The following is a 144,179-nucleotide window of genomic DNA, read 5'->3' as shown; positions in this document are numbered from 1 at the left end:
ATTGCGTAAACAAGGTCCTATGGACCCAGACTAGCCGACCAATAAAATTAAAACAGAGTGTCAACCATGTTAGTTTAAACGGCACCTGCCACATGGTTGAACAAAAATCTGACCAAGTAGAATTTCACTTCCAGAACAACCAAATTCCAGACGTGACAGTAATAGCAGTAGGACAACAGACTGGTGATGGGGGGTCCTCTCTATTTCTGAAAATCAACCTTCCTTCCAGTCTAAAGTGGTACTCCACGCTGGAAGGAAACACTCTGAGATTCTATACTAATCCACAATCAGAAACTCCCACTCCTATAGTCCAGAAAGATGTGAAATCAGCTCAGAGCCTGGCTGATATTCAGCAAATTGGAGAGCAGTTGTTCATCCCTGTCCAATTAAATGATGGGAAGGACTCTGTTCTCGCTCGAGTGTGTGTGAACAACGGTAAGAGCTTCATCAGCGAAGCCATGTTCCGCCAACTCCCAAAAGATCCAGCCATTCCCACATTCAAACTGATAGACAAATGGGAAATGGACCTGGAAGCACCTAATTCCAAACAGCTCCTGCCAAGCAGGTGTATGCTCAAAATATCCATTGGCAACAAGAGCATAGTCCATAATTGTTGGGTCGTGCGAGGCGTCACTGCCTCCTTTTACTTAGACAGTGACATTCTCAATCGCTTTGCCATTAGTTTGGACCTAATAAACTTCAAAGCTTGGTCCCAATTAGCGGATAATCCCATGGGCTTTGATGATCCAGAAAAAGCATTTAGGTCAGCTCAATTGCTACCTTATGCAGTTGAAATTCAGATCAAAGAGGAAGTCACCATCCCAGAAAGGACCCGACAATTCTCCCTGGAAGTGAAAGTTAAAAGAGGACAATATCTGCAAAACCCTGATGCTCTAAACGCTTCTCTCCAACAGCAAGGGTTGGGGGTAAACCCAACACCATTAGTCAACATAGAACATGACACCATTCTAATAGAGGTGGATACAGCGACTTAAAGAGTATTACTCTAGCCGCAGGCACCATTATTGGAATGGCGGTTGATGACCGACATTTTTCCATAGACTTAGGTAATGAACTGTTAGGGCCAATCCCCAAGGACTGCTTTGACAGTGACAGTGATGACAATACAACACCAGACAGGATTTTTACCCGGCATGGGGGGAACTTCCTGGTGTACACTTCCTGCCCCTATGGTAAGGAAGATGTGACTTGTGACTTCAGGAGGGATGAGGTGATTTTCCAGGTCCATGAGGGCTGCCTTTCCCACCTGAAGCCTCCGGGCCAAATCAGCACTCTGATCAGGGACTTCTCCACCCAGCTGGAGGAGGCCGCTGAAATAGCCAAACCAGAAGTCTTTCCAGGCTTCAGGCAGATGGTGGAAGAGAGAGTCAACCTAGCTGATGCCTGTGTGACTCTGGAACAGAAGCAAAAGTTGAAACAAGTCTTCTTGGATTTCCAAGATCTCTTTGCGGTAGACTCATATGACTGTGGTTGCACCGACATCCACACAACAACAATCCCCACGGACCCTGGAATGACTCCAGTGTTTGTGAAGCAATATTGTTTGCCTCTCGCATCAATGGAGTCCCTTACTGAAATAATTAAGAACCTTGAGTCCCGGGGAATAATCCGTCCAGTCCATAGCACCTTCAATAATCCGGTGCTGGGAATATTGAAGCCAAACGGCCAGTGGAGACTCTGCGCCGACCTCAGGGAGCTCAACAAATGGGTCCATACTTCCCGATGGCCTCTGCCCTACATTGACCAAGGGCTGGCCCAGATCCAGGGGTCACAAGTATTCACTGCAATAGAACTGACCAATGGATACTGGACTGTGCCTGTCAGTAGGGAGGACCAATACAAGCTGGCTTTTACCTTTGGGGGCCAGCAGTACACATGGACCCGGACTCCCTTCGGATACCTTAACTCCGGTAATGAGTTCAATATTTTCCTACATAAGGCCATGCCCGACCTGGGTGCGAGGGGTAACCTGGCTTATGTAGATGATGTCCTCATCAAAAGTTAATCTGTGGAGGCACACATAGCGGAGATCTGTTATGTTCTGACCCAGTTGAGGGCCGCCGGAGCAAAACTTTCCTTTCAGAAAGCACAGTGGTGTAGAACCCGTGTTAATTTCTTGGGGCATGAGATTACTCCTCAGGGTCTCTGTCCCCAGGAAAAGAAAGTGGAAGCACTTCAGAAACTGAAAGACCCCACAACTCTGCGGGAACTAAGGAGCCTCCTTGGACTGACTAATTACAGCAGAAAGTTAATTGAGGGCTACGCAGAGATCACCAGACCCCTGATTCATCTCCTGAAGGGGGGATCAAGTGGGAATGGGGTCCAGAACAATCCGAGGCAGTAAGACAACTCAAAAGAAGCCTCTCACAAGCGCCTTGCCTAGCTTACCCTGTCAGAAACAAGGAGTTCTTCCTGGAGACGGGGTTCTCTAATACGTGCTTGACGGCAGTATTATACCAAAAGCATGACAAGGTCAATAAAGTAATCTCCTATGCGAGCAAAACTTTATCCTCTGTGGAGGAAAAATTCAACGATTGTGAGAAGGCACTCCTGGCAACGGTGTGGGCATTGAAGAATTACCGCCCGTTTATCCATGGGGAACACATCATAGAGGAGACTCCACACCAGCCTCTGCAATATCTCCAAAGTGATAGAATCCAGGCCGGAAATGTGAGTAATTCCCGAATTACTTCCTGGATTCTGTCAATGCAAGGCTTTCCTGTGGAGGTCCGATATGGCCAAAACAAGAAGAGTCCCCTCGCGCAAGGTCTGGCTGACTTGCATGATTGTGCCAGAGAAAACTGTCTCGAGGACGAAAGTCTAAAAATAAAGGACAACATGGAGGCATACCTTAATTCCCCCCACAAAGTCTTTGAAGAGGACAAGTGTGAGGGAATGCCCACTGTATATGTGGATGGATGCTCTTACCATGTTGACAACGACGGGGAGAAAGAACTGGTGGCTGGTAGGGAATGCATGGGTGAATGAGTCCCCAGAACCCTCCGCTGGATACAAAATTGGTCCCCGAAGTAGTCAGGTGGCAGAATTGATGGCTGTGCATCAGGCCATCCTCACTGCTGTCCAGCATCAACTCCACGAACTGGTCATAATCACAGATTCGGATTATGTACGGAACGGGTTCGTGGAGCATCTGGTTAATTGGAAATCCAGAGGAATGTTATGTGCTAACAACAAACCCTTGAAACATGGGAAGTTGATCCAAAACATTGATGATCTGGTCACCTCGAATGAGATGAACATCTATTGGAAAAAGATCAAGGGTCATTCCAAAGTAGAGGGACCAGACAAAACTGGAAATGACTTAGCTGATCAGCTGGCCAAAACTGGGGCCATCCAAGGGGATCTAATTGAGATTGAGTCCCTGTTGGGGGAAATCCAGGTCACTGCTATCACTAGGTCCCAGACAAATGCTCACAGTGATCTTTCAACTGCCCAATGTAGCAAGGAGACCCCTGATACTGATTTGATTACAGCTCAGGAGGGGGATCCAATTATTGGTAAGTTTTACCAACACCTTGAGGACCCTGAGAACTTTCCCTTGACGGATACCGATTATATTGGGAAAGAGGACCTAAGGGTGTTGATGAAATGTCCAAAAATGTTCCGGATCCAAGACGGTTTGTTGGTAAGGAAATCCAAAGCTGGCCACGATCAGTGGGTGGTTCCTACCTCATTCCGAAGCCTGATGTTAAGTCACGCCCATGATGCGGCCACTGCCGGTCATAGGGGGTTTCACACAACATTGGAAATCTTAAGAGAGGTTGCATACTGGCCACACATGGGGCAGGACCTCGACCAATACTTGAAGGGGTGTCTTGTGTGTGCACAATTTCAGCCATCATCCCTCACATACCGTGCGCCTCTCCAAAAGAGGGGGATGACACTGCCGTGGTCAGATTTACAAATCGACTTTGTAGGCCCTGTGATTCGATCTGCTAGGGGGAATAAGTACATGTTGACTGTGACATGCTTGTTCACCAAGTGGGTGGAATGTCTCCCAGCCCCAAATTGCAAGGCAGAAACTGCAGCTGCCCTGATGATTAACCACATCTTTTCCCGTTTTGGTCTACCTCAAAGGACTGAGTCAGACAGAGGTAGCCACTTCACCAGTGAAGTGATGACAAAGATGTGGGAGATACTGGGGGTCAAAAGGAAGTTGCATATTGCTTACCGGCCATTTTCTTCTGGGGCAGTAGAGAGATATAACCGAACCATTGTGAGCATACTAAAAAAGTTTGTGGCAGATTCTGGGCCAAGTTGGGATATCCGATTACCTTTGGTCCTAATGGCCATCAGATCTACCCCTTCATCTGCAACCAAAATGTCACCATTTGAGTTGATGACTGGACGCAAGATGGTGCTTCCTCAGCATTTGCTCTACAGGACCCAAGAGCAGACACTGATAAATGCCTCCACAACTCATGAGTATGTGGAGAATTTAAGGAAACACCTTCAACATGCTTTTGCTTATGATCAGCGGAATCTAGAAAGATCAGCTGATAGCATGAAGTCCCACTATGACCTGAAGACTTCCAGGAAGGAATATCAGGTGGGGGACCGGGTCTATCTATACAATTTCCAAAGGAACCAGGCTAAACAGCGAAAATTTTTGCCTACATGGAAGGGACCCTTTGAGATTATAGACAAAATCTCCCCTGTGGCCTACAAGATCCGCATCCCCAAAGGCGGTTTGGCAGAGGGGGAAGACAAGTGGGTCCACATTAACCAGTTGAAGTGTTGCCATCCCAGGCACACTCTGCAACAACTGGAGGAATCCTCTGGAATCCTAGAGGGTACTGTCTCAGATTAATTCAGTTCTAACTTAAAATATCCTACATATCGCCTATCAAATTCTGAGTTTCTCAATGTGGGTGTTTTTGTTGTTGAAGGGAAAAAGAAATGTGCATGTTCATATGTTTTGAATATAAATTTATATGCCACCCCACTATATCAATGGTGGGGGAAAAATGTCTATGAATAGGTATTGCCGCTCTTCCTTTGTCGTCCTAGGAGAAAGAAAACCGGGAGACGGGCCAAGGAGGACGATCCGGAGACCGGGAGCAGAGACGCGGGGGGCCCAGGGTACCGCCCAATATTCCCATCAGGACCGGCGAGGAGAACCGATCGATCCGACCGGATGGAGGAAAAGATGCTGAACTGTGCCATCTATTGGAAGAAGATGAGGAAACATCCCCGGTCTTGCGAGTTCCATCAGTGAAACCGAATGGCCATCGCAAGAGGGGGGCTTGTGGGATGTTTTACCCATGCATCCGAGCCCTACCTCAAAAACTGTGCAGTACTGGCATTGAAAACATCATGATGGCCAGAGATTCCCAGAAAATGCCCAGGGAAGTGCATGAAGAATAGGCTGCCACCCATTTTGCCGATTTTATGGGCACAGAAGGGCACTGCCTAAAACCACCATTGGACTACCCACACAGTAGCCTGAAACCGTTGGGAATGGCAATGCTGATTGCCAAAAGCAACCTAGAATTGTGGGGAATTCATTTTCTTAAATCCCAAAAATGGGTGCATTACCAGTACTCACCACTATCAGAAAGCCGGCGGTTTAAAACAACACCAGACTTTTTTCTTTTTTGTGTAAAACTGAATAAATGAACCCAAGGCAGGCCAAAGAAAGACTTACTGAGAGGTGGATACAATCTAAAGTTATATTCTGAAGTGACTTGAAGGTTTATAACAAGACTGGCTGAGTTGTGGCTTTCAGCAGTTTAAGTAAATTTGGACTGAAAGACACTAAAAATCTAAATGTTTAAAAGAAATGAGTGACCTACTTTTGAGTGTCACATAGGTTGCAACTGATTAAATGTCATAGTTTTAAACTTAGAATCAGCATTCTAGCTGCATATGTAAAAATGGTTCATTTTATTTGAATGCAGAAAACTGGGTAACTAAAAGTGACATTAGCTGGGGCCTGGCTTAAGGAACTGAATTCTGCCCACCAGCTACCCCCGACAGGAGATGAGACTTGCACAACAGCTGTGTTCCCAGGCCTAGCTGCCCTTTTGCTGCTCCAACCAAAAGGGATATGACACTTCCCTGATTGAATTACCTGGGCTCTGCAGGAAATTGAACAAAGCCCTGTCCTGACTCAGGCAAATGTTTTATTACGGGGGCCGTAAAAAGTGGCTTCCTCCTGGAAGGAAAGGGGAGGAGCACTGCCTGTGAGAGCAAGCTGGCTTTGCAGAACTGGAAAAACCAGAAATTCAACCTTGTGTTGGGGGGAAACCACAACCCTGTAGCCAGAATATGGTTTTAGAAAAAGATGAATAACTCATAGTACGGACTTGTCATAATTATTTAAATGATACCATAATTCTTGTGATTTTTCTGCCCACATTTTAAGAGGTTTTTAGAACCGATGGTATGATCTGGGGGCAAACTAGCAGTTAAGAGGGTATTACTTAAAATGTATGCATGTTAAAAGTCTGATACTTCATCAATTAATGCCTGCATGCCTTGCACACATTTGGGTAAATTTGAGTAAGAATCTGATATTGGTAACCTGACCAAAAAGTGAAATATGTTGCCATTTCTCAATGCAAGCTCCCAGGAAGAGCAGATTTGGACAGGGTATACCTCCTGTGATATGTGATGGGTGCCTGTAATTTTAAACAAATGTGTACCTGTGCAAATATGTCTTTTTGATCAAATATAGATTGTGTGTAATTTGACAGGGGTGGGTTCTCTGTACCATAAACAGACCTCATCATGATGACACTTCATTTCATTCCCCCAATCAAGGGGAAGAGGATGAAGTGGCCAATGACAAGTGGAGAGGGGTAGAGCCTAGTGATGCTGCACACACACCCATTTTCAAAACACATAAAAGCAGACAGTCAGGACAGATAGGGACATTCAATTCCATTTGCTGCGGAGCATGCTGCCGGACCATACCACATCCAGAGATCCAGACTTCAAATCCATCAATCTCCAGAGAAAGCTGTGCAGAAAGATCCAGAAGCAGTGCTGTACCCAGAGAGAGCAGAGCTGACCCAGACCACTGTTAGCAGAACCAGAGAGCTGACCCAGATCACTGTGAAGTGCAGAGACCAGACCAGAGTCCAGTCTAAAACCTGACCAGATCCGTGGCGAGGCCCATTTATTTCAAGAATATAGTGTGAGTACCTAGCAGAACTGTGCAGAACCAATCTCTTAGTTAAAATAATATAATTCAATCTATTTTAATCTACGTAGAACTGCCTCCTAACTGTCACCTGTCATTTTGCAAAGCTGTCACCTGTCATTTCTAGTTGCTAGCTGTCAATTGTCACTTTGAACTTTAAAATTTCAAATCTGAAAAACGACCTTTACCATATCGCTCATATCTCCGTGACCGTTTGTCTTAGAGACTTGCAGTAACTTTCCTCTGAAAGCTGGGAATCTTGGCTTTTCAACAAACCTAGAACCGCAATCATATTCAATACACTTTTGCCGCAATCGCGAAGAACGCACTCGCGAATTTACCAAGATTTGCAAATTTCTTCACGTGTGAAAACAGCAGTTTCCTTGCTAAAAATTCGTTTGCCTCTTAAGAACCATCCCTGAATCATTGCTAGAGTGAGCCTGGACTAATATTAACTAGATACCACTCACCCTGAACCTCTAGAGGGAATTCAAATCATTTTAGCATATTTTTCACTTCATTGCCAGCACATATAAAAGCATCTTGGGCCTGTGTTTCAAACTTCTGTAGTCTAAGCTTGCTAGGGTGAACTGAATTACATTTGATTGCATTTCTGAGAACTGTGTGCTTTCCTTCCATTTCCTTGCATTGCATAAAGGGGGGAGGGGATTGCCAGAGAAAAGTGATTACATTGTTTTGTTGAAATCATATTGAGTATTTTCTGTATTGCATTTTTCATTCAACATTACATCCATCTGAACTTTTTATTCTCTTCCACCTTATTCTTCTGTTCCTATTCACAAGTGTGCTAGTGCCCGACTATCCATTATTGATTACTGCTCAGATTAAGTGTCATATTCAATTAGTAATTTATTATAAAGTGTGATATATATATCTATTGTTTAAATTATCAAATAAACCTTTTAACTTGCAAAACAGAACTACTTCTTGGCTCAGTGGGGTCAGGGGGATTCCAAGAGAGGGGTGTTATATAGGGGTAGTCATCCAGAACGCATGAAATGGACATAAAGATATATCAATAAGGGTTTTCATTCAGTATTCTAGACTAGGCGTTGACTTAGCTGTAGTGTTGAATTGAATCCTCTTACAAGTTGCCAATCACCAAACCACCATTGTGTCATACACGTGCTTCTGAATCCTTACAGTTGCCAATCGCCATGCCACCATTTTGTCCGACTCGTACTTCTGAACCCTTACAACTGCCAATTGCCATGCCGCCATTGTGTCAGACTTGTGCTTCAGAACCCTTATAGATGCCAATTGCCATGCCGCCATTGTGTCCGACTCGTACTTCAGAACCCTTACAGTTGCCAATCGCCATGCCACCATTGTGTCCGACTCGTACTTCAGAACCCTTACAGATGCCAATCGCCATGCCGCCATTGTGTCAGACTCATACTTCTGAACCCTTATAATTGCCAATCGCCATGCCACCATTGTGTCAGATTCGTACTTCTGAACCCTTACAGTTGCCATTCGCCAGGCCACCATTGTGTCAGACTCGTACATCTGAACCCTTACAGTTGCTGATTGACATGTGCCATTGTGTCAGACTCGTGCTTCTGAACTCTTACAGTTGTCAATCGGCCTGCCACCATTGTGTCAGTCTCGTACTTCTGAACCCTTAGAGTTGCCAATCGCAAGGCCACCATTGTGTCAGACTCGTACTTCTGAACCCTTACAGTTGCTGATTGCCATGCCACCATTGTGTCAGACTCATACTTATGAACCCTTACAGTTCCGATTGCCATGCCACCATTGTGTCAGAGTTGTACTTCTGAACCTTTACAGTTCCGATTGCCATGCCACCATTGTGTCAGACTTGGGCTTCTGATCCCTTACAGTTGCCAACCGCCATGCCGCCATTGTGTAGACTCGTTCTTCTGAAACCTTACAGTTGTCAATCACCTGGCCACCATTGTGTCAGATTCCTACTTCTGAACCCTTCCAGTTGCCAATCACCCTGTCACCATTATGTCAGATTTGTACTTCTGAACCCTTACAGTTGCCAACAGCCATGCTGTCATTGTGTCAGACTCGTACTTCTGAACCCTTACAGTTGTCAATCACCATGCCACCATTGTGTCAGACTTGTGCTTCTGAAACCTTACAGTTGCCAAATGCCATGCTGCCATTCGGTCAGACTCATACTTCTGAACCCTTACAGTTGTCAATCACCCTGCCACCATTGTGTCAGATTTGTACTTCTGAACCCTTACAGTTGCCAATCGCCATGCCACCATTGTGTCAGACTCGTACTTCTGAACCCTTACAGTTGCCAACTGCCATGCCACCATAGCTTCAGATTCGTACTTCTGAACCCTTACAGTTGCCAATCACCAAACCACCATTGTGTCAGACACGTGCTTCTGAACCCTTACAGTTGCCAATCGCCATGCCACCATTGAGTCCGAATTGTACTTCTGAACCCTTACAACTGCCAATTGCCATGCCGCCATTGTGTCAGACTTGTGCTTCAGAACCCTTAAAGTTGCCAATCGCCATGCCACCATTGTGTCAGATTCGTACGTCTGAACCCTTACAGTTGCCAAACGCCAGGCCACCATTGTGTCAGACTCGTACTACTGAACCCTTACAGTTGCTGATTGACATGTGCCATTGTGTCAGACCGGTGCTTCTGAACTCTTACAGTTGTCAATCGGCCTGCCACCATTGTGTCAGTCTCGTACTTCTGAACCCTTCCAGTTGCCAATCGCAAGGCCACCATTGTGTCAGACTCGTACTTCTGAACCCTTACAGTTGCTGATTGCCATGCTACAATTGTGTAAGACTCGTGCTTCAGAACCCTTACAGATGCCAATCGCCATGCCGCCATTGTGTCAGACTCGTACTTCTGAACCCTTACAGTTGCCAATCGCCAGGCCACCATTGTGTCAGACTCGTACTTCTGAACCCTTACAGTTGCCAATCAACCACCAAACCACCATTGTGTCAGACTCGTGCTTCTGAACCCTTACAGTTGCCAATCGCCATTCCATCATCGTGTCCGACTCGTACTTCTGAACCCTTACAGTTGCCAATCACCCACCAAACCACCATTGTTTCAGACTCGTGCTTCTGAACCCTTACAGCTGCCAATCGCCAAGCCACTATTGTGTCATTCTCGTGCTTCAGAACCCTTACAGATGCCAATCGCCATGTCGCTATTGTGTCAGACTCGTACTTCTGAACCCTTACAGTTGCCAATCACCATGCCGCCATTGGGTCAGACTCATACTTCTGAACCCTTACAATTGCCGATTGCCATGCCACCATTGTGTCAGACTTGTGCCTCTGAACCCTTACAGTTGCCAATCACCATGCCGCCATTGAAGTCGTGCTTCAGCACCCTTACAGATGCCAATCGCCATGCCACCACTGTGTCAGACTCGTACTTCTGAACCCTTACATTTGCCAATCGCCATGCCACCATTGTGTCAGACTCATACTTCTGAACCCTTACATTTGCCAATCGCCATGCCCCCATTGTGTCAGACTCGTACTTCTGAACCCTTAAAGATGCCAATCGCCATGCCGCCATTGTGTCAGACACGTACTTCTGAACCCTTCCAGTTGCCTATCGCTAGGCCAGCATTGTGTCAGACTCGTACTTCTGAACCCTTACAGTTGCTGATTGACATGTGCCATTGTGTCAGACTCGTGCTTCTGAACTCTTACAGTTCTGATTGCCATGCAACCATTGTGTCAGACTCGTACTTCTGAACCCTTACAGTTGCCAATCACCATGCCTTCATTAGAGTCGTGCTTCAGAACCCTTACAGTTGCCAATCACCATGCCACCATTGTGTCAGACTCGTGCTTCTGAACCCTTACAGATGCCAATCGCCATGCTGCCATTGTATCAGACTCGTACTCCTGAACCCTTACAGTTGCCAATCGCCATGCCACCATTGTGTCAGACTCATACTTCTGAACCCTTACATTTGCCAATCGCCATGCCGCCATTGTGTCAAACTTGTACTTCTGAACCCTTAAAGATGCCAATCGCCATGCTACCATTGTGTCAGATACGTACTTCTGAACCCTTACAGTTGCCAATCGCCATGCCACTATTGTGTCAGATTCGTACTTCTGAACCTTTACAGCTGCCAATCGCCATGCCGCTATTGTGTCAGACACGTGCTTCTGAACCCTTACAGTTGCCATTTGCCATGCCGCCATTGTGGCAGCTTGCGCTTCTGAACCCTTACAGTTCTGATTGCCATGCCACCATTGTGTCAAATTTGTACTTCAGAACCCTTACAGTTGTCAACAACCATGCCGTCATTGTGTCAGACTGGTACTTCTGAACCCTTACAGTTGCCAATCGCCATGCCGCCATTGTGTCAAACTTGTACTTCTGAACCCTTACAGTTGCTGATTGCCATGTGCCATTGTGTCAGACTCGTGCTTCTGAACTCTTACAGTTGTCAATCGGCCTGCCACCATTGTGTCAGATTCGTAGTTCTGAACCCTTACAGCTGCCAATCACCCTGCCACCATTGTGTCAGACTCGTACTTCTGAACCCTTACGTTTGCCAATCGCCATGCCACCATTTTGTCCGACTCGTACTTCTGAACCCTTACAACTGCCAATTGCCATGCCGCCATTGTGTCAGATTCGTACTTCTGAACCCTTACAGTTGCCAATCACCCACCAAACCACCATTTTGTCAGACTCGTGCTGCAGAACCCTTACAGATGCCAATCGCCATGCTATCACTGTGTCAGACTCATACTTCTGAACCCTTACAGTTGTCAATCGCCATGCCACCATTGTGTCAGATTCATACTTCTGAACCCTTACAGTTGCCAATCACCATGCCTTCATTAGAGTCGTGCTTCAGAACCCTTACAGTTGCCAATCACCATGCCACCATTGTGTCAGTCTCGTACTCCTGAACCCTTACAGTTGCCAATCGCCATGCCACCATGTCAGACTCATAATTCTGAACCCTTACATTTGCCAATCGCCATGCCACAATTGTGTCAGACTCGTGCTTCAGAACCCTTACAGATGCCAATCGACATACCGCCATTATGTCAGACTCGTACTTCTGAACCCTTACAGTTGCCAATCACCAGGCCACCATTGTGTCAGACTCGTACTTCTGAACCCTTACAGTTGCCGATTGCCATGCCACCATTGTTTCAGACTCGTGCTTCTGCACCCTTACAGTTGTCAATCCCCATGCCGCTATTTTGTCAGACACGTGCTTCTGAACCCTTACAGTTGCCAATCACCATGCCGCCATTGTATCAGACTCGTACTTCTGAACCCTTACAGTTGCCAATCGCCAGGCCACCATTGTGTCAGACTCGTGCTTCAGAACCCTTACAGATGCCAATCGCCATGCTGCCATTGTGTCAGACTCGTACTCCTGAACCCTTACAGTTGCCAATCGCCATGCCACCATTGTGTCAGACTCATACTTCTGAATCCTTACATTTGCCAATCGCCATGCCGCCATTGTGTCAAACTTGTACTTCTGGACCCTTAAAGATGCCAATTGCCATGCCACCATTGTGTCAGATACGTACTTCTGAACCCTTACAGTTGCCAATCGCCATGCCACCATTGTGTCAGATTCGTACTTCTGAACCTTTACAGTTCTGATTGCCATGCAACCATTGTGTCAGACTCGTACTTCTGAACCCTTACAGATGCCAATCGCCATGCTGCCATTGTATCAGACTCGTACTCCTGAACCCTTACAGTTGCCAATCGCCATGCCACCATTGTGTCAGACTCATACTTCTGAACCCTTACATTTGCCAATCGCCATGCCGCCATTGTGTCAAACTTGTACTTCTGAACCCTTAAAGATGCCAATCGCCATGCCACCATTGTGTCAGATACGTACTTCTGAACCCTTACAGTTGCCAATCGCCATGCCACCATTGTGTCAGATTCGTACTTCTGAACCTTTACAGCTGCCAATCGCCATGCCGCTATTGTGTCAGACACGTGCTTCTGAACCCTTACATTTGCCATTTGCCATGCCGCCATTGTGGCAGCTTGCGCTTCTGAACCCTTACAGTTCTGATTGCCATGCCACCATTGTGTCAAATTTGTACTTCAGAACCCTTACAGTTGTCAACAACCAATGCCGTCATTGTGTCAGACTGGTACTTCTGAACCCTTACAGTTGCCAATCGCCATGCCGCCATTGTGTCAAACTTGTACTTCTGAACCCTTACAGTTGCTGATTGCCATGTGCCATTGTGTCAGACTCGTGCTTCTGAACTCTTACAGTTGTCAATCGGCCTGCCACCATTGTGTCGGATTCGTAGTTCTGAACCCTTACAGCTGCCAATCACCCTGCCACCATTGTGTCAGACTCGTACTTCTGAACCCTTACAACTGCCAATCGCCATGCCACCATTGTGTCAGATTCGTACTTCTGAACCCTTACAGTTGCCAATCGCCATGCCACCATTGTGTCCGACTCGTACTTCTGAACCCTTACAACTGCCAATTGCCATGCCGCCATTGTGTCAGATTCGTACTTCTGAACCCTTACAGTTGCCAATCACCCACCAAACCACCATTTTGTCAGACTCGTGCTTCAGAACCCTTACAGATGCCAATCGCCATGCTATCACTGTGTCAGACTCATACTTCTGAACCCTTACAGTTGTCAATTGCCATGCCACCATTGTGTCAGATTCATACTTCTGAACCCTTACAGTTGCCAATCACCATGCCTTCATTAGAGTCGTGCTTCAGAACCCTTACAGTTGCCAATCACCATGCCACCATTGTGTCAGTCTCGTACTCCTGAACCCTTACAGTTGCCAATCGCCATGCCACCATGTCAGGCTCATAATTCTGAACCCTTATATTTGCCAATCGCCATGCCACAATTGTGTCAGACTCGTGCTTCAGAACCCTTACAGATGCCAATCACCATACCGCCATTATGTCAGACTCGTACTTCTGAACCCTTACAGTTGCCAATCACCAGGCCACCATTGTGTCAGACTCGTACTTCTGAACCCTTACAGTTGCCGATTGCCATGCCACCATTGTTTCAGACTCGTGCTTCTGCACCCTTACAGTTGTCAATCCCCATGCCGCTATTTTGTCAGACACGTGCTTCTGAACCCTTACAGTTGCCAATCACCATGCCGCCATTGTATCAGACTCGTACTTCTGAACCCTTACAGTTGCCAATCGCCAGGCCACCATTGTGTCAGACTCGTGCTTCAGAACCCTTACAGATGCCAATCGCCATGCTGCCATTGTGTCAGACTCGTACTCCTGAACCCTTACAGTTGCCAATCGCCATGCCACCATTGTGTCAGACTCATACTTCTGAACCCTTACAGTTGCCAATCACCATGCCGCCATTGTATCAGACTCGTACTTCTGAACCCTTACAGTTGCCAATCGCCAGGCCACCATTGTGCCAGACTCGTGCTTCAGAACCCTTACAGATGCCAATCGCCATGCTGCCATTGTGTCAAACTTGTACTTCTGGACCCTTAAAGATGCCAATCGCCATGCCACCATTGTGTCAGATACATACTTCTGAACCCTTACAGTTGCCAATCGCCATGCCACCATTGTGTCAGATTCGTACTTCTGAACCTTTACAGTTCTGATTGCCATGCAACCATTGTGTCAGATTCGTACTTCTGAACCCTTACAGTTGCCAATCACCATGCCTTCATTAGAGTCGTGCTTCAGAACCCTTACAGTTGCCAATCACCATGCCACCATTGTTTGTGTCAGACTGGTACTTCTGAACCCTTACAGTTGCCAATCGCCATGCCGCCATTGTGTCAAACTTGTACTTCTGAACCTTTACAGTTGCTGATTGCCATGTGCCATTGTGTCAGACTCGTGCTTCTGAACTCTTACAGTTGTCAATCGGCCTGCCACCATTGTGTCAGATTCGTAGTTCTGAACCCTTACAGCTGCCAATCACCCTGCCACCATTGTGTCAGACTCGTACTTCTGAACCCTTACAACTGCCAATCGCCATGCCACCATTGTGTCAGATTCGTACTTCTGAACCCTTACAGTTGCCAATCGCCATGCCACCATTGTGTCCGACTCGTACTTCTGAACCCTTACAACTGCCAATTGCCATGCCGCCATTGTGTCAGATTCGTACTTCTGAACCCTTACAGTTGCCAATCACCCACCAAACCACCATTTTGTCAGACTCGTGCTTCAGAACCCTTACAGATGCCAATCGCCATGCTATCACTGTGTCAGACTCATACTTCTGAACCCTTACAGTTGTCAATCGCCATGCCACCATTGTGTCAGATTCGTACTTCTGAACCCTTACAGTTGCCAATCGCCATGCCACCATTGTGTCCGACTCGTGCTTCTGAACCCTTACAACTGCCAGTTGCCATGCCACCATTGTGTCAGACTCGTACTTCTGAACCCTTAAAGTTGCCAACTGCCATGCCACCATTGCTTCAGACTCGTACTTCTGAACCCGTACAGTTGCCAATCACCAAACCACCATTGTGTCAGACACATGCTTCTGAACCCTTACAGTTGCCAATCGCCATGCCACCATTTTGTCCGACTCGTACTTCTGAACCCTTACAACTGCCAATTGCCATGCCGCCATTGTGTCAGACTTGTGCTTCAGAACCCTTACAGATGCCAATTGCCATGCCGCCATTGTGTCAGACTCATTCTTCTTGAACCCTTACAGTTGTCAATCGCCATGCCACCATTGTGTCTGAACCCTTACAGTTGCCAAACGCCAGGCCACCATTGTGTCAGACTCATACTTCTGAACCCTTACAGTTGCTGATTGACATGTGCCATTGTGTCAGACTCGTGCTTCTGAACTCTTACAGTTGTCACTCGGCCTGCCACCATTGTGTCATTCTCGTACTTCTGAACCCTTAGAGTTGCCAATCGCAAGGCCACCATTGTGTCAGACTCTTACTTCTGAACCCTTACAGTTCCGATTGCCATGCCACCATTTTGTCAGTCTCGTACTCCTGAACCCTTAAGGTTGCCAATCGCCATGTCACCATGTCAGACTCATACTTCTGAACCCTTACATTTGCCAGCCATGCTACAATTGTGTCAGACTCGTGCTTCAGAACCCTTACAGATGCCAATCGCCATGCCGCCATTGTGTCAGACTCGTACTTCTGAACCCTTACAGTTGCCAATCGCCATTCCATCATCGTGTCCGACTCGTACTTCTGAACCCTTACAGTTGCCAATCACCCACCAAACCACCATTGTTTCAGACTCGTGCTTCTGAACCCTTACAGTTGCCAATCGCCAAGCCACTATTGTGTCATTCTCGTGCTTCAGAACCCTTACAGATGCCAATCGCCACGTCGCTATTGTGTCAGACTCGTACTTCTGAACCCTTACAGTTGCCAATCACCATGCCGCCATTGGGTCAGACTCATACTTCTGAACCCTTACAATTGCCGATTGCAATGCCACCATTGTGTCAGACTCGTGCTTCTGAACTCTTACAGTTGTCAATCGGCCTGCCACCATTGTGTCAGATTCGTAGTTCTGAACCCTTACAGCTGCCAATCACCCTGCCACCATTGTGTCAGACTCGTACTTCTGAACCCTTACAACTGCCAATCGCCATGCCACCATTGTGTCAGATTCGTACTTCTGAACCCTTACAGTTGCCAATCACCATGCCACCATTGTGTCCGACTCGTACTTCTGAACCCTTACAACTGCCAATTGCCATGCCGCCATTGTGTCAGATTCGTACTTCTGAACCCTTACAGTTGCCAATCACCCACCAAACCACCATTGTGTCAGACTCGTGCTTCAGAACCCTTACAGATGCCAATTGCCATGCCGCCATTGTGTCAGACTCATTCTTCTTGAACCCTTACAGTTGCCAATCGCCATGCCACCATTGTGTTTGAACCCTTACAGTTGCCAAACGCCAGGCCACCATTGTGTCAGACTCATACTTCTGAACCCTTACAGTTGCTGATTGCCATGCCACCATTGTGTCAGACTTGTGCTTCAGAACCCTTACAGATGCCAATTGCCATGCCGCCATTGTGTCAGACTCATTCTTCTTGAACCCTTACAGTTGCCAATCGCCATGCCACCATTTTGTCTGAACCCTTACAGTTGCCAAACGCCAGGCCACCATTGTGTCAGACTCACACTTCTGAACCCTTACAGTTGCTGATTGACATGTGCCATTGTGTCAGACTCGTGCTTCTGAACTCTTACAGTTGTCAATCGGCCTGCCACCATTCTGTCAGTCTCGTACTTCTGAACCCTTAGAGTTGCCAATCGCAAGGCCACCATTGTGTCAGACTCGTACTTCTGAACCCTTACAGTTCCGATTGCCATGCCACCATTGTGTCAGTCTCGTACTCCTGAACCCTTAAGGTTGCCAATCGCCATGTCACCATGTCAGACTCATACTTCTGAACCCTTACATTTGCCAATCGCCATGCTACAATTGTGTCAGACTCGTGCTTCAGAACCCTTACAGATGCCAATCGCCATGCCGCCATTGTGTCAGACTCGTACTTCTGAACCCTTACAGTTGCCAATCGCCAGGCCACCATTGTGTCAGACTCGTACTTCTGAACCCTTACAGTTGCCAATCAACCACCAAACCACCATTGTGTCAGACTCGTGCTTCTGAACTCTTACAGTTGTCAATCGGCCTGCCACCATTGTGTCAGTCTCGTACTCCTGAACCCTTAAGGTTGCCAATCGCCATGTCACCATGTCAGACTCATACTTCTGAACCCTTACATTTGCCAATCGCCATGCTACAATTGTGTCAGACTCGTGCTTCAGAACCCTTACAGATGCCAATCGCCATGCCGCCATTGTGTCAGACTCGTACTTCTAAACCCTTACAGTTGCCAATCGCCAGGCCACCATTGTGTCAGACTCGTACTTCTGAACCCTTACAGTTGCCAATCAACCACCAAACCACCATTGTGTCAGACTCGTGCTTCTGAACCCTTACAGTTGCCAATCGCCAAGCCACTATTGTGTCATTCTCGTGCTTCAGAACCCTTGCAGATGCCAATCGCCATGTCGCTATTGTGTCAGACTCGTACTTCTGAACCCTTACAGTTGCCAATCACCATGCCGCCATTGGGTCAGACTCATACTTCTGAACCCTTACAATTGCCGATTGCCATGCCACCATTGTGTCAGACTTGTGCCTCTGAACCCTTACAGTTGCCAATCACCATGCCGCCATTGAAGTCGTGCTTCAGCACCCTTACAGATGCCAATCGCCATGCCACCACTGTGTCAGACTCGTACTTCTGAACCCTTACATTTGCCAATCGCCATGCCACCATTATGTCAGACTCGTACTTCTGAACCCTTACAGTTGCCAATCACCCACCAAACCACCATTGTGTCAGACTCGTGCTTCGGAACCCTTACAGTTGCTAATCACCATTCCATCATCGCACCCGACTTGTACTTCTGAACCTTTATAGTTGCCAATCACCCACCAAACCACCATTGTTTCAGACTCGTGCTTCTGAACCCTTACAGTTGTCAATCACCATGCCACCCCTGTGTCAGACTCGTGCTTCTGAACCCTTACAGTTGCCAATCACCATGCCGCCATTGGGTCAGACTCATACTTCTGAACCCTTACAATTGCCGATTGCCATGCCACCATTGTGTCAGACTTGTGCCTCTGAACCCTTACAGTTGCCAATCACCATGCTGCCATTGGAGTCGTGCTTCAGCACCCTTACAGATGCCAATCGCCATGCCACCATTCTGTCAGCCTCGTACTCCTGAACCCATACAGTTGCCAATCGCCATGCCGCGATTGTGTCAGACTCGTACTTCTGAACCCTTAAAGATGCCAATCACCATGCCACCATTGTGTCAGATACGTACTTCTGAACCCTTACAGTTGCCAATCGCCATGCCACCATTGTGTCAGATTCGTACTTCTGAACCTTTACAGCTGCCAATCGCCATGCCGCTATTGTGTCAGACTCGTGCTTCAGAACCCTTACAGATGCCAATCGCCATGCTATCACTGTGTCAGACTCATACTTCTGAACCCTTACAGTTGTCAATCGCTATGCCACCATTGTGTCAGATTCATACTTCTGAACCCTTACAGTTGCTGATTGCCATGCCACCATTGTGTCAGACTCGTGCTTCTGAACCCTTACAACTGCCAGTTGCCATGCCACCATTGTGTCAGACTCGTACTTCTGAACCCTTAAAGTTGCCAACTGCCATGCCACCATTGCTTCAGACTCGTACTTCTGAACCCTTACAGTTGCCAATCACCAAACCACCATTGTGTCAGACACATGCTTCTGAACCCTTACAGTTGCAAATCGCCATGCCACCATTTTGTCCGACTCGTACTTCTGAACCCTTACAACTGCCAATTGCCATGCCGCCATTGTGTCAGACTTGTGCTTCAGAACCCTTACAGATGGCAATTGCCATGCCGCCATTGTGTCAGACTCATTCTTCTTGAACCCTTACAGTTGCCAATCGCCATGCCACCATTGTGTCTGAACCCTTACAGTTGCCAAACGCCAGGCCACCATTGTGTCAGACTCATACTTCTGAACCCTTACAGTTGCTGATTGACATGTGCCATTGTGTCAGACTCGTGCTTCTGAACTCTTACAGTTGTCAATCGGCCTGCCACCATTGTGTCAGTCTCGTACTTCTGAACCCTTAGAGTTGCCAATCGCAAGGCCACCATTGTGTCAGACTCGTACTTCTGAACCCTTACAGTTCCGATTGCCATGCCACCATTGTGTCAGTCTCGTACTCCTGAACCCTTAAGGTTGCCAATCGCCATGTCACCATGTCAGACTCATACTTCTCAACCCTTACATTTGCCAATCGCCATGCTACAATTGTGTCATACTCGTGCTTCAGAACCCTTACAGATGCCAATCGCCATGCCGCCATTGTGTCAGACTCATACTTCTGAACCCTTACAGTTGCCAATCGCCAGGCCACCATTGTGTCAGACTCGTACTTCTGAACCCTTACAGTTGCCAATCAACAGCCAAACCACCATTGTGTCAGACTCGTGCTTCTGAACCCTTACAGTTGCCAATCGCCATTCCATCATCGTGTCCGACTCGTACTTCTGAACCCTTACAGTTGCCAATCACCCACCAAACCACCATTGTTTCAGACTCGTGCCTCTGAACCCTTACAGTTGCCAATCGCCAAGCCACTATTGTGTCATTCTCGTGCTTCAGAACCCTTACAGATGCCAATCGCCATGCCGCCATTGGGTCAGACTCGTACTTCTGAACCCTTACAATTGCCGATTGCCATGCAACCATTGTGTCAGACTTGTGCCTCTGAACCCTTACAGTTGCCAATCGCCAAGCCACTATTGTGTCATTCTCGTGCTTCAGAACCCTTACAGATGCCAATCGCCATGCCGCCATTGGGTCAGACTCGTACTTCTGAACCCTTACAATTGCTGATTGCCATGCAACCATTGTTTCAGACTCGTACTTCTGAACCCTTACAGTTGCTGATTGACATGTGCCATTGTGTCAGACTTGTGCTTCTGAACTCTTACAGTTGTCAATCGGCCTGCCACCATTGTGTCAGACTCGTACTTCTGAACCCTTACAGTTCTGATTGCCATGCCGCCATTGTGTCAGACTCATTCTTCTTTAACCCTTACAGTTGCCAATCGCCAGGCCACCATTGTGTCAGACTCGTACTTCTGAACCCTTACAGTTGCCAATCAACCACCAAACCACCATTGTGTCAGACTCGTGCTTCTGAACTCTTACAGTTGTCAATCGGCCTGCCACCATTGTGTCAGTCTCGTACTCCTGAACCCTTAAGGTTGCCAATCGCCATGTCACCATGTCAGACTCATACTTCTGAACCCTTACATTTGCCAATCGCCATGCTACAATTGTGTCAGACTCGTGCTTCAGAACCCTTACAGATGCCAATCGCCATGCCGCCATTGTGTCAGACTCGTACTTCTAAACCCTTACAGTTGCCAATCGCCAGGCCACCATTGTGTCAGACTCGTACTTCTGAACCCTTACAGTTGCCAATCAACCACCAAACCACCATTGTGTCAGACTCGTGCTTCTGAACCCTTACAGTTGCCAATCGCCAAGCCACTATTGTGTCATTCTCGTGCTTCAGAACCCTTGCAGATGCCAATCGCCATGTCGCTATTGTGTCAGACTCGTACTTCTGAACCCTTACAGTTGCCAATCACCATGCCGCCATTGGGTCAGACTCATACTTCTGAACCCTTACAATTGCCGATTGCCATGCCACCATTGTGTCAGACTTGTGCCTCTGAACCCTTACAGTTGCCAATCACCATGCCGCCATTGAAGTCGTGCTTCAGCACCCTTACAGATGCCAATCGCCATGCCACCACTGTGTCAGACTCGTACTTCTGAACCCTTACATTTGCCAATCGCCATGCCACCATTATGTCAGACTCGTACTTCTGAACCCTTACAGTTGCCAATCACCCACCAAACCACCATTGTGTCAGACTCGTGCTTCTGAACCCTTACAGTTGCTAATCACCATTCCATCATCGCATCCGACTTGTACTTCTGAACCTTTACAGTTGCCAATCACCCACCAAACCACCATTGTTTCAGACTCGTGCTTCTGAACCCTTACAGTTGTCAATCACCATGCCACCCCTGTGTCAGACTCGTGCTTCTGAACCCTTACAGTTGCCAATCACCATGCCGCCATTGGGTCAGACTCATACTTCTGAACCCTTACAATTGCCGATTGCCATGCCACCATTGTGTCAGACTTGTGCCTCTGAACCCTTACAGTTGCCAATCACCATGCTGCCATTGGAGTCGTGCTTCAGCACCCTTACAGATGCCAATCGCCATGCCACCATTCTGTCAGCCTCGTACTCCTGAACCCATACAGTTGCCAATCGCCATGCCGCGATTGTGTCAGACTCGTACTTCTGAACCCTTAAAGATGCCAATCACCATGCCACCAATGTGTCAGATACGTACTTCTGAACCCTTACAGTTGCCAATCGCCATGCCACCATTGTGTCAGATTCGTACTTCTGAACCTTTACAGCTGCCAATCGCCATGCCGCTATTGTGTCAGACTCGTGCTTCAGAACCCTTACAGATGCCAATCGCCATGCTATCACTGTGTCAGACTCATACTTCTGAACCCTTACAGTTGTCAATCGCCATGCCACCATTGTGTCAGATTCATACTTCTGAACCCTTACAGTTGCTGATTGCCATGCCACCATTGTGTCAGACTCGTGCTTCTGAACCCTTACAACTGCCAGTTGCCATGCCACCATTGTGTCAGACTCGTACTTCTGAACCCTTAAAGTTGCCAACTGCCATGCCACCATTGCTTCAGACTCGTACTTCTGAACCCTTACAGTTGCCAATCACCAAACCACCATTGTGTCAGACACATGCTTCTGAACCCTTACAGTTGCAAATCGCCATGCCACCATTTTGTCCGACTCGTACTTCTGAACCCTTACAACTGCCAATTGCCATGCCGCCATTGTGTCAGACTTGTGCTTCAGAACCCTTACAGATGGCAATTGCCATGCCGCCATTGTGTCAGACTCATTCTTCTTGAACCCTTACAGTTGCCAATCGCCATGCCACCATTGTGTCTGAACCCTTACAGTTGCCAAACGCCAGGCCACCATTGTGTCAGACTCATACTTCTGAACCCTTACAGTTGCTGATTGACATGTGCCATTGTGTCAGACTCGTGCTTCTGAACTCTTACAGTTGTCAATCGGCCTGCCACCATTGTGTCAGTCTCGTACTTCTGAACCCTTAGAGTTGCCAATCGCAAGGCCACCATTGTGTCAGACTCGTACTTCTGAACCCTTACAGTTCCGATTGCCATGCCACCATTGTGTCAGTCTCGTACTCCTGAACCCTTAAGGTTGCCAATCGCCATGTCACCATGTCAGACTCATACTTCTCAACCCTTACATTTGCCAATCGCCATGCTACAATTGTGTCATACTCGTGCTTCAGAACCCTTACAGATGCCAATCGCCATGCCGCCATTGTGTCAGACTCATACTTCTGAACCCTTACAGTTGCCAATCGCCAGGCCACCATTGTGTCAGACTCGTACTTCTGAACCCTTACAGTTGCCAATCAACAGCCAAACCACCATTGTGTCAGACTCGTGCTTCTGAACCCTTACAGTTGCCAATCGCCATTCCATCATCGTGTCCGACTCGTACTTCTGAACCCTTACAGTTGCCAATCACCCACCAAACCACCATTGTTTCAGACTCGTGCTTCTGAACCCTTACAGTTGCCAATCGCCAAGCCACTATTGTGTCATTCTCGTGCTTCAGAACCCTTACAGATGCCAATCGCCATGCCGCCATTGTGTCAGACTCGTACTTCTGAACCCTTACAGTTGCCAATCGCCAGGCCACCATTGTGTCAGACTCGTACTTCTGAACCCTTACAGTTGCCAATCAACCACCAAACCACCATTGTGTCAGACTCGTGCTTCTGAACTCTTACAGTTGTCAATCGGCCTGCCACCATTGTGTCAGTCTCGTACTCCTGAACCCTTAAGGTTGCCAATCGCCATGTCACCATGTCAGACTCATACTTCTGAACCCTTACATTTGCCAATCGCCATGCTACAATTGTGTCAGACTCGTGCTTCAGAACCCTTACAGATGCCAATCGCCATGCCGCCATTGTGTCAGACTCGTACTTCTAAACCCTTACAGTTGCCAATCGCCAGGCCACCATTGTGTCAGACTCGTACTTCTGAACCCTTACAGTTGCCAATCAACCACCAAACCACCATTGTGTCAGACTCGTGCTTCTGAACCCTTACAGTTGCCAATCGCCAAGCCACTATTGTGTCATTCTCGTGCTTCAGAACCCTTGCAGATGCCAATCGCCATGTCGCTATTGTGTCAGACTCGTACTTCTGAACCCTTACAGTTGCCAATCACCATGCCGCCATTGGGTCAGACTCATACTTCTGAACCCTTACAATTGCCGATTGCCATGCCACCATTGTGTCAGACTTGTGCCTCTGAACCCTTACAGTTGCCAATCACCATGCCGCCATTGAAGTCGTGCTTCAGCACCCTTACAGATGCCAATCGCCATGCCACCACTGTGTCAGACTCGTACTTCTGAACCCTTACATTTGCCAATCGCCATGCCACCATTATGTCAGACTCGTACTTCTGAACCCTTACAGTTGCCAATCACCCACCAAACCACCATTGTGTCAGACTCGTGCTTCGGAACCCTTACAGTTGCTAATCACCATTCCATCATCGCATCCGACTTGTACTTCTGAACCTTTATAGTTGCCAATCACCCACCAAACCACCATTGTTTCAGACTCGTGCTTCTGAACCCTTACAGTTGTCAATCACCATGCCACCCCTGTGTCAGACTCGTGCTTCTGAACCCTTACAGTTGCCAATCACCATGCCGCCATTGGGTCAGACTCATACTTCTGAACCCTTACAATTGCCGATTGCCATGCCACCATTGTGTCAGACTTGTGCCTCTGAACCCTTACAGTTGCCAATCACCATGCTGCCATTGGAGTCGTGCTTCAGCACCCTTACAGATGCCAATCGCCATGCCACCATTCTGTCAGCCTCGTACTCCTGAACCCATACAGTTGCCAATCGCCATGCCGCGATTGTGTCAGACTCGTACTTCTGAACCCTTAAAGATGCCAATCACCATGCCACCATTGTGTCAGATACGTACTTCTGAACCCTTACAGTTGCCAATCGCCATGCCACCATTGTGTCAGATTCGTACTTCTGAACCTTTACAGCTGCCAATCGCCATGCCGCTATTGTGTCAGACTCGTGCTTCAGAACCCTTACAGATGCCAATCGCCATGCTATCACTGTGTCAGACTCATACTTCTGAACCCTTACAGTTGTCAATCGCTATGCCACCATTGTGTCAGATTCATACTTCTGAACCCTTACAGTTGCTGATTGCCATGCCACCATTGTGTCAGACTCGTGCTTCTGAACCCTTACAACTGCCAGTTGCCATGCCACCATTGTGTCAGACTCGTACTTCTGAACCCTTAAAGTTGCCAACTGCCATGCCACCATTGCTTCAGACTCGTACTTCTGAACCCTTACAGTTGCCAATCACCAAACCACCATTGTGTCAGACACATGCTTCTGAACCCTTACAGTTGCAAATCGCCATGCCACCATTTTGTCCGACTCGTACTTCTGAACCCTTACAACTGCCAATTGCCATGCCGCCATTGTGTCAGACTTGTGCTTCAGAACCCTTACAGATGGCAATTGCCATGCCGCCATTGTGTCAGACTCATTCTTCTTGAACCCTTACAGTTGCCAATCGCCATGCCACCATTGTGTCTGAACCCTTACAGTTGCCAAACGCCAGGCCACCATTGTGTCAGACTCATACTTCTGAACCCTTACAGTTGCTGATTGACATGTGCCATTGTGTCAGACTCGTGCTTCTGAACTCTTACAGTTGTCAATCGGCCTGCCACCATTGTGTCAGTCTCGTACTTCTGAACCCTTAGAGTTGCCAATCGCAAGGCCACCATTGTGTCAGACTCGTACTTCTGAACCCTTACAGTTCCGATTGCCATGCCACCATTGTGTCAGTCTCGTACTCCTGAACCCTTAAGGTTGCCAATCGCCATGTCACCATGTCAGACTCATACTTCTACTTCTCAACCCTTACATTTGCCAATCGCCATGCTACAATTGTGTCATACTCGTGCTTCAGAACCCTTACAGATGCCAATCGCCATGCCGCCATTGTGTCAGACTCATACTTCTGAACCCTTACAGTTGCCAATCGCCAGGCCACCATTGTGTCAGACTCGTACTTCTGAACCCTTACAGTTGCCAATCAACAGCCAAACCACCATTGTGTCAGACTCGTGCTTCTGAACCCTTACAGTTGCCAATCGCCATTCCATCATCGTGTCCGACTCGTACTTCTGAACCCTTACAGTTGCCAATCACCCACCAAACCACCATTGTTTCAGACTCGTGCTTCTGAACCCTTACAGTTGCCAATCGCCAAGCCACTATTGTGTCATTCTCGTGCTTCAGAACCCTTACAGATGCCAATCGCCATGCCGCCATTGGGTCAGACTCGTACTTCTGAACCCTTACAATTGCCGATTGCCATGCAACCATTGTGTCAGACTTGTGCCTCTGAACCCTTACAGTTGCCAATCGCCAAGCCACTATTGTGTCATTCTCGTGCTTCAGAACCCTTACAGATGCCAATCGCCATGCCGCCATTGGGTCAGACTCGTACTTCTGAACCCTTACAATTGCTGATTGCCATGCAACCATTGTTTCAGACTCGTACTTCTGAACCCTTACAGTTGCTGATTGACATGTGCCATTGTGTCAGACTTGTGCTTCTGAACTCTTACAGTTGTCAATCGGCCTGCCACCATTGTGTCAGACTCGTACTTCTGAACCCTTACAGTTCTGATTGCCATGCCGCCATTGTGTCAGACTCATTCTTCTTGAACCCTTACAGTTGCCAATCGCCATGCCACCATTTTGTCTGAACCCTTACAGTTGCCAAACGCCAGGCCACCATTGTGTCAGACTCATACTTCTGAACCCTTACAGTTGCTGATTGACATGTGCCATTGTGTCAGACTCGTGCTTCTGAACTCTTACAGTTGTCAATCGGCCTGCCACCATTCTGTCAGTCTCGTACTTCTGAACCCTTAGAGTTGCCAATCGCAAGGCCACCATTGTGTCAGACTCGTACTTCTGAACCCTTACAGTTCCGATTGCCATGCCACCATTGTGTCAGTCTCGTACTCCTGAACCCTTAAGGTTGCCAATCGCCATGTCACCATGTCAGACTCATACTTCTGAACCCTTACATTTGCCAATCGCCATGCTACAATTGTGTCAGACTCGTGCTTCAGAACCCTTACAGATGCCAATCGCCATGCCGCCATTGTGTCAGACTCGTACTTCTGAACCCTTACAGTTGCCAATCGCCAGGCCACCATTGTGTCAGACTCGTACTTCTGAACCCTTACAGTTGCCAATCAACCACCAAACCACCATTGTGTCAGACTCGTGCTTCTGAACTCTTACAGTTGTCAATCGGCCTGCCACCATTGTGTCAGTCTCGTACTCCTGAACCCTTAATGTTGCCAATCGCCATGTCACCATGTCAGACTCATACTTCTGAACCCTTACATTTGCCAATCGCCATGCTACAATTGTGTCAGACTCGTGCTTCAGAACCCTTACAGATGCCAATCGCCATGCCGCCATTGTGTCAGACTCGTACTTCTAAACCCTTACAGTTGCCAATCGCCAGGCCACCATTGTGTCAGACTCGTACTTCTGAACCCTTACAGTTGCCAATCAACCACCAAACCACCATTGTGTCAGACTCGTGCTTCTGAACCCTTACAGTTGCCAATCGCCAAGCCACTATTGTGTCATTCTCGTGCTTCAGAACCCTTGCAGATGCCAATCGCCATGTCGCTATTGTGTCAGACTCGTACTTCTGAACCCTTACAGTTGCCAATCACCATGCCGCCATTGGGTCAGACTCATACTTCTGAACCCTTACAATTGCCGATTGCCATGCCACCATTGTGTCAGACTTGTGCCTCTGAACCCTTACAGTTGCCAATCACCATGCCGCCATTGAAGTCGTGCTTCAGCACCCTTACAGATGCCAATCGCCATGCCACCACTGTGTCAGACTCGTACTTCTGAACCCTTACATTTGCCAATCGCCATGCCACCATTATGTCAGACTCGTACTTCTGAACCCTTACAGTTGCCAATCACCCACCAAACCACCATTGTGTCAGACTCGTGCTTCGGAACCCTTACAGTTGCTAATCACCATTCCATCATCGCATCCGACTTGTACTTCTGAACCTTTATAGTTGCCAATCACCCACCAAACCACCATTGTTTCAGACTCGTGCTTCTGAACCCTTACAGTTGTCAATCACCATGCCACCCCTGTGTCAGACTCGTGCTTCTGAACCCTTACAGTTGCCAATCACCATGCCGCCATTGGGTCAGACTCATACTTCTGAACCCTTACAATTGCCGATTGCCATGCCACCATTGTGTCAGACTTGTGCCTCTGAACCCTTACAGTTGCCAATCACCATGCTGCCATTGGAGTCGTGCTTCAGCACCCTTACAGATGCCAATCGCCATGCCACCATTCTGTCAGCCTCGTACTCCTGAACCCATACAGTTGCCAATCGCCATGCCGCGATTGTGTCAGACTCGTACTTCTGAACCCTTAAAGATGCCAATCACCATGCCACCATTGTGTCAGATACGTACTTCTGAACCCTTACAGTTGCCAATCGCCATGCCACCATTGTGTCAGATTCGTACTTCTGAACCTTTACAGCTGCCAATCGCCATGCCGCTATTGTGTCAGACTCGTGCTTCAGAACCCTTACAGATGCCAATCGCCATGCTATCACTGTGTCAGACTCATACTTCTGAACCCTTACAGTTGTCAATCGCTATGCCACCATTGTGTCAGATTCATACTTCTGAACCCTTACAGTTGCTGATTGCCATGCCACCATTGTGTCAGACTCGTGCTTCTGAACCCTTACAACTGCCAGTTGCCATGCCACCATTGTGTCAGACTCGTACTTCTGAACCCTTAAAGTTGCCAACTGCCATGCCACCATTGCTTCAGACTCGTACTTCTGAACCCTTACAGTTGCCAATCACCAAACCACCATTGTGTCAGACACATGCTTCTGAACCCTTACAGTTGCAAATCGCCATGCCACCATTTTGTCCGACTCGTACTTCTGAACCCTTACAACTGCCAATTGCCATGCCGCCATTGTGTCAGACTTGTGCTTCAGAACCCTTACAGATGGCAATTGCCATGCCGCCATTGTGTCAGACTCATTCTTCTTGAACCCTTACAGTTGCCAATCGCCATGCCACCATTGTGTCTGAACCCTTACAGTTGCCAAACGCCAGGCCACCATTGTGTCAGACTCATACTTCTGAACCCTTACAGTTGCTGATTGACATGTGCCATTGTGTCAGACTCGTGCTTCTGAACTCTTACAGTTGTCAATCGGCCTGCCACCATTGTGTCAGTCTCGTACTTCTGAACCCTTAGAGTTGCCAATCGCAAGGCCACCATTGTGTCAGACTCGTACTTCTGAACCCTTACAGTTCCGATTGCCATGCCACCATTGTGTCAGTCTCGTACTCCTGAACCCTTAAGGTTGCCAATCGCCATGTCACCATGTCAGACTCATACTTCTCAACCCTTACATTTGCCAATCGCCATGCTACAATTGTGTCATACTCGTGCTTCAGAACCCTTACAGATGCCAATCGCCATGCCGCCATTGTGTCAGACTCATACTTCTGAACCCTTACAGTTGCCAATCGCCAGGCCACCATTGTGTCAGACTCGTACTTCTGAACCCTTACAGTTGCCAATCAACAGCCAAACCACCATTGTGTCAGACTCGTGCTTCTGAACCCTTACAGTTGCCAATCGCCATTCCATCATCGTGTCCGACTCGTACTTCTGAACCCTTACAGTTGCCAATCACCCACCAAACCACCATTGTTTCAGACTCGTGCTTCTGAACCCTTACAGTTGCCAATCGCCAAGCCACTATTGTGTCATTCTCGTGCTTCAGAACCCTTACAGATGCCAATCGCCATGCCGCCATTGGGTCAGACTCGTACTTCTGAACCCTTACAATTGCCGATTGCCATGCAACCATTGTGTCAGACTTGTGCCTCTGAACCCTTACAGTTGCCAATCGCCAAGCCACTATTGTGTCATTCTCGTGCTTCAGAACCCTTACAGATGCCAATCGCCATGCCGCCATTGGGTCAGACTCGTACTTCTGAACCCTTACAATTGCTGATTGCCATGCAACCATTGTTTCAGACTCGTACTTCTGAACCCTTACAGTTGCTGATTGACATGTGCCATTGTGTCAGACTTGTGCTTCTGAACTCTTACAGTTGTCAATCGGCCTGCCACCATTGTGTCAGACTCGTACTTCTGAACCCTTACAGTTCTGATTGCCATGCCGCCATTGTGTCAGACTCATTCTTCTTGAACCCTTACAGTTGCCAATCGCCATGCCACCATTTTGTCTGAACCCTTACAGTTGCCAAACGCCAGGCCACCATTGTGTCAGACTCATACTTCTGAACCCTTACAGTTGCTGATTGACATGTGCCATTGTGTCAGACTCGTGCTTCTGAACTCTTACAGTTGTCAATCGGCCTGCCACCATTCTGTCAGTCTCGTACTTCTGAACCCTTAGAGTTGCCAATCGCAAGGCCACCATTGTGTCAGACTCGTACTTCTGAACCCTTACAGTTCCGATTGCCATGCCACCATTGTGTCAGTCTCGTACTCCTGAACCCTTAAGGTTGCCAATCGCCATGTCACCATGTCAGACTCATACTTCTGAACCCTTACATTTGCCAATCGCCATGCTACAATTGTGTCAGACTCGTGCTTCAGAACCCTTACAGATGCCAATCGCCATGCCGCCATTGTGTCAGACTCGTACTTCTGAACCCTTACAGTTGCCAATCGCCAGGCCACCATTGTGTCAGACTCGTACTTCTGAACCCTTACAGTTGCCAATCAACCACCAAACCACCATTGTGTCAGACTCGTGCTTCTGAACTCTTACAGTTGTCAATCGGCCTGCCACCATTGTGTCAGTCTCGTACTCCTGAACCCTTAAGGTTGCCAATCGCCATGTCACCATGTCAGACTCATACTTCTGAACCCTTACATTTGCCAATCGCCATGCTACAATTGTGTCAGACTCGTGCTTCAGAACCCTTACAGATGCCAATCGCCATGCCGCCATTGTGTCAGACTCGTACTTCTAAACCCTTACAGTTGCCAATCGCCAGGCCACCATTGTGTCAGACTCGTACTTCTGAACCCTTACAGTTGCCAATCAACCACCAAACCACCATTGTGTCAGACTCGTGCTTCTGAACCCTTACAGTTGCCAATCGCCAAGCCACTATTGTGTCATTCTCGTGCTTCAGAACCCTTGCAGATGCCAATCGCCATGTCGCTATTGTGTCAGACTCGTACTTCTGAACCCTTACAGTTGCCAATCACCATGCCGCCATTGGGTCAGACTCATACTTCTGAACCCTTACAATTGCCGATTGCCATGCCACCATTGTGTCAGACTTGTGCCTCTGAACCCTTACAGTTGCCAATCACCATGCCGCCATTGAAGTCGTGCTTCAGCACCCTTACAGATGCCAATCGCCATGCCACCACTGTGTCAGACTCGTACTTCTGAACCCTTACATTTGCCAATCGCCATGCCACCATTATGTCAGACTCGTACTTCTGAACCCTTACAGTTGCCAATCACCCACCAAACCACCATTGTGTCAGACTCGTGCTTCTGAACCCTTACAGTTGCTAATCACCATTCCATCATCGCATCCGACTTGTACTTCTGAACCTTTACAGTTGCCAATCACCCACCAAACCACCATTGTTTCAGACTCGTGCTTCTGAACCCTTACAGTTGTCAATCACCATGCCACCCCTGTGTCAGACTCGTGCTTCTGAACCCTTACAGTTGCCAATCACCATGCCGCCATTGGGTCAGACTCATACTTCTGGACCCTTACAATTGCCGATTGCCATGCCACCATTGTGTCAGACTTGTGCCTCTGAACCCTTACAGTTGCCAATCACCATGCTGCCATTGGAGTCGTGCTTCAGCACCCTTACAGATGCCAATCGCCATGCCACCATTCTGTCAGTCTCGTACTCCTGAACCCATACAGTTGCCAATCGCCATGCCGCGATTGTGTCAGACTCGTACTTCTGAACCCTTAAAGATGCCAATCACCATGCCACCATTGTGTCAGATACGTACTTCTGAACCCTTACAGTTGCCAATCGCCATGCCACCATTGTGTCAGATTCGTACTTCTGAACCTTTACAGCTGCCAATCGCCATGCCGCTATTGTGTCAGACTCGTGCTTCAGAACCCTTACAGATGCCAATCGCCATGCTATCACTGTGTCAGACTCATACTTCTGAACCCTTACAGTTGTCAATCGCCATGCCACCATTGTGTCAGATTCATACTTCTGAACCCTTACAGTTGCTGATTGCCATGCCACCATTGTGTCAGACTCGTGCTTCTGAACCCTTACAACTGCCAGTTGCCATGCCACCATTGTGTCAGACTCGTACTTCTGAACCCTTAAAGTTGCCAACTGCCATGCCACCATTGCTTCAGACTCGTACTTCTGAACCCTTACAGTTGCCAATCACCAAACCACCATTGTGTCAGACACATGCTTCTGAACCCTTACAGTTGCAAATCGCCATGCCACCATTTTGTCCGACTCGTACTTCTGAACCCTTACAACTGCCAATTGCCATGCCGCCATTGTGTCAGACTTGTGCTTCAGAACCCTTACAGATGGCAATTGCCATGCCGCCATTGTGTCAGACTCATTTTTCTTGAACCCTTACAGTTGCCAATCGCCATGCCACCATTGTGTCTGAACCCTTACAGTTGCCAAACGCCAGGCCACCATTGTGTCAGACTCATACTTCTGAACCCTTACAGTTGCTGATTGACATGTGCCATTGTGTCAGACTCGTGCTTCTGAACTCTTACAGTTGTCAATCGGCCTGCCACCATTGTGTCAGTCTCGTACTTCTGAACCCTTAGAGTTGCCAATCGCAAGGCCACCATTGTGTCAGACTCGTACTTCTGAACCCTTACAGTTCCGATTGCCATGCCACCATTGTGTCAGTCTCGTACTCCTGAACCCTTAAGGTTGTCAATCGCCATGTCACCATGTCAGACTCATACTTCTCAACCCTTACATTTGCCAATCGCCATGCTACAATTGTGTCATACTCGTGCTTCAGAACCCTTACAGATGCCAATCGCCATGCCGCCATTGTGTCAGACTCATACTTCTGAACCCTTACAGTTGCCAATCGCCAGGCCACCATTGTGTCAGACTCGTACTTCTGAACCCTTACAGTTGCCAATCAACAGCCAAACCACCATTGTGTCAGACTCGTGCTTCTGAACCCTTACAGTTGCCAATCGCCATTCCATCATCGTGTCCGACTCGTACTTCTGAACCCTTACAGTTGCCAATCACCCACCAAACCACCATTGTTTCAGACTCGTGCTTCTGAACCCTTACAGTTGCCAATCGCCAAGCCACTATTGTGTCATTCTCGTGCTTCAGAACCCTTACAGATGCCAATCGCCATGCCGCCATTGGGTCAGACTCGTACTTCTGAACCCTTACAATTGCCGATTGCCATGCAACCATTGTGTCAGACTTGTGCCTCTGAACCCTTACAGTTGCCAATCGCCAAGCCACTATTGTGTCATTCTCGTGCTTCAGAACCCTTACAGATGCCAATCGCCATGCCGCCATTGGGTCAGACTCGTACTTCTGAACCCTTACAATTGCTGATTGCCATGCAACCATTGTTTCAGACTCGTACTTCTGAACCCTTACAGTTGCTGATTGACATGTGCCATTGTGTCAGACTTGTGCTTCTGAACTCTTACAGTTGTCAATCGGCCTGCCACCATTGTGTCAGACTCGTACTTCTGAACCCTTACAGTTCTGATTGCCATGCAACCATTGTGTCAGATTCGTACTTCTGAACCCTTACAGTTGCCAATCACCATGCCTTCATTAGAGTCGTGCTTCAGAACCCTTACAGTTGCCAATCACCATGCCACCATTGTGTCAGTCTCGTACTCCTGAACCCTTACAGTTGCCAATCGCCATGCCACCATGTCAGACTCATAATTCTGAACCCTTACATTTGCCAATCGCCATGCCACAATTTTGTCAGACTCGTGCTTCAGAACTCTTACAGATGCCAATCACCATGCCGCCATTATGTCAGACTCGTACTTCTGAACCCTTACAGTTGCCAATCACCAGGCCACCATTGTGTCAGACTCGTACTTCTGAACCCTTACAGTTGCCGATTGCCATGCCACCATTGTTTCAGACTCGTGCTTCTGCACCCTAACAGTTGTCAATCCCCATGCCGCTATTTTGTCAGACACGTGCTTCTGAACCCTTACAGTTGCCAATCACCATGCCGCCATTGTGTCAGACTCGTACTTCTGAACCCTTACAGTTGCCAATCGCCAGGCCACCATTGTGTCAGATTCGTGCTTCAGAACCCTTACAGATGCCAATCGCCATGCTGCCATTGTGTCAGACTCGTACTCCTGAACCCTTACAGTTGCCAACCGCCATGCCACCATTGTGTCAGACTCATACTTCTGAACCCTTACATTTGCCAATCGCCATGCCGCCATTGTGTCAAACTTGTACTTCTGAACCCTTAAAGATGCCAATTGCCATGCCACCATTGTGTCAGATACGTACTTCTGAACCCTTACAGTTGCCAATCGCCATGCCACCATTGTGTCAGATTCGTACTTCTGAACCTTTACAGCTGCCAATCGCCATGCCGCTATTGTGTCAGACACGTGCTTCTGAACCCTTACAGTTGCCATTTGCCATGCCGCCATTGTGGCAGCTTGCGCTTCTGAACCCTTACAGTTCTGATTGCCATGCCACCATTGTGTCAAATTTGTACTTCAGAACCCTTACAGTTGTCAACAACCATGCCGTCATTGTGTCAGACTGGTACTTCTGAATCCTTACAGTTGCCAATCGCCATGCCGCCATTGTGTCAAACTTGTACTTCTGAACCCTTACAGTTGCTGATTGCCATGTGCCATTGTGTCAGACTCGTGCTTCTGAACTCTTACAGTTGTCAATCGGCCTGCCACCATTGTGTCAGATTCGTAGTTCTGAACCCTTACAGCTGCCAATCACCCTGCCACCATTGTGTCAGACTCGTACTTCTGAACCCTTACAACTGCCATTCGCCATGCCACCATTGTGTCAGATTCGTACTTCTGAACCCTTACAGTTGCCAATCGCCATGCCACCATTCTGTCCGACTCGTACTTCTGAACCCTTACAACTGCCAATTGCCATGCCGCCATTGTGTCAGATTCGTACTTCTGAACCCTTACAGTTGCCAATCACCCACCAAACCACCATTTTGTCAGACTCGTGCTTCAGAACCCCTACAGATGTCAATCGCCATGCTATCACTGTGTCAGACTCATACTTCTGAACCCTTACAGTTGTCAATCGCCATGCCACCATTGTGTCAGATTCATACTTCTGAACCCTTCCAGTTGCTGATTGCCATGCCACCATTGTGTCAGACTCGTGCTTCTTAACCCTTAGAACTGCCAGTTGCCATGCCACCATTGTGTCAGACTCGTACTTCTGAACCCTTAAAGTTGCCAACTGCCATGCCACCATTGCTTCAGACTCGTACTTCTGAACCCTTACAGTTGCCAATCACCAAACCACCATTGTGTCAGACACATGCTTCTGAACCCTTACAGTTGCCAATCGCCATGCCACCATTTTGTCCGACTCGTACTTCTGAACCCTTACAACTGCCAATTGCCATGCCGCCATTGTGTCAGACTTGTGCTTCAGAACCCTTACAGATGCCAATTGCCATGCCGCCATTGTGTCAGACTCATTCTTCTTGAACCCTTACAGTTGCCAATCGCCATGCCACCATTGTGTCTGAACCCTTACAGTTGCCAAACGCCAGGCCACCATTGTGTCAGACTCATACTTCTGAACCCTTACAGTTGCTGATTGACATGTGCCATTGTGTCAGACTTGTGCTTCTGAACTCTTACAGTTGTCAATCGGCCTGCCACCATTGTGTCAGTCTCGTACTTCTGAACACTTAGAGTTGCCAATCGCAAGGCCACCATTGTGTCAGACTCGTACTTCTGAACCCTTACAGTTCCGATTGCCATGCCACCATTGTGTCAGTCTCGTACTCCTGAACCCTTAAGGTTGCCAATCGCCATGTCACCATGTCAGACTCATACTTCTGAACCCTTACATTTGCCAATCGCCATGCTACAATTGTGTCAGACTCGTGCTTCAGAACCCTTACAGATGCCAATCACCATGCCGCCATTGTGTCAGACTCGTACTTCTGAACCCTTACAGTTCCGATTGCCATGCCACCATTGTGTCAGTCTCGTACTCCTGAACCCTTAAGGTTGCCAATCGCCATGTCACCATGTCAGACTCATACTTCTGAACCCTTACATTTGCCAATCGCCATGCTACAATTGTGTCAGACTCGTGCTTCAGGACCCTTACAGATGCCAATCGCCATGCCGCCATTGTGTCAGACTCGTACTTCTGAACCCTTACAGTTGCCAATCGCCATTCCATCATCGTGTCCGACTCGTACTTCTGAACCCTTACAGTTGCCAATCACCCACCAAACCACCATTGTTTCAGACTCGTGCTTCTGAACCCTTACAGTTGCCAATCGCCAAACCACTATTGTGTCATTCTCGTGCTTCAGAACCCTTACAGATGCCAATCGCCATGTCGCTATTGTGTCAGACTCGTACTTCTGAACCCTTACAGTTGCCAATCACCATGCCGCCATTGGCTCAGACTCATACTTCTGAACCCTTACAATTGCCGATTGCAATGCCACCATTGTGTCAGACTCGTGCTTCTGAACTCTTACAGTTGTCAATCGGCCTGCCACCATTGTGTCAGATTCGTAGTTCTGAACCCTTACAGCTGCCAATCACCCTGCCACCATTGTGTCAGACTCGTACTTCTGAACCCTTACAACTGCCAATCGCCATGCCACCATTGTGTCAGATTCGTACTTCTGAACCCTTACAGTTGCCAATCGCCATGCCACCATTGTGTCCGACTCGTTCTTCTGAACCCTTACAACTGCCAATTGCCATGCCGCCATTGTGTCAGATTCGTACTTCTGAACCCTTACAGTTGCCAATCACCCACCAAACCACCATTGTGTCAGACTCGTGCTTCAGAACCCTTACAGATGCCAATCGCCATGCTATCACTGTGTCAGACTCATACTTCTGAACCCTTACAGTTGTCAATCGCCATGCCACCATTGTGTCAGATTCATACTTCTGAACCATTACAGTTGCTGATTGCCATGCCACCATTGTGTCAGACTCGTGCTTCTGAACCCTTACAACTGCCAGTTGCTATGCCACCATTGTGTCAGACTCGTACTTCTGAACCCTTAAAGTTGCCAACTGCCATGCCACCATTGCTTCAGACTCGTACTTCTGAACCCTTACAGTTGCCAATCACCAAACCACCATTGTGTCAGACACATGCTTCTGACCCCTTACAGTTGCAAATCGCCATGCCACCATTTTGTCCGACTCGTACTTCTGAACCCTTACAACTGCCAATTGCCATGCCGCCATTGTGTCAGACTTGTGCTTCAGAACCCTTACAGATGCCAATTGCCATGCCGCCATTGTGTCAGACTTGTGCTTCAGAACCCTTACAGTTGCCAATCGCCATGCAACCATTGTGTCTGAACCCTTACAGTTCCCAAACGCCAGGCCACCATTGTGTCAGACTCATACTTCTGAACCCTTACAGTTGCTGATTGACATGTGTCATTGTGTCAGACTCGTGCTTCTGAACTCTTACAGTTGTCAATGGGCCTGCCACCATTGTGTCAGTCTCGTACTTCTGAACCCTTAGAGTTGCCAATCGCAAGGCCACCATTGTGTCAGACTCGTACTTCTGAACCCTTACAGTTCCGATTGCCATGCCACCATTGTGTCAGTCTCGTACTCCGGAACCCTTAAGGTTGCCAATCGCCATGCCGCCATTGTGTCAGACTCGTACTTCTGACCCCTTACAGTTGCCAATCGCCAGGCCACCATTGTGTCAGACTCGTACTTCTGAATCCTTACAGTTGCCAATCAACCACCAAACCACCATTGTGTCAGACTCGTGCTTCTGAACCCTTACTGTTGCCAATCGCCATTCCATCATCGTGTCCGACTCGTACTTCTGAACCTTTACAGTTGCCAATCACCCACCAAACCACCATTGTTTCAGACTCGTGCTTCTGAACCCTTACAGTTGCCATTCGCCAAGCCACTATTGTGTCATTCTCGTGCTTCAGAACCCTTACAGATGCCAATCGCCATGTCGCTATTGTGTCAGACTCGTACTTCTGAACCCTTACAGTTGCCCATCACCATGCCGCCATTGGGTCAGACTCATACTTCTGAACCCTTACAATTGCCGATTGCCATGCCACCATTGTGTCAGACTTGTGCCTCTGAACCCTTACAGTTGCCAATCACCATGCCGCCATTGAAGTCGTGCTTCAGCACCCATAAAGATGCCAATCGCCATGCCACCACTGTGTCAGACTCGTACTTCTGAACCCTTACATTTGCCAATCGCCATGCCACCATTGTGTCAGACTCATACTTCTGAACCCTTACATTTGCCAATCGCCATGCCCCCATTGTGTCAGACTCGTACTTCTGAACCCTGAAAGATGCCAATCGCCAGGCCACCATTGTGTCAGATTCGTACTTCTGAACCTTTACAGCTGCCAATCGCCATGCCGCTATTGTGTCAGACTCATGCTTCTGAAACCCTTATAGATGCCAACCGCCATGCCCCCATTCTGTCAGACTCGTGCTTCTGAACCCTTACAGTTGCCATTCACCATGCCGCCATTGTGGCAGCTTGCGCTTCTGAACACTTACAGATGCCAATCACCATGCCGCCATTGTGTCCGACTCGTACTTCTGAACCCTTACAACTGCCACTTGCCATGCCACCATTGTGTCAGACTCGTACTTCAGAACCCTTACAGTTGCTGATTGCCATGTGCCATTGTGTCAGACTCGTGCTTCTGAACTCTTACAGTTGTCAATCGGCCTGCCACCATTGTGTCAGACTCATACTTCTGAACCCTTAGAGTTGTCAATCGGCAGGCCACCATTATGTCAGACTCGTACTTCTGAACCCTTACAGTTGCCAATCACCCACCAAACCACCATTGTTTCAGACTCGTGCTTCTGAACCCTTAAAGTTGTCAATCACCATGCCACCCCTGTGTCAGACTCGTGCTTCTGAACTCTTACAGTTGCCAATTGCCATGCCGCCATTAGGTCAGACTTGTGCTTCTGAACCCTTACAGTTGCCAATCACCATGCCGCCATTGGGTCAGACTCATACTTCTGAACACTTACAATTGCCGATTGCCATGCCACCATTGTGTCAGACTTGTGCCTCTGAACCCTTACAGTTGCCAATCACCATGCTGCCATTGGAGTCGTGCTTCAGCACCCTTACAGATGCCAATCGCCATGCCACCATTCTGTCAGCCTCGTACTCCTGAACCCATACAGTTGCCAATCGCCATGCCGCAATTGTGTCAGACTTGTACTTCTGAACCCTTAAAGATGCCAATCACCATGCCACCATTGTGTGAGATACGTACTTCTGAACCCTTACAGTTGCCAATCGCCATGCCACCATTGTGTCAGATTTGTACTTCTGAACCTTTACAGCTGCCAATCGCCATGCCGCTATTGTGTCAGACTCGTGCTTCTGAACCCTTACAGTTGCCAATCCCCATGCCGCTATTTTGTCAGACACGTGCTTCTGAACCCTTACAGTTACCAATCGCCATGCCACCATTGTGGCAGCTTGCGCTTCTGAACCCTTACAGATGCCAACCGCCATGCCCCCATTGTGTCAGACTCGTGCTTCTGAACTCTTACAGTTGTCAATCGGCCTGCCACCATTGTGTCCGACTCGTACTTCTGAACCCTTACAACTGCCAATTGCCATGCCGCCATTGTGTCAGATTCGTACTTCTGAACCCTTACAGTTGCCAATCACCCACCAAACCACCATTGTGTCAGACTCGTGCTTCAGATCCCTTACAGATGCCAATCGCCATGCTATCACTGTGTCAGACTCATACTTCTGAACCCTTACAGTTGTCAATCGCCATGCCACCATTGTGTCAGATTCATACTTCTGAACCCTTACAGTTGCCAATCGCCAGGCCACCATTGTGTCATCTCTTACTTCTGAACCCTTACAGTTGCTGATTGCCATGCCACCATTGTGTCAGACTCGTGCTTCTGAACCCTTACAACTGCCAGTTGCCATGCCACCATTGTGTCAGACTCGTACTTCTGAACCCTTAAAGTTGCCAACTGCCATGCCACCATTGCTTCAGACTCGTACTTCTGAACCCTTACAGTTGCCAATCACCAAACCACCATTGTGTCAGACACATGCTTCTGAACCCTTACAGTTGCCAATCGCCATGCCACCATTTTGTCCGACTCGTACTTCTGAACCCTTACAACTGCCAATTGCCATGCCGCCATTGTGTCAGACTTGTGCTTCAGAACCCTTACAGATGCCAATTGCCATGCCGCCATTGTGTCAGACTCATTCTTCTTGAACCCTTACAGTTGCCAATCGCCATGCCACCATTGTGTCTGAACCCTTACAGTTGCCAAACGCCAGGCCACCATTGTGTCAGACTCATACTTCTGAACCCTTACAGTTGCTGATTGACATGTGCCATTGTGTCAGACTCGTACTCCTGAACCCTTACAGTTCCGATTGCCATGCCACCATTGTGTCAGTCTCGTACTCCTGAACCCTTAAGGGTGCCAATCGCCATGTCACCATGTCAGACTCATACTTCTGAGCCCTTACATTTGCCAATCGCCATGCTACAATTGTGTCAGACTCGTGCTTCTGAACTCTTACAGTTGCCAATCGCAAGGCCACCATTGTGTCAGTCTCGTACTTCTGAACCCTTACAGTTCCGATTGCCATGCCACCATTGTGTCAGTCTCGTACTCCTGAACCCTTAAGGGTGCCAATCGCCATGTCACCATGTCAGACTCATACTTCTGAGCCCTTACATTTGCCAATCGCCATGCTACAATTGTGTCAGACTCGTGCTTCAGAACCCATACAGATGCCAATCACCATGCCGCCATTGTGTCAGACTCGTACTTCTGAACCCTTACAGTTGCCAATCGCCAGGCCACCATTGTGTCAGACTCGTACTTCTGAACCCTTACAGTTGCCAATCAACCACCAAACCACCATTGTGTCAGACTCGTGCTTCTGAACCCTTACAGTTGCCAATCGCCATTCCATCATCGTGTCCGACTCGTACTTCTGAACCCTTACAGTTGCCAATCACCCACCAAACCACCATTGTTTCAGACTCGTGCTTCTGAACCCTTACAGTTGCCAATCGCCAAGCCACTATTGTGTCAGACTCGTGCTTCAGAACCCTTACAGATGCCAATCACCATGTCGCTATTGTGTCAGACTCCTACTTCTGAACCCTTACAGTTGCCAATCACCATGCCGCCATTGATTCAGCCTCATACTTCTGAACCCTTACAATTGCCGATTGCCATGCCACCATTGTGTAAACTTGTGCCTCTGAAACCTTACAGTTGCCAAACACCATGCCGCCATTGAAGTCGTGCGTCAGCACCCTTACAAATGCCAATCGCCATGCCACCACTGTGTCAGACTCGTACTTCTGAACCCTTACATTTGCCAATTGCCATACCACCATTGTGTCAGACTCATACTTCTGAACCCTTACATTTGCCAATCGCCATGCCCCCATTGTGTCAGACTCGTACTTCTGAACCCTTATGGATGCCAATCGCCAGGCCACCATTGTGTCAGATTCGTACTTCTGAACCTTTACAGCTGCCAATCGCCATGCCGCTATTGTATCAGACTCGTGCTTCTGAAACCCTTACAGATGCCAACCGCCATGCCCCCATTGTGTCAGACTTGCGCTTCTGAACCCTTACAGATGCCAATCGCCATGCCACCATTGTGTCCGACTCGTACTTATGAACTCTTATATTTGCCAATCACCATGCCGCCATCGTGGCAGCTTGCGCTTCTGAACACTTACAGATGCCAATCGCCATGCCACCATTGTGTCAGACTCATACTTCTGAACCCTTACAGTTGCGGATTGCCATGTGCCATTGTGTCAGACTCGTGCTTCTGAACTCTTACAGTTGTCAATCGGCCTGCCACCATTGTGTCAGACTCATACTTCTGAACCCTTAGAGTTGTCAATCGCCAGGCCCCCATTATGTCAGACTCGTACTTCTGAACCCTTACAGTTGCCAATCACCCACCAAACCACCATTGTTTCAGACTCGTGCTTCTGCACCCTTACAGTTGTCAATCACCATGCCCCCATTGTGTCAGACTCGTGCTTCTGAACGCTTACAGTTGCCAATCGCCATGCCACCATTGTGTCAGATTCGTACTTCTGAACCTTTACAGCTGCCAATCGCCATGCCGCTATTGTGTCAGACTCGTGTTTCTGAAACCCTTACAGCTGCCAATCCCCATGCCGCTATTGTGTCAGACACGTGCTTCTGAACCCTTACAGTTGCCATTCGCCATGCCGCCATTGTGGCAGCTTGCGCTTCTGAACCCTTACAGATGCCAACCGCCATGCCCCCATTGTGTCAGACTCGTGCTTCTGAACGCTTACAGTTGCCAGACGCCATGTCGCCATTGTGTCAGACTGGTACTTATGAACCCTTACATTTGCCAATCGCCATGCCGCTATTGTGTCAGACTTGTACTTCTGAGCCCTTACAGTTGCCAATCGCCAAGCCACCATTGTGTCCGACTCGTACTTCTGAACCCTTATATTTGCCAATCACCATGCCGCCATTGTGTCCGACTCGTACTTCCGAACCCTTACAACTGCCACTTGCCATGCCACCATTGTGTCAGACTCGTACTTCGGAACCCTTACAGTTGCTGATTGCCATGTGCCATTGTGTCAGACTCGTGCTTCTGAACCCTTACAACTGCCAGCTGCCATGCCACCATTGTGTCAGACTCGTACTTCTGAACCCTGAAAGATGCCAATCGCCAGGCCACCATTGTGTCAGATTCGTACTTCTGAACCTTTACAGCTGCCAATCGCCATGCCGCTATTGTGTCAGACTCATGCTTCTGAAACCCTTATAGATGCCAACCGCCATGCCCCCATTCTGTCAGACTCGTGCTTCTGAACCCTTACAGTTGCCATTCACCATGCCGCCATTGTGGCAGCTTGCGCTTCTGAACACTTACAGATGCCAATCACCATGCCGCCATTGTGTCCGACTCGTACTTCTGAACCCTTACAACTGCCACTTTCCATGCCACCATTGTGTCAGACTCGTACTTCGGAACCCTTACAGTTGCTGATTGCCATGTGCCATTGTGTCAGACTCGTGCTTCTGAACTCTTACAGTTGTCAATCGGCCTGCCACCATTGTGTCAGACTCATACTTCTGAACCCTTAGAGTTGTCAATCGGCAGGCCACCATTATGTCAGACTCGTACTTCTGAACCCTTACAGTTGCCAATCACCCACCAAACCACCATTGTGTCAGACTCGTGCTTCTGAACCCTTACAGTTGCCAATCACCATTCCATCATCTCATCCGACTCGTACTTCTGAACCTTTACAGTTGCCAATCACCCACCAAACCACCATTGTTTCAGACTCGTGCTTCTGAACCCTTAAAGTTGTCAATCACCATGCCACCCCTGTGTCAGACTCGTGCTTCTGAACTCTTACAGTTGCCAATTGCCATGCCGCCATTAGGTCAGACTTGTGCTTCTGAACCCTTACAGTTGCCAATCACCATGCCGCCATTGGGTCAGACTCATACTTCTGAACCCTTACAATTGCCGATTGCCATGCCACCATTGTGTCAGACTTGTGCCTCTGAACCCTTACAGTTGCCAATCACCATGCTGCCATTGGAGTCGTGCTTCAGCACCCTTACAGATGCCAATCGCCATGCCACCATTCTGTCAGCCTCGTACTCCTGAACCCATACAGTTGCCAATCGCCATGCCGCAATTGTGTCAGACTCGTACTTCTGAACCCTTAAAGATGCCAATCACCATGCCACCATTGTGTGAGATACGTACTTCTGAACCCTTACAGTTGCCAATCGCCATGCCACCATTGTGTCAGATTTGTACTTCTGAACCTTTACAGCTGCCAATCGCCATGCCGCTATTGTGTCAGACTCGTGCTTCTGAACCCTTACAGTTGCCAATCCCCATGCCGCTATTTTGTCAGACACGTGCTTCTGAACCCTTACAGTTACCAATCGCCATGCCCCCATTGTGTCAGACTCGTGCTTCTGAACTCTTACAGTTGTCAATCGGCCTGCCACCATTGTGTCCGACTCGTACTTCTGAACCCTTACAACTGCCAATTGCCATGCCGCCATTGTGTCAGATTCGTACTTCTGAACCCTTACAGTTGCCAATCACCCACCAAACCACCATTGTGTCAGACTCGTGCTTCAGAACCCTTACAGATGCCAATCGCCATGCTATCACTGTGTCAGACTCATACTTCTGAACCCTTACAGTTGTCAATCGCCATGCCACCATTGTGTCAGATTCATACTTCTGAACCCTTACAGTTGCCAATCGCCAGGCCACCATTGTGTCATCTCTTACTTCTGAACCCTTACAGTTGCTGATTGCCATGCCACCATTGTGTCAGACTCGTGCTTCTGAACCCTTACAACTGCCAGTTGCCATGCCACCATTGTGTCAGACTCGTACTTCTGAACCCTTAAAGTTGCCAACTGCCATGCCACCATTGCTTCAGACTCGTACTTCTGAACCCTTACAGTTGCCAATCACCAAACCACCATTGTGTCAGACACATGCTTCTGAACCCTTACAGTTGCCAATCGCCATGCCACCATTTTGTCCGACTCGTACTTCTGAACCCTTACAACTGCCAATTGCCATGCCGCCATTGTGTCAGACTTGTGCTTCAGAACCCTTACAGATGCCAATTGCCATGCCGCCATTGTGTCAGACTCATTCTTCTTGAACCCTTACAGTTGCCAATCGCCATGCCACCATTGTGTCTGAACCCTTACAGTTGCCAAACGCCAGGCCACCATTGTGTCAGACTCATACTTCTGAACCCTTACAGTTGCTGATTGACATGTGCCATTGTGTCAGACTCGTGCTTCTGAACTCTTACAGTTGCCAATCGCAAGGCCACCATTGTGTCAGTCTCGTACTTCTGAACCCTTACAGTTCCGATTGCCATGCCACCATTGTGTCAGTCTCGTACTCCTGAACCCTTAAGGGTGCCAATCGCCATGTCACCATGTCAGACTCATACTTCTGAACCCTTACATTTGCCAATCGCCATGCTACAATTGTGTCAGACTCGTGCTTCAGAACCCATACAGATGCCAATCACCATGCCGCCATTGTGTCAGACTCGTACTTCTGAACCCTTACAGTTGCCAATCGCCAGGCCACCATTGTGTCAGACTCGTACTTCTGAACCCTTACAGTTGCCAATCAACCACCAAACCACCATTGTGTCAGACTCGTGCTTCTGAACCCTTACAGTTGCCAATCGCCATTCCATCACCGTGTCCGACTCGTACTTCTGAACCCTTACAGTTGCCAATCACCCACCAAACCACCATTGTTTCAGACTCGTGCTTCTGAACCCTTACAGTTGCCAATCGCCAAGCCACTATTGTGTCAGACTCGTGCTTCAGAACCCTTACAGATGCCAATCACCATGTCGCTATTGTGTCAGACTCCTACTTCTGAACCCTTACAGTTGCCAATCACCATGCCGCCATTGATTCAGCCTCATACTTCTGAACCCTTACAATTGCCGATTGCCATGCCACCATTGTGTAAACTTGTGCCTCTGAAACCTTACAGTTGCCAAACACCATGCCGCCATTGAAGTCGTGCGTCAGCACCCTTACAAATGCCAATCGCCATGCCACCACTGTGTCAGACTCGTACTTCTGAACCCTTACATTTGCCAATTGCCATGCCACCATTGTGTCAGACTCATACTTCTGAACCCTTACATTTGCCAATCGCCATGCCCCCATTGTGTCAGACTCGTACTTCTGAACCCTTATGGATGCCAATCGCCAGGCCACCATTGTGTCAGATTCGTACTTCTGAACCTTTACAGCTGCCAATCGCCATGCCGCTATTGTATCAGACTCGTGCTTCTGAAACCCTTACAGATGCCAACCGCCATGCCCCCATTGTGTCAGACTTGCGCTTCTGAACCCTTACAGATGCCAATCGCCATGCCACCATTGTGTCCGACTCGTACTTATGAACTCTTATATTTGCCAATCACCATGCCGCCATCGTGGCAGCTTGCGCTTCTGAACACTTACAGATGCCAATCGCCATGCCACCATTGTGTCAGACTCATACTTCTGAACCCTTACAGTTGCGGATTGCCATGTGCCATTGTGTCAGACTCGTGCTTCTGAACTCTTACAGTTGTCAATCGGCCTGCCACCATTGTGTCAGACTCATACTTCTGAACCCTTAGAGTTGTCAATCGCCAGGCCCCCATTATGTCAGACTCGTACTTCTGAACCCTTACAGTTGCCAATCACCCACCAAACCACCATTGTTTCAGACTCGTGCTTCTGCACCCTTACAGTTGTCAATCACCATGCCCCCATTGTGTCAGACTCGTGCTTCTGAACGCTTACAGTTGCCAATCGCCATGCCACCATTGTGTCAGATTCGTACTTCTGAACCTTTACAGCTGCCAATCGCCATGCCGCTATTGTGTCAGACTCGTGTTTCTGAAACCCTTACAGCTGCCAATCCCCATGCCGCTATTGTGTCAGACACGTGCTTCTGAACCCTTACAGTTGCCATTCGCCATGCCGCCATTGTGGCAGCTTGCGCTTCTGAACCCTTACAGATGCCAACCGCCATGCCCCCATTGTGTCAGACTCGTGCTTCTGAACGCTTACAGTTGCCAGACGCCATGTCGCCATTGTGTCAGACTGGTACTTATGAACCCTTACATTTGCCAATCGCCATGCCGCTATTGTGTCAGACTTGTACTTCTGAGCCCTTACAGTTGCCAATCGCCAAGCCACCATTGTGTCCGACTCGTACTTCTGAACCCTTATATTTGCCAATCACCATGCCGCCATTGTGTTCGACTCGTACTTCCGAACCCTTACAACTGCCACTTGCCATGCCACCATTGTGTCAGACTCGTACTTCGGAACCCTTACAGTTGCTGATTGCCATGTGCCATTGTGTCAGACTCGTGCTTCTGAACCCTTACAACTGCCAGCTGCCATGCCACCATTGTGTCAGACTCGTACTTCTGAACCCTTAAAGTTGCCAACTGCCATGCCACCATTGCTTCAGACTCGTCCTTCTGAACCCTTACAGTTGCCAATTACCAAACCACCATTGTGTCAGACACGTGCTTCTGATCCCTTACAGTTGCCAATTGCCATGCCACTATTTTGTCCGACTTGTACTTCTGAACCCTTACAGTTGCTGATTGACATGTGCCATTTTGTCCGACTCGTACTTCTGAACCCTTACAGTTGCTGATTGACATGTGCCATTGTGTCAGACTTGTGCTTCAGAACCCTTACAGGTACCAATTGCCATGCCGCCATTGTGTCAGACTCATACTTCTGAACCCTTACAGTTGCCAATCGCCATGCCACCATTGTGTCAGATTCGTACGTCTGAACCCTTACAGTTGCCAAACGCCAGGCCACCATTGTGTCAGACTCGTACTTCTGAACCCTTACAGTTGCTGATTGACATGTGCCATTGTGTCAGACTCGTGCTTCTGAACTCTTACAGTTGTAAATCGGCCTGCCACTATTGTGTCAGACTCGTACTTCTGAACCCTTACAGTTCCGATTGCCATGCCACCATTGTGTCAGTCTCGTACTCCTGAACCCTTACAGTTGCCATTCGCCATGTCACCATGTCAGACTCGTACTTCTGAACCCTTACAGTTGCCAATCACCCACCAAACCACCATTGTTTCAGACTCGTACTTCTGAACCCTTACAGTTGCTAATCGCCAGGCCACTATTGTGTCAGACTTGTGCTTCAGAACCCTTACAGATGCCAATTGCCATGCCGCCATTGTGGCAGCTTGCGCTTCTGAACCCTTACAGATGCCAATTGCCATGCCCCCATTGTGTCAGACTTGTACGTCTGAGCCCTTACAGTTGCCAATGGCCATGCCACCATTGTGTCCGACTCGTACTTCTGAACCATTACATTTGCCTATCACCATGCCGCCATTGTGTCCGACTCGTACTTCTTAACCCTCACAACTGCCAGTTGCCATGCCACCATTGTGTCAGACTCGTACTTCTGAACCCTTACAGTTGCCAACTGCCATGCCACCATTGCTTCAGACTCGTACTTCTGAACCCTTACAGTTGCCAATCAACAAACCACCATTGTGTCAGACACGTGCTTCTGAACCCTTACAGTTGCCAATCGCCATGCCACCATTGTGTCCGACTCGTACTTTTGAACCCTTACAACTGCCAATTGCCATGCCGCCATTGTGTCAGTCATGTGCTTCAGAACCCTTACAGATGCCAATCGGCATGCCGCCATTGTTTGAGACTAGTGCTTCAGAACACTTACAGATGCCAATCGCCATGTCGCCATTGTGTCAGACCTGTACTTCTGAACCCTTACAGATGCCAATCGCCATGCCGCCATTGTGTCAGACTCGTACTTCTGAACCCTTACAGTTGCCAATCGCCAGGCCACTATTGTGTCAGACTCGTGCTTCAGAACCCTTACAGATGCCAATCGCCATGTCGCCATTGTGTCAGACTCGTACTTCTGAACCCTTACAGTTGCCAATCACCATGCTGCCATTAGAGTCGTGCTTCAGCACCCTTACAGATGCCAATCGCCATGCCACCATTGTGTCAGACTCATACTTCTGAACCCTTACATTTGCCAATCACCATGCCGCCATTGTGTCAGACTCGTACTTCTGAACCCTTAAAGATGCCAATCGCCAGACCACCATTGTGTCAGTCTCGTACTCCTGAACCCATACAGCTGCCAATCGCCATGCCACCATTGTGTCACTCATACTTCTGAACCCTTACATTTGCCAATCGCCATGCCGCCATTGTGTCAGACTTGTACTTCTGAACCCTTAAAGATCCCAATCGCCATTCCATCATCGTGTCCGACTCGTACTTCTGAGCCCTTACAATTGCCAATCGCCAGGCCACTATTGTGTCAGACTCATGCTTCGGAACCCTTACAGATGCCAATCGCCATGTCGCCATTGTGTCAGACTCGTACTTCTGAACCCTTACAATTGCTGATTGCCATGCCACCATTGTGTCAGACTTGTGCCTCTGAACCCTTACAGTTGCCAATCACCATGCCGCCATTAGAGTCGTGCTTCAGCACCCTTACAGATGCCAATCGCCATGCCACCATTGTGTCAGTCTCATACTCCTGAACCCATACAGTTGCCAATCGCCATGCCGCCATTGTGTCAGACTCGTACTTCTGAACCCTTAAAGATGCCAATCGCCATGCCGCCATTGTGTCAGACTCGTACTTCTGAACCCTTAAAGATGCCAATCGCCAGGCCACCATTGTGTCAGATACCTACTTCTGAACCCTTACAGTTGCCAATAGCCATGCCACCATTGTGTCAGATTCGTACTTCTGAACCTTTACAGCTTCCAATCACCATGCCGCTATTGTGTCAGACTCATGCTTCTGAAACCCTTACAGTTGCCAATCCCCATGCCGCTATTGTGTCAGACATGTGCTTCTGAACCCTTACAGTTGCCATTCGCCATGCCGCCATTGTGGCATATTGCGCTTCTGAACCCTTACAGATGCCAACCGCCATGCCCCCATTGTGTCAGACTCCTGCTTCTGAACGCTTACAGTTGCCAGTCGCCATTGAGTCAGACTGGTACTTCTGAACCCTTACAGTTGCCAATTGCCATGCCACCATTGTGTCAGACACGTACTTCTGAACCCTTACAACTGCCACTTGCCATGCCACCATTGTGTCAGACTCATACTTCGGAACCCTTACAGTTGCTGATTGCCATGTGCCATTGTGTCCGACTCGTACTTCTGAACCCTTACATTTGCCAATCACCATGACGCTATTGTGTCAGACTTGTACTTCTGAGCCCTTACAGTTGCCAATCGCCATGCCACCATTGTGTCCGACTCATACTTCTGAACTCTTATATTTGCCAATCACCATGCCGCCATTGTGTCCGACTCGAACTTCTGAACCCTCACAACTGCCAGTTGCCATGCCACCATTGTGTCAGACTTGTACTTCTGAACCCTTACAGTTGCCATTCGCCATGCCGCCATTGTGGCATATTGCGCTTCTGAACCCTTACAGATGCCAACCGCCATGCCCCCATTGTGTCAGACTCGTGCTTCTGAACGCTTACAGTTGCCAGTCGCCATTGAGTCAGACTGGTACTTCTGAACCCTTACAGTTGCCAATTGCCATGCCGCCATTGTGTCAGACTCATACTTATGAACCCTTACATTTGCCAATCGCCAAACCACCATTGTGTCAGACACGTACTTCTGAACCCTTACAACTGCCACTTGCCATGCCACCATTGTGTCAGACTCATACTTCGGAACCCTTACAGTTGCTGATTGCCATGTGCCATTGTGTCCGACTCGTACTTCTGAACCCTTACATTTGCCAATCGCCATGACGCTATTGTGTCAGACTTGTACTTCTGAGCCCTTACAGTTGCCAATCGCCATGCCACCATTGTGTCCGACTCATACTTCTGAACTCTTATATTTGCCAATCACCATGCCGCCATTGTGTCCGACTCGAACTTCTGAACCCTCACAACTGCCAGTTGCCATGCCACCATTGTGTCAGACTTGTACTTCTGAACCCTTACAGTTGCGAACTGCCATGCCACCATTGCTTCAGACTCGTACTTCTGAACCCTTACAGTTGCCAATCACCAAACCACCATTGTGTCAGACACGTGCTTCTGAACCCTTACAGTTGCCAATCGCCATGCCACCATTGTGTCCGACTCGTACTTCTGAACCCTTACAACTGCCAATTGCCATGCCGCCATTGTGTCAGACTTGTGCTTCAGAACTCATACAGATGCCAATCGCCATGCCGCCATTGTGTCAGACTCATACTTCTAAACCCTTACAGTTGCCAATCGCCATGCCACCATTGTGTCAGATTCGTACGTCTGTACCCTTACAGTTGCCAAACGCCAGGCCACCATTGTGTTAGACTCGTACTTCTGAACCCTTACAGTTGCTGATTGACATGTACCATTGTGTCAGACTCGTGCTTCTGAACTCTTAAAGTTATCAATCGGCCTGCCACCATTGTGTCAGACTCGTTCTTCTGAACACTTACAGTTCCGATTGCCATGCCACCATTGTGTCAGACTCGTACTTCTGAACCCTTACAGTTTCCAATCACCATGCCGTCATTAGAGTCGTGCTTCAGAATCCTTACAGTTGCCAATCACCATGCCACCATTGTGTCAGTCTCGTACTCCTGAACCCTTACAGTTGCCAATCGCCAGGCCACCATTGTGTCAGTCTCGTACTTCTGAACCCTTACATTTGCCAATCGCCATGCCACAATTGTGTCAGACTCGTGCTTCAGAACCCTTACAGATGCCAATCGCCATGCCGCCATTGTGTCAGACTCGTACTTCTGAACCCTTACAGATGCCAATCGCCATGCCGCCATTGTGTCAGACTGGTACTTCTGAACCCTTACAGTTGCCAATCGCCAGGCCACCATTGTGTCAGACTCGTGCTTCAGAACCCTTACAGATGCCAATCGCCATGCCGCCATTGTGTCAGACTCGTACCTCTGAACCCTTACAGTTGCCAATCACCATGCCGCCATTGGGTCAGACTCATACTTCTGAACCCTTACAATTGCTGATTGCCATGCCACCATTGTGTCAGACTTGTGCCTCTGATCCCTTACAGTTGCCAATCACCATGCCGCCTTAGAGTCGTGCTTCAGCACCCTTACAGATGCCAATCGCCATGCCACCATTGTGTCAGTCTCATACTCCTGAACCCATATAGTTACCAATCGCCATTGCCACCATTGTGTCAGACTCATACTTCTGAACCCTTACATTTGCCAATCGCCATGCCGCCATTGTGTCAAACTCGTACTTTTGAACCCTTAAAGATGCCAATCGCCATGCCACCATTGTGTCAGATACGTACTTCTGAACCCTTACAGTTGCCAATCGCCATGCCACCATTGTGACAGATTCGTACTTCTGAACCTTTACAGCTGCCAATCGCCATGCCGCTATTGTGTCAGACTTGTGCTTCTGAAACCCTTACAGTTGAAAAATCCCCATGCCGCTATTGTGTCAGACTCCGGCTTCTGAACCCTTATAGTTGCCATTCACCATGCCGCCATTGTGGCAGCTTGCGCTTCTGAACCCTTACAGTTCTGATTGCCATGCCACCATTGTGTCAGACTCGTACTTCTGAACCCTTAAAGATGCCACTCGCCAGGCCACCATTGTGTCAGTCTCGTACTCCTGAACCCATACAGCTGCCAATCGCCATGCCACCATTGTGTCACTCATACTTCTGAACCCTTACATTTGCCAATCGCCATGCCGCCATTGTGTCAGACTTGTACTTCTGAACCCTTAAAGATCCCAATCGCCATTCCATCATCGTGTCCGACTCGTACTTCTGAACCCTTACAATTGCCAATCGCCATGCCACTATTGTGTCAGACTCATGCTTCGGAACCCTTACAGATGCCAATCGCCATGTCGCCATTGTGTCAGACTCGTACTTCTGAACCCTTACAATTGCTGATTGCCATGCCACCATTGTGTCAGACTTGTGCCTCTGAACCCTTACAGTTGCCAATCACCATGCCGCCATTAGAGTCGTGCTTCAGCACCCTTACAGATGCCAATCGCCATGCCACCATTGTGTCAGTCTCATACTCCTGAACCCATACAGTTGCCAATCGCCATGCCGCCATTGTGTCAGACTCGTACTTCTGAACCCTTAAAGATGCCAATCGCCATGCCGCCATTGTGTCAGACTCGTACTTCTGAACCCTTAAAGATGCCAATCGCCAGGCCACCATTGTGTCAGATACCTACTTCTGAACCCTTACAGTTGCCAATAGCCATGCCACCATTGTGTCAGATTCGTACTTCTGAACCTTTACAGCTTCCAATCACCATGCCGCTATTGTGTCAGACTCATGCTTCTGAAACCCTTACAGTTGCCAATCCCCATGCCGCTATTGTGTCAGACATGTGCTTCTGAACCCTTACAGTTGCCATTCGCCATGCCGCCATTGTGGCATATTGCGCTTCTGAACCCTTACAGATGCCAACCGCCATGCCCCCATTGTGTCAGACTCGTGCTTCTGAACGCTTACAGTTGCCAGTCGCCATTGAGTCAGACTGGTACTTCTGAACCCTTACAGTTGCCAATCGCCAAACCACCATTGTGTCAGACACGTACTTCTGAACCCTTACAACTGCCACTTGCCATGCCACCATTGTGTCAGACTCATACTTCGGAACCCTTACAGTTGCTGATTGCCATGTGCCATTGTGTCCGACTCGTACTTCTGAACCCTTACATTTGCCAATCGCCATGACGCTATTGTGTCAGACTTGTACTTCTGAGCCCTTACAGTTGCCAATCGCCATGCCACCATTGTGTCCGACTCATACTTCTGAACTCTTATATTTGCCAATCACCATGCCGCCATTGTGTCCGACTCGAACTTCTGAACCCTCACAACTGCCAGTTGCCATGCCACCATTGTGTCAGACTTGTACTTCTGAACCCTTACAGTTGCCAACTGCCATGCCACCATTGCTTCAGACTCGTACTTCTGAACCCTTACAGTTGCCAATCACCAAACCACCATTGTGTCAGACTCGTGCTTCAGAACCCTTACAGATGCCAATCGCCATGCCGCCATTGTGTCAGACTCGTACCTCTGAACCCTTACAGTTGCCAATCACCATGCCGCCATTGGGTCAGACTCATACTTCTGAACCCTTACAATTGCTGATTGCCATGCCACCATTGTGTCAGACTTGTGCCTCTGATCCCTTACAGTTGCCAATCACCATGCCGCCTTAGAGTCGTGCTTCAGCACCCTTACAGATGCCAATCGCCATGCCACCATTGTGTCAGTCTCATACTCCTGAACCCATACAGTTACCAATCGCCATTGCCACCATTGTGTCAGACTCATACTTCTGAACCCTTACATTTGCCAATCGCCATGCCGCCATTGTGTCAAACTCGTACTTTTGAACCCTTAAAGATGCCAATCGCCATGCCACCATTGTGTCAGATACGTACTTCTGAACCCTTACAGTTGCCAATCGCCATGCCACCATTGTGACAGATTCGTACTTCTGAACCTTTACAGCTGCCAATCGCCATGCCGCTATTGTGTCAGACTCGTGCTTCTGAAACCCTTACAGTTGAAAAATCCCCATGCCGCTATTGTGTCAGACTCCGGCTTCTGAACCCTTATAGTTGCCATTCACCATGCCGCCATTGTGGCAGCTTGCGCTTCTGAACCCTTACAGTTCTGATTGCCATGCCACCATTGTGTCAGACTCGTACTTCTGAACCCTTAAAGATGCCAATCGCCAGGCCACCATTGTGTCAGTCTCGTACTCCTGAACCCATACAGCTGCCAATCGCCATGCCACCATTGTGTCACTCATACTTCTGAACCCTTACATTTGCCAATCGCCATGCCGCCATTGTGTCAGACTTGTACTTCTGAACCCTTAAAGATCCCAATCGCCATTCCATCATCGTGTCCGACTCGTACTTCTGAACCCTTACAGTTGCCAATCGCCATGCCACCATTGTGTCCGACTCGTACTTCTGAACCCTTACAACTGCCAATTGCCATGCCGCCATTGTGTCAGACTTGTGCTTCAGAACTCTTACAGATGCCAATCGCCATGCCGCCATTGTGTCAGACTCATACTTCTAAACCCTTACAGTTGCCAATCGCCATGCCACCATTGTGTCAGATTCGTACGTCTGTACCCTTACAGTTGCCAAACGCCAGGCCACCATTGTTTCAGACTCGTACTTCTGAACCCTTACAGTTGCTGATTGACATGTACCATTGTGTCAGACTCGTGCTTCTGAACTCTTAAAGTTATCAATCGGCCTGCCACCATTGTATCAGACTCGTTCTTCTGAACACTTACAGTTCCGATTGCCATGCCACCATTGTGTCAGACTCGTACTTCTGAACCCTTACAGTTTCCAATCACCATGCCGTCATTAGAGTCGTGCTTCAGAACCCTTACAGTTGCCAATCACCATGCCACCATTGTGTCAGTCTCGTACTCCTGAACCCTTACAGTTGCCAATCGCCAGGCCACCATTGTGTCAGTCTCGTACTTCTGAACCCTTACATTTGCCAATCGCCATGCCACAATTGTGTCAGACTCGTGCTTCAGAACCCTTACAGATGCCAATCGCCATGCCGCCATTGTGTCAGACTCGTACTTCTGAACCCTTACAGATGCCAATCGCCATGCCGCCATTGTGTCAGACTCGTACTTCTGAACCCTTACAGTTGCCAATCGCCAGGCCACCATTGTGTCAGACTCGTGCTTCAGAACCCTTAAAGATGCCAATCGCCATGCCGCCATTGTGTCAGACTCGTACCTCTGAACCCTTACAGTTGCCAATCACCATGCCGCCATTGGGTCAGACTCATACTTCTGAACCCTTACAATTGCTGATTGCCATGCCACCATTGTGTCAGACTTGTGCCTCTGAACCCTTACAGTTGCCAATCACCATGCCGCCTTAGAGTCGTGCTTCAGCACCCTTACAGTTGCCAATCGCCATGCCGCCATTGTGTCAGACTCATGCTTCAGAACCCTTACAGATGCCAATCGCCATGCCGCCATTGTGTCAGACTCGTACTCCTGAACCCATACAGTTGCCAATCGCCATTGCCACCATTGTGTCAGACTCATACTTCTGAACCCTTACATTTGCCAATCGCCATGCCGCCATTGTGTCAAACTCGTACTTCTGAACCCTTAAAGATGCCAATCGCCATGCCACCATTGTGTCAGATACGTACTTCTGAACCCTTACAGTTGCCAATCGCCATGCCACCATTGTGTCAGATTCGTACTTCTGAACCTTTACAGCTGCCAATCGCCATGCCGCTATTGTGTCAGACTCGTGCTTCTGAAACCCTTACAGTTGAAAAATCCCCATGCCGCTATTGTGTCAGACTCGTGCTTCTGAACCCTTACAGTTGCCATTCACCATGCCGCCATTGTGGCAGCTTGCGCTTCTGAACCCTTACAGTTCTGATTGCCATGCCACCATTGTGTCAGACTTGTGCTTCTGAACCCTTACAGTTGCCAACCACCATGCCGCCATTGTGTCAGACTCGTTCTTCTGAATCCTTACAGTTGTCAATCACCCTGCCACCATTGTGTCAGATTCGTACTTCTGAACCCTTACATTTGCCAATCGCCAGGCCACCATTGTGTCAAACTTGTACTTCTGAACCCTTACAGTTGCTGATTGCCATGTGCCATTGTGTCAGACTCGTGCTTCTGAACCCTTACAGTTGCCAATCACCCTGCCACCATTGTGTCAGATTTGTACTTCAGAACCCTTACAGTTGCCAACAGCCATGCCACCATTGTGTCAGGCTCGTACTTTTGAACCCTTACAGTTGCTGATTGCCGTGCCACCACTGTGTCAGGCTTGTGCTTCTGAACCTTTATAGTTGCCAATCGCCATGCCACCATTGTGTCAGATTCGTACGTCTGAACCCTTACAGTTGCCAATCGCCAGGCCACCATTGTGTCATCTCTTACTTCTGAACCCTTACAGTTGCTGATTGCCATGCCACCATTGTGTCAGACTCGTGCTTCTGAACCCTTACAACTGCCAGTTGCCATGCCACCATTGTGTCAGACTCGTACTTCTGAACCCTTAAAATTGCCAACTGCCATGCCACCATTGCTTCAGACTCGTACTTCTGAACCCTTACAGTTGCCAATCACCAAACCACCATTGTGTCAGACACGTGCTTCTGATCCCTTACAGTTGCCAATTGCCTTGCCACCATTTTGTCCGACTCGTACTTCTGAACCCTTAAAACTGCCAATTGCCATGCCGCCATTGTGTCAGACTTGTGCTTCAGAACCCTTACAGATGCCAATTGCCATGCCGCCATTGTGTCAGACTCATACTTCTGAACCCTTACAGTTGCCAATCGCCATGCCACCATTGTGTCAGATTCGTACGTCTGAACCCTTACAGTTGCCAAACGCCAGGCCACCATTGTGTCAGACTCGTACTTCTGAACTCTTACAGTTCCGATTGCCATGCCACCATTGTGTCCGTCTCGTACTCCTGAACCCTTACAGTTGCCAATCGCCATGTCACCATGTCAGACTCATACTTCTGAACCCTTACATTTGCCAATCGCCATGCTACAATTGTGTCAGACTCATGCTTCAGAACCCTTACAGATGCCAATCGCCATGCCGCCATTGTGTCAGACTCGTACTTCTGAACCCTTACAGTTGCCAATCGCCAGGCCACCATTGTGTCAGACTCGTACTTCTGAACCCTTACAGTTGCCAATCACCCACCAAACCACCATTGTGTCAGACTCGTGCTTCTGAACCCTTACAGATGCCAATCGCCATGTCGCCATTGTGTCAGACTCGTACTTCTGAACCCTTACAGTTGCCAATCACCATGCCGCCATTGGGTCAGACTCATACTTATGAACCCTTACATTTGCCAATCGCCATGCCTCTATTGTGTCAGACTTGTACTTCTGAACCCTTACAATTGCCGATTGCCATGCCACCATTGTGTCAGACTTGTGCCTCTGTACCCTTATAGTTGCCAATCACCATGCCGCGATTAGAGTCGTGCTTCAGCACCCTTACAGATGCCAATCGCCATGCCACCATTGTTTCAGTCTCGTACTCCTGAACCCTTACATTTGCCAATCGCCATGCCTCTATTGTGTCAGACTTGTACTTCTGAGCCCTTACAGTTGCCAATCGCCATGCTACCATTGTGTCCGACTCGTACTTCTGAACTCTTATATTTGCCAATCACCATGCCGCCATTGTGTCCGACTCGTACTTCTGAACCCTTACTACTGCCACTTGCCATGCCACCATTGTGTCAGACTCGTACTTCGGAACCCTTACAGTTGCTGATTGCCATGTGCCATTGTGTCAGACTCGTGCTTCTGAACTCTTACAGTTGTCAATCGGCCTGCCACCATTGTGTCAGACTCATACTTCTGTACCCTTAGAGTTGTCAATCGCCAGGCCACCATTGTGTCAGACTCGTACGTCTGAACCCTTACAGTTGCCAATCACCCACCAAACCACCATTGTGTCAGACTCACGCTTCTGAACCCTTACAGTTGCCAATCGCCATTCCATCATTGTGTCCGACTCGTACTTCTGAACCCTTACAGTTGCCAATCACCCACAAAACCACCATTGTTTCAGACTCGTGCTTCTGCACCCTTACAGTTGTCAATCACCATGCCCCCATTGTGTCAGACTCGTGCTTTTGAACGCTTACAGTTGCCAATCGCCATGCCACCATTGTGTCAGATTTGTACTTCTGAACCTTTACAGCTGCCAATCGCCATGCCGCTATTTTGTCAGACTCGTGTTTCTGAAACCCTTAAAGTTGTCAATCCCCATGCCGCTATTGTGTCAGACACGTGCTTCTGAACCCTTAGAGTTGCCATTCGCCATGCCGCCATTGTGGCAGCTTGCGCTTCTGAACCCTTACAGATGCCAACCGCCATGCCCCCATTGTGTCAGACTCGTGCTTCTGAACGCTTACAGTTGCCAGTCGCCATGTCGCCATTGTGTCAGACTGGTACTTATGAACCCTTACATTTGCCAATCGCCATGCCGCTATTGTGTCAGACTTGTACTTCTGAGCCCTTACAGTTGCCAATCGCCATGCCACCATTGTGTCCGACTCGTACTTCTGAACCCTTATATTTGCCAATCACCATGCCGCCATTGTGTCCGACTCGTACTTCTGAACCCTTACAACTGCCACTTGCCATGCCACCATTGTGTGAGACTCGTACTTCTTAACCCTTAGAATTGTCACTCGCCAAGCCACCATTGTGTCAGACTCGGGCTTCTGAACCCTTTCAGTTGCCAATCACCCACCAAACCACCATTGTGTCTGACTCGGGCTTCTGAACCCTTACAGTTGCCAATCGCCATTCCATCATCGTGTCCGACTCGTAATTCTGAACCCTTACAGTTGCCAATCACCCACCAAACCACCATTGTTTCAGACTTGTGCTTCTGCACCCTTACAGTTGTCAATCACTATGCCACCACTGTGTCAGACTCGTGCTTCTGAACCCTTACAGTTGCCAATTGCCATGCCGCCATTGGGTCAGACTTGTGCTTCTGAACCCTTACAGTTGCCAATCACCATGCCGCCATTGGGTCAGACTCATACTTCTGAACCCTTACAATTGCCGATTGCCATGCCACCATTGTGTCAGACTTGTGCCTCTGAACCCTTACAGTTGCCAATCACCATGCCGCCATTAGAGTCGTGCTTCAGCACCCTTACAGATGCCAATCGTCATGCCACCATTGTGTCAGTCTCGTACTCCTGAACCCATACAGTTGCCAATCGCCATGCCACCATTCTGTCAAACTCATAACTCTGAACCTCTACATTTGCCAAACGCCAAGCCGTGATTGTGTCAGACTCGTACTTCTGAACCCTTAAAGATGCCAATCACCATGCCACCATTGTCAGATACGTACTTCTGAACCCTTACAGTTGCCAATCGCCATGCCACCATTGTGTCAGATTCGTACTTCTGAACCTTTACAGCTGCCAATCGCCATGTCGCTATTGTGTCAGACTCGTGCTTCTGAACCCTTATAGTTGCCAATCCCCATGCCGCCATTGTGTCAGACTCGTACTTCTGAACCCTTAAAGATGCCAATCGCCAGGCCACCATTGTGTCAGATACCTACTTCTGAAACCTTACAGTTGCCAATAGCCATGCCACCATTGTGTCAGATTCGTAGTTCTGAACCCTTACAGCTGCCAATCACCCTGCCACCATTGTGTCAGACTCGTACTTCTGAACCCTTACAACTGCCAATCGCCATGCCACCATTGTGTCAGATTCGTACTTCTGAACCCTTACAGTTGCCAATCGCCATGCCACCATTGTGTCCGACTCGTTCTTCTGAACCCTTACAACTGCCAATTGCCATGCCGCCATTGTGTCAGATTCGTACTTCTGAACCCTTACAGTTGCCAATCACCCACCAAACCACCATTGTGTCAGACTCGTGCTTCAGAACCCTTACAGATGCCAATCGCCATGCTATCACTGTGTCAGACTCATACTTCTGAACCCTTACAGTTGTCAATCGCCATGCCACCATTGTGTCAGATTCATACTTCTGAACCATTACAGTTGCTGATTGCCATGCCACCATTGTGTCAGACTCGTGCTTCTGAACCCTTACAACTGCCAGTTGCTATGCCACCATTGTGTCAGACTCGTACTTCTGAACCCTTAAAGTTGCCAACTGCCATGCCACCATTGCTTCAGACTCGTACTTCTGAACCCTTACAGTTGCCAATCACCAAACCACCATTGTGTCAGACACATGCTTCTGACCCCTTACAGTTGCAAATCGCCATGCCACCATTTTGTCCGACTCGTACTTCTGAACCCTTACAACTGCCAATTGCCATGCCGCCATTGTGTCAGACTTGTGCTTCAGAACCCTTACAGATGCCAATTGCCATGCCGCCATTGTGTCAGACTTGTGCTTCAGAACCCTTACAGTTGCCAATCGCCATGCAACCATTGTGTCTGAACCCTTACAGTTCCCAAACGCCAGGCCACCATTGTGTCAGACTCATACTTCTGAACCCTTACAGTTGCTGATTGACATGTGTCATTGTGTCAGACTCGTGCTTCTGAACTCTTACAGTTGTCAATGGGCCTGCCACCATTGTGTCAGTCTCGTACTTCTGAACCCTTAGAGTTGCCAATCGCAAGGCCACCATTGTGTCAGACTCGTACTTCTGAACCCTTACAGTTCCGATTGCCATGCCACCATTGTGTCAGTCTCGTACTCCGGAACCCTTAAGGTTGCCAATCGCCATGCCGCCATTGTGTCAGACTCGTACTTCTGACCCCTTACAGTTGCCAATCGCCAGGCCACCATTGTGTCAGACTCGTACTTCTGAATCCTTACAGTTGCCAATCAACCACCAAACCACCATTGTGTCAGACTCGTGCTTCTGAACCCTTACTGTTGCCAATCGCCATTCCATCATCGTGTCCGACTCGTACTTCTGAACCTTTACAGTTGCCAATCACCCACCAAACCACCATTGTTTCAGACTCGTGCTTCTGAACCCTTACAGTTGCCATTCGCCAAGCCACTATTGTGTCATTCTCGTGCTTCAGAACCCTTACAGATGCCAATCGCCATGTCGCTATTGTGTCAGACTCGTACTTCTGAACCCTTACAGTTGCCCATCACCATGCCGCCATTGGGTCAGACTCATACTTCTGAACCCTTACAATTGCCGATTGCCATGCCACCATTGTGTCAGACTTGTGCCTCTGAACCCTTACAGTTGCCAATCACCATGCCGCCTTTGAAGTCGTGCTTCAGCACCCATAAAGATGCCAATCGCCATGCCACCACTGTGTCAGACTCGTACTTCTGAACCCTTACATTTGCCAATCGCCATGCCACCATTGTGTCAGACTCATACTTCTGAACCCTTACATTTGCCAATCGCCATGCCCCCATTGTGTCAGACTCGTACTTCTGAACCCTGAAAGATGCCAATCGCCAGGCCACCATTGTGTCAGATTCGTACTTCTGAACCTTTACAGCTGCCAATCGCCATGCCGCTATTGTGTCAGACTCATGCTTCTGAAACCCTTATAGATGCCAACCGCCATGCCCCCATTCTGTCAGACTCGTGCTTCTGAACCCTTACAGTTGCCATTCACCATGCCGCCATTGTGGCAGCTTGCGCTTCTGAACACTTACAGATGCCAATCACCATGCCGCCATTGTGTCCGACTCGTACTTCTGAACCCTTACAACTGCCACTTGCCATGCCACCATTGTGTCAGACTCGTACTTCAGAACCCTTACAGTTGCTGATTGCCATGTGCCATTGTGTCAGACTCGTGCTTCTGAACTCTTACAGTTGTCAATCGGCCTGCCACCATTGTGTCAGACTCATACTTCTGAACCCTTAGAGTTGTCAATCGGCAGGCCACCATTATGTCAGACTCGTACTTCTGAACCCTTACAGTTGCCAATCACCCACCAAACCACCATTGTTTCAGACTCGTGCTTCTGAACCCTTAAAGTTGTCAATCACCATGCCACCCCTGTGTCAGACTCGTGCTTCTGAACTCTTACAGTTGCCAATTGCCATGCCGCCATTAGGTCAGACTTGTGCTTCTGAACCCTTACAGTTGCCAATCACCATGCCGCCATTGGGTCAGACTCATACTTCTGAACACTTACAATTGCCGATTGCCATGCCACCATTGTGTCAGACTTGTGCCTCTGAACCCTTACAGTTGCCAATCACCATGCTGCCATTGGAGTCGTGCTTCAGCACCCTTACAGATGCCAATCGCCATGCCACCATTCTGTCAGCCTCGTACTCCTGAACCCATACAGTTGCCAATCGCCATGCCGCAATTGTGTCAGACTTGTACTTCTGAACCCTTAAAGATGCCAATCACCATGCCACCATTGTGTGAGATACGTACTTCTGAACCCTTACAGTTGCCAATCGCCATGCCACCATTGTGTCAGATTTGTACTTCTGAACCTTTACAGCTGCCAATCGCCATGCCGCTATTGTGTCAGACTCGTGCTTCTGAACCCTTACAGTTGCCAATCCCCATGCCGCTATTTTGTCAGACACGTGCTTCTGAACCCTTACAGTTACCAATCGCCATGCCACCATTGTGGCAGCTTGCGCTTCTGAACCCTTACAGATGCCAACCGCCATGCCCCCATTGTGTCAGACTCGTGCTTCTGAACTCTTACAGTTGTCAATCGGCCTGCCACCATTGTGTCCGACTCGTACTTCTGAACCCTTACAACTGCCAATTGCCATGCCGCCATTGTGTCAGATTCGTACTTCTGAACCCTTACAGTTGCCAATCACCCACCAAACCACCATTGTGTCAGACTCGTGCTTCAGAACCCTTACAGATGCCAATCGCCATGCTATCACTGTGTCAGACTCATACTTCTGAACCCTTACAGTTGTCAATCGCCATGCCACCATTGTGTCAGATTCATACTTCTGAACCCTTACAGTTGCCAATCGCCAGGCCACCATTGTGTCATCTCTTACTTCTGAACCCTTACAGTTGCTGATTGCCATGCCACCATTGTGTCAGACTCGTGCTTCTGAACCCTTACAACTGCCAGTTGCCATGCCACCATTGTGTCAGACTCGTACTTCTGAACCCTTAAAGTTGCCAACTGCCATGCCACCATTGCTTCAGACTCGTACTTCTGAACCCTTACAGTTGCCAATCACCAAACCACCATTGTGTCAGACACATGCTTCTGAACCCTTACAGTTGCCAATCGCCATGCCACCATTTTGTCCGACTCGTACTTCTGAACCCTTACAACTGCCAATTGCCATGCCGCCATTGTGTCAGACTTGTGCTTCAGAACCCTTACAGATGCCAATTGCCATGCCGCCATTGTGTCAGACTCATTCTTCTTGAACCCTTACAGTTGCCAATCGCCATGCCACCATTGTGTCTGAACCCTTACAGTTGCCAAACGCCAGGCCACCATTGTGTCAGACTCATACTTCTGAACCCTTACAGTTGCTGATTGACATGTGCCATTGTGTCAGACTCGTACTCCTGAACCCTTACAGTTCCGATTGCCATGCCACCATTGTGTCAGTCTCGTACTCCTGAACCCTTAAGGGTGCCAATCGCCATGTCACCATGTCAGACTCATACTTCTGAGCCCTTACATTTGCCAATCGCCATGCTACAATTGTGTCAGACTCGTGCTTCTGAACTCTTACAGTTGCCAATCGCAAGGCCACCATTGTGTCAGTCTCGTACTTCTGAACCCTTACAGTTCCGATTGCCATGCCACCATTGTGTCAGTCTCGTACTCCTGAACCCTTAAGGGTGCCAATCGCCATGTCACCATGTCAGACTCATACTTCTGAGCCCTTACATTTGCCAATCGCCATGCTACAATTGTGTCAGACTCGTGCTTCAGAACCCATACAGATGCCAATCACCATGCCGCCATTGTGTCAGACTCGTACTTCTGAACCCTTACAGTTGCCAATCGCCAGGCCACCATTGTGTCAGACTCGTACTTCTGAACCCTTACAGTTGCCAATCAACCACCAAACCACCATTGTGTCAGACTCGTGCTTCTGAACCCTTACAGTTGCCAATCGCCATTCCATCATCGTGTCCGACTCGTACTTCTGAACCCTTACAGTTGCCAATCACCCACCAAACCACCATTGTTTCAGACTCGTGCTTCTGAACCCTTACAGTTGCCAATCGCCAAGCCACTATTGTGTCAGACTCGTGCTTCAGAACCCTTACAGATGCCAATCACCATGTCGCTATTGTGTCAGACTCCTACTTCTGAACCCTTACAGTTGCCAATCACCATGCCGCCATTGATTCAGCCTCATACTTCTGAACCCTTACAATTGCCGATTGCCATGCCACCATTGTGTAAACTTGTGCCTCTGAAACCTTACAGTTGCCAAACACCATGCCGCCATTGAAGTCGTGCGTCAGCACCCTTACAAATGCCAATCGCCATGCCACCACTGTGTCAGACTCGTACTTCTGAACCCTTACATTTGCCAATTGCCATGCCACCATTGTGTCAGACTCATACTTCTGAACCCTTACATTTGCCAATCGCCATGCCCCCATTGTGTCAGACTCGTACTTCTGAACCCTTATGGATGCCAATCGCCAGGCCACCATTGTGTCAGATTCGTACTTCTGAACCTTTACAGCTGCCAATCGCCATGCCGCTATTGTATCAGACTCGTGCTTCTGAAACCCTTACAGATGCCAACCGCCATGCCGCTATTGTGTCAGACACGTGCTTCTGAACCCTTACAGTTGCCATTCGCCATGCCGCCATTGTGGCAGCTTGCGCTTCTGAACCCTTACAGATGCCAACCGCCATGCCCCCATTGTGTCAGACTCGTGCTTCTGAACGCTTACAGTTGCCAGACGCCATGTCGCCATTGTGTCAGACTGGTACTTATGAACCCTTACATTTGCCAATCGCCATGCCGCTATTGTGTCAGACTTGTACTTCTGAACCCTTACAGATGCCAACCGCCATGCCCCCATTGTGTCAGACTCGTGCTTCTGAACGCTTACAGTTGCCAGACGCCATGTCGCCATTGTGTCAGACTGGTACTTATGAACCCTTACATTTGCCAATCACCATGCCGCCATCGTGGCAGCTTGCGCTTCTGAACACTTACAGATGCCAATCGCCATGCCACCATTGTGTCAGACTCATACTTCTGAACCCTTACAGTTGCGGATTGCCATGTGCCATTGTGTCAGACTCGTGCTTCTGAACTCTTACAGTTGTCAATCGGCCTGCCACCATTGTGTCAGACTCATACTTCTGAACCCTTAGAGTTGTCAATCGCCAGGCCCCCATTATGTCAGACTCGTACTTCTGAACCCTTACAGTTGCCAATCACCCACCAAACCACCATTGTTTCAGACTTGTGCTTCTGCACCCTTACAGTTGTCAATCACCATGCCCCCATTGTGTCAGACTCGTGCTTCTGAACGCTTACAGTTGCCAATCGCCATGCCACCATTGTGTCAGATTCGTACTTCTGAACCTTTACAGCTGCCAATCGCCATGCCGCTATTGTGTCAGACTCGTGTTTCTGAAACCCTTACAGCTGCCAATCCCCATGCCGCTATTGTGTCAGACACGTGCTTCTGAACCCTTACAGTTGCCATTCGCCATGCCGCCATTGTGGCAGCTTGCGCTTCTGAACCCTTACAGATGCCAACCGCCATGCCCCCATTGTGTCAGACTCGTGCTTCTGAACGCTTACAGTTGCCAGACGCCATGTCGCCATTGTGTCAGACTGGTACTTATGAACCCTTACATTTGCCAATCGCCATGCCGCTATTGTGTCAGACTTGTACTTCTGAGCCCTTACAGTTGCCAATCGCCAAGCCACCATTGTGTCCGACTCGTACTTCTGAACCCTTATATTTGCCAATCACCATGCCGCCATTGTGTCCGACTCGTACTTCCGAACCCTTACAACTGCCACTTGCCATGCCACCATTGTGTCAGACTCGTACTTCGGAACCCTTACAGTTGCTGATTGCCATGTGCCATTGTGTCAGACTCGTGCTTCTGAACCCTTACAACTGCCAGCTGCCATGCCACCATTGTGTCAGACTCGTACTTCTGAACCCTGAAAGATGCCAATCGCCAGGCCACCATTGTGTCAGATTCGTACTTCTGAACCTTTACAGCTGCCAATCGCCATGCCGCTATTGTGTCAGACTCATGCTTCTGAAACCCTTATAGATGCCAACCGCCATGCCCCCATTCTGTCAGACTCGTGCTTCTGAACCCTTACAGTTGCCATTCACCATGCCGCCATTGTGGCAGCTTGCGCTTCTGAACACTTACAGATGCCAATCACCATGCCGCCATTGTGTCCGACTCGTACTTCTGAACCCTTACAACTGCCACTTTCCATGCCACCATTGTGTCAGACTCGTACTTCGGAACCCTTACAGTTGCTGATTGCCATGTGCCATTGTGTCAGACTCGTGCTTCTGAACTCTTACAGTTGTCAATCGGCCTGCCACCATTGTGTCAGACTCATACTTCTGAACCCTTAGAGTTGTCAATCGGCAGGCCACCATTATGTCAGACTCGTACTTCTGAACCCTTACAGTTGCCAATCACCCACCAAACCACCATTGTGTCAGACTCGTGCTTCTGAACCCTTACAGTTGCCAATCACCATTCCATCATCTCATCCGACTCGTACTTCTGAACCTTTACAGTTGCCAATCACCCACCAAACCACCATTGTTTCAGACTCGTGCTTCTGAACCCTTAAAGTTGTCAATCACCATGCCACCCCTGTGTCAGACTCGTGCTTCTGAACTCTTACAGTTGCCAATTGCCATGCCGCCATTAGGTCAGACTTGTGCTTCTGAACCCTTACAGTTGCCAATCACCATGCCGCCATTGGGTCAGACTCATACTTCTGAACCCTTACAATTGCCGATTGCCATGCCACCATTGTGTCAGACTTGTGCCTCTGAACCCTTACAGTTGCCAATCACCATGCTGCCATTGGAGTCGTGCTTCAGCACCCTTACAGATGCCAATCGCCATGCCACCATTCTGTCAGCCTCGTACTCCTGAACCCATACAGTTGCCAATCGCCATGCCGCAATTGTGTCAGACTCGTACTTCTGAACCCTTAAAGATGCCAATCACCATGCCACCATTGTGTGAGATACGTACTTCTGAACCCTTACAGTTGCCAATCGCCATGCCACCATTGTGTCAGATTTGTACTTCTGAACCTTTACAGCTGCCAATCGCCATGCCGCTATTGTGTCAGACTCGTGCTTCTGAACCCTTACAGTTGCCAATCCCCATGCCGCTATTTTGTCAGACACGTGCTTCTGAACCCTTACAGTTACCAATCGCCATGCCCCCATTGTGTCAGACTCGTGCTTCTGAACTCTTACAGTTGTCAATCGGCCTGCCACCATTGTGTCCGACTCGTACTTCTGAACCCTTACAACTGCCAATTGCCATGCCGCCATTGTGTCAGATTCGTACTTCTGAACCCTTACAGTTGCCAATCACCCACCAAACCACCATTGTGTCAGACTCGTGCTTCAGAACCCTTACAGATGCCAATCGCCATGCTATCACTGTGTCAGACTCATACTTCTGAACCCTTACAGTTGTCAATCGCCATGCCACCATTGTGTCAGATTCATACTTCTGAACCCTTACAGTTGCCAATCGCCAGGCCACCATTGTGTCATCTCTTACTTCTGAACCCTTACAGTTGCTGATTGCCATGCCACCATTGTGTCAGACTCGTGCTTCTGAACCCTTACAACTGCCAGTTGCCATGCCACCATTGTGTCAGACTCGTACTTCTGAACCCTTAAAGTTGCCAACTGCCATGCCACCATTGCTTCAGACTCGTACTTCTGAACCCTTACAGTTGCCAATCACCAAACCACCATTGTGTCAGACACATGCTTCTGAACCCTTACAGTTGCCAATCGCCATGCCACCATTTTGTCCGACTCGTACTTCTGAACCCTTACAACTGCCAATTGCCATGCCGCCATTGTGTCAGACTTGTGCTTCAGAACCCTTACAGATGCCAATTGCCATGCCGCCATTGTGTCAGACTCATTCTTCTTGAACCCTTACAGTTGCCAATCGCCATGCCACCATTGTGTCTGAACCCTTACAGTTGCCAAACGCCAGGCCACCATTGTGTCAGACTCATACTTCTGAACCCTTACAGTTGCTGATTGACATGTGCCATTGTGTCAGACTCGTGCTTCTGAACTCTTACAGTTGCCAATCGCAAGGCCACCATTGTGTCAGTCTCGTACTTCTGAACCCTTACAGTTCCGATTGCCATGCCACCATTGTGTCAGTCTCGTACTCCTGAACCCTTAAGGGTGCCAATCGCCATGTCACCATGTCAGACTCATACTTCTGAACCCTTACATTTGCCAATCGCCATGCTACAATTGTGTCAGACTCGTGCTTCAGAACCCATACAGATGCCAATCACCATGCCGCCATTGTGTCAGACTCGTACTTCTGAACCCTTACAGTTGCCAATCGCCAGGCCACCATTGTGTCAGACTCGTACTTCTGAACCCTTACAGTTGCCAATCAACCACCAAACCACCATTGTGTCAGACTCGTGCTTCTGAACCCTTACAGTTGCCAATCGCCATTCCATCACCGTGTCCGACTCGTACTTCTGAACCCTTACAGTTGCCAATCACCCACCAAACCACCATTGTTTCAGACTCGTGCTTCTGAACCCTTACAGTTGCCAATCGCCAAGCCACTATTGTGTCAGACTCGTGCTTCAGAACCCTTACAGATGCCAATCACCATGTCGCTATTGTGTCAGACTCCTACTTCTGAACCCTTACAGTTGCCAATCACCATGCCGCCATTGATTCAGCCTCATACTTCTGAACCCTTACAATTGCCGATTGCCATGCCACCATTGTGTAAACTTGTGCCTCTGAAACCTTACAGTTGCCAAACACCATGCCGCCATTGAAGTCGTGCGTCAGCACCCTTACAAATGCCAATCGCCATGCCACCACTGTGTCAGACTCGTACTTCTGAACCCTTACATTTGCCAATTGCCATGCCACCATTGTGTCAGACTCATACTTCTGAACCCTTACATTTGCCAATCGCCATGCCCCCATTGTGTCAGACTCGTACTTCTGAACCCTTATGGATGCCAATCGCCAGGCCACCATTGTGTCAGATTCGTACTTCTGAACCTTTACAGCTGCCAATCGCCATGCCGCTATTGTATCAGACTCGTGCTTCTGAAACCCTTACAGATGCCAACCGCCATGCCCCCATTGTGTCAGACTTGCGCTTCTGAACCCTTACAGATGCCAATCGCCATGCCACCATTGTGTCCGACTCGTACTTATGAACTCTTATATTTGCCAATCACCATGCCGCCATCGTGGCAGCTTGCGCTTCTGAACACTTACAGATGCCAATCGCCATGCCACCATTGTGTCAGACTCATACTTCTGAACCCTTACAGTTGCGGATTGCCATGTGCCATTGTGTCAGACTCGTGCTTCTGAACTCTTACAGTTGTCAATCGGCCTGCCACCATTGTGTCAGACTCATACTTCTGAACCCTTAGAGTTGTCAATCGCCAGGCCCCCATTATGTCAGACTCGTACTTCTGAACCCTTACAGTTGCCAATCACCCACCAAACCACCATTGTTTCAGACTCGTGCTTCTGCACCCTTACAGTTGTCAATCACCATGCCCCCATTGTGTCAGACTCGTGCTTCTGAACGCTTACAGTTGCCAATCGCCATGCCACCATTGTGTCAGATTCGTACTTCTGAACCTTTACAGCTGCCAATCGCCATGCCGCTATTGTGTCAGACTCGTGTTTCTGAAACCCTTACAGCTGCCAATCCCCATGCCGCTATTGTGTCAGACACGTGCTTCTGAACCCTTACAGTTGCCATTCGCCATGCCGCCATTGTGGCAGCTTGCGCTTCTGAACCCTTACAGATGCCAACCGCCATGCCCCCATTGTGTCAGACTCGTGCTTCTGAACGCTTACAGTTGCCAGACGCCATGTCGCCATTGTGTCAGACTGGTACTTATGAACCCTTACATTTGCCAATCGCCATGCCGCTATTGTGTCAGACTTGTACTTCTGAGCCCTTACAGTTGCCAATCGCCAAGCCACCATTGTGTCCGACTCGTACTTCTGAACCCTTATATTTGCCAATCACCATGCCGCCATTGTGTTCGACTCGTACTTCCGAACCCTTACAACTGCCACTTGCCATGCCACCATTGTGTCAGACTCGTACTTCGGAACCCTTACAGTTGCTGATTGCCATGTGCCATTGTGTCAGACTCGTGCTTCTGAACCCTTACAACTGCCAGCTGCCATGCCACCATTGTGTCAGACTCGTACTTCTGAACCCTTAAAGTTGCCAACTGCCATGCCACCATTGCTTCAGACTCGTCCTTCTGAACCCTTACAGTTGCCAATTACCAAACCACCATTGTGTCAGACACGTGCTTCTGATCCCTTACAGTTGCCAATTGCCATGCCACTATTTTGTCCGACTTGTACTTCTGAACCCTTACAGTTGCTGATTGACATGTGCCATTTTGTCCGACTCGTACTTCTGAACCCTTACAGTTGCTGATTGACATGTGCCATTGTGTCAGACTTGTGCTTCAGAACCCTTACAGGTACCAATTGCCATGCCGCCATTGTGTCAGACTCATACTTCTGAACCCTTACAGTTGCCAATCGCCATGCCACCATTGTGTCAGATTCGTACGTCTGAACCCTTACAGTTGCCAAACGCTAGGCCACCATTGTGTCAGACTCGTACTTCTGAACCCTTACAGTTGCTGATTGACATGTGCCATTGTGTCAGACTCGTGCTTCTGAACTCTTACAGTTGTAAATCGGCCTGCCACTATTGTGTCAGACTCGTACTTCTGAACCCTTACAGTTCCGATTGCCATGCCACCATTGTGTCAGTCTCGTACTCCTGAACCCTTACAGTTGCCATTCGCCATGTCACCATGTCAGACTCGTACTTCTGAACCCTTACAGTTGCCAATCACCCACCAAACCACCATTGTTTCAGACTCGTACTTCTGAACCCTTACAGTTGCTAATCGCCAGGCCACTATTGTGTCAGACTTGTGCTTCAGAACCCTTACAGATGCCAATTGCCATGCCGCCATTGTGGCAGCTTGCGCTTCTGAACCCTTACAGATGCCAATTGCCATGCCCCCATTGTGTCAGACTTGTACGTCTGAGCCCTTACAGTTGCCAATGGCCATGCCACCATTGTGTCCGACTCGTACTTCTGAACCATTACATTTGCCTATCACCATGCCGCCATTGTGTCCGACTCGTACTTCTTAACCCTCACAACTGCCAGTTGCCATGCCACCATTGTGTCAGACTCGTACTTCTGAACCCTTACAGTTGCCAACTGCCATGCCACCATTGCTTCAGACTCGTACTTCTGAACCCTTACAGTTGCCAATCAACAAACCACCATTGTGTCAGACACGTGCTTCTGAACCCTTACAGTTGCCAATCGCCATGCCACCATTGTGTCCGACTCGTACTTTTGAACCCTTACAACTGCCAATTGCCATGCCGCCATTGTGTCAGTCATGTGCTTCAGAACCCTTACAGATGCCAATCGGCATGCCGCCATTGTTTGAGACTAGTGCTTCAGAACACTTACAGATGCCAATCGCCATGTCGCCATTGTGTCAGACCTGTACTTCTGAACCCTTACAGATGCCAATCGCCATGCCGCCATTGTGTCAGACTCGTACTTCTGAACCCTTACAGTTGCCAATCGCCAGGCCACTATTGTGTCAGACTCGTGCTTCAGAACCCTTACAGATGCCAATCGCCATGTCGCCATTGTGTCAGACTCGTACTTCTGAACCCTTACAGTTGCCAATCACCATGCTGCCATTAGAGTCGTGCTTCAGCACCCTTACAGATGCCAATCGCCATGCCACCATTGTGTCAGACTCATACTTCTGAACCCTTACATTTGCCAATCACCATGCCGCCATTGTGTCAGACTCGTACTTCTGAACCCTTAAAGATGCCAATCGCCAGACCACCATTGTGTCAGTCTCGTACTCCTGAACCCATACAGCTGCCAATCGCCATGCCACCATTGTGTCACTCATACTTCTGAACCCTTACATTTGCCAATCGCCATGCCGCCATTGTGTCAGACTTGTACTTCTGAACCCTTAAAGATCCCAATCGCCATTCCATCATCGTGTCCGACTCGTACTTCTGAGCCCTTACAATTGCCAATCGCCAGGCCACTATTGTGTCAGACTCATGCTTCGGAACCCTTACAGATGCCAATCGCCATGTCGCCATTGTGTCAGACTCGTACTTCTGAACCCTTACAATTGCTGATTGCCATGCCACCATTGTGTCAGACTTGTGCCTCTGAACCCTTACAGTTGCCAATCACCATGCCGCCATTAGAGTCGTGCTTCAGCACCCTTACAGATGCCAATCGCCATGCCACCATTGTGTCAGTCTCATACTCCTGAACCCATACAGTTGCCAATCGCCATGCCGCCATTGTGTCAGACTCGTACTTCTGAACCCTTAAAGATGCCAATCGCCATGCCGCCATTGTGTCAGACTCGTACTTCTGAACCCTTAAAGATGCCAATCGCCAGGCCACCATTGTGTCAGATACCTACTTCTGAACCCTTACAGTTGCCAATAGCCATGCCACCATTGTGTCAGATTCGTACTTCTGAACCTTTACAGCTTCCAATCACCATGCCGCTATTGTGTCAGACTCATGCTTCTGAAACCCTTACAGTTGCCAATCCCCATGCCGCTATTGTGTCAGACATGTGCTTCTGAACCCTTACAGTTGCCATTCGCCATGCCGCCATTGTGGCATATTGCGCTTCTGAACCCTTACAGATGCCAACCGCCATGCCCCCATTGTGTCAGACTCCTGCTTCTGAACGCTTACAGTTGCCAGTCGCCATTGAGTCAGACTGGTACTTCTGAACCCTTACAGTTGCCAATTGCCATGCCACCATTGTGTCAGACACGTACTTCTGAACCCTTACAACTGCCACTTGCCATGCCACCATTGTGTCAGACTCATACTTCGGAACCCTTACAGTTGCTGATTGCCATGTGCCATTGTGTCCGACTCGTACTTCTGAACCCTTACATTTGCCAATCACCATGACGCTATTGTGTCAGACTTGTACTTCTGAGCCCTTACAGTTGCCAATCGCCATGCCACCATTGTGTCCGACTCATACTTCTGAACTCTTATATTTGCCAATCACCATGCCGCCATTGTGTCCGACTCGAACTTCTGAACCCTCACAACTGCCAGTTGCCATGCCACCATTGTGTCAGACTTGTACTTCTGAACCCTTACAGTTGCCATTCGCCATGCCGCCATTGTGGCATATTGCGCTTCTGAACCCTTACAGATGCCAACCGCCATGCCCCCATTGTGTCAGACTCGTGCTTCTGAACGCTTACAGTTGCCAGTCGCCATTGAGTCAGACTGGTACTTCTGAACCCTTACAGTTGCCAATTGCCATGCCGCCATTGTGTCAGACTCATACTTATGAACCCTTACATTTGCCAATCGCCAAACCACCATTGTGTCAGACACGTACTTCTGAACCCTTACAACTGCCACTTGCCATGCCACCATTGTGTCAGACTCATACTTCGGAACCCTTACAGTTGCTGATTGCCATGTGCCATTGTGTCCGACTCGTACTTCTGAACCCTTACATTTGCCAATCGCCATGACGCTATTGTGTCAGACTTGTACTTCTGAGCCCTTACAGTTGCCAATCGCCATGCCACCATTGTGTCCGACTCATACTTCTGAACTCTTATATTTGCCAATCACCATGCCGCCATTGTGTCCGACTCGAACTTCTGAACCCTCACAACTGCCAGTTGCCATGCCACCATTGTGTCAGACTTGTACTTCTGAACCCTTACAGTTGCGAACTGCCATGCCACCATTGCTTCAGACTCGTACTTCTGAACCCTTACAGTTGCCAATCACCAAACCACCATTGTGTCAGACACGTGCTTCTGAACCCTTACAGTTGCCAATCGCCATGCCACCATTGTGTCCGACTCGTACTTCTGAACCCTTACAACTGCCAATTGCCATGCCGCCATTGTGTCAGACTTGTGCTTCAGAACTCATACAGATGCCAATCGCCATGCCGCCATTGTGTCAGACTCATACTTCTAAACCCTTACAGTTGCCAATCGCCATGCCACCATTGTGTCAGATTCGTACGTCTGTACCCTTACAGTTGCCAAACGCCAGGCCACCATTGTGTTAGACTCGTACTTCTGAACCCTTACAGTTGCTGATTGACATGTACCATTGTGTCAGACTCGTGCTTCTGAACTCTTAAAGTTATCAATCGGCCTGCCACCATTGTGTCAGACTCGTTCTTCTGAACACTTACAGTTCCGATTGCCATGCCACCATTGTGTCAGACTCGTACTTCTGAACCCTTACAGTTTCCAATCACCATGCCGTCATTAGAGTCGTGCTTCAGAATCCTTACAGTTGCCAATCACCATGCCACCATTGTGTCAGTCTCGTACTCCTGAACCCTTACAGTTGCCAATCGCCAGGCCACCATTGTGTCAGTCTCGTACTTCTGAACCCTTACATTTGCCAATCGCCATGCCACAATTGTGTCAGACTCGTGCTTCAGAACCCTTACAGATGCCAATCGCCATGCCGCCATTGTGTCAGACTCGTACTTCTGAACCCTTACAGATGCCAATCGCCATGCCGCCATTGTGTCAGACTGGTACTTCTGAACCCTTACAGTTGCCAATCGCCAGGCCACCATTGTGTCAGACTCGTGCTTCAGAACCCTTACAGATGCCAATCGCCATGCCGCCATTGTGTCAGACTCGTACCTCTGAACCCTTACAGTTGCCAATCACCATGCCGCCATTGGGTCAGACTCATACTTCTGAACCCTTACAATTGCTGATTGCCATGCCACCATTGTGTCAGACTTGTGCCTCTGATCCCTTACAGTTGCCAATCACCATGCCGCCTTAGAGTCGTGCTTCAGCACCCTTACAGATGCCAATCGCCATGCCACCATTGTGTCAGTCTCATACTCCTGAACCCATATAGTTACCAATCGCCATTGCCACCATTGTGTCAGACTCATACTTCTGAACCCTTACATTTGCCAATCGCCATGCCGCCATTGTGTCAAACTCGTACTTTTGAACCCTTAAAGATGCCAATCGCCATGCCACCATTGTGTCAGATACGTACTTCTGAACCCTTACAGTTGCCAATCGCCATGCCACCATTGTGACAGATTCGTACTTCTGAACCTTTACAGCTGCCAATCGCCATGCCGCTATTGTGTCAGACTTGTGCTTCTGAAACCCTTACAGTTGAAAAATCCCCATGCCGCTATTGTGTCAGACTCCGGCTTCTGAACCCTTATAGTTGCCATTCACCATGCCGCCATTGTGGCAGCTTGCGCTTCTGAACCCTTACAGTTCTGATTGCCATGCCACCATTGTGTCAGACTCGTACTTCTGAACCCTTAAAGATGCCACTCGCCAGGCCACCATTGTGTCAGTCTCGTACTCCTGAACCCATACAGCTGCCAATCGCCATGCCACCATTGTGTCACTCATACTTCTGAACCCTTACATTTGCCAATCGCCATGCCGCCATTGTGTCAGACTTGTACTTCTGAACCCTTAAAGATCCCAATCGCCATTCCATCATCGTGTCCGACTCGTACTTCTGAACCCTTACAATTGCCAATCGCCATGCCACTATTGTGTCAGACTCATGCTTCGGAACCCTTACAGATGCCAATCGCCATGTCGCCATTGTGTCAGACTCGTACTTCTGAACCCTTACAATTGCTGATTGCCATGCCACCATTGTGTCAGACTTGTGCCTCTGAACCCTTACAGTTGCCAATCACCATGCCGCCATTAGAGTCGTGCTTCAGCACCCTTACAGATGCCAATCGCCATGCCACCATTGTGTCAGTCTCATACTCCTGAACCCATACAGTTGCCAATCGCCATGCCGCCATTGTGTCAGACTCGTACTTCTGAACCCTTAAAGATGCCAATCGCCATGCCGCCATTGTGTCAGACTCGTACTTCTGAACCCTTAAAGATGCCAATCGCCAGGCCACCATTGTGTCAGATACCTACTTCTGAACCCTTACAGTTGCCAATAGCCATGCCACCATTGTGTCAGATTCGTACTTCTGAACCTTTACAGCTTCCAATCACCATGCCGCTATTGTGTCAGACTCATGCTTCTGAAACCCTTACAGTTGCCAATCCCCATGCCGCTATTGTGTCAGACATGTGCTTCTGAACCCTTACAGTTGCCATTCGCCATGCCGCCATTGTGGCATATTGCGCTTCTGAACCCTTACAGATGCCAACCGCCATGCCCCCATTGTGTCAGACTCGTGCTTCTGAACGCTTACAGTTGCCAGTCGCCATTGAGTCAGACTGGTACTTCTGAACCCTTACAGTTGCCAATCGCCAAACCACCATTGTGTCAGACACGTACTTCTGAACCCTTACAACTGCCACTTGCCATGCCACCATTGTGTCAGACTCATACTTCGGAACCCTTACAGTTGCTGATTGCCATGTGCCATTGTGTCCGACTCGTACTTCTGAACCCTTACATTTGCCAATCGCCATGACGCTATTGTGTCAGACTTGTACTTCTGAGCCCTTACAGTTGCCAATCGCCATGCCACCATTGTGTCCGACTCATACTTCTGAACTCTTATATTTGCCAATCACCATGCCGCCATTGTGTCCGACTCGAACTTCTGAACCCTCACAACTGCCAGTTGCCATGCCACCATTGTGTCAGACTTGTACTTCTGAACCCTTACAGTTGCCAACTGCCATGCCACCATTGCTTCAGACTCGTACTTCTGAACCCTTACAGTTGCCAATCACCAAACCACCATTGTGTCAGACTCGTGCTTCAGAACCCTTACAGATGCCAATCGCCATGCCGCCATTGTGTCAGACTCGTACCTCTGAACCCTTACAGTTGCCAATCACCATGCCGCCATTGGGTCAGACTCATACTTCTGAACCCTTACAATTGCTGATTGCCATGCCACCATTGTGTCAGACTTGTGCCTCTGATCCCTTACAGTTGCCAATCACCATGCCGCCTTAGAGTCGTGCTTCAGCACCCTTACAGATGCCAATCGCCATGCCACCATTGTGTCAGTCTCATACTCCTGAACCCATACAGTTACCAATCGCCATTGCCACCATTGTGTCAGACTCATACTTCTGAACCCTTACATTTGCCAATCGCCATGCCGCCATTGTGTCAAACTCGTACTTTTGAACCCTTAAAGATGCCAATCGCCATGCCACCATTGTGTCAGATACGTACTTCTGAACCCTTACAGTTGCCAATCGCCATGCCACCATTGTGACAGATTCGTACTTCTGAACCTTTACAGCTGCCAATCGCCATGCCGCTATTGTGTCAGACTCGTGCTTCTGAAACCCTTACAGTTGAAAAATCCCCATGCCGCTATTGTGTCAGACTCCGGCTTCTGAACCCTTATAGTTGCCATTCACCATGCCGCCATTGTGGCAGCTTGCGCTTCTGAACCCTTACAGTTCTGATTGCCATGCCACCATTGTGTCAGACTCGTACTTCTGAACCCTTAAAGATGCCAATCGCCAGGCCACCATTGTGTCAGTCTCGTACTCCTGAACCCATACAGCTGCCAATCGCCATGCCACCATTGTGTCACTCATACTTCTGAACCCTTACATTTGCCAATCGCCATGCCGCCATTGTGTCAGACTTGTACTTCTGAACCCTTAAAGATCCCAATCGCCATTCCATCATCGTGTCCGACTCGTACTTCTGAACCCTTACAGTTGCCAATCGCCATGCCACCATTGTGTCCGACTCGTACTTCTGAACCCTTACAACTGCCAATTGCCATGCCGCCATTGTGTCAGACTTGTGCTTCAGAACTCTTACAGATGCCAATCGCCATGCCGCCATTGTGTCAGACTCATACTTCTAAACCCTTACAGTTGCCAATCGCCATGCCACCATTGTGTCAGATTCGTACGTCTGTACCCTTACAGTTGCCAAACGCCAGGCCACCATTGTTTCAGACTCGTACTTCTGAACCCTTACAGTTGCTGATTGACATGTACCATTGTGTCAGACTCGTGCTTCTGAACTCTTAAAGTTATCAATCGGCCTGCCACCATTGTGTCAGACTCGTTCTTCTGAACACTTACAGTTCCGATTGCCATGCCACCATTGTGTCAGACTCGTACTTCTGAACCCTTACAGTTTCCAATCACCATGCCGTCATTAGAGTCGTGCTTCAGAACCCTTACAGTTGCCAATCACCATGCCACCATTGTGTCAGTCTCGTACTCCTGAACCCTTACAGTTGCCAATCGCCAGGCCACCATTGTGTCAGTCTCGTACTTCTGAACCCTTACATTTGCCAATCGCCATGCCACAATTGTGTCAGACTCGTGCTTCAGAACCCTTACAGATGCCAATCGCCATGCCGCCATTGTGTCAGACTCGTACTTCTGAACCCTTACAGATGCCAATCGCCATGCCGCCATTGTGTCAGACTCGTACTTCTGAACCCTTACAGTTGCCAATCGCCAGGCCACCATTGTGTCAGACTCGTGCTTCAGAACCCTTAAAGATGCCAATCGCCATGCCGCCATTGTGTCAGACTCGTACCTCTGAACCCTTACAGTTGCCAATCACCATGCCGCCATTGGGTCAGACTCATACTTCTGAACCCTTACAATTGCTGATTGCCATGCCACCATTGTGTCAGACTTGTGCCTCTGAACCCTTACAGTTGCCAATCACCATGCCGCCTTAGAGTCGTGCTTCAGCACCCTTACAGTTGCCAATCGCCATGCCGCCATTGTGTCAGACTCATGCTTCAGAACCCTTACAGATGCCAATCGCCATGCCGCCATTGTGTCAGACTCGTACTCCTGAACCCATACAGTTGCCAATCGCCATTGCCACCATTGTGTCAGACTCATACTTCTGAACCCTTACATTTGCCAATCGCCATGCCGCCATTGTGTCAAACTCGTACTTCTGAACCCTTAAAGATGCCAATCGCCATGCCACCATTGTGTCAGATACGTACTTCTGAACCCTTACAGTTGCCAATCGCCATGCCACCATTGTGTCAGATTCGTACTTCTGAACCTTTACAGCTGCCAATCGCCATGCCGCTATTGTGTCAGACTCGTGCTTCTGAAACCCTTACAGTTGAAAAATCCCCATGCCGCTATTGTGTCAGACTCGTGCTTCTGAACCCTTACAGTTGCCATTCACCATGCCGCCATTGTGGCAGCTTGCGCTTCTGAACCCTTACAGTTCTGATTGCCATGCCACCATTGTGTCAGACTTGTGCTTCTGAACCCTTACAGTTGCCAACCACCATGCCGCCATTGTGTCAGACTCGTTCTTCTGAATCCTTACAGTTGTCAATCACCCTGCCACCATTGTGTCAGATTCGTACTTCTGAACCCTTACATTTGCCAATCGCCAGGCCACCATTGTGTCAAACTTGTACTTCTGAACCCTTACAGTTGCTGATTGCCATGTGCCATTGTGTCAGACTCGTGCTTCTGAACCCTTACAGTTGCCAATCACCCTGCCACCATTGTGTCAGATTTGTACTTCAGAACCCTTACAGTTGCCAACAGCCATGCCACCATTGTGTCAGGCTCGTACTTTTGAACCCTTACAGTTGCTGATTGCCGTGCCACCACTGTGTCAGGCTTGTGCTTCTGAACCTTTATAGTTGCCAATCGCCATGCCACCATTGTGTCAGATTCGTACGTCTGAACCCTTACAGTTGCCAATCGCCAGGCCACCATTGTGTCATCTCTTACTTCTGAACCCTTACAGTTGCTGATTGCCATGCCACCATTGTGTCAGACTCGTGCTTCTGAACCCTTACAACTGCCAGTTGCCATGCCACCATTGTGTCAGACTCGTACTTCTGAACCCTTAAAATTGCCAACTGCCATGCCACCATTGCTTCAGACTCGTACTTCTGAACCCTTACAGTTGCCAATCACCAAACCACCATTGTGTCAGACACGTGCTTCTGATCCCTTACAGTTGCCAATTGCCTTGCCACCATTTTGTCCGACTCGTACTTCTGAACCCTTAAAACTGCCAATTGCCATGCCGCCATTGTGTCAGACTTGTGCTTCAGAACCCTTACAGATGCCAATTGCCATGCCGCCATTGTGTCAGACTCATACTTCTGAACCCTTACAGTTGCCAATCGCCATGCCACCATTGTGTCAGATTCGTACGTCTGAACCCTTACAGTTGCCAAACGCCAGGCCACCATTGTGTCAGACTCGTACTTCTGAACTCTTACAGTTCCGATTGCCATGCCACCATTGTGTCCGTCTCGTACTCCTGAACCCTTACAGTTGCCAATCGCCATGTCACCATGTCAGACTCATACTTCTGAACCCTTACATTTGCCAATCGCCATGCTACAATTGTGTCAGACTCATGCTTCAGAACCCTTACAGATGCCAATCGCCATGCCGCCATTGTGTCAGACTCGTACTTCTGAACCCTTACAGTTGCCAATCGCCAGGCCACCATTGTGTCAGACTCGTACTTCTGAACCCTTACAGTTGCCAATCACCCACCAAACCACCATTGTGTCAGACTCGTGCTTCTGAACCCTTACAGATGCCAATCGCCATGTCGCCATTGTGTCAGACTCGTACTTCTGAACCCTTACAGTTGCCAATCACCATGCCGCCATTGGGTCAGACTCATACTTATGAACCCTTACATTTGCCAATCGCCATGCCTCTATTGTGTCAGACTTGTACTTCTGAACCCTTACAATTGCTGATTGCCATGCCACCATTGTGTCAGACTTGTGCCTCTGTACCCTTATAGTTGCCAATCACCATGCCGCGATTAGAGTCGTGCTTCAGCACCCTTACAGATGCCAATCGCCATGCCACCATTGTTTCAGTCTCGTACTCCTGAACCCTTACATTTGCCAATCGCCATGCCTCTATTGTGTCAGACTTGTACTTCTGAGCCCTTACAGTTGCCAATCGCCATGCTACCATTGTGTCCGACTCGTACTTCTGAACTCTTATATTTGCCAATCACCATGCCGCCATTGTGTCCGACTCGTACTTCTGAACCCTTACTACTGCCACTTGCCATGCCACCATTGTGTCAGACTCGTACTTCGGAACCCTTACAGTTGCTGATTGCCATGTGCCATTGTGTCAGACTCGTGCTTCTGAACTCTTACAGTTGTCAATCGGCCTGCCACCATTGTGTCAGACTCATACTTCTGTACCCTTAGAGTTGTCAATCGCCAGGCCACCATTGTGTCAGACTCGTACGTCTGAACCCTTACAGTTGCCAATCACCCACCAAACCACCATTGTGTCAGACTCACGCTTCTGAACCCTTACAGTTGCCAATCGCCATTCCATCATTGTGTCCGACTCGTACTTCTGAACCCTTACAGTTGCCAATCACCCACAAAACCACCATTGTTTCAGACTCGTGCTTCTGCACCCTTACAGTTGTCAATCACCATGCCCCCATTGTGTCAGACTCGTGCTTTTGAACGCTTACAGTTGCCAATCGCCATGCCACCATTGTGTCAGATTTGTACTTCTGAACCTTTACAGCTGCCAATCGCCATGCCGCTATTTTGTCAGACTCGTCTTTCTGAAACCCTTAAAGTTGTCAATCCCCATGCCGCTATTGTGTCAGACACGTGCTTCTGAACCCTTAGAGTTGCCATTCGCCATGCCGCCATTGTGGCAGCTTGCGCTTCTGAACCCTTACAGATGCCAACCGCCATGCCCCCATTGTGTCAGACTCGTGCTTCTGAACGCTTACAGTTGCCAGTCGCCATGTCGCCATTGTGTCAGACTGGTACTTATGAACCCTTACATTTGCCAATCGCCATGCCGCTATTGTGTCAGACTTGTACTTCTGAGCCCTTACAGTTGCCAATCGCCATGCCACCATTGTGTCCGACTCGTACTTCTGAACCCTTATATTTGCCAATCACCATGCCGCCATTGTGTCCGACTCGTACTTCTGAACCCTTACAACTGCCACTTGCCATGCCACCATTGTGTGAGACTCGTACTTCTTAACCCTTAGAATTGTCACTCGCCAAGCCACCATTGTGTCAGACTCGGGCTTCTGAACCCTTTCAGTTGCCAATCACCCACCAAACCACCATTGTGTCTGACTCGGGCTTCTGAACCCTTACAGTTGCCAATCGCCATTCCATCATCGTGTCCGACTCGTAATTCTGAACCCTTACAGTTGCCAATCACCCACCAAACCACCATTGTTTCAGACTTGTGCTTCTGCACCCTTACAGTTGTCAATCACTATGCCACCACTGTGTCAGACTCGTGCTTCTGAACCCTTACAGTTGCCAATTGCCATGCCGCCATTGGGTCAGACTTGTGCTTCTGAACCCTTACAGTTGCCAATCACCATGCCGCCATTGGGTCAGACTCATACTTCTGAACCCTTACAATTGCCGATTGCCATGCCACCATTGTGTCAGACTTGTGCCTCTGAACCCTTACAGTTGCCAATCACCATGCCGCCATTAGAGTCGTGCTTCAGCACCCTTACAGATGCCAATCGTCATGCCACCATTGTGTCAGTCTCGTACTCCTGAACCCATACAGTTGCCAATCGCCATGCCACCATTCTGTCAAACTCATAACTCTGAACCTCTACATTTGCCAAACGCCAAGCCGTGATTGTGTCAGACTCGTACTTCTGAACCCTTAAAGATGCCAATCACCATGCCACCATTGTCAGATACGTACTTCTGAACCCTTACAGTTGCCAATCGCCATGCCACCATTGTGTCAGATTCGTACTTCTGAACCTTTACAGCTGCCAATCGCCATGTCGCTATTGTGTCAGACTCGTGCTTCTGAACCCTTATAGTTGCCAATCCCCATGCCGCCATTGTGTCAGACTCGTACTTCTGAACCCTTAAAGATGCCAATCGCCAGGCCACCATTGTGTCAGATACCTACTTCTGAAACCTTACAGTTGCCAATAGCCATGCCACCATTGTGTCAGATTCGTACTTCTGAACCTTTACAACTGCCAATCCCCATGCCGCTATTGTGTGACTCGTGTTTCTGAAACCCTTAAAGTTGTCAATCCCCATGCCGCTATTGTGTCAGACACGTGCTTCTGAACCCTTGCAGTTGCCATTCGCCATGCCGCCATTATGTCAGATTCGTACTTCTGAACCTTTACAGCTGCCAATCCCCATGCCGCCATTGTGTCAGACTCGTACTTCTGAACCCTTAAAGATGCCATTCGCCAGGCCACCATTGTTTCAGATACCTACTTCTGCACCCTTGCAGTTGCCAACAGCCATGCCACCATTGTGTCAGATTCGTACTTCTGAACCTTTACAGCTGCCAATCCCCATGCCGCTATTGTGTCAGACATGTGCTTCTGAACCCTTACAGTTGCCATTCGCCATGCCGCCATTGTGGCAGCTTGCGCTTCTGAACCCTTACAGATGCCAACCGCCATGCCCCCATTGTGTCAGACTCGTGCTTCTGAACGCTTACAGTTGCCAGTCGCCATTGAGTCAGACTGGTACTTCTGAACCCTTACAGTTGCCAATTGCCATGACGCTATTGTGTCAGACTTGTACTTCTGAGCCCTTACAGTTGCCAATCGCCATGCCACCATTGTGTCCGACTCATACTTCTGAACTCTTATATTTGCCAATTAACATGCCGCCATCGTGTCCGACTCGTACTTCTGAACCCTTACAACTGCCACTTGCCATGCCACCAGTGTGTCAGACTCATACTTCGGAACCCTTACAGTTGCTGATTGCCATGTGCCATTGTGTCCGACTCGTACTTCTGAACCCTTACATTTGCCAATCGCCATGACGCTATTGTGTCAGTCTCGTACTCCTGAACCCATACAGTTGCCAATCGCCATGCCACCATTCTGTCAGACTCATAACTCTGAACCCCTACATTTCCCAATCGCCATGGCGTGATTGTGTCAGACTCGTACTTCTGAACCCTTAAAGATGCCAATCACCATGCCACCATTGTCAGATACGTACTTCTGTACCCTTACAGTTGCCAATCGCCATGCCACCATTGTGTCAGATTCGTACTTCTGAATCTTTACAGCTGCCAATCGCCATGCCGCTATTGTGTCAGACTCGTGCTTCTGAACCCTTACAGTTGCCAATCCCCATGCCGCCATTGTGTCAGACTCGTACTTCTGAACCCTTAAAGATGCCAATTGCCAGGCCACCATTGTGTCAGATACCTACTTCTGAACCCTTACAGTTGCCAATAGCCATGCCACCATTGTGTCAGATTCGTACTTCTGAACCTTTACAGCTGCCAATCCCCATGCCGCCATTGTGTCAGACTCGTACTTCTGAACCCTTAAAGATGCCAATCGCCAGGCCACCATTGTGTCAGATACCTACTTCTGAACCCTTACAGTTGCCAATAGCCATGCCACCATTGTGTCAGATTCGTACTTCTGAACCTTTACAGCTGCCAATCACCATGCCGCTATTGTGTCAGACTCGTGCTTCTGAAACCCTTACAGTTGCCAATCCCCATGCCGCTATTGTGTCAGACATGTGCTTCTGAACCCTTACAGTTGCCATTCGCCATGCCGCCATTGTGGCAGCTTGCGCTTCTGAACCCTTACTGATGCCAACCGCCATGCCCCCATTCTGTCAGACTCGTGCTTCTGAACGCTTACAGTTGTCAGTCGCCATGTCGCCATTGAGTCAGACTGGTACTTCGGAACCCTTACAGTTGCTGATTGCCATGTACCATTGTGTCCGACTCGTACTTCTGAACCCTTACATTTGCCAATCGCCATGACGCTATTGTGTCAGACTTGTACTTCTGAGCCCTTACAGTTGCCAATCGCCATGCCACCATTGTGTCCGACTCATACTTCTGAACTCTTATATTTGCCAATCACCATGCCGCCATTGTGTCCGACTCGAACTTCTGAACCCTCACAACTGCCAGTTGCCATGCCACCATTGTGTCAGACTTGTACTTCTGAACCCTTACAGTTGCCAACTGCCATGCCACCATTGCTTCAGACTCGTACTTCTGAACCCTTACAGTTGCCAATTACCAAACCACCATAGTGTCAGACACATGCTTCTGAACCCTTACAGTTGCCAATCGCCATGCCACCATTGTGTCCGACTCGTACTTCTGAACCCTTACAACTGCCAATTGCCATGCCGCCATTGTGTCCGACTTGTGCTTCAGAACCCTTACAGATGCCAATCGCAATGCCGCCATTGTGCCAGACTCATACTTCTAAACCCTTACAGTTGCCAATCGCCATGCCACCATTGTGTCTGATTCGTACGTCTGAACCCTGCCAAACGCCAGGCCACCATTGTGTCAGACTCGTGCTTCTGAACTCTTACAGTTGTCAATCGGCCTGCCACCATTGTGTCAGACTCGTACTTCTGAACCCTTACAGTTCCGATTGCCATGCCACCATTGTGTCAGACTCATACTTCTGAACCCTTACAGTTGCTGATTGCCATGCCACCATTGTGTCAGACTCGTACTTCTGAACCCTTACAGTTTCCAATCACCATGCCGTCATTAGAAGCGTGCTTCAGAACCCTTACAGTTGCCAATCACCATGCCACCATTGTGTCAGTCTTGTAATCCTGAACCCTTACAGTTGCCAATCGCCAGGCCACCATTGTGTCAGTCTGGTACTCCTGAACCCTTACAGTTGCCAATCACCATGCCACCATTGTGTCAGTCTCGTACTTCTGAACCCTTACATTTGCCAATCGCCATGCCACAATTGTGTCAGACTCGTGCTTCAGAAACCTTACAGATGCCAATCGCCATGCCGCCATTATGTCAGACTCGTACTTCTGAACCCTTACAGATGCCAATCGCCATGCCGCCATTTTGTCAGACTCGTACTTCTGAACCCTTACAGTTGCCAATCGCCAGGCCACCATTGTGTCAGACTCGTGCTTCAGAACCCTTACAGATGCCAATCGCCATGCCGCCATTGTGTCAGACTCGTACCTCTGAACCCTTACAGTTGCCAATCACCATGCCGCCATTGGGTCAGACTCATACTTCTGAACCCTTACAATTGCTGATTGCCATGCCACCATTGTGTCAGACTTGTGCCTCTGATCCCTTACAGTTGCCAATCACCATGCCGCCTTAGAGTCGTGCTTCAGCACCCTTACAGATGCCAATCGCCATGCCACCATTGTGTCAGTCTCATACTCCTGAACCCATATAGTTACCAATCGCCATTGCCACCATTGTGTCAGACTCATACTTCTGAACCCTTACATTTGCCAATCGCCATGCCGCCATTGTGTCAAACTCGTACTTTTGAACCCTTAAAGATGCCAATCGCCATGCCACCATTGTGTCAGATACGTACTTCTGAACCCTTACAGTTGCCAATCGCCATGCCACCATTGTGACAGATTCGTACTTCTGAACCTTTACAGCTGCCAATCGCCATGCCGCTATTGTGTCAGACTTGTGCTTCTGAAACCCTTACAGTTGAAAAATCCCCATGCCGCTATTGTGTCAGACTCCGGCTTCTGAACCCTTATAGTTGCCATTCACCATGCCGCCATTGTGGCAGCTTGCGCTTCTGAACCCTTACAGTTCTGATTGCCATGCCACCATTGTGTCAGACTCGTACTTCTGAACCCTTAAAGATGCCACTCGCCAGGCCACCATTGTGTCAGTCTCGTACTCCTGAACCCATACAGCTGCCAATCGCCATGCCACCATTGTGTCACTCATACTTCTGAACCCTTACATTTGCCAATCGCCATGCCGCCATTGTGTCAGACTTGTACTTCTGAACCCTTAAAGATCCCAATCGCCATTCCATCATCGTGTCCGACTCGTACTTCTGAACCCTTACAATTGCCAATCGCCATGCCACTATTGTGTCAGACTCATGCTTCGGAACCCTTACAGATGCCAATCGCCATGTCGCCATTGTGTCAGACTCGTACTTCTGAACCCTTACAATTGCTGATTGCCATGCCACCATTGTGTCAGACTTGTGCCTCTGAACCCTTACAGTTGCCAATCACCATGCCGCCATTAGAGTCGTGCTTCAGCACCCTTACAGATGCCAATCGCCATGCCACCATTGTGTCAGTCTCATACTCCTGAACCCATACAGTTGCCAATCGCCATGCCGCCATTGTGTCAGACTCGTACTTCTGAACCCTTAAAGATGCCAATCGCCATGCCGCCATTGTGTCAGACTCGTACTTCTGAACCCTTAAAGATGCCAATCGCCAGGCCACCATTGTGTCAGATACCTACTTCTGAACCCTTACAGTTGCCAATAGCCATGCCACCATTGTGTCAGATTCGTACTTCTGAACCTTTACAGCTTCCAATCACCATGCCGCTATTGTGTCAGACTCATGCTTCTGAAACCCTTACAGTTGCCAATCCCCATGCCGCTATTGTGTCAGACATGTGCTTCTGAACCCTTACAGTTGCCATTCGCCATGCCGCCATTGTGGCATATTGCGCTTCTGAACCCTTACAGATGCCAACCGCCATGCCCCCATTGTGTCAGACTCGTGCTTCTGAACGCTTACAGTTGCCAGTCGCCATTGAGTCAGACTGGTACTTCTGAACCCTTACAGTTGCCAATCGCCAAACCACCATTGTGTCAGACACGTACTTCTGAACCCTTACAACTGCCACTTGCCATGCCACCATTGTGTCAGACTCATACTTCGGAACCCTTACAGTTGCTGATTGCCATGTGCCATTGTGTCCGACTCGTACTTCTGAACCCTTACATTTGCCAATCGCCATGACGCTATTGTGTCAGACTTGTACTTCTGAGCCCTTACAGTTGCCAATCGCCATGCCACCATTGTGTCCGACTCATACTTCTGAACTCTTATATTTGCCAATCACCATGCCGCCATTGTGTCCGACTCGAACTTCTGAACCCTCACAACTGCCAGTTGCCATGCCACCATTGTGTCAGACTTGTACTTCTGAACCCTTACAGTTGCCAACTGCCATGCCACCATTGCTTCAGACTCGTACTTCTGAACCCTTACAGTTGCCAATCACCAAACCACCATTGTGTCAGACTCGTGCTTCAGAACCCTTACAGATGCCAATCGCCATGCCGCCATTGTGTCAGACTCGTACCTCTGAACCCTTACAGTTGCCAATCACCATGCCGCCATTGGGTCAGACTCATACTTCTGAACCCTTACAATTGCTGATTGCCATGCCACCATTGTGTCAGACTTGTGCCTCTGATCCCTTACAGTTGCCAATCACCATGCCGCCTTAGAGTCGTGCTTCAGCACCCTTACAGATGCCAATCGCCATGCCACCATTGTGTCAGTCTCATACTCCTGAACCCATACAGTTACCAATCGCCATTGCCACCATTGTGTCAGACTCATACTTCTGAACCCTTACATTTGCCAATCGCCATGCCGCCATTGTGTCAAACTCGTACTTTTGAACCCTTAAAGATGCCAATCGCCATGCCACCATTGTGTCAGATACGTACTTCTGAACCCTTACAGTTGCCAATCGCCATGCCACCATTGTGACAGATTCGTACTTCTGAACCTTTACAGCTGCCAATCGCCATGCCGCTATTGTGTCAGACTCGTGCTTCTGAAACCCTTACAGTTGAAAAATCCCCATGCCGCTATTGTGTCAGACTCCGGCTTCTGAACCCTTATAGTTGCCATTCACCATGCCGCCATTGTGGCAGCTTGCGCTTCTGAACCCTTACAGTTCTGATTGCCATGCCACCATTGTGTCAGACTCGTACTTCTGAACCCTTAAAGATGCCAATCGCCAGGCCACCATTGTGTCAGTCTCGTACTCCTGAACCCATACAGCTGCCAATCGCCATGCCACCATTGTGTCACTCATACTTCTGAACCCTTACATTTGCCAATCGCCATGCCGCCATTGTGTCAGACTTGTACTTCTGAACCCTTAAAGATCCCAATCGCCATTCCATCATCGTGTCCGACTCGTACTTCTGAACCCTTACAGTTGCCAATCGCCATGCCACCATTGTGTCCGACTCGTACTTCTGAACCCTTACAACTGCCAATTGCCATGCCGCCATTGTGTCAGACTTGTGCTTCAGAACTCTTACAGATGCCAATCGCCATGCCGCCATTGTGTCAGACTCATACTTCTAAACCCTTACAGTTGCCAATCGCCATGCCACCATTGTGTCAGATTCGTACGTCTGTACCCTTACAGTTGCCAAACGCCAGGCCACCATTGTTTCAGACTCGTACTTCTGAACCCTTACAGTTGCTGATTGACATGTACCATTGTGTCAGACTCGTGCTTCTGAACTCTTAAAGTTATCAATCGGCCTGCCACCATTGTGTCAGACTCGTTCTTCTGAACACTTACAGTTCCGATTGCCATGCCACCATTGTGTCAGACTCGTACTTCTGAACCCTTACAGTTTCCAATCACCATGCCGTCATTAGAGTCGTGCTTCAGAACCCTTACAGTTGCCAATCACCATGCCACCATTGTGTCAGTCTCGTACTCCTGAACCCTTACAGTTGCCAATCACCAGGCCACCATTGTGTCAGTCTCGTACTTCTGAACCCTTACATTTGCCAATCGCCATGCCACAATTGTGTCAGACTCGTGCTTCAGAACCCTTACAGATGCCAATCGCCATGCCGCCATTGTGTCAGACTCGTACTTCTGAACCCTTACAGATGCCAATCGCCATGCCGCCATTGTGTCAGACTCGTACTTCTGAACCCTTACAGTTGCCAATCGCCAGGCCACCATTGTGTCAGACTCGTGCTTCAGAACCCTTAAAGATGCCAATCGCCATGCCGCCATTGTGTCAGACTCGTACCTCTGAACCCTTACAGTTGCCAATCACCATGCCGCCATTGGGTCAGACTCATACTTCTGAACCCTTACAATTGCTGATTGCCATGCCACCATTGTGTCAGACTTGTGCCTCTGAACCCTTACAGTTGCCAATCACCATGCCGCCTTAGAGTCGTGCTTCAGCACCCTTACAGTTGCCAATCGCCATGCCGCCATTGTGTCAGACTCATGCTTCAGAACCCTTACAGATGCCAATCGCCATGCCGCCATTGTGTCAGACTCGTACTCCTGAACCCATACAGTTGCCAATCGCCATTGCCACCATTGTGTCAGACTCATACTTCTGAACCCTTACATTTGCCAATCGCCATGCCGCCATTGTGTCAAACTCGTACTTCTGAACCCTTAAAGATGCCAATCGCCATGCCACCATTGTGTCAGATACGTACTTCTGAACCCTTACAGTTGCCAATCGCCATGCCACCATTGTGTCAGATTCGTACTTCTGAACCTTTACAGCTGCCAATCGCCATGCCGCTATTGTGTCAGACTCGTGCTTCTGAAACCCTTACAGTTGAAAAATCCCCATGCCGCTATTGTGTCAGACTCGTGCTTCTGAACCCTTACAGTTGCCATTCACCATGCCGCCATTGTGGCAGCTTGCGCTTCTGAACCCTTACAGTTCTGATTGCCATGCCACCATTGTGTCAGACTTGTGCTTCTGAACCCTTACAGTTGCCAACCACCATGCCGCCATTGTGTCAGACTCGTTCTTCTGAATCCTTACAGTTGTCAATCACCCTGCCACCATTGTGTCAGATTCGTACTTCTGAACCCTTACATTTGCCAATCGCCAGGCCACCATTGTGTCAAACTTGTACTTCTGAACCCTTACAGTTGCTGATTGCCATGTGCCATTGTGTCAGACTCGTGCTTCTGAACCCTTACAGTTGCCAATCACCCTGCCACCATTGTGTCAGATTTGTACTTCAGAACCCTTACAGTTGCCAACAGCCATGCCACCATTGTGTCAGGCTCGTACTTTTGAACCCTTACAGTTGCTGATTGCCGTGCCACCACTGTGTCAGGCTTGTGCTTCTGAACCTTTATAGTTGCCAATCGCCATGCCACCATTGTGTCAGATTCGTACGTCTGAACCCTTACAGTTGCCAATCGCCAGGCCACCATTGTGTCATCTCTTACTTCTGAACCCTTACAGTTGCTGATTGCCATGCCACCATTGTGTCAGACTCGTGCTTCTGAACCCTTACAACTGCCAGTTGCCATGCCACCATTGTGTCAGACTCGTACTTCTGAACCCTTAAAATTGCCAACTGCCATGCCACCATTGCTTCAGACTCGTACTTCTGAACCCTTACAGTTGCCAATCACCAAACCACCATTGTGTCAGACACGTGCTTCTGATCCCTTACAGTTGCCAATTGCCTTGCCACCATTTTGTCCGACTCGTACTTCTGAACCCTTAAAACTGCCAATTGCCATGCCGCCATTGTGTCAGACTTGTGCTTCAGAACCCTTACAGATGCCAATTGCCATGCCGCCATTGTGTCAGACTCATACTTCTGAACCCTTACAGTTGCCAATCGCCATGCCACCATTGTGTCAGATTCGTACGTCTGAACCCTTACAGTTGCCAAACGCCAGGCCACCATTGTGTCAGACTCGTACTTCTGAACTCTTACAGTTCCGATTGCCATGCCACCATTGTGTCCGTCTCGTACTCCTGAACCCTTACAGTTGCCAATCGCCATGTCACCATGTCAGACTCATACTTCTGAACCCTTACATTTGCCAATCGCCATGCTACAATTGTGTCAGACTCATGCTTCAGAACCCTTACAGATGCCAATCGCCATGCCGCCATTGTGTCAGACTCGTACTTCTGAACCCTTACAGTTGCCAATCGCCAGGCCACCATTGTGTCAGACTCGTACTTCTGAACCCTTACAGTTGCCAATCACCCACCAAACCACCATTGTGTCAGACTCGTGCTTCTGAACCCTTACAGATGCCAATCGCCATGTCGCCATTGTGTCAGACTCGTACTTCTGAACCCTTACAGTTGCCAATCACCATGCCGCCATTGGGTCAGACTCATACTTATGAACCCTTACATTTGCCAATCGCCATGCCTCTATTGTGTCAGACTTGTACTTCTGAACCCTTACAATTGCCGATTGCCATGCCACCATTGTGTCAGACTTGTGCCTCTGTACCCTTATAGTTGCCAATCACCATGCCGCGATTAGAGTCGTGCTTCAGCACCCTTACAGATGCCAATCGCCATGCCACCATTGTTTCAGTCTCGTACTCCTGAACCCTTACATTTGCCAATCGCCATGCCTCTATTGTGTCAGACTTGTACTTCTGAGCCCTTACAGTTGCCAATCGCCATGCTACCATTGTGTCCGACTCGTACTTCTGAACTCTTATATTTGCCAATCACCATGCCGCCATTGTGTCCGACTCGTACTTCTGAACCCTTACTACTGCCACTTGCCATGCCACCATTGTGTCAGACTCGTACTTCGGAACCCTTACAGTTGCTGATTGCCATGTGCCATTGTGTCAGACTCGTGCTTCTGAACTCTTACAGTTGTCAATCGGCCTGCCACCATTGTGTCAGACTCATACTTCTGTACCCTTAGAGTTGTCAATCGCCAGGCCACCATTGTGTCAGACTCGTACGTCTGAACCCTTACAGTTGCCAATCACCCACCAAACAACCATTGTGTCAGACTCACGCTTCTGAACCCTTACAGTTGCCAATCGCCATTCCATCATTGTGTCCGACTCGTACTTCTGAACCCTTACAGTTGCCAATCACCCACAAAACCACCATTGTTTCAGACTCGTGCTTCTGCACCCTTACAGTTGTCAATCACCATGCCCCCATTGTGTCAGACTCGTGCTTTTGAACGCTTACAGTTGCCAATCGCCATGCCACCATTGTGTCAGATTTGTACTTCTGAACCTTTACAGCTGCCAATCGCCATGCCGCTATTGTGTCAGACTCGTGTTTCTGAAACCCTTAAAGTTGTCAATCCCCATGCCGCTATTGTGTCAGACACGTGCTTCTGAACCCTTAGAGTTGCCATTCGCCATGCCGCCATTGTGGCAGCTTGCGCTTCTGAACCCTTACAGATGCCAACCGCCATGCCCCCATTGTGTCAGACTCGTGCTTCTGAACGCTTACAGTTGCCAGTCGCCATGTCGCCATTGTGTCAGACTGGTACTTATGAACCCTTACTTTTGCCAATCGCCATGCCGCTATTGTGTCAGACTTGTACTTCTGAGCCCTTACAGTTGCCAATCGCCATGCCACCATTGTGTCCGACTCGTACTTCTGAACCCTTATATTTGCCAATCACCATGCCGCCATTGTGTCCGACTCGTACTTCTGAACCCTTACAACTGCCACTTGCCATGCCACCATTGTGTGAGACTCGTACTTCTTAACCCTTAGAATTGTCACTCGCCAAGCCACCATTGTGTCAGACTCGGGCTTCTGAACCCTTTCAGTTGCCAATCACCCACCAAACCACCATTGTGTCTGACTCGGGCTTCTGAACCCTTACAGTTGCCAATCGCCATTCCATCATCGTGTCCGACTCGTAATTCTGAACCCTTACAGTTGCCAATCACCCACCAAACCACCATTGTTTCAGACTTGTGCTTCTGCACCCTTACAGTTGTCAATCACTATGCCACCACTGTGTCAGACTCGTGCTTCTGAACCCTTACAGTTGCCAATTGCCATGCCGCCATTGGGTCAGACTTGTGCTTCTGAACCCTTACAGTTGCCAATCACCATGCCGCCATTGGGTCAGACTCATACTTCTGAACCCTTACAATTGCCGATTGCCATGCCACCATTGTGTCAGACTTGTGCCTCTGAACCCTTACAGTTGCCAATCACCATGCCGCCATTAGAGTCGTGCTTCAGCACCCTTACAGATGCCAATCGTCATGCCACCATTGTGTCAGTCTCGTACTCCTGAACCCATACAGTTGCCAATCGCCATGCCACCATTCTGTCAAACTCATAACTCTGAACCTCTACATTTGCCAAACGCCAAGCCGTGATTGTGTCAGACTCGTACTTCTGAACCCTTAAAGATGCCAATCACCATGCCACCATTGTCAGATACGTACTTCTGAACCCTTACAGTTGCCAATCGCCATGCCACCATTGTGTCAGATTCGTACTTCTGAACCTTTACAGCTGCCAATCGCCATGTCGCTATTGTGTCAGACTCGTGCTTCTGAACCCTTATAGTTGCCAATCCCCATGCCGCCATTGTGTCAGACTCGTACTTCTGAACCCTTAAAGATGCCAATCGCCAGGCCACCATTGTGTCAGATACCTACTTCTGAAACCTTACAGTTGCCAATAGCCATGCCACCATTGTGTCAGATTCGTACTTCTGAACCTTTACAACTGCCAATCCCCATGCCGCTATTGTGTGACTCGTGTTTCTGAAACCCTTAAAGTTGTCAATCCCCATGCCGCTATTGTGTCAGACACGTGCTTCTGAACCCTTGCAGTTGCCATTCGCCATGCCGCCATTATGTCAGATTCGTACTTCTGAACCTTCACAGCTGCCAATCCCCATGCCGCCATTGTGTCAGACTCGTACTTCTGAACCCTTAAAGATGCCATTCGCCAGGCCACCATTGTTTCAGATACCTACTTCTGCACCCTTGCAGTTGCCAACAGCCATGCCACCATTGTGTCAGATTCGTACTTCTGAACCTTTACAGCTGCCAATCCCCATGCCGCTATTGTGTCAGACATGTGCTTCTGAACCCTTACAGTTGCCATTCGCCATGCCGCCATTGTGGCAGTTTGCGCTTCTGAACCCTTACAGATGCCAACCGCCATGCCCCCATTGTGTCAGACTCGTGCTTCTGAACGCTTACAGTTGCCAGTCGCCATTGAGTCAGACTGGTACTTCTGAACCCTTACAGTTGCCAATTGCCATGACGCTATTGTGTCAGACTTGTACTTCTGAGCCCTTACAGTTGCCAATCGCCATGCCACCATTGTGTCCGACTCATACTTCTGAACTCTTATATTTGCCAATTAACATGCCGCCATCGTGTCCGACTCGTACTTCTGAACCCTTACAACTGCCACTTGCCATGCCACCAGTGTGTCAGACTCATACTTCGGAACCCTTACAGTTGCTGATTGCCATGTGCCATTGTGTCCGACTCGTACTTCTGAACCCTTACATTTGCCAATCGCCATGACGCTATTGTGTCAGTCTCGTACTCCTGAACCCATACAGTTGCCAATCGCCATGCCACCATTCTGTCAGACTCATAACTCTGAACCCCTACATTTCCCAATCGCCATGGCGTGATTGTGTCAGACTCGTACTTCTGAACCCTTAAAGATGCCAATCACCATGCCACCATTGTCAGATACGTACTTCTGAACCCTTACAGTTGCCAATCGCCATGCCACCATTGTGTCAGATTCGTACTTCTGAATCTTTACAGCTGCCAATCGCCATGCCGCTATTGTGTCAGACTCGTGCTTCTGAACCCTTACAGTTGCCAATCCCCATGCCGCCATTGTGTCAGACTCGTACTTCTGAACCCTTAAAGATGCCAATTGCCAGGCCACCATTGTGTCAGATACCTACTTCTGAACCCTTACAGTTGCCAATAGCCATGCCACCATTGTGTCAGATTCGTACTTCTGAACCTTTACAGCTGCCAATCCCCATGCCGCCATTGTGTCAGACTCGTACTTCTGAACCCTTAAAGATGCCAATCGCCAGGCCACCATTGTGTCAGATACCTACTTCTGAACCCTTACAGTTGCCAATAGCCATGCCACCATTGTGTCAGATTCGTACTTCTGAACCTTTACAGCTGCCAATCACCATGCCGCTATTGTGTCAGACTCGTGCTTCTGAAACCCTTACAGTTGCCAATCCCCATGCCGCTATTGTGTCAGACATGTGCTTCTGAACCCTTACAGTTGCCATTCGCCATGCCGCCATTGTGGCAGCTTGCGCTTCTGAACCCTTACTGATGCCAACCGCCATGCCCCCATTCTGTCAGACTCGTGCTTCTGAACGCTTACAGTTGTCAGTCGCCATGTCGCCATTGAGTCAGACTGGTACTTCGGAACCCTTACAGTTGCTGATTGCCATGTACCATTGTGTCCGACTCGTACTTCTGAACCCTTACATTTGCCAATCGCCATGACGCTATTGTGTCAGACTTGTACTTCTGAGCCCTTACAGTTGCCAATCGCCATGCCACCATTGTGTCCGACTCATACTTCTGAACTCTTATATTTGCCAATCACCATGCCGCCATTGTGTCCGACTCGAACTTCTGAACCCTCACAACTGCCAGTTGCCATGCCACCATTGTGTCAGACTTGTACTTCTGAACCCTTACAGTTGCCAACTGCCATGCCACCATTGCTTCAGACTCGTACTTCTGAACCCTTACAGTTGCCAATTACCAAACCACCATAGTGTCAGACACATGCTTCTGAACCCTTACAGTTGCCAATCGCCATGCCACCATTGTGTCCGACTCGTACTTCTGAACCCTTACAACTGCCAATTGCCATGCCGCCATTGTGTCCGACTTGTGCTTCAGAACCCTTACAGATGCCAATCGCAATGCCGCCATTGTGCCAGACTCATACTTCTAAACCCTTACAGTTGCCAATCGCCATGCCACCATTGTGTCTGATTCGTACGTCTGAACCCTGCCAAACGCTAGGCCACCATTGTGTCAGACTCGTGCTTCTGAACTCTTACAGTTGTCAATCGGCCTGCCACCATTGTGTCAGACTCGTACTTCTGAACCCTTACAGTTCCGATTGCCATGCCACCATTGTGTCAGACTCATACTTCTGAACCCTTACAGTTGCTGATTGCCATGCCACCATTGTGTCAGACTCGTACTTCTGAACCCTTACAGTTTCCAATCACCATGCCGTCATTAGAGGCGTGCTTCAGAACCCTTACAGTTGCCAATCACCATGCCACCATTGTGTCAGTCTTGTAATCCTGAACCCTTACAGTTGCCAATCGCCAGGCCACCATTGTGTCAGTCTGGTACTCCTGAACCCTTACAGTTGCCAATCACCATGCCACCATTGTGTCAGTCTCGTACTTCTGAACCCTTACATTTGCCAATCGCCAGGCCACAATTGTGTCAGACTCGTGCTTCAGAAACCTTACAGATGCCAATCGCCATGCCGCCATTATGTCAGACTCGTACTTCTGAACCCTTACAGATGCCAATCGCCATGCCGCCATTTTGTCAGACTCGTACTTCTGAACCCTTACAGTTGCCAATCGCCAGGCCACCATTGTGTCAGACTCGTGCTTCAGAACCCTTACAGATGCCAATCTCCATGCCGCCATTGTGTCAGACTCGTACCTCTGAACCCTTACAGTTGCCAATCACCATGCCGCCATTGGGTCAGACTCATACCTCTGAACCCTTACAATTGCTGATTGCCATGCCACCATTGTGTCAGACTTGTGCCTCTGAACCCTTACAGTTGCCAATCACCATGCCATCTTAGAGTCGTGCTTCAGCACCCTTACAGATGCCAATCGCCATGCCACCATTGTGTCAGTCTCGTACTCCTGAACCCATACAGTTGCCAATCGCCATGCCACCATTGTGTCAGACTCATACTTCTGAACCCTTACATTTGCCAATCGCCATGCCGCCATTGTGTCAAACTCGTACTTCTGAACCCTTAAAGATGCCAATCTCCATGCCACCATTGTGTCAGATACGTACTTCTGAACCCTTACAGTTGCCAATCGCCATGCCACCATTGTGTCAGATTCGTACTTCTGAACCTTTACAGCTGCCAATCGCCATGCCGCTATTGTGTCAGACTCGTGCTTCTGAAACCCTTACAGTTGCCAATCCCCATGCCGCTATTGTGTCAGACTCGTGCTTCAGAACCCTTACAGATGCCAATCGCCATGCCGCCATTGTGTCAGACTCATACTTCTAAACCCTTACAGTTGCCAATCGCCATGCCACCATTGTGTCAGATTCGTACGTCTGAACCCTTACAGTTGCCAAACGCCAGGCCACCATTGTGTCAGACTCATACTTCTGAACCCTTACAGTTGCTGATTGACATGTACCATTGTGTCAGACTCGTGCTTCTGAACTCTTACAGTTGTCAATCGGCCTGGCACCATTGTGTCGGACTCGTACTTCTGAACCCTTACAGTTCCGATTGCCATGCCACCATTGTGCCAGACTCGTACTTCTGAACCCTTACAGTTGCTGATTGCCATGCCACCATTGTGTCAGACTCGTACTTCTGAACCCTTACAGTTTCCAATCACGATGCCGTCATTAGAGTCGTGCTTCAGAACCCTTACAGTTGCCAATCACCATGCCACCATTGTGTCAGTCTCGTACTCCTGAACCCTTACAGTTGCCAATCGCCAGGCCACCATTGTGTCAGTCTCGTACTCCTGAACCCTTACAGTTGCCAATCACCATGCCACCAATGTGTCAGTCTCGTACTTCTGAACCCTTACATTTGCCAATCGCCATGCCAGAATTGTGTCAGACTCGTGCTTCTGAACCCTTACATTTGCCGATCGCCATGCCGCCACTGTGTCAGACTCGTACCTCTGAACCCTTACAGTTGCCAATCACAATGCCGCCATTGGGTCAGACTCATACTTCTGACCCCTTACAATTGCTGATTGCCATGCCACCATTGTGTCAGACTTGTGCCTCTGAACCCTTACAGTTGCCAATCACCATGCCGCCTTAGAGTCGTGCTTCAGCACCCTTACAGATGCCAATCGCCATGCCACCATTGTGTCAGTCTCGTACTCCTGAACCCATACATTTGCCAATCGCCATGCCGCCATTGTGTCAAACTCGTACTTCTGAACCCTTAAAGATGCCAATCGCCATGCCACCATTGTGTCAGATACGTACTTCTGAACCCTTACAGTTGCCAATCGCCATGCCACCATTGTGTCAGATTCGTACTTCTGAACCTTTACAGCTGCCAATCGCCATGCCGCTATTGTGTCAGACTTGTGCTTCTGAACCCTTACAGTTGCCAACCACCATGCCACCATTGTGTCAGACTCGTTCTTCTGAATCCTTACAGTTGTCAATCACCCTGCCACCACTGTGTCAGATTCGTACTTCTGAACCCTTACAGTTGTCAATCACCCTGCCACCATTGTGTCAGATTCGTACTTCTGAACCCTTACAGTTGCCAATCGCCAGGCCACCATTGTGTCAAACTTGTACTTCTGAACCCTTACAGTTGCTGATTGCCATGTGCCATTGTGTCAGACTTGTGCTTCTGAACTCTTACAGTTGTCAATCGGCCTGCCACCATTGTGTCAGACTCGTACTTCTGAACACTTACAGTTGCCGATTGCCATGCCACCATTGTGTCAGGCTCCTACTTTTGAACCCTTATAGTTGCTGATTGCCATGCCACCACTGTGTCAGGCTTGTGCTTCTGAACCTTTATAGTTGCCAATCGCCATGCCACCATTGTGTCAGATTCGTACGTCTGAACCCTTTACAGTTGCCAATCGCCAGGCCACCATTGTGTCAAACTTGTACTTCTGAACCCTTACAGTTGCCAATCACCCAACAAACCACCATTGTGTCAGACTCGTGCTTCAGAACCCTTACATATGCCAATCGCCATGCTATCATTGTGTCAGACTCATACTTCTGAACCCTTACAGTTGTCAATCCCCATGCCACCATTGTGCCAGATTCATACTTCTGAACCCTTACAGTTGCCAATCGCCAGGCCACCATTGTGTCATCTCTTACTTCTGAACCCTTACAATTGCTGATTGCCATGCCACCATTGTGTCAGACTCGTGCTTCTGAACCCTTACAACTGCCAGTTGCCATGCCACCATTGTGTCAGACTCGTACTTCTGAACCCTTAAAATTGCCAACTGCCATGCCACCATTGCTTCAGACTCATACTTCTAAACCCTTACAGTTGCCAATCACCAAACCATCATTGTGTCAGACATGTGCTTCCGATCCCTTACAGTTGCCAATTGCCATGCCACCATTTTGTCCGACTTGTACCTCTGAACCCTTAAAACTGCCAATTGCCATGCCGCCATTGTGTCAAACTTGTACTTCTGAACCCTTACAGTTGCCAATCACCCAACAAACCACCATTGTGTCAGACTCGTGCTTCAGAACCCTTACATATGCCAATCGCCATGCTATCATTGTGTCAGACTCATACTTCTGAACCCTTACAGTTGTCAATCCCCATGCCACCATTGTGCCAGATTCATACTTCTGAACCCTTACAGTTGCCAATCGCCAGGCCACCATTGTGTCATCTCTTACTTCTGAACCCTTACAATTGCTGATTGCCATGCCACCATTGTGTCAGACTCGTGCTTCTGAACCCTTACAACTGCCAGTTGCCATGCCACCATTGTGTCAGACTCGTACTTCTGAACCCTTAAAATTGCCAACTGCCATGCCACCATTGCTTCAGACTCATACTTCTAAACCCTTACAGTTGCCAATCACCAAACCATCATTGTGTCAGACATGTGCTTCCGATCCCTTACAGTTGCCAATTGCCATGCCACCATTTTGTCCGACTTGTACCTCTGAACCCTTAAAACTGCCAATTGCCATGCCGCCATTGTGTCAGACTTGTGCTTCAGAACCCTTACAGATGCCAATTGCCATGCCGCCATTGTGTCAGACTCATACTTCTGAACCCTTACAGTTGCCAATCGCCATGCCACCATTGTGTCAGATTCGTACGTCTGAACCCTTACAGTTGCCAAACGCCAGGCCACCATTGTGTCAGACTCGTACTTCTGAACCCTTACAGTTCCGATTGCCATGCCACCATTGTGTCAGTCTCGTACTCCTGAACCCTTACAGTTGCCAATCGCCATGTCACCATGTCAGTCTTATACTTCTGAACCCTTACATTTGCCAATCGCCATGCTACAATTGTGTCAGACTCGTGCTTCAGAACCCTTAAAGATGCCAATCGCCATGCCGCCATTGTGTCAGACTCGTACTTCTGAACCCTTACAGTTGCCAATCGCCAGGCCACCGTTGTGTCAGACTCGTACTTCTGAACCCTTACAGTTGCCAATCACCCACCAAACCACCATTGTGTCAGACTTGTGCTTCTGAACCCTTGCAGTTGCCAATCGCATTCCATCATTGTGTCCGACTTGTACTTCAGAACCCTTACAGTTGCCAATCGCCAGGCCACTATTGTTTCAGACTCGTGCTTCAGAACCCTTACAGATGCCAATCGCCATTGCGCCATTGTGTCAGACTCGTACTTCTGAACCCTTACAGTTGCCAATCACCATGCCGCCATTGGGTCAGACTCATACTTCTGAACCCTTACAATTGCCGATTGCCATGCCACCATTGTGTCAGACTTGTGCCTCTGAACGCTTACAGTTGCCAATCACCATGCCGCGATTAGAGCCGTGCTTCAGCACCCTTACAGATGCCAATCACCCTGCCACCATTGTGTCAGTCTCGTACTCCTGAACCCATACAGTTGCCAATCGCCATGCCACCATTGTGCCAGACTCGTACTTCTGAACCCTTACCGTTGCTGATTGCCATGCCACCATTGTGTCAGACTCGTACTTCTGAACCCTTACAGCTTCCAATCACCATGCCGTCATTAGAGTCGTGCTTCAGAACCCTTACAGTTGCCAATCACCATGCCACCATTGTGTCAGTCTCGTACTCCTGAACCCTTACAGTTGCCAATCGCCAGGCCACCATTGTGTCAGTCTCGTACTCCTGAACCCTTACAGTTGCCAATCACCATGCCACCATTGTGTCAGTCTCGTACTTCTGAACCCTTACATTTGCCAATCGCCATGCCACAATTGTGTCAGACTCGTGCTTCTGAACCCTTACATTTGCCAATCGCCATGCCGCCACTGTGTCAGACTCGTACCTCTAAACCCTTACAGTTGCCAATCACAATGCCGCCATTGGGTCAGACTCATACTTCTGACCCCTTACAATTGCTGATTGCCATGCCACCATTGTGTCAGACTTGTGCCTCTGAACCCTTACAGTTGCCAATCACCATGCCGCCTTAGAGTCGTGCTTCAGCACCCTTACAGATGCCAATCGCCATGCCACCATTGTGTCAGTCTCGTACTCCTGAACCCATACATTTGCCAATCGCCATGCCGCCATTGTGTCAAACTCGTACTTCTGAACCCTTAAAGATGCCAATCGCCATGCCACCATTGTGTCAGATACGTACTTCTGAACCCTTACAGTTGCCAATCGCCATGCCACCATTGTGTCAGATTCGTACTTCTGAACCTTTACAGCTGCCAATCGCCATGCCGCTATTGTGTCAGACTTGTGCTTCTGAACCCTTACAGTTGCCAACCACCATGCCGCCATTGTGTCAGACTCGTTCTTCTGAATCCTTACAGTTGTCAATCACCCTGCCACCACTGTGTCAGATTCGTACTTCTGAACCCTTACAGTTGTCAATCACCCTGCCACCATTGTGTCAGATTCGTACTTCTGAACCCTTACAGTTGCCAATCGCCAGGCCACCATTGTGTCAAACTTGTACTTCTGAACCCTTACAGTTGCTGATTGCCATGTGCCATTGTGTCAGACTCGTGCTTCTGAACTCTTACAGTTGTCAATCGGCCTGCCACCATTGTGTCAGATTCGTAGTTCTGAACCCTTACAGTTGCCAATCACCCTGCCACCATTGTGTCAGACTCGTACTTCTGAACACTTACAGTTGCCGATTGCCATGCCACCATTGTGTCAGGCTCGTACTTTTGAACCCTTATAGTTGCTGATTGCCATGCCACCACTGTGTCAGGCTCGTGCTTCTGAACCTTTATAGTTGCCAATCGCCATGCCACCATTGTGTCAGATTCGTACGTCTGAACCCTTTACAGTTGCCAATCGCCAGGCCACTATTGTGTCAAACTTGTACTTCTGAACCCTTACAGTTGCCAATCACCCACCAAACCACCATTGTGTCAGACTCGTGCTTCAGAACCCTTACATATGCCAATCGCCATGCTATCATTGTGTCAGACTCATACTTCTGAACCCTTACAGTTGTCAATCCCCATGCCACCATTGTGCCAGATTCATACTTCTGAACCCTTACAGTTGCCAATCGCCAGGCCACCATTGTGTCATCTCTTACTTCTGAACCCTTACAGTTGCTGATTGCCATGCCACCATTGTGTCAGACTCGTGCTTCTGAACCCTTACAACTGCCAGTTGCCATGCCACCATTGTGTCAGACTCGTACTTCTGAACCCTTAAAATTGCCAACTGCCATGCCACCATTGCTTCAGACTCGTACTTCTGAACCCTTACAGTTGCCAATCACCAAACCACCATTGTGTCAGACATGTGCTTCCGATCCCTTACAGTTGCCAATTGCCATGCCACCATTTTGTCCGACTTGTACCTCTGAACCCTTAAAACTGCCAATTGCCATGCCGCCATTGTGTCAGACTTGTGCTTCAGAACCCTTACAGATGCCGATTGCCATGCCGCCATTGTGTCAGCCTCATACTTCTGAACCCTTACAGTTGCCAATCGCCATGCCACCATTGTGTCAGATTCGTACGTCTGAACCCTTACAGTTGCCAAACGCCAGGCCACCATTGTGTCAGACTCGTACTTCTGAACCCTTACAGTTCCGATTGCCATGCCACCATTGTGTCAGTCTCGTACTCCTGAACCCTTACATTTGCCAATCGCCATGTCACCATGTCAGACTCATACTTCTGAACCCTTACATTTGCCAATCGCCATGCTACAATTGTGTCAGACTCGTGCTTCAGAACCCTTAAAGATGCCAATCGCCATGCCGCCATTGTGTCAGACTCGTACTTCTGAACCCTTACAGTTGCCAATCGCCAGGCCACCGTTGTGTCAGACTCGTACTTCTGAACCCTTACAGTTGCCAATCACCCACCAAACCACCATTGTGTCAGACTCGTGCTTCTGAACCCTTGCAGTTGCCAATCGCATTCCATCATTGTGTCCGACTCGTACTTCAGAACCCTTACAGTTGCCAATCGCCAGGCCACTATTGTTTCAGACTCGTGCTTCAGAACCCTTACAGCTGCCAATCGCCATGTCGCCATTGTGTCAGACTTGTACTTCTGAACCCTTACAGTTGCCAATCACCATGCCGCCATTGGGTCAGACTCATACTTCTGAACCCTTACAATTGCCGATTGCCATGCCACCATTGTGTCAGACTTGTGCCTCTGAACGCTTACAGTTGCCAATCACCATGCCGCGATTAGAGCCGTGCTTCAGCACCCTTACAGATGCCAATCGCCATGCCACCATTGTGTCAGTCTCGTACTCCTGAACCCATACAGTTGCCAATCGCCATGCCACCATTGTGTCAGACTCATACTTCTGAACCCTTACATTTGCCAATCGCCATGCCGCCATTGTGTCAGACTCGTACTTCTGAACCCTTAAAGATGCCAATCGCCAGGCCACCATTGTGTCAGATACGTACTTCTGAACCCTTACAGTTGCCAATAGCCATGCCACCATTGTGTCAGATTCGTACTTCTGAACCTTTACAGCTGCCAATCGCCATGCCGCTATTGTGTCAGACTCGTGCTTCTGAAACCCTTACAGTTGCCAAACCCCATGCCGCTATTGTGTCAGACACGTGCTTCTGAACCCTTACAGTTGCCATTCGCCATGCCTCCATTGTGGCAGCTTGTGCTTCTGAACCCTTACAGATGCCAACCGCCATGCCCCCATTGTGTCAGACTCATACTTATGAACCCTAACATTTGCCAATCGCCATGCCGCTATTGTGTCAGACTTGTACTTCTGAGCCCTTACAGTTGCCAATCGCCATGCCACCATTGTGTCCGACTCGTACTTCTGAAATCTTATATTTGCCAATCACCATGCCGCCATTGTGTCCGACTCGTACTTCTGCACCCTTACTACTGCCACTTGCCATGCCACCATTGCGTCAGACTCGTACTTCGGAACCCTTACAGTTGCTGATTGCCATGTGCCATTGTGTCAGACTCGTGCTTCTGAACTCTTACAGTTGTCAATCGGCCTGTCACCATTGTGTCAGACTCATACTTCTGAACCCTTAGAGTTGTCAATCGCCATGCCGCCATTGTGTCAGACTTGTACTTCTGAACCCTTAAAGATCCCAATCGCCATTCCATCATCGTGTCCGACTCGTACTTCTGAACCGTTACAATTACCAATCGCCATGCCACTATTGTGTCAGACTCATGCTTCGGAACCCTTACAGATGCCAATCGCCATGTCGCCATTGTGTCAGACTCGTACTTCTGAACCCTTACAATTGCTGATTGCCATGCCACCATTGTGTCAGACTTGTGCCTCTGAACCCTTACAGTTGCCAATCACCATGCCGCCATTAGAGTCGTGCTTCAGCACCCTTACAGATGCCAATCGCCATGCCACCATTGTGTCAGTCTCATACTCCTGAACCCATACAGTTGCCAATCGCCATGCCGCCATTGTGTCAGACTCGTACTTCTGAACCCTTAAAGATGCCAATCGCCATGCCGCCATTGTGTCAGACTCGTACTTCTGAACCCTTAAAGATGCCAATCGCCAGGCCACCATTGTGTCAGATACCTACTTCTGAACCCTTACAGTTGCCAATAGCCATGCCACCATTGTGTCAGATTCGTACTTCTGAACCTTTACAGCTTCCAATCACCATGCCGCTATTGTGTCAGACTCATGCTTCTGAAACCCTTACAGTTGCCAATCCCCATGCCGCTATTGTGTCAGACATGTGCTTCTGAACCCTTACAGTTGCCATTCGCCATGCCGCCATTGTGGCATATTGCGCTTCTGAACCCTTACAGATGCCAACCGCCATGCCCCCATTGTGTCAGACTCCTGCTTCTGAACGCTTACAGTTGCCAGTCGCCATTGAGTCAGACTGGTACTTCTGAACCCTTACAGTTGCCAATTGCCATGCCACCATTGTGTCAGACACGTACTTCTGAACCCTTACAACTGCCACTTGCCATGCCACCATTGTGTCAGACTCATACTTCGGAACCCTTACAGTTGCTGATTGCCATGTGCCATTGTGTCCGACTCGTACTTCTGAACCCTTACATTTGCCAATCACCATGACGCTATTGTGTCAGACTTGTACTTCTGAGCCCTTACAGTTGCCAATCGCCATGCCACCATTGTGTCCGACTCATACTTCTGAACTCTTATATTTGCCAATCACCATGCCGCCATTGTGTCCGACTCGAACTTCTGAACCCTCACAACTGCCAGTTGCCATGCCACCATTGTGTCAGACTTGTACTTCTGAACCCTTACAGTTGCCAACTGCCATGCCACCATTGCTTCAGACTCGTACTTCTGAACCCTTACAGTTGCCAATCACCAAACCACCATTGTGTCAGACACGTGCTTCTGAACCCTTACAGTTGCCAATCGCCATGCCACCATTGTGTCCGACTTGTACTTCTGAACCCTTACAACTGCCAATTGCCATGCCGCCATTGTGTCAGACTTGTGCTTCAGAACTCTTACAGATGCCAATCGCCATGCCGCCATTGTGTCAGACTCATACTTCTAAACCCTTACAGTTGCCAATCGCCATGCCACCATTGTGTCAGATTCGTACGTCTGTACCCTTACAGTTGCCAAACGCCAGGCCACCATTGTGTCAGACTCGTACTTCTGAACCCTTACAGTTGCTGATTGACATGTACCATTGTGTCAGACTCGTGCTTCTGAACTCTTAAAGTTATCAATCGGCCTGCCACCATTGTGTCAGACTCGTTCTTCTGAACACTTACAGTTCCGATTGCCATGCCACCATTGTGTCAGACTCGTACTTCTGAACCCTTACAGTTTCCAATCACCATGCCGTCATTAGAGTCGTGCTTCAGAACCCTTACAGTTGCCAATCACCATGCCACCATTGTGTCAGTCTCGTACTCCTGAACCCTTACAGTTGCCAATCCCCAGGCCACCATTGTGTCAGTCTCGTACTTCTGAACCCTTACATTTGCCAATCGCCATGCCACAATTGTGTCAGACTCGTGCTTCAGAACCCTTACAGATGCCAATCGCCATGCCGCCATTGTGTCAGACTCGTACTTCTGAACCCTTACCGTTGCTGATTGCCATGCCACCATTGTGTCAGACTCGTACTTCTGAACCCTTACAGCTTCCAATCACCATGCCGTCATTAGAGTCGTGCTTCAGAACCCTTACAGTTGCCAATCACCATGCCACCATTGTGTCAGTCTCGTACTCCTGAACCCTTACAGTTGCCAATCGCCAGGCCACCATTGTGTCAGTCTCGTACTCCTGAACCCTTACAGTTGCCAATCACCATGCCACCATTGTGTCAGTCTCGTACTTCTGAACCCTTACATTTGCCAATCGCCATGCCACAATTGTGTCAGACTCGTGCTTCTGAACCCTTACATTTGCCAATCGCCATGCCGCCACTGTGTCAGACTCGTACCTCTAAACCCTTACAGTTGCCAATCACAATGCCGCCATTGGGTCAGACTCATACTTCTGACCCCTTACAATTGCTGATTGCCATGCCACCATTGTGTCAGACTTGTGCCTCTGAACCCTTACAGTTGCCAATCACCATGCCGCCTTAGAGTCGTGCTTCAGCACCCTTACAGATGCCAATCGCCATGCCACCATTGTGTCAGTCTCGTACTCCTGAACCCATACATTTGCCAATCGCCATGCCGCCATTGTGTCAAACTCGTACTTCTGAACCCTTAAAGATGCCAATCGCCATGCCACCATTGTGTCAGATACGTACTTCTGAACCCTTACAGTTGCCAATCGCCATGCCACCATTGTGTCAGATTCGTACTTCTGAACCTTTACAGCTGCCAATCGCCATGCCGCTATTGTGTCAGACTTGTGCTTCTGAACCCTTACAGTTGCCAACCACCATGCCGCCATTGTGTCAGACTCGTTCTTCTGAATCCTTACAGTTGTCAATCACCCTGCCACCACTGTGTCAGATTCGTACTTCTGAACCCTTACAGTTGTCAATCACCCTGCCACCATTGTGTCAGATTCGTACTTCTGAACCCTTACAGTTGCCAATCGCCAGGCCACCATTGTGTCAAACTTGTACTTCTGAACCCTTACAGTTGCTGATTGCCATGTGCCATTGTGTCAGACTCGTGCTTCTGAACTCTTACAGTTGTCAATCGGCCTGCCACCATTGTGTCAGATTCGTAGTTCTGAACCCTTACAGTTGCCAATCACCCTGCCACCATTGTGTCAGACTCGTACTTCTGAACACTTACAGTTGCCGATTGCCATGCCACCATTGTGTCAGGCTCGTACTTTTGAACCCTTATAGTTGCTGATTGCCATGCCACCACTGTGTCAGGCTCGTGCTTCTGAACCTTTATAGTTGCCAATCGCCATGCCACCATTGTGTCAGATTCGTACGTCTGAACCCTTTACAGTTGCCAATCGCCAGGCCACTATTGTGTCAAACTTGTACTTCTGAACCCTTACAGTTGCCAATCACCCACCAAACCACCATTGTGTCAGACTCGTGCTTCAGAACCCTTACATATGCCAATCGCCATGCTATCATTGTGTCAGACTCATACTTCTGAACCCTTACAGTTGTCAATCCCCATGCCACCATTGTGCCAGATTCATACTTCTGAACCCTTACAGTTGCCAATCGCCAGGCCACCATTGTGTCATCTCTTACTTCTGAACCCTTACAGTTGCTGATTGCCATGCCACCATTGTGTCAGACTCGTGCTTCTGAACCCTTACAACTGCCAGTTGCCATGCCACCATTGTGTCAGACTCGTACTTCTGAACCCTTAAAATTGCCAACTGCCATGCCACCATTGCTTCAGACTCGTACTTCTGAACCCTTACAGTTGCCAATCACCAAACCACCATTGTGTCAGACATGTGCTTCCGATCCCTTACAGTTGCCAATTGCCATGCCACCATTTTGTCCGACTTGTACCTCTGAACCCTTAAAACTGCCAATTGCCATGCCGCCATTGTGTCAGACTTGTGCTTCAGAACCCTTACAGATGCCGATTGCCATGCCGCCATTGTGTCAGCCTCATACTTCTGAACCCTTACAGTTGCCAATCGCCATGCCACCATTGTGTCAGATTCGTACGTCTGAACCCTTACAGTTGCCAAACGCCAGGCCACCATTGTGTCAGACTCGTACTTCTGAACCCTTACAGTTCCGATTGCCATGCCACCATTGTGTCAGTCTCGTACTCCTGAACCCTTACATTTGCCAATCGCCATGTCACCATGTCAGACTCATACTTCTGAACCCTTACATTTGCCAATCGCCATGCTACAATTGTGTCAGACTCGTGCTTCAGAACCCTTAAAGATGCCAATCGCCATGCCGCCATTGTGTCAGACTCGTACTTCTGAACCCTTACAGTTGCCAATCGCCAGGCCACCGTTGTGTCAGACTCGTACTTCTGAACCCTTACACTTGCCAATCACCCACCAAACCACCATTGTGTCAGACTCGTGCTTCTGAACCCTTGCAGTTGCCAATCGCATTCCATCATTGTGTCCGACTCGTACTTCAGAACCCTTACAGTTGCCAATCGCCAGGCCACTATTGTTTCAGACTCGTGCTTCAGAACCCTTACAGCTGCCAATCGCCATGTCGCCATTGTGTCAGACTTGTACTTCTGAACCCTTACAGTTGCCAATCACCATGCCGCCATTGGGTCAGACTCATACTTCTGAACCCTTACAATTGCCGATTGCCATGCCACCATTGTGTCAGACTTGTGCCTCTGAACGCTTACAGTTGCCAATCACCATGCCGCGATTAGAGCCGTGCTTCAGCACCCTTACAGATGCCAATCGCCATGCCACCATTGTGTCAGATTCGTACTTCTGAACCTTTACAGCTGCCAATCGCCATGCCGCTATTGTGTCAGACTTGTGCTTCTGAACCCTTACAGTTGCCAACCACCATGCCGCCATTGTGTCAGACTCGTTCTTCTGAATCCTTACAGTTGTCAATCACCCTGCCGCCACTGTGTCAGATTCGTACTTCTGAACCCTTACAGTTGTCAATCACCCTGCCACCATTGTGTCAGATTCGTACTTCTGAACCCTTACAGTTGCCAATCGCCAGGCCACCATTGTGTCAAACTTGTACTTCTGAACCCTTACAGTTGCTGATTGCCATGTGCCATTGTGTCAGACTCGTGCTTCTGAACTCTTACAGTTGTCAATCGGCCTGCCACCATTGTGTCAGATTCGTAGTTCTGAACCCTTACAGTTGCCAATCACCCTGCCACCATTGTGTCAGACTCGTACTTCTGAACACTTACATTTGCCGATTGCCATGCCACCATTGTGTTAGGCTCGTACTTTTGAACCCTTATAGTTGCTGATTGCCATGCCACCACTGTGTCAGGCTCGTGCTTCTGAACCTTTATAGTTGCCAATCGCCATGCCACCATTGTGTCAGATTCGTACGTCTGAACCCTTTACAGTTGCCAATCGCCAGGCCACCATTGTGTCAAACTTGTACTTCTGAACCCTTACAGTTGCCAATCACCCACCAAACCACCATTGTGTCAGACTCGTGCTTCAGAACCCTTACATATGCCAATCGCCATGCTATCATTGTGTCAGACTCATACTTCTGAACCCTTACAGTTGTCAATCCCCATGCCACCATTGTGCCAGATTCATACTTCTGAACCCTTACAGTTGCCAATCGCCAAGCCACCATTGTGTCATCTCTTACTTCTGAACCCTTACAGTTGCTGATTGCCATGCCACCATTGTGTCAGACTCGTGCTTCTGAACCCTTACAACTGCCAGTTGCCATGCCACCATTGTGTCAGACTCGTACTTCTGAACCCTTAAAATTGCCAACTGCCATGCCACCATTGCTTCAGACTCGTACTTCTGAACCCTTACAGTTGCCAATCACCAAACCACCATTGTGTCAGACATGTGCTTCCGATCCCTTACAGTTGCCAATTGCCATGCCACCATTTTGTCCGACTTGTACCTCTGAACCCTTAAAACTGCCAATTGCCATGCCGCCATTGTGTCAGACTTGTGCTTCAGAACCCTTACAGATGCCAATTGCCATGCCGCCATTGTGTCAGACTCATACTTCTGAACCCTTACAGTTGCCAATCGCCATGCCACCATTGTGTCAGATTCGTACGTCTGAACCCTTACAGTTGCCAAACGCCAGGCCACCATTGTGTCAGACTCGTACTTCTGAACCCTTACAGTTCCGATTGCCATGCCACCATTGTGTCAGTCTCGTACTCCTGAACCCTTACAGTTGCCAATCGCCATGTCACCATGTCAGACTTATACTTCTGAACCCTTACATTTGCCAATCGCCAAGCTACAATTGTGTCAGACTCGTGCTTCAGAACCCTTAAAGATGCCAATCGCCATGCCGCCATTGTGTCAGACTCGTACTTCTGAACCCTTACAGTTGCCAATCGCCAGGCCACCGTTGTGTCAGACTCGTACTTCTGAACCCTTACAGTTGCCAATCACCCACCAAACCACCATTGTGTCAGACCCGTGCTTCTGAACCCTTGCAGTTGCCAATCGCATTCCATCATTGTGTCCGACTCGTACTTCAGAACCCTTACAGTTCCCAATCGCCATGCCACTATTGTTTCAGACTCGTGCTTCAGAACCCTTACAGATGCCAATCGCCATGTCGCCATTGTGTCAGACTCGTACTTCTGAACCCTTACAGTTGCCAATCAGACATGCCGCCATTGGGTCAGACTCATACTTCTGAACCCTTACAATTGCCGATTGCCATGCCACCATTGTGTCAGACTTGTGCCTCTGAACGCTTACAGTTGCCAATCACCATGCCGCGATTAGAGCCGTGCTTCAGCACCCTTACAGATGCCAATCGCCATGCCACCATTGTGTCAGTCTCGTACTCCTGAACCCATACAGTTGCCAATCGCCATGCCACCATTGTGTCAGACTCATACTTCTGAACCCTTACATTTGCCAATCGCCATGCCGCCATTGTGTCAGACTCGTACTTCTGAACCCTTAAAGATGCCAATCGCCAGGCCACCATTGTGTCAGATACGTACTTCTGAACCCTTACAGTTGCCAATAGCCATGCCACCATTGTGTCAGATTCGTACTTCTGAACCTTTACAGCTGCCAATCGCCATGCCGCTATTGTGTCAGACTCGTGCTTCTGAAACCCTTACAGTTGCCAAACCCCATGCCGCTATTGTGTCAGACACGTGCTTCTGAACCCTTACAGTTGCCATTCGCCATGCCTCCATTGTGGCAGCTTGTGCTTCTGAACCCTTACAGATGCCAACCGCCATGCCCCCATTGTGTCAGACTCATACTTATGAACCCTAACATTTGCCAATCGCCATGCCGCTATTGTGTCAGACTTGTACTTCTGAGCCCTTACAGTTGCCAATCGCCATGCCACCATTGTGTCCGACTCGTACTTCTGAAATCTTATATTTGCCAATCACCATGCCGCCATTGTGTCCGACTCGTACTTCTGCACCCTTACTACTGCCACTTGCCATGCCACCATTGCGTCAGACTCGTACTTCGGAACCCTTACAGTTGCTGATTGCCATGTGCCATTGTGTCAGACTCGTGCTTCTGAACTCTTACAGTTGTCAATCGGCCTGTCACCATTGTGTCAGACTCATACTTCTGAACCCTTAGAGTTGTCAATCGCCATGCCGCCATTGTGTCAGACTTGTACTTCTGAACCCTTAAAGATCCCAATCGCCATTCCATCATCGTGTCCGACTCGTACTTCTGAACCGTTACAATTACCAATCGCCATGCCACTATTGTGTCAGACTCATGCTTCGGAACCCTTACAGATGCCAATCGCCATGTCGCCATTGTGTCAGACTCGTACTTCTGAACCCTTACAATTGCTGATTGCCATGCCACCATTGTGTCAGACTTGTGCCTCTGAACCCTTACAGTTGCCAATCACCATGCCGCCATTAGAGTCGTGCTTCAGCACCCTTACAGATGCCAATCGCCATGCCACCATTGTGTCAGTCTCATACTCCTGAACCCATACAGTTGCCAATCGCCATGCCGCCATTGTGTCAGACTCGTACTTCTGAACCCTTAAAGATGCCAATCGCCATGCCGCCATTGTGTCAGACTCGTACTTCTGAACCCTTAAAGATGCCAATCGCCAGGCCACCATTGTGTCAGATACCTACTTCTGAACCCTTACAGTTGCCAATAGCCATGCCACCATTGTGTCAGATTCGTACTTCTGAACCTTTACAGCTTCCAATCACCATGCCGCTATTGTGTCAGACTCATGCTTCTGAAACCCTTACAGTTGCCAATCCCCATGCCGCTATTGTGTCAGACATGTGCTTCTGAACCCTTACAGTTGCCATTCGCCATGCCGCCATTGTGGCATATTGCGCTTCTGAACCCTTACAGATGCCAACCGCCATGCCCCCATTGTGTCAGACTCCTGCTTCTGAACGCTTACAGTTGCCAGTCGCCATTGAGTCAGACTGGTACTTCTGAACCCTTACAGTTGCCAATTGCCATGCCACCATTGTGTCAGACACGTACTTCTGAACCCTTACAACTGCCACTTGCCATGCCACCATTGTGTCAGACTCATACTTCGGAACCCTTACAGTTGCTGATTGCCATGTGCCATTGTGTCCGACTCGTACTTCTGAACCCTTACATTTGCCAATCACCATGACGCTATTGTGTCAGACTTGTACTTCTGAGCCCTTACAGTTGCCAATCGCCATGCCACCATTGTGTCCGACTCATACTTCTGAACTCTTATATTTGCCAATCACCATGCCGCCATTGTGTCCGACTCGAACTTCTGAACCCTCACAACTGCCAGTTGCCATGCCACCATTGTGTCAGACTTGTACTTCTGAACCCTTACAGTTGCCAACTGCCATGCCACCATTGCTTCAGACTCGTACTTCTGAACCCTTACAGTTGCCAATCACCAAACCACCATTGTGTCAGACACGTGCTTCTGAACCCTTACAGTTGCCAATCGCCATGCCACCATTGTGTCCGACTTGTACTTCTGAACCCTTACAACTGCCAATTGCCATGCCGCCATTGTGTCAGACTTGTGCTTCAGAACTCTTACAGATGCCAATCGCCATGCCGCCATTGTGTCAGACTCATACTTCTAAACCCTTACAGTTGCCAATCGCCATGCCACCATTGTGTCAGATTCGTACGTCTGTACCCTTACAGTTGCCAAACGCCAGGCCACCATTGTGTCAGACTCGTACTTCTGAACCCTTACAGTTGCTGATTGACATGTACCATTGTGTCAGACTCGTGCTTCTGAACTCTTAAAGTTATCAATCGGCCTGCCACCATTGTGTCAGACTCGTTCTTCTGAACACTTACAGTTCCGATTGCCATGCCACCATTGTGTCAGACTCGTACTTCTGAACCCTTACAGTTTCCAATCACCATGCCGTCATTAGAGTCGTGCTTCAGAACCCTTACAGTTGCCAATCACCATGCCACCATTGTGTCAGTCTCGTACTCCTGAACCCTTACAGTTGCCAATCCCCAGGCCACCATTGTGTCAGTCTCGTACTTCTGAACCCTTACATTTGCCAATCGCCATGCCACAATTGTGTCAGACTCGTGCTTCAGAACCCTTACAGATGCCAATCGCCATGCCGCCATTGTGTCAGACTCGTACTTCTGAACCCTTACAGGTGCCAATCGCCATGCCGCCATTGTGTCAGACTCGTACTTCTGAACCCTTACAGTTGCCAATCGCCAGGCCACCATTGTGTCAGACTCGTGCTTCAAAACCCTTACAGATGCCAATCGCCATGCCGCCATTGTGTCAGACTCATACTTATGAACCCTAACATTTGCCAATCGCCATGCCGCTATTGTGTCAGAGTTGTACTTCTGAGCCCTTACAGTTGCCAATCGCCATGCCACCATTGTGTCCGACTCGTACTTCTGAAATCTTATATTTGCCAATCACCATGCCGCCATTGTGTCCGACTCGTACTTCTGCACCCTTACTACTGCCACTTGCCATGCCACCATTGCGTCAGACTCGTACTTCGGAACCCTTACAGTTGCTGATTGCCATGTGCCATTGTGTCAGACTCGTGCTTCTGAACTCTTACAGTTGTCAATCGGCCTGTCACCATTGTGTCAGACTCATACTTCTGAACCCTTAGAGTTGTCAATCGCCATGCCGCCATTGTGTCAGACTTGTACTTCTGAACCCTTAAAGATCCCAATCGCCATTCCATCATCGTGTCCGACTCGTACTTCTGAACCGTTACAATTACCAATCGCCATGCCACTATTGTGTCAGACTCATGCTTCGGAACCCTTACAGATGCCAATCGCCATGTCGCCATTGTGTCAGACTCGTACTTCTGAACCCTTACAATTGCTGATTGCCATGCCACCATTGTGTCAGACTTGTGCCTCTGAACCCTTACAGTTGCCAATCACCATGCTGCCATTAGAGTCGTGCTTCAGCACCCTTACAGATGCCAATCGCCATGCCACCATTGTGTCAGTCTCATACTCCTGAACCCATACAGTTGCCAATCGCCATGCCGCCATTGTGTCAGACTCGTACTTCTGAACCCTTAAAGATGCCAATCGCCATGCCGCCATTGTGTCAGACTCGTACTTCTGAACCCTTAAAGATGCCAATCGCCAGGCCACCATTGTGTCAGATACCTACTTCTGAACCCTTACAGTTGCCAATAGCCATGCCACCATTGTGTCAGATTCGTACTTCTGAACCTTTACAGCTTCCAATCACCATGCCGCTATTGTGTCAGACTCATGCTTCTGAAACCCTTACAGTTGCCAATCCCCATGCCGCTATTGTGTCAGACATGTGCTTCTGAACCCTTACAGTTGCCATTCGCCATGCCGCCATTGTGGCATATTGCGCTTCTGAACCCTTACAGATGCCAACCGCCATGCCCCCATTGTGTCAGACTCCTGCTTCTGAACGCTTACAGTTGCCAGTCGCCATTGAGTCAGACTGGTACTTCTGAACCCTTACAGTTGCCAATTGCCATGCCACCATTGTGTCAGACACGTACTTCTGAACCCTTACAACTGCCACTTGCCATGCCACCATTGTGTCAGACTCATACTTCGGAACCCTTACAGTTGCTGATTGCCATGTGCCATTGTGTCCGACTCGTACTTCTGAACCCTTACATTTGCCAATCACCATGACGCTATTGTGTCAGACTTGTACTTCTGAGCCCTTACAGTTGCCAATCGCCATGCCACCATTGTGTCCGACTCATACTTCTGAACTCTTATATTTGCCAATCACCATGCCGCCATTGTGTCCGACTCGAACTTCTGAACCCTCACAACTGCCAGTTGCCATGCCACCATTGTGTCAGACTTGTACTTCTGAACCCTTACAGTTGCCAACTGCCATGCCACCATTGCTTCAGACTCGTACTTCTGAACCCTTACAGTTGCCAATCACCAAACCACCATTGTGTCAGACACGTGCTTCTGAACCCTTACAGTTGCCAATCGCCATGCCACCATTGTGTCCGACTTGTACTTCTGAACCCTTACAACTGCCAATTGCCATGCCGCCATTGTGTCAGACTTGTGCTTCAGAACTCTTACAGATGCCAATCGCCATGCCGCCATTGTGTCAGACTCATACTTCTAAACCCTTACAGTTGCCAATCGCCATGCCACCATTGTGTCAGATTCGTACGTCTGTACCCTTACAGTTGCCAAACGCCAGGCCACCATTGTGTCAGACTCGTACTTCTGAACCCTTACAGTTGCTGATTGACATGTACCATTGTGTCAGACTCGTGCTTCTGAACTCTTAAAGTTATCAATCGGCCTGCCACCATTGTGTCAGACTCGTTCTTCTGAACACTTACAGTTCCGATTGCCATGCCACCATTGTGTCAGACTCGTACTTCTGAACCCTTACAGTTTCCAATCACCATGCCGTCATTAGAGTCGTGCTTCAGAACCCTTACAGTTGCCAATCACCATGCCACCATTGTGTCAGTCTCGTACTCCTGAACCCTTACAGTTGCCAATCCCCAGGCCACCATTGTGTCAGTCTCGTACTTCTGAACCCTTACATTTGCCAATCGCCATGCCACAATTGTGTCAGACTCGTGCTTCAGAACCCTTACAGATGCCAATCGCCATGCCGCCATTGTGTCAGACTCGTACTTCTGAACCCTTACAGGTGCCAATCGCCATGCCGCCATTGTGTCAGACTCGTACTTCTGAACCCTTACAGTTGCCAATCGCCAGGCCACCATTGTGTCAGACTCGTGCTTCAAAACCCTTACAGATGCCAATCGCCATGCCGCCATTGTGTCAGACTCGTACCTCTGAACCCTTACAGTTGCCAATCACCATGCCGCCATTGGGTCAGACTCATACTTCTGAACCCTTACAATTGCTAGTTGCCATGCCACCATTGTGTCAGACTTGTGCCTCTGAACCCTTACAGTTGCCAATCACCATGCCGCCTTAGAGTCGTGCTTCAGCACCCTTACAGATGCCAATCGCCATGCCACCATTGTGTCAGTCTCGTACTCCTGAACCCATACAGTTGCCAATCACCATTGCCACCATTGTGTCAGACTCATACTTCTGAACCCTTACATTTGCCAATCGCCATGCCACCATTGTGTCAGATACGTACTTCTGAACCCTTACAGTTGCCAATCGCCATGCCACCATTGTGTCAGATTCGTACTTCTGAACCTTTACAGCTGCCAATCGCCATGCCGCTATTGTGTCAGACTCGTGCTTCTGAAACCCTTACAGTTGAAAAATCCCCATGCCGCTATTGTGTCAGACTCGTGCTTCTGAACCCTTACAGTTGCCATTCACCATGCCGCCATTGTGGCAGCTTGCGCTTCTGAACCCTTACAGTTCTGATTGCCATGCCACCATTGTGTCAGACTTGTGCTTCTGAACCCTTACAGTTGCCAACCACCAGGCCACCATTGTGTCAAACTTGTACTTCTGAACCCTTACAGTTGCTGATTGCCATGTGCCATTGTGTCAGACTCGTGCTTCTGAACTCTTACAGTTGTCAACCGGCCTGCCACCATTGTGTCAGATTCGTAGTTCTGAACCCTTACAGTTGCCAATCACCCTGCCACCATTGTGTCAGATTTGTACTTCAGAACCCTTACAGTTGCCAACAGCCATGCCACCATTGTGTCAGGCTCGTACTTTTGAACCCTTACAGTTGCTGATTGCCGTGCCACCACTGTGTCAGGCTTGTGCTTCTGAACCTTTATAGTTGCCAATCGCCATGCCACCATTGTGTCAGATTCGTACGTCTGAACCCTTAGAGTTGCCAATCGCCAGGCCACCATTGTGTAAACTCTTACTTCTGAACCCTTACAGTTGCTGATTGCCATGCCACCATTGTGTCAGACTCGTGCTTCTGAACCCTTACAACTGCCAGTTGCCATGCCACCATTGTGTCAGACTCGTACTTCTGAACCCTTAAAATTGCCAACTGCCATGCCACCATTGCTTCAGACTCGTACTTCTGAACCCTTACAGTTGCCAATCACCAAACCACCATTGTGTCAGACACTTGCTTCTGATCCCTTACAGTTGCCAATTGCCATGCCACCATTTTGTCCGACTCGTACTTCTGAACCCTTAAAACTGCCAATTGCCATGCCGCCATTGTGTCAGACTTGTGCTTCAGAACCCTTACAGATGCCAATTGCCATGCCGCCATTGTGTCAGACTCATACTTCTGAACCCTTACAGTTGCCAATCGCCATGCCACCATTGTGTCAGATTCGTACGTCTGAACCCTTACAGTTGCCAAACGCCAGGCCACCATTGTGTCAGACTCGTACTTCTGAACTCTTACAGTTCCGATTGCCATGCCACCATTGTGTCAGTCTCGTACTCCTGAACCCTTACAGTTGCCAATCGCCATGTCACCATGTCAGACTCATACTTCTGAACCCTTACATTTGCCAATCGCCATGCTACAATTGTGTCAGACTCATGCTTCAGAACCCTTACAGATGCCAATCGCCATGCCGCCATTGTGTCAGACTCGTACTCCTGAACCCATACAGTTGCCAATCGCCATTGCCACCATTGTGTCAGACTCATACTTCTGAACCCTTACATTTGCCAATCGCCATGCCGCCCTTGTGTCAAACTCGTACTTCTGAACCCTTAAAGATGCCAATCGCCATGCCACCATTGTGTCAGATACGTACTTCTGAACCCTTACAGTTGCCAATCGCCATGCCACCATTGTGTCATATTCGTACTTCTGAACCTTTACAGCTGCCAATCGCCATGCCGCTATTGTGTCAGACTCGTGCTTCTGAAACCCTTACAGTTGAAAAATCCCCATGCCGCTATTGTGTCAGACTCGTGCTTCTGAACCCTTACAGTTGCCATTCACCATGCCGCCATTGTGGCAGCTTGCGCTTCTGAACCCTTACAGTTCTGATTGCCATGCCACCATTGTGTCAGACTTGTGCTTCTGAACCCTTACAGTTGCCAACCACCATGCCGCCATTGTGTCAGACTTGTTCTTCTGAATCCTTACAGTTGTCAATCACCCTGCCACTATTGTGTCAGATTCGTACTTCTGAACCCTTACATTTGCCAATCGCCAGGCCACCATTGTGTCAAACTTGTACTTCTGAACCCTTACAGTTGCTGATTGCCATGTGCCATTGTGTCAGACTCGTGCTTCTGAACTCTTACAGTTGTCAATCGGCCTGCCACCATTGTGTCAGATTCGTAGTTCTGAACCCTTACAGTTGCCAATCACCCTGCCACCATTGTGTCAGATTTGTACTTCAGAACCCTTACAGTTGCCAACAGCCATGCCACCATTGTTTCAGGCTCGTACTTTTGAACCCTTACAGTTGCTGATTGCCGTGCCACCACTGTGTCAGGCTTGTGCTTCTGAACCTTTATAGTTGCCAATCGCCATGCCACCATTGTGTCAGATTCGTACGTCTGAACCCTTACAGTTGCCAATCGCCAGGCCACCATTGTGTCATCTCTTACTTCTGAACCCTTACAGTTGCTGATTGCCATGCCACCATTGTGTCAGACTCGTGCTTCTGAACGCTTACAACTGCCAGTTGCCATGCCAACATTGTGTCAAACTCGTACTTCTGAACCCTTAAAATTGCCAACTGCCATGCCACCATTGCTTCAGACTCGTACTTCTGAACCCTTACAGTTGCCAATCACCAAACCACCATTGTGTCAGACACGTGCTTCTGATCCCTTACAGTTGCCAATTGCCATGCCACCATTTTGTCCGACTCGTACTTCTGAACCCTTAAAACTGCCAATTGCCATGCCGCCATTGTGTCAGACTTGTGCTTCAGAACCCTTACAGATGCCAATTGCCATGCCGCCATTGTGTCAGACTCATACTTCTGAACCCTTACAGTTGCCAATCGCCATGCCACCATTGTGTCAGATTCGTACGTCTGAACCCTTACAGTTGCCAAACGCCAGGCCACCATTGTGTCAGACTCGTACTTCTGAACTCTTACTGTTCTGATTGCCATGCCACCATTGTGTCAGTCTCGTACTCCTGAACCCTTACAGTTGCCAATCGCCATGTCACCATGTCAGACTCGTACTTCTGAACCCTTACATTTGCCAATCGCCATGCTACAATTGTGTCAGACTCATGCTTCAGAACCCTTACAGATGCCAATCGCCATGCCGCCATTGTGTCAGACTCGTACTTCTGAACCCTTACAGTTGCCAATCGCCAGGCCACCATTGTGTCAGACTCGTACTTCTGAACCCTTACAGTTGCCAATCACCCACCAAACCACCATTGTGTCAGACTCGTGCTTCTGAACCCTTGCAGTTGCCAATCGCATTCCATCATTGTGTCCGACTCGTACTTCAGAACCCTTACAACTGCCAATTGCCATGCCGCCATTGTGTCAGACTCGTACTTCTGAACCCTTACAGTTGCCAATCGCCAGGCCACTATTGTTTCAGACTCGTGCTTCAAAACCCTTACAGATGCCAATCGCCATGTCGCCATTGTGTCAGACTCGTACTTCTGAACCCTTACAGTTGCCAATCACCATGCCTCTATTGTGTCAGACTCCTACTTCTGAACCCTTACAATTGCCGATTGCCATGCCACCATTGTGTCAGACTTGTGCCTCTGAACCCTTATAGTTGCCAATCACCATGCCGCGATTAGAGTCGTGCTTCAGCACCCTTACAGATGCCAATCGCCATGCCACCATTGTTTCAGTCTCGTACTCCTGAACCCTTACATTTGCCAATCGCCATGCCTCTATTGTGTCAGACTTGTACTTCTGAGCCCTTACAGTTGCCAATCGCCATGCCACCATTGTGTCCGACTCGTACTTCTGAACTCTTATATTTGCCAATCACCATGCCGCCATTGTGTCCGACTCGTACTTCTGAACCCTTACTACTGCCACTTGCCATGCCACCATTGTGTCAGACTCGTACTTCGGAACCCTTACAGTTGCTGATTGCCATGTGCCATTGTGTCAGACTCGTGCTTCTGAACTCTTACAGTTGTCAATCGGCCTGCCACCGTTGTGTCAGACTCATACTTCTGAACCCTTAGAGTTGTCAATCGCCAGGCCACCATTGTGTCAGACTCGTACGTCTGAACCCTTACAGTTGCCAATCACCCACCAAACCACCATTGTGTCAGACTCGCGCTTCTGAACCCTTACAGTTGCCAATCGCCATTCCATCATTGTGTCCGACTCGTACTTCTGAACCCTTACAGTTGCCAATCACCCACCAAACCACCATTGTTTCAGACTCGTGCTTCTGCACCCTTACAGTTGTCAATCACCATGCCCCCATTGTGTCAGACTCGTGCTTTTGAACGCTTACAGTTGCCAATCGCCATGCCACCATTGTGTCAGATTTGTACTTCTGAACCTTTACAGCTGCCAATCGCCATGCCGCTATTGTGTCAGACTCGTGTTTCTGAAACCCTTAAAGTTGTCAATCCCCATGCCGCTATTGTGTCAGACACGTGCTTCTGAACCCTTACAGTTGCCATTCGCCATGCCGCCATTGTGGCAGCTTGCGCTTCTGAACCCTTACAGATGCCAACCGCCATGCCCCCATTGTGTCAGACTCGTGCTTCTGAACGCTTACAGTTGCCAGTCGCCATGTCGTCATTGTGTCAGACTGGTACTTATGAACCCTTACATTTGCCAATCGCCATGCCGCTATTGTGTCAGACTTGTACTTCTGAGCCCTTACAGTTGCCAATCGCCATGCCACCATTGTGTCCGACTCGTACTTCTGAACCCTTATATTTGCCAATCACCATGCCGCCATTGTGTCCGACTCGTACTTCTGAACCCTTACAACTGCCACTTGCCATGCCACCATTGTGTCAGACTCGTACTTCGGAACCCTTACAGTTGCTGATTGCCATGTGCCATTGTGTCAGACTTGTGCTTCTGAACTCTTACATTTGTCAATCGGCCTGCACCATTGTGTGAGACTCGTACTTCCTAACCCTTAGAATTGTCACTCGCCAAGCCACCATTGTGTCAGACTCGTACTTCTGAACCCTTACAGTTGCCAATCACCCACCAAACCACCATTGTGTCAGACTCGGGCTTCTGAACCCTTACAGTTGCCAATCGCCATTCCATCATCGTGTCCGACTCGTAATTCTGAACCCTTACAGTTGCCAATCACCCACCAAACCACCATTGTTTCAGACTTGTGCTTCTGCACCCTTACAGTTGTCAATCACTATGCCACCACTGTGTCAGACTCGTGCTTCTGAACCCTTACAGTTGCCAATTGCCATGCCGCCATTGGGTCAGACTTGTGCTTCTGAACCCTTACAGTTGCCGATTGCCATGCCACCATTGTGTCAGACTTGTGCCTCTGAACCCTTACAGTTGCCAATCACCATGCCGCCATTAGAGTCGTGCTTCAGCACCCTTACAGATGCCAATCGCCATGCCACCATTGTGTCAGTCTCGTACTCCTGAACCCATACAGTTGCCAATCGCCATGCCACCATTCTGTCAAACTCATAACTCTGAACCCCTACATTTGCCAATCGCCAAGCCGTGATTGTGTCAGACTCGTACTTCTGAACCCTTAAAGATGCCAATCACCATGCCACCATTGTCAGATACGTACTTCTGAACCCTTACAGTTGCCAATCGCCATGCCACCATTGTGTCAGATTCGTACTTCTGAACCTTTACAGCTGCCAATCGCCTTGTCGCTATTGTGTCAGACTCGTGCTTCTGAACCCTTATAGTTGCCAATCCCCATGCCGCCATTGTGTCAGACTCGTACTTCTGAACCCTTAAAGATGCCAATCGCCAGGCCACCATTGTGTCAGATACCTACTTCTGAACCCTTACAGTTGCCAATAGCCATGCCACCATAGTGTCAGATTCGTACTTCTGAACCTTTACAACTGCCAATCCCCATGCCGCCATTGTGTCAGACTCGTACTTCTGAACCCTTAAAGATGCCAATCGCCAGGCCACCATTGTGTCAGATACCTACTTCTGAACCCTTACAGTTGCCAATAGCCATGCCACCATTGTGTCAGATTCGTACTTCTGAACCTTTACAGCTGCCAATCACCATGCCGCTATTGTTTCAGACTCGTGCTTCTGAAACCCTTACAGTTGCCAATCCCCATGCCGCTATTGTGTCAGACATGTGCTTCTGAACCCTTACAGTTGCCATTCGCCATGCCGCCATTGTGGCAGCTTGCGCTTCTGAACCCTTACAGATGCCAACCGCCATGCCCCCATTGTGTCAGACTCGTGCTTCTGAACGCTTACAGTTGCCAGTCGCCATGTCGCCATTGAATCAGACTGGTACTTCTGAACCCTTACAGTTGCCAATTGCCATGCCGCCATTGTGTCAGACTCATACTTATGAACCCTTACATTTGCCAATCGCCATGACGCTATTGTGTCAGACTTGTACTTCTGAGCCCTTACAGTTGCCAATCGCCATGCAACCATTGTGTCCGACTCATACTTCTGAACTCTTATATTTGCCAATTAACATGCCGCCATTGTGTCCGACTCGTACTTCTGAACCCTTACATTTGCCAATCGCCATGACGCTATTGTGTCAGTCTCGTACTCCTGAACCCATACAGTTGCCAATCGCCATGCCACCATTCTGTCAGACTCATAACTCTGAACCCCTACATTTCCCAATCGCCATGGCGTGATTGTGTCAGACTCGTACTTCTGAACCCTTAAAGATGCCAATCACCATGCCACCATTCTGTCAGACTCATAACTCTGAACCCCTACATTTCCCAATCGCCATGGCGTGATTGTGTCAGACTCGTACTTCTGAACCCTTAAAGATGCCAATCACCATGCCACCATTGTCAGATACGTACTTCTGAACCCTTACAGTTGCCAATCGCCATGCCACCATTGTGTCAGATTCGTACTTCTGAACCCTTACAGTTGCCAATCACCAAACCATCATTGTGTCAGACATGTGCTTCCGATCCCTTACAGTTGCCAATTGCCATGCCACCATTTTGTCCGACTTGTACCTCTGAACCCTTAAAACTGCCAATTGCCATGCCGCCATTGTGTCAGACTTGTGCTTCAGAACCCTTACAGATGCCAATTGCCATGCCGCCATTGTGTCAGACTCATACTTCTGAACCCTTACAGTTGCCAATCGCCATGCCACCATTGTGTCAGATACCTACTTCTGAACCCTTACAGTTGCCAATAGCCATGCCACCATTGTGTCAGATTCGTACTTCTGAACCTTTACAGCTGCCAATCCCCATGCCGCCATTGTGTCAGACTCGTACTTCTGAACCCTTAAAGATGCCAATCGCCAGGCCACCATTGTGTCAGATACCTACTTCTGAACCCTTACAGTTGCCAATAGCCATGCCACCATTGTGTCAGATTCGTACTTCTGAATCTTTACAGCTGCCAATCGCCATGCCGCTATTGTGTCAGACTCGTGCTTCTGAACCCTTACAGTTGCCAATCCCCATGCCGCCATTGTGTCAGACTCGTACTTCTGAACCCTTAAAGATGCCAATTGCCAGGCCACCATTGTGTCAGATACCTACTTCTGAACCCTTACAGTTGCCAATAGCCATGCCACCATTGTGTCAGATTCGTACTTCTGAACCTTTACAGCTGCCAATCCCCATGCCGCCATTGTGTCAGACTCGTACTTCTGAACCCTTAAAGATGCCAATCGCCAGGCCACCATTGTGTCAGATACCTACTTCTGAACCCTTACAGTTGCCAATAGCCATGCCACCATTGTGTCAGATTCGTACTTCTGAACCTTTACAGCTGCCAATCACCATGCCGCTATTGTGTCAGACTCGTGCTTCTGAAACCCTTACAGTTGCCAATCCCCATGCCGCTATTGTGTCAGACATGTGCTTCTGAACCCTTACAGTTGCCATTCGCCATGCCGCCATTGTGGCAGCTTGCGCTTCTGAACCCTTACTGATGCCAACCGCCATGCCCCCATTCTGTCAGACTCGTGCTTCTGAACGCTTACAGTTGCCAGTCGCCATGTCGCCATTGAGTCAGACTGGTACTTCGGAACCCTTACAGTTGCTGATTGCCATGTGCCATTGTGTCCGACTCGTACTTCTGAACCCTTACATTTGCCAATCGCCATGACGCTATTGTGTCAGACTTGTACTTCTGAGCCCTTACAGTTGCCAATCGCCATGCCACCATTGTGTCCGACTCATACTTCTGAACTCTTATATTTGCCAATCACCATGCCGCCATTGTGTCCGACTCGAACTTCTGAACCCTCACAACTGCCAGTTGCCATGCCACCATTGTGTCAGACTTGTACTTCTGAACCCTTACAGTTGCCAACTGCCATGCCACCATTGCTTCAGACTCGTACTTCTGAACCCTTACAGTTGCCAATTACCAAACCACCATAGTGTCAGACACATGCTTCTGAACCCTTACAGTTGCCAATCGCCATGCCACCATTGTGTCCGACTTGTACTTCTGAACCCTTACAACTGCCAATTGCCATGCCGCCATTGTGTCCGACTTGTGCTTCAGAACCCTTACAGATGCCAATCGCAATGCCGCCATTGTGCCAGACTCATACTTCTAAACCCTTACAGTTGCCAATCGCCATGCCACCATTGTGTCTGATTCGTACGTCTGAACCCTGCCAAACGCCAGGCCACCATTGTGTCAGACTCGTACTTCTGAACCCTTACAGTTGCTGATTGACATGTACCATTGTGTCAGACTCGTGCTTCTGAACTCTTACAGTTGTCAATCGGCCTGCCACCATTGTGTCAGACTCGTACTTCTGAACCCTTACAGTTCCGATTGCCATGCCACCATTGTGTCAGACTCATACTTCTGAACCCTTACAGTTGCTGATTGCCATGCCACCATTGTGTCAGACTCGTACTTCTGAACCCTTACAGTTTCCAATCACCATGCCGTCATTAGAGTCGTGCTTCAGAACCCTTACAGTTGCCAATCACCATGCCACCATTGTGTCAGTCTGGTACTCCTGAACCCTTACAGTTGCCAATCGCCATGCCACCATTGTGTCAGATACCTACTTCTGAACCCTTACAGTTGCCAATAGCCATGCCACCATTGTGTCAGATTCGTACTTCTGAACCTTTACAGCTGCCAATCCCCATGCCGCCATTGTGTCAGACTCGTACTTCTGAACCCTTAAAGATGCCAATCGCCAGGCCACCATTGTGTCAGATACCTACTTCTGAACCCTTACAGTTGCCAATAGCCATGCCACCATTGTGTCAGATTCGTACTTCTGAATCTTTACAGCTGCCAATCGCCATGCCGCTATTGTGTCAGACTCGTGCTTCTGAACCCTTACAGTTGCCAATCCCCATGCCGCCATTGTGTCAGACTCGTACTTCTGAACCCTTAAAGATGCCAATTGCCAGGCCACCATTGTGTCAGATACCTACTTCTGAACCCTTACAGTTGCCAATAGCCATGCCACCATTGTGTCAGATTCGTACTTCTGAACCTTTACAGCTGCCAATCCCCATGCCGCCATTGTGTCAGACTCGTACTTCTGAACCCTTAAAGATGCCAATCGCCAGGCCACCATTGTGTCAGATACCTACTTCTGAACCCTTACAGTTGCCAATAGCCATGCCACCATTGTGTCAGATTCGTACTTCTGAACCTTTACAGCTGCCAATCACCATGCCGCTATTGTGTCAGACTCGTGCTTCTGAAACCCTTACAGTTGCCAATCCCCATGCCGCTATTGTGTCAGACATGTGCTTCTGAACCCTTACAGTTGCCATTCGCCATGCCGCCATTGTGGCAGCTTGCGCTTCTGAACCCTTACTGATGCCAACCGCCATGCCCCCATTCTGTCAGACTCGTGCTTCTGAACGCTTACAGTTGCCAGTCGCCATGTCGCCATTGAGTCAGACTGGTACTTCGGAACCCTTACAGTTGCTGATTGCCATGTGCCATTGTGTCCGACTCGTACTTCTGAACCCTTACATTTGCCAATCGCCATGACGCTATTGTGTCAGACTTGTACTTCTGAGCCCTTACAGTTGCCAATCGCCATGCCACCATTGTGTCCGACTCATACTTCTGAACTCTTATATTTGCCAATCACCATGCCGCCATTGTGTCCGACTCGAACTTCTGAACCCTCACAACTGCCAGTTGCCATGCCACCATTGTGTCAGACTTGTACTTCTGAACCCTTACAGTTGCCAACTGCCATGCCACCATTGCTTCAGACTCGTACTTCTGAACCCTTACAGTTGCCAATTACCAAACCACCATAGTGTCAGACACATGCTTCTGAACCCTTACAGTTGCCAATCGCCATGCCACCATTGTGTCCGACTTGTACTTCTGAACCCTTACAACTGCCAATTGCCATGCCGCCATTGTGTCCGACTTGTGCTTCAGAACCCTTACAGATGCCAATCGCAATGCCGCCATTGTGCCAGACTCATACTTCTAAACCCTTACAGTTGCCAATCGCCATGCCACCATTGTGTCTGATTCGTACGTCTGAACCCTGCCAAACGCCAGGCCACCATTGTGTCAGACTCGTACTTCTGAACCCTTACAGTTGCTGATTGACATGTACCATTGTGTCAGACTCGTGCTTCTGAACTCTTACAGTTGTCAATCGGCCTGCCACCATTGTGTCAGACTCGTACTTCTGAACCCTTACAGTTCCGATTGCCATGCCACCATTGTGTCAGACTCATACTTCTGAACCCTTACAGTTGCTGATTGCCATGCCACCATTGTGTCAGACTCGTACTTCTGAACCCTTACAGTTTCCAATCACCATGCCGTCATTAGAGTCGTGCTTCAGAACCCTTACAGTTGCCAATCACCATGCCACCATTGTGTCAGTCTTGTACTCCTGAACCCTTACAGTTGCCAATCGCCAGGCCACCATTGTGTCAGTCTGGTACTCCTGAACCCTTACAGTTGCCAATCACCATGCCACCATTGTGTCAGTCTCGTACTTCTGAACCCTTACATTTGCCAATCGCCATGCCAAAATTGTGTCAGACTCGTGCTTCAGAAACCTTACAGATGCCAATCGCCATGCCGCCATTATGTCAGACTCGTACTTCTGAACCCTTACAGATGCCAATCGCCATGCCGCCATTTTGTCAGACTCGTACTTCTGAACCCTTACAGTTGCCAATCGCCAGGCCACCATTGTGTCAGACTCGTGCTTCAGCACCCTTACAGATGCCAATCTCCATGCCGCCATTGTGTCAGACTCGTACCTCTGAACCCTTACAGTTGCCAATCACCATGCCGCCATTGGGTCAGACTCATACTTCTGAACCCTTACATTTGCCAATCGCCATGCCGCCATTGTGTCAAACTCGTACTTCTGAACCCTTAAAGATGCCAATCTCCATGCCACCATTGTGTCAGATACGTACTTCTGAACCCTTACAGTTGCCAATCGCCATGCCACCATTGTGTCAGATTCGTACTTCTGAACCTTTACAGCTGCCAATCGCCATGCCGCTATTGTGTCAGACTCGTGCTTCTGAAACCCTTACAGTTGCCAATCCCCATGCCGCTATTGTGTCAGACTTGTGCTTCAGAACCCTTACAGATGCCAATCGCCATGCCGCCATTGTGTCAGACTCATACTTCTAAACCCTTACAGTTGCCAATCGCCATGCCACCATTGTGTCAGATTCGTACGTCTGAACCCTTACAGTTGCCAAACGCCAGGCCACCATTGTGTCAGACTCATACTTCTGAACCCTTACAGTTGCTGATTGACATGTACCATTGTGTCAGACTCGTGCTTCTGAACTCTTACAGTTGTCAATCGGCCTGCCACCATTGTGTCGGACTCGTACTTCTGAACCCTTACAGTTCCGATTGCCATGCCACCATTGTGCCAGACTCGTACTTCTGAACCCTTACAGTTGCTGATTGCCATGCCACCATTGTGTCAGACTCGTACTTCTGAACCCTTACAGTTTCCAATCACCATGCCGTCATTAGAGTCGTGCTTCAGAACCCTTACAGTTGCCAATCACCATGCCACCATTGTGTCAGTCTCGTACTCCTGAACCCTTACAGTTGTCAATCGCCAGGCCACCATTGTGTCAGTCTCGTACTCCTGAACCCTTACAGTTGCCAATCACCATGCCACCAATGTGTCAGTCTCGTACTTCTGAACCCTTACATTTGCCAATCGCCATGCCAGAATTGTGTCAGACTCGTGCTTCTGAACCCTTACATTTGCCAATCGCCATGCCGCCACTGTGTCAGACTCGTACCTCTGAACCCTTACAGTTGCCAATCACAATGCCGCTATTGGGTCAGACTCATACTTCTGACCCCTTACAATTGCTGATTGCCATGCCACCATTGTGTCAGACTTGTGCCTCTGAACCCTTAAAGTTGCCAATCACCATGCCGCCTTAGAGTCGTGCTTCAGCACCCTTACAGATGCCAATCGCCATGCCACCATTGTGTCAGTCTCGTACTCCTGAACCCATACATTTGCCAATCGCCATGCCGCCATTGTGTCAAACTCGTACTTCTGAACCCTTAAAGATGCCAATCGCCATGCCACCATTGTGTCAGATACGTACTTCTGAACCCTTACAGTTGCCAATCGCCATGCCACCATTGTGTCAGATTCGTACTTCTGAACCTTTACAGCTGCCAATCGCCATGCCGCTATTGTGTCAGACTTGTGCTTCTGAACCCTTACAGTTGCCAACCACCATGCCACCATTGTGTCAGACTCGTTCTTCTGAATCCTTACAGTTGTCAATCACCCTGCCACCACTGTGTCAGATTCGTACTTCTGAACCCTTACAGTTGTCAATCACCCTGCCACCATTGTGTCAGATTCGTACTTCTGAACCCTTACAGTTGCCAATCGCCAGGCCACCATTGTGTCAAACTTGTACTTCTGAACCCTTACAGTTGCTGATTGCCATGTGCCATTGTGTCAGACTTGTGCTTCTGAACTCTTACAGTTGTCAATCGGCCTGCCACAATTGTGTCAGACTCGTACTTCTGAACACTTACAGTTGCCGATTGCCATGCCACCATTGTGTCAGGCTCGTACTTTTGAACCCTTATAGTTGCTGATTGCCATGCCACCACTGTGTCAGGCTCGTGCTTCTGAACCTTTATAGTTGCCAATCGCCATGCCACCATTGTGTCAGATTCGTACGTCTGAACCCTTTACAGTTGCCAATCGCCAGGCTACCATTGTGTCAAACTTGTACTTCTGAACCCTTACAGTTGCCAATCACCCAACAAACCACCATTGTGTCAGACTCGTGCTTCAGAACCCTTACATATGCCAATCGCCATGCTATCATTGTGTCAGACTCATACTTCTGAACCCTTACAGCTGTCAATCCCCATGCCACCATTGTGCCAGATTCATACTTCTGAACCCTTACAGTTGCCAATCGCCAGGCCACCATTGTGTCATCTCTTACTTCTGAACCCTTACAATTGCTGATTGCCATGCCACCATTGTGTCAGACTCGTGCTTCTGAACCCTTACAACTGCCAGTTGCCATGCCACCATTGTGTCAGACTCGTACTTCTGAACCCTTAAAATTGCCAACTGCCATGCCACCATTGCTTCAGACTCATACTTCTAAACCCTTACAGTTGCCAATCACCAAACCATCATTGTGTCAGACATGTGCTTCCGATCCCTTACAGTTGCCAATTGCCATGCCACCATTTTGTCCGACTTGTACCTCTGAACCCTTAAAACTGCCAATTGCCATGCCGCCATTGTGTCATACTTGTGCTTCAGAACCCTTACAGATGCCAATTGCCATGCCGCCATTGTGTCAGACTCATACTTCTGAACCCTTACAGTTGCCAATCGCCATGCCACCATTGTGTCAGATTCGTACGTCTGAACCCTTACAGTTGCCAAACGCCAGGCCACCATTGTGTCAGACTCGTACTTCTGAACCCTTACAGTTCCGATTGCCATGCCACCATTGTGTCAGTCTCGTACTCCTGAACCCTTACAGTTGCCAATCGCCATGTCACCATGTCAGTCTTATACTTCTGAACCCTTACATTTGCCAATCGCCATGCTACAATTGTGTCAGACTCGTGCTTCAGAACCCTTAAAGATGCCAATCGCCATGCCGCCATTGTGTCAGACTCGTACTTCTGAACCCTTACAGTTGCCAATCGCCAGGCCACCGTTGTGTCAGACTCGTACTTCTGAACCCTTACAGTTGCCAATCACCCACCAAACCACCATTGTGTCAGACTTGTGCTTCTGAACCCTTGCAGTTGCCAATCGCATTCCATCATTGTGTCCGACTTGTACTTCAGAACCCTTACAGTTGCCAATCGCCAGGCCACTATTGTTTCAGACTCGTGCTTCAGAACCCTTACAGATGCCAATCGCCATGTCGCCATTGTGTCAGACTCGTACTTCTGAACCCTTACAGTTGCCAATCACCATGCCGCCATTGGGTCAGACTCATACTTCTGAACCCTTACAATTGCCGATTGCCATGCCACCATTGTGTCAGACTTGTGCCTCTGAACGCTTACAGTTGCCAATCACCATGCCGCGATTAGAGCCGTGCTTCAGCACCCTTACAGATGCCAATCGCCATGCCACCATTGTGTCAGTCTCGTACTCCTGAACCCATACAGTTGCCAATCGCCATGCCACCATTGTGCCAGACTCGTACTTCTGAACCCTTACCGTTGCTGATTGCCATGCCACCATTGTGTCAGACTCGTACTTCTGAACCCTTACAGCTTCCAATCACCATGCCGTCATTAGAGTCGTGCTTCAGAACCCTTACAGTTGCCAATCACCATGCCACCATTGTGTCAGTCCCGTACTCCTGAACCCTTACAGTTGCCAATCGCCAGGCCACCATTGTGTCAGTCTCGTACTCCTGAACCCTTACAGTTGCCAATCACCATGCCACCATTGTGTCAGTCTCTTCCTTCTGAACCCTTACATTTGCCAATCGCCATGCCACAATTGTGTCAGACTCGTGCTTCTGAACCCTTACATTTGCCAATCGCCATGCCGCCACTGTGTCAGACTCGTACCTCTAAACCCTTACAGTTGCCAATCACAATGCCGCCATTGGGTCAGACTCATACTTCTGACCCCTTACAATTGCTGATTGCCATGCCACCATTGTGTCAGACTTGTGCCTCTGAACCCTTACAGTTGCCAATCACCATGCCGCCTTAGAGTCGTGCTTCAGCACCCTTACAGATGCCAATCGCCATGCCACCATTGTGTCAGTCTCGTACTCCTGAACCCATACATTTGCCAATCGCCATGCCGCCATTGTGTCAAACTCGTACTTCTGAACCCTTAAAGATGCCAATCGCCATGCCACCATTGTGTCAGATACGTACTTCTGAACCCTTACAGTTGCCAATCGCCATGCCACCATTGTGTCAGATTCGTACTTCTGAACCTTTACAGCTGCCAATCGCCATGCCGCTATTGTGTCAGACTTGTGCTTCTGAACCCTTACAGTTGCCAACCACCATGCCGCCATTGTGTCAGACTCGTTCTTCTGAATCCTTACAGTTGTCAATCACCCTGCCACCACTGTGTCAGATTCGTACTTCTGAACCCTTACAGTTGTCAATCACCCTGCCACCATTGTGTCAGATTCGTACTTCTGAACCCTTACAGTTGCCAATCGCCAGGCCACCATTGTGTCAAACTTGTACTTCTGAACCCTTACAGTTGCTGATTGCCATGCCGCCATTGTGTCAGCCTCATACTTCTGAACCCTTACAGTTGCCAATCGCCATGCCACCATTGTGTCAGATTCGTACGTCTGAACCCTTACAGTTGCCAAACGCCAGGCCACCATTGTGTCAGACTCTTACTTCTGAACCCTTACAGTTCCGATTGCCATGCCACCATTGTGTCAGTCTCGTACTCCTGAACCCTTACAGTTGCCAATCGCCATGTCACCATGTCAGACTCATACTTCTGAACCCTTACATTTGCCAATCGCCATGCTACAATTGTGTCAGACTCGTGCTTCAGAACCCTTAAAGATGCCAATCGCCATGCCGCCATTGTGTCAGACTCGTACTTCTGAACCCTTACAGTTGCCAATCGCCAGGCCACCGTTGTGTCAGACTCGTACTTCTGAACCCTTACAGTTGCCAATCACCCACCAAACCACCATTGTGTAAGACTCGTGCTTCTGAACCCTTGCAGTTGCCAATCGCATTCCATCATTGTGTCCGACTCGTACTTCAGAACCCTTACAGTTGCCAATCGCCAGGCCACTATTGTTTCAGACTCGTGCTTCAGAACCCTTACAGATGCCAATCGCCATGTCGCCATTGTGTCAGACTCGTACTTCTGAACCCTTACAGTTGCCAATCACCATGCCGCCATTGGGTCAGACTCATACTTCTGAACCCTTACAATTGCCGATTGCCATGCCACCATTGTGTCAGACTTGTGCCTCTGAACGCTTACAGTTGCCAATCACCATGCCGCGATTAGAGCCGTGCTTCAGCACCCTTACAGATGCCAATCGCCATGCCACCATTGTGTCAGATTCGTACTTCTGAACCTTTACAGCTGCCAATCGCCATGCCGCTATTGTGTCAGACTTGTGCTTCTGAACCCTTACAGTTGCCAACCACCATGCCGCCATTGTGTCAGACTCGTTCTTCTGAATCCTTACAGTTGTCAATCACCCTGCCACCACTGTGTCAGATTCGTACTTCTGAACCCTTACAGTTGTCAATCACCCTGCCACCATTGTGTCAGATTCGTACTTCTGAACCCTTACAGTTGCCAATCGCCAGGCCACCATTGTGTCAAACTTGTACTTCTGAACCCTTACAGTTGCTGATTGCCATGTGCCATTGTGTCAGACTCGTGCTTTTGAACTCTTACAGTTGTCAATCGGCCTGCCACCATTGTGTCAGATTCGTAGTTCTGAACCCTTACAGTTGCCAATCACCCTACCACCATTGTGTCAGACTCGTACTTCTGAACACTTACAGTTGCCGATTGCCATGCCACCATTGTGTCAGGCTCGTACTTTTGAACCCTTATAGTTGCTGATTGCCATGCCACCACTGTGTCAGGCTCGTGCTTCTGAACCTTTATAGTTGCCAATCGCCATGCCACCATTGTGTCAGATTCGTACGTCTGAACCCTTTATAGTTGCCAATCGCCAGGCCACCATTGTGTCAAACTTGTACTTCTGAACCCTTACAGTTGCCAATCACCCACCAAACCACCATTGTGTCAGACTTGTGCTTCAGAACCCTTACATATGCCAATCGCCATGCTATCATTGTGTCAGACTCATACTTCTGAACCCTTACAGTTGTCAATCCCCATGCCACCATTGTGCCAGATTCATACTTCTGAACCCTTACAGTTGGCAATCGCCAGGCCACCATTGTGTCATCTCTTACTTCTGAACCCTTACAGTTGCTGATTGCCATGCCACCATTGTGTCAGACTCGTGCTTCTGAACCCTTACAACTGCCAGTTGCCATGCCACCATTGTGTCAGACTCGTACTTCTGAACCCTTAAAATTGCCAACTGCCATGCCACCATTGCTTCAGACTCGTACTTCTGAACCCTTACAGTTGCCAATCACCAAACCACCATTGTGTCAGACATGTGCTTCCGATCCCTTACAGTTGCCAATTGCCATGCCACCATTTTGTCCGACTTGTACCTCTGAACCCTTAAAACTGCCAATTGCCATGCCGCCATTGTGTCAGACTTGTGCTTCAGAACCCTTACAGATGCCAATTGCCATGCCGCCATTGTGTCAGACTCATACTTCTGAACCCTTACAGTTGCCAATCGCCATGCCACCATTGTGTCAGATTCGTACGTCTGAACCCTTACAGTTGCCAAACGCCAGGCCACCATTGTGTCAGACTCGTACTTCTGAACCCTTACAGTTCCGATTGCCATGCCACCATTGTGTCAGTCTCGTACTCCTGAACCCTTACAGTTGCCAATCGCCATGTCACCATGTCAGACTTATACTTCTGAACCCTTACATTTGCCAATCGCCAAGCTACAATTGTGTCAGACTCGTGCTTCAGAACCCTTAAAGATGCCAATCGCCATGCCGCCATTGTGTCAGACTCGTACTTCTGAACCCTTACAGTTGCCAATCGCCAGGCCACCGTTGTGTCAGACTCGTACTTCTGAACCCTTACAGTTGCCAATCACCCACGCAACCACCATTGTGTCAGACTCGTGCTTCTGAACCCTTGCAGTTGCCAATCGCATTCCATCATTGTGTCCGACTCGTACTTCAGAACCCTTACAGTTCCCAATCGCCAGGCCACTATTGTTTCAGACTCGTGCTTCAGAACCCTTACAGATGCCAATCGCCATGTCGCCATTGTGTCAGACTCGTACTTCTGAACCCTTACAGTTGCCAATCACCATGCCGCCATTGGGTCAGACTCATACTTCTGAACCCTTACAATTGCCGATTGCCATGCCACCATTGTGTCAGACTTGTGCCTCTGAACGCTTACAGTTGCCAATCACCATGCCGCGATTAGAGCCGTGCTTCAGCACCCTTACAGATGCCAATCGCCATGCCACCATTGTGTCAGTCTCGTACTCCTGAACCCATACAGTTGCCAATCGCCATGCCACCATTGTGTCAGACTCATACTTCTGAACCCTTACATTTGCCAATCGCCATGCCGCCATTGTGTCAGACTCGTACTTCTGAACCCTTAAAGATGCCAATCGCCAGGCCACCATTGTGTCAGATACGTACTTCTGAACCCTTACAGTTGCCAATAGCCATGCCACCATTGTGTCAGATTCGTACTTCTGAACCTTTACAGCTGCCAATCGCCATGCCGCTATTGTGTCAGACTCGTGCTTCTGAAACCCTTACAGTTGCCAAACCCCATGCCGCTATTGTGTCAGACACGTGCTTCTGAACCCTTACAGTTGCCATTCGCCATGCCTCCATTGTGGCAGCTTGCGCTTCTGAACCCTTACAGATGCCAACCGCCATGCCCCCATTGTGTCAGACTCATACTTATGAACCCTAACATTTGCCAATCGCCATGCCGCTATTGTGTCAGACTTGTACTTCTGAGCCCTTACAGTTGCCAAATGCCATGCCACCATTGTGTCCGACTCGTACTTCTGAAATCTTATATTTGCCAATCACCATGCCGCCATTGTGTCCGACTCGTACTTCTGCACCCTTACTACTGCCACTTACCATGCCACCATTGCGTCAGACTCGTACTTCGGAACCCTTACAGTTGCTGATTGCCATGTGCCATTGTGTCAGACTCGTGCTTCTGAACTCTTACAGTTGTCAATCGGCCTGTCACCATTGTGTCAGACTCATACTTCTGAACCCTTAGAGTTGTCAATCGCCATGCCGCCATTGTGTCAGACTTGTACTTCTGAACCCTTAAAGATCCCAATCGCCATTCCATCATCGTGTCCGACTCGTACTTCTGAACCCTTACAATTGCCAATCGCCATGCCACTATTGTGTCAGACTCATGCTTCGGAACCCTTACAGATGCCAATCGCCATGTCGCCATTGTGTCAGACTCGTACTTCTGAACCCTTACAATTGCTGATTGCCATGCCACCATTGTGTCAGACTTGTGCCTCTGAACCCTTACAGTTGCCAATCACCATGCCGCCATTAGAGTCGTGCTTCAGCACCCTTACAGATGCCAATCGCCATGCCACCATTGTGTCAGTCTCATACTCCTGAACCCATACAGTTGCCAATCGCCATGCCGCCATTGTGTCAGACTCGTACTTCTGAACCCTTAAAGATGCCAATCGCCATGCCGCCATTGTGTCAGACTCGTACTTCTGAACCCTTAAAGATGCCAATCGCCAGGCCACCATTGTGTCAGATACCTACTTCTGAACCCTTACAGTTGCCAATAGCCATGCCACCATTGTGTCAGATTCGTACTTCTGAACCTTTACAGCTTCCAATCACCATGCCGCTATTGTGTCAGACTCATGCTTCTGAAACCCTTACAGTTGCCAATCCCCATGCCGCTATTGTGTCAGACATGTGCTTCTGAACCCTTACAGTTGCCATTCGCCATGCCGCCATTGTGGCATATTGCGCTTCTGAACCCTTACAGATGCCAACCGCCATGCCCCCATTGTGTCAGACTCGTGCTTCTGAACGCTTACAGTTGCCAGTCGCCATGTCGCCATTGAATCAGACTGGTACTTCTGAACCCTTACAGTTGCCAATTGCCATGCCGCCATTGTGTCAGACTCATACTTATGAACCCTTACATTTGCCAATCGCCATGACGCTATTGTGTCAGACTTGTACTTCTGAGCCCTTACAGTTGCCAATCGCCATGCAACCATTGTGTCCGACTCATACTTCTGAACTCTTATATTTGCCAATTAACATGCCGCCATTGTGTCCGACTCGTACTTCTGAACCCTTACAGTTGCTGATTGCCATGCCACCAGTGTGTCAGACTCATACTTCGGAACCCTTACAGTTGCTGATTGCCATGTGCCATTGTGTCCGACTCGTACTTCTGAACCCTTACATTTGCCAATCGCCATGACGCTATTGTGTCAGTCTCGTACTCCTGAACCCATACAGTTGCCAATCGCCATGCCACCATTCTGTCAGACTCATAACTCTGAACCCCTACATTTCCCAATCGCCATGGCGTGATTGTGTCAGACTCGTACTTCTGAACCCTTAAAGATGCCAATCACCATGCCACCATTGTCAGATACGTACTTCTGAACCCTTACAGTTGCCAATCGCCATGCCACCATTGTGTCAGATTCGTACTTCTGAACCTTTACAGCTGCCAATCGCCATGCCGCTATTGTGTCAGACTCGTGCTTCTGAACCCTTACAGTTGCCAATCCCCATGCCGCCATTGTGTCAGACTCGTTCTTCTGAACCCTTAAAGATGCCAATTGCCAGGCCACCATTGTGTCAGATACCTACTTCTGAACCCTTACAGTTGCCAATAGCCATGCCACTATTGTGTCAGATTCGTACTTCTGAACCTTTACAGCTGCCAATCCCCATGCCGCCATTGTGTCAGACTCGTACTTCTGAACCCTTAAAGATGCCAATCGCCAGGCCACCATTGTGTCAGATACCTACTTCTGAACCCTTACAGTTGCCAATAGCCATGCCACCATTGTGTCAGATTCGTACTTCTGAACCTTTACAGCTGCCAATCACCATGCCGCTATTGTGTCAGACTCGTGCTTCTGAAACCCTTACAGTTGCCAATCCCCATGCCGCTATTGTGTCAGACATGTGCTTCTGAACCCTTACAGTTGCCATTCGCCATGCCGCCATTGTGGCAGCTTGCGCTTCTGAACCCTTACTGATGCCAACCGCCATGCCCCCATTCTGTCAGACTCGTGCTTCTGAACGCTTACAGTTGCCAGTCGCCATGTCGCCATTGAGTCAGACTGGTACTTCGGAACCCTTACAGTTGCTGATTGCCATGTGCCATTGTGTCCGACTCGTACTTCTGAACCCTTACATTTGCCAATCGCCATGACGCTATTGTGTCAGACTTGTACTTCTGAGCCCTTACAGTTGCCAATCGCCATGCCACCATTGTGTCCGACTCATACTTCTGAACTCTTATATTTGCCAATCACCATGCCGCCATTGTGTCCGACTCGAACTTCTGAACCCACACAACTGCCAGTTGCCATGCCACCATTGTGTCAGACTTGTACTTCTGAACCCTTACAGTTGCCAACTGCCATGCCACCATTGCTTCAGACTCGTACTTCTGAACCCTTACAGTTGCCAATTACCAAACCACCATAGTGTCAGACACATGCTTCTGAACCCTTACAGTTGCCAATCGCCATGCCACCATTGTGTCCGACTCGTACTTCTGAACCCTTACAACTGCCAATTGCCATGCCGCCATTGTGTCCGACTTGTGCTTCAGAACCCTTACAGATGCCAATCGCAATGCCGCCATTGTGCCAGACTCATACTTCTAAACCCTTACAGTTGCCAATCGCCATGCCACCATTGTGTCTGATTCGTACGTCTGAACCCTGCCAAACGCCAGGCCACCATTGTGTCAGACTCGTACTTCTGAACCCTTACAGTTGCTGATTGACATGTACCATTGTGTCAGACTCGTGCTTCTGAACTCTTACAGTTGTCAATCAGCCTGCCACCATTGTGTCAGACTCGTACTTCTGAACCCTTACAGTTCCGATTGCCATGCCACCATTGTGTCAGACTCATACTTCTGAACCCTTACAGTTGCTGATTGCCATGCCACCATTGTGTCAGACTCGTACTTCTGAACCCTTACAGTTTCCAATCACCATGCCGTCATTAGAGTCGTGCTTCAGAACCCTTACAGTTGCCAATCACCATGCGACCATTGTGTCAGTCTTGTACTCCTGAACCCTTACAGTTGCCAATCGCCAGGCCACCATTGTGTCAGTCTGGTACTCCTGAACCCTTACAGTTGGCAATCACCATGCCACCATTGTGTCAGTCTCGTACTTCTGAACCCTTACATTTGCCAATCGCCATGCCACAATTGTGTCAGACTCGTGCTTCAGAAACCTTACAGATGCCAATCGCCATGCCGCCATTATGTCAGACTCGTACTTCTGAACCCTTACAGATGCCAATCGCCATGCCGGCATTGTGTCAGACTCGTACTTCTGAACCCTTACAGTTGCCAATCGCCAGGCCACCATTGTGTCAGACTCGTGCTTCAGAACCCTTACAGATGCCAATCTCCATGCCGCCATTGTGTCAGACTCGTACCTCTGAACCCTTACAGTTGCAAATCACCATGCCGCCATTGGGTCAGACTCATACTTCTGAACCCTTATAATTGCTGATTGCCATGCCACCATTGTGTCAGACTTGTGCCTCTGAACCCTTACAGTTGCCAATCACCATGCCGTCTTAGAGTCGTGCTTCAGCACCCTTACAGATGCCAATCGCCATGCCACCATTGTGTCAGTCTCGTACTCCTGAACCCATACAGTTGCCAATCGCCATGCCACCATTGTGTCAGACTCATACTTCTGAACCCTTACATTTGCCAATCGCCATGCCGCCATTGTGTCAAACTCGTACTTCTGAACCCTTAAAGATGCCAATCTCCATGCCACCATTGTGTCAGATACGTACTTCTGAACCCTTACAGTTGCCAATCGCCATGCCACCATTGTGTCAGATTCGTACTTCTGAACCTTTACAGCTGCCAATCGCCATGCCGCTATTGTGTCAGACTCGTGCTTCTGAAACCCTTACAGTTGCCAATCCCCATGCCGCTATTGTGTCAGACTCGTGCTTCAGAACCCTTACAGATGCCAATCGCCATGCCGCCATTGTGTCAGACTCATACTTCTAAACCCTTACAGTTGCCAATCGCCATGCCACCATTGTGTCAGATTCGTACGTCTGAACCCTTACAGTTGCCAAACGCCAGGCCACCATTGTGTCAGACTCATACTTCTGAACCCTTACAGTTGCTGATTGACATGTACCATTGTGTCAGACTCGTGCTTCTGAACTCTTAGAGTTGTCAATCGGCCTGCCACCATTGTGTCGGACTCGTACTTCTGAACCCTTACAGTTCCGATTGCCATGCCACCATTGTGCCAGACTAGTACTTCTGAACCCTTACAGTTGCTGATTGCCATACCACCATTGTGTCAGACTCGTACTTCTGAACCCTTACAGTTTCCAATCACCATGCCGTCATTAGAGTCGTGCTTCAGAACCCTTACAGTTGCCAATCACCATGCCACCATTGTGTCAGTCTCGTACTCCTGAACCCTTACAGTTGCCAATCGCCAGGCCACCATTGTGTCAGTCTCGTACTCCTGAACCCTTACAGTTGCCAATCACCATGCCACCATTGTGTCAGTCTCGTACTTCTGAACCCTTACATTTGCCAATCGCCATGCCACAATTGTGTCAGACTCGTGCTTCTGAACCCTTACATTTGCCAATCGCCATGCCGCCACTGTGTCAGACTCGTACCTCTGAACCCTTACAGTTGCCAATCACAATGCCGCCATTGGGTCAGACTCATACTTCTGACCCCTTACAATTGCTGATTGCCATGCCACCATTGTGTCAGACTTGTGCCTCTGAACCCTTACAGTTGCCAATCGCCATGCCACCATTGTGTCAGTCTCGTACTCCTGAACCCATACATTTGCCAATCGCCATGCCGCCATTGTGTCAAACTCGTACTTCGGAACCCTTAAAGATGCCAATCGCCATGCCACTATTGTGTCAGATACGTACTTCTGAACCCTTACAGTTGCCAATCGCCATGCCATCATTGTGTCAGATTCGTACTTCTGAACCTTTACAGCTGCCAATCGCCATGCCGCTATTGTGTCAGACTTGTGCTTCTGAACCCTTACAGTTGCCAACCACCATGCCACCATTGTGTCAGACTCGTTCTTCTGAATCCTTACAGTTGTCAATCACCCTGCCACCACTGTGTCAGATTCGTACTTCTGAACCCTTACAGTTGTCAATCACCCTGCCACCATTGTGTCAGATTCGTACTTCTGAACCCTTACAGTTGCCAATCGCCAGGCCACCATTGTGTCAAACTTGTACTTCTGAACCCTTACAGTTGCTGATTGCCATGTGCCATTGTGTCAGACTCGTGCTTCTGAACTCTTACAGTTGTCAATCGGCCTGCCACCATTGTGTCAGACTCGTACTTCTGAACACTTACAGTTGCCGATTGCCATGCCACCATTGTGTCAGGCTCGTACTTTTGAACCTTTATAGTTGCCAATCGCCATGCCACCATTGTGTCAGATTCTTACGTCTGAACCCTTTACAGTTGCCAATCGCCAGGCCACCATTGTGTCAAACTTGTACTTCTGAACCCTTACAGTTGCCAATCACCCACCAAACCACCATTGTGTCAGACTCGTGCTTCAGAACCCTTACATATGCCAATCGCCATGCTATCATTGTGTCAGACTCATACTTCTGAACCCTTACAGTTGTCAATCCCCATGCCACCATTGTGCCAGATTCATACTTCTGAACCCTTACAGTTGCCAATCGCCAGGCCACCATTGTGTCATCTCTTACTTCTGAACCCTTACAATTGCTGATTGCCATGCCACCATTGTGTCAGACTCGTGCTTCTGAACCCTTACAACTGCCAGTTGCCATGCCACCATTGTGTCAGACTCGTACTTCTGAACCCTTAAAATTGCCAACTGCCATGCCACCATTGCTTCAGACTCGTACTTCTGAACCCTTTCAGTTGCCAATCACCAAACCATCATTGTGTCAGACATGTGCTTCCGATCCCTTACAGTTGCCAATTGCCATGCCACCATTTTGTCCGACTTGTACCTCTGAACCCTTAAAACTGCCAATTGCCATGCCGCCATTGTGTCAGACTTGTGCTTCAGAACCCTTACAGATGCCAATTGCCATGCCGCCATTGTGTCAGACTCATACTTCTGAACCCTTACAGTTGCCAATCGCCATGCCACCATTGTGTCAGATTTGTACGTCTGAACCCTTACAGTTGCCAAACGCCAGGCCACCATTGTGTCAGACTCGTACTTCTGAACCCTTACAGTTCCGATTGCCATGCCACCATTGTGTCAGTCTCGTACTCCTGAACCCTTACAGTTGCCAATCGCCATGTCACCATGTCAGACTTATACTTCTGAACCCTTACATTTGCCAATCGCCATGCTACAATTGTGTCAGACTCGTGCTTCAGAACCCTTAAAGATGCCAATCGCCATGC

This window comes from Ambystoma mexicanum, chromosome 1p (assembly GCF_040938575.1).
Source record: "Ambystoma mexicanum isolate Mex_15411 chromosome 1p, UKY_AmexF1_1, whole genome shotgun sequence".
NCBI classification, from domain to species: Eukaryota; Metazoa; Chordata; class Amphibia; order Caudata; family Ambystomatidae; genus Ambystoma; species Ambystoma mexicanum.
This window is presented reverse-complemented; position numbering follows the sequence as displayed.